The sequence below is a fragment of the Gossypium arboreum genome, chromosome 8 (assembly GCF_025698485.1).
Source record: "Gossypium arboreum isolate Shixiya-1 chromosome 8, ASM2569848v2, whole genome shotgun sequence".
Taxonomy (NCBI): Eukaryota; Viridiplantae; Streptophyta; class Magnoliopsida; order Malvales; family Malvaceae; genus Gossypium; species Gossypium arboreum.
In genome coordinates this window covers 2,380,527-2,484,799 of record NC_069077.1, presented here as the reverse complement: position 1 = coordinate 2,484,799, position 104,273 = coordinate 2,380,527, and the positions used below count along the sequence as shown (strand labels likewise).

General features: G+C 32.2%; 6 protein-coding genes and 1 long non-coding RNA gene across 13 annotated transcripts; 4 read left to right on the top strand and 3 right to left on the bottom strand.

The window, feature by feature from the left end:
• Positions 1-3,198: 3,198 nt before the first annotated feature.
• Positions 3,199-12,414, bottom strand: LOC108469894 (phospholipase A(1) LCAT3). Of its 4 annotated transcripts, none has more exons than XR_008287139.1 (12): positions 12,082-12,414; positions 10,711-10,802; positions 10,419-10,546; positions 10,051-10,186; positions 9,854-9,905; positions 8,574-8,674; positions 7,915-8,094; positions 6,899-6,998; positions 5,454-5,508; positions 5,161-5,214; positions 4,343-4,486; positions 3,199-3,467 (listed from the first exon to the last, which is right to left on the bottom strand). XR_008287139.1 is itself a non-coding variant. In XM_017770997.2 (12 exons), the coding sequence occupies exons 1-12, from the start codon at positions 12,302-12,304 to the stop codon at positions 3,459-3,461; spliced, it is 1,332 nt and encodes a 443-aa protein (XP_017626486.1). In that variant the 5' UTR covers positions 12,305-12,414; the 3' UTR covers positions 3,199-3,458. The 4 variants fall into 4 exon arrangements, 3 of the variants coding, with proteins under 3 accessions (XP_017626486.1, XP_017626484.1, XP_052887786.1); XM_017770997.2 differs by having other exon boundaries at positions 6,841-6,998; XM_017770995.2 differs by lacking the exon at positions 3,199-3,467 and having other exon boundaries at positions 4,195-4,486; positions 6,841-6,998.
• A 6,162-nt stretch (positions 12,415-18,576) lies between these two features.
• LOC108469492 (uncharacterized) lies at positions 18,577-19,397 on the top strand. Its single transcript, XR_001869113.2, has 2 exons — positions 18,577-18,693; positions 18,984-19,397. It is a non-coding gene; the product is annotated as an uncharacterized LOC108469492 (long non-coding RNA).
• Positions 19,398-21,480: 2,083 nt separating this feature from the next.
• On the top strand, positions 21,481-28,084 carry LOC108467679 (peptide chain release factor PrfB1, chloroplastic). Its single transcript, XM_017768412.2, has 7 exons — positions 21,481-21,816; positions 22,356-22,427; positions 24,052-24,272; positions 24,884-25,087; positions 26,420-26,635; positions 27,204-27,390; positions 27,525-28,084. Exons 1-7 carry the CDS (start codon positions 21,639-21,641, stop codon positions 27,848-27,850), a joined length of 1,404 nt encoding a protein of 467 aa, XP_017623901.1. The 5' UTR covers positions 21,481-21,638; the 3' UTR covers positions 27,851-28,084.
• Positions 28,085-28,887: 803 nt separating this feature from the next.
• LOC108469557 (protein PHOTOPERIOD-INDEPENDENT EARLY FLOWERING 1) lies at positions 28,888-47,658 on the top strand. 2 transcript variants are annotated; one of them, XM_053031825.1, is made up of 21 exons: positions 28,888-29,103; positions 30,950-31,052; positions 34,974-35,054; positions 35,240-35,347; positions 35,511-35,591; positions 35,681-35,769; positions 35,841-35,974; positions 36,086-36,126; positions 36,892-37,027; positions 37,661-37,735; positions 37,832-37,893; positions 37,989-38,120; positions 38,281-38,328; positions 39,524-39,592; positions 39,742-39,804; positions 39,894-42,981; positions 43,285-43,346; positions 43,438-43,505; positions 44,078-44,831; positions 45,933-46,456; positions 46,756-47,658. In XM_053031825.1, exons 2-21 carry the CDS (start codon positions 30,993-30,995, stop codon positions 47,198-47,200), a joined length of 6,120 nt encoding a protein of 2,039 aa, XP_052887785.1. In that variant the 5' UTR covers positions 28,888-29,103; positions 30,950-30,992; the 3' UTR covers positions 47,201-47,658. The 2 variants fall into 2 exon arrangements, with proteins under 2 accessions (XP_052887785.1, XP_017625927.1); XM_017770438.2 differs by having other exon boundaries at positions 37,832-37,905.
• A 477-nt stretch (positions 47,659-48,135) lies between these two features.
• On the bottom strand, positions 48,136-54,814 carry LOC108468486 (uncharacterized ATP-dependent helicase C29A10.10c-like). The gene is made up of 6 exons (XM_053031824.1): positions 54,643-54,814; positions 53,034-53,573; positions 51,577-52,972; positions 50,311-50,581; positions 48,920-49,516; positions 48,136-48,590 (listed from the first exon to the last, which is right to left on the bottom strand). Exons 1-6 carry the CDS (start codon positions 54,739-54,741, stop codon positions 48,290-48,292), a joined length of 3,204 nt encoding a protein of 1,067 aa, XP_052887784.1. The 5' UTR covers positions 54,742-54,814; the 3' UTR covers positions 48,136-48,289.
• Positions 54,815-55,826: 1,012 nt separating this feature from the next.
• LOC108469582 (CMP-sialic acid transporter 4-like) lies at positions 55,827-70,153 on the bottom strand. Of its 3 annotated transcripts, none has more exons than XM_017770490.2 (16): positions 69,923-70,153; positions 69,633-69,794; positions 69,398-69,514; positions 68,258-68,314; positions 62,639-62,716; positions 62,246-62,290; positions 61,847-61,906; positions 61,627-61,749; positions 60,432-60,509; positions 60,096-60,165; positions 59,828-59,935; positions 58,714-58,847; positions 58,460-58,539; positions 57,213-57,258; positions 57,030-57,124; positions 55,827-56,151 (listed from the first exon to the last, which is right to left on the bottom strand). In XM_017770490.2, exons 2-15 carry the CDS (start codon positions 69,786-69,788, stop codon positions 57,077-57,079), a joined length of 1,200 nt encoding a protein of 399 aa, XP_017625979.1. In that variant the 5' UTR covers positions 69,789-69,794; positions 69,923-70,153; the 3' UTR covers positions 55,827-56,151; positions 57,030-57,076. The 3 variants fall into 3 exon arrangements, with proteins under 3 accessions (XP_017625979.1, XP_017625978.1, XP_017625980.1); XM_017770489.2 differs by having other exon boundaries at positions 69,633-69,800; positions 69,923-70,150; XM_017770491.2 differs by lacking the exon at positions 62,639-62,716 and having other exon boundaries at positions 69,633-69,800; positions 69,923-70,149.
• An 11,667-nt stretch (positions 70,154-81,820) lies between these two features.
• On the top strand, positions 81,821-84,462 carry LOC108467961 (acyltransferase GLAUCE). Its single transcript, XM_017768794.2, has 2 exons — positions 81,821-82,388; positions 83,325-84,462. The coding sequence occupies exons 1-2, from the start codon at positions 81,927-81,929 to the stop codon at positions 84,210-84,212; spliced, it is 1,350 nt and encodes a 449-aa protein (XP_017624283.1). The 5' UTR covers positions 81,821-81,926; the 3' UTR covers positions 84,213-84,462.
• The last annotated feature ends 19,811 nt before the right edge of the window (positions 84,463-104,273 follow it).

Here is a 104,273-nt window from a genome sequence, read left to right as displayed (position 1 = left end):
TAGAGAGAAGAAAAGAAAGAGTAGGGAAAAAAATGAAGCACGAAAATCAAAGAAAGGGTGAGAGTGAGTAATAATAATAAGGAAGAAAAAGACAGAGTGGGATTTATGCATCGGAGGAAATGGAAATGAGAGAAGCACCCGTGCCTTCTTGGAAATGTATCCCCTCTTCATTTTTATATTTTATATATTTGGCTATTTGCCAATGCCATGCACCCTCTTTCTCTTTCTCTGCAATCTTTATTTTATTGCACTCCCATCCATGCAGTGTTTTCATTTTTGACAAGAAAAACAACCCCTCTTGTACCTGAAAAGAAGGAAGATATTTCCAAGAAAAGTAAATGCTTTTATTAAAGATGTAAAGTAAAGAGAGAAGAGAAAAATTCTTTTGTCCCCATTGTTTTTCTCCACTCCATTATCATAATAAAACACCAGTCTTAATCTCTCTGAAAATATTGTAATGGGTCACTTTTCAATCAGTACTAGGCTACTTGGGGGACAATTTTTTTACCCGTAGTGGGTTAAAGCCCAAAAGAGCCCAATGATTAAAAGTCAACTATCATAATATAAACGAGCATACAGTTGACCATGTCAGTCAAGCAGATCAACTGGACAATGCTCACCATCCAGTCGAAATGTTAAGTACAGAACTCTTCAAGATAGACTTTAAACCTTAATTTCTTTATTCTCTCTACTCTTTTGACCTTTTCCTATGTATAAAGGCGTCTCTTGAAACCTAAGCTTTGATGTTATTGTAATCTTGTGTGGATATTAAGTTTGTTAGAGTTTGGAACCGCCAACCCAAGTGATCGATAGGATCTGGATCTTTGACCTGGACGAAAAATATTCGTCTACAAGTATATTTAGCTAAGAACCTCGTGGGAATGTTAGATGTTCGCAAAGATAGCTTACGCGAGAAGCCCGCAAGGGGCACTCACATAAGCCTCGCAGAAACAAGGTCGTGAGAGGAGAGCTCACATAAGCCTAGTAGATACAAGGTCGCGAGATACGTCTGCAAATGGGATTGCAAGCCCTGCAAGGGATCCCCGCTCATGACTGGCAGGTGCGAGGTTCATTAAGGGAGTCAGTCCCAAGATCAGAAAGGACCGCGTGATCCGCATGCAAGTGTCCAATAAGCCAAGAGATTCTTAGAGAATGTCAGCACCAGAGATAGAGAATTTTAATATCGCTGACCCAAAGGCCGAGACAAAATAGTGGACCCTATTGTGAACTGTAATAGTAGTAGTAGGAACATGTATAAATACCCCCTATATTTTCCGTAATACCATACGAAAAAACATTACTCAACAAAGCTCCTTGCTCCACATGATATAATCTCATAAAATATAATTATTTGTTGAAAAACTTTTAGGGTATATTTGGTAGAGGTGAGCAAAATACGATTCAATTCTCGATAAAAAAATCAAATTTTGAATTAAATAGTTCAAATTATTTGAGTTAATTAAGTTATTCGAAACAACTCGAATAAAAAATTAAGTTTTTCGGTTTAACTCGAATACGAATTACACAACTCGAGTTATCCAAAAATCCGAATAAGAAAAGATAAAACTACGTCGTTTTGATAAATGTTTACATTTTTAAAAGTTAAAATTCAAAATAATTAAGTTAAAAGGCAAAATTATGTTGTTTTGATAAATATTTTCCCATTAAGCTAAAAGACTAAATCATTATATTATTCATGTAGTTAAATACTCTTGTACTTCGTCTACTAGTTAAATAATTGGTCCATCTAAACACAACATTAAGTATATATAATATGATTCGTTAACTCGGCTCGATTTGACTCGAAATTTTTTAACTTGATTCGATTCGATTCGAAAAAAATTCAAATTGAGTTTGGTTGTTAAAATAGGATTTGTCAACTTGACTAACTCGAAAATTTTTTACTCGATTTGACTCGACCGAATACTCACCTCTACTATTTGGACAGTACAGAGCAATTGAATGAAAGTGTAATTACTAACGTGATAATTAGACTCTCTTATAATTACAAAGAATTTTAATCCCCTTGTATTTGACTTATAGAGTGTAATTCCATTGTAATTCCCTATGTCATATTTGGTTGTATATATTGTGATTACACAGTTACATAATTTATATTTTTAAAAATATTAATTATTATAAAATTATCAATATGATAAACATGATAAAAATAATTTATAAACTAGTAATAAAAATTAAAATCAAACCATTATATGAATTATGTTGGACTAAAAAAGTAATTGATAACAAGATATGCAGATTTATCTAATTATTTAGTTATATTTGTGGAATTATTCTCTTTTAATGATTAACATATGCTCATTACTATCATTTAATATTATTAATCGAGTTCATCATCATCTGGATTTGAATTAGTATTATCAAAATTATTAATATCTTCTTCTTCCATGTATTTAACCTTTTTGTTTTTTACACCAAGGTAATTTTAATATAAAAATATTTTTAGAAAAATAAATATTTTCTCAACCACATTTCAAAGCCTTAAATATCTTAAACTAAAGAATCTATGAATTATCTATAGTACTTGTGTTTGATATCATTCTCTTAAATGGTATCATACCACACAATACATTACAAGAAAACTTTTGTATTTGCAAAATTAATATCAACCTTATAATATTTGAATTCATAATTCAAATAGTATGTGGCTTTAATTATAAAAATTTATACAAACTTAATTTGAAAAAAACCTAAGTTAAATTATATATTTCTTATAATACACAGATTAAATAATTTTATAACATATAACTTTTATTAAAAATTATGATTTATCAATAACTTTCATAACATTTTTAGAAAGTTATCTTTTATAAGTTATGATAAAAAAAGTCATGAACATTTTTTTATAAAGTACATTTTTATAATATATAACATGAACACATAAATAAGTTATATTCATACTTCTTAATCATAATTTTTATGACATATAAATTATTTTTCATAATAAACTTTTTAAAAAATTTAAAATTTAAAAATATAATCTTTATGAAATACATAAATTATTTGAGTTTATAGTAATTTTTAATCATTCCTTACATTCATAATAATCATATTTACAATATAATTTTTATAACTCATATAAACATACTTTTTACAATTAGATTTAACTGTTATTACTCCAATTCTCACTTATCCCTAAAAATTAAAAAAATAATTAAATATTCTAATTACACCCAATTTGATAAAACCCACCAATTATAATTGTTACCCAAACATATCATCATTATTTATAATTACACACAATTAGTAGTGACTTTCCAAAGAAACAGATATCAGTTGATTCATTGCAATTATTTCTGTATTAATATACATCTCAATAATCCGAATATAGACCCTTATTGTTCTCACTTGCCATCTTCAATTCATTGCAAAAGAAAAAAAAAGGGAGCATTCTTGAGTTAATTTTGGTAGGCGGTATATACTGTGCCCACTGTAGCTCACATCACCTGTTAATGAAATACTGGACCTTATGACCATCCATTTATTTTCTCTAATACTTTTAAACAAGCATTAACTTTAATGTTCATATTAGCTAAATACATGAATAGCTTCCCTCAAAGTGGACATCTCTTACATGAAAGTTGAAACTTGAAGGCATTGAATCCGAATCTAGAGATTAGAGGGTCACTATCATGCTAAGCTTAATGTGTTATATGGTTAGTATGAATGATGCAGGGCTTTGAGATAGGGAGCCTAAAGAATTGTACCTTTTCACAAGCCTTTGAATTTGCAACTTTTGGCATGACAAAGATATTCTTTTACTTCATTTTACAGTTTATAAAGATGTCTCTTTGAGATTCATGACTATCTCTTTTAACAATATCGTTTTCAAGATTTGAACCTAAATTCTCTCTAAGAGTGCAATATGCCTTACTATTACACCCAACACTTGTTGATTATTCTATCACGGTTTCATCATTTACATCAATTACCTAACACGTGTGTGAAGCAAATGTGGTTATGTAAGTGCCTACACAAGCTTAGAAAGGTTATATTTTTCCTTTGATATAACCTTCTTCGACACCGAATTGGAAAGAAAGATATACCTTGATTGTATTCTCTTGAACAAGTAAAGTCATGAGCATAAAGACCATACTTTATAGGAGCAAGGGTTGTTTCTGACTGCTAGAAAAGAATCTATATCCATGTATAAACTTGAAATTGACACTCATATTGGTACATTTCAGTCAGTATTTTGATTTTATTTGCATGCTCATGAAAAATGTTGACAATAAAAATAGATACAATATAAACGAGTAACAAGTTCTATTGGTTCAAAATAGTAGATACATAAAAAATTCTAGTTTGAAGAAGCATTTACCACTTTCGAAGTCTTCGATTGCTTCTTGATCTTCTGTTCGATTCCCAACCATTTTTGAATAAATTTAAATACCGTTTGGTCACATAAAAGCCCACGATGAGTGGCAGCCACTCCTACTCTCTCAACTGCTTCAAATCTATCTGCCTGAAAGACCGAAATGTTTTAGTTCACTATAGCATACTACTGACTCATGAAGTGATGATGAAAACCACTTGAAATACCAGATGGAACGGTAACAATTATACAACAAGAATCATGACATTGCATGCTATCGCCTTAGTTCAAGCAAGAAATTGTTCCTACAATATTTATAAGGATTCTAAACTACTATACGTATAAGACTTTCTATTTACTTTTCTCGTGCATATTTTGAAAATCCGACATCTTAGCCAACCCGAGAATGTTGAGCACTTCCACATAGTTGTGCTGACATGGTTAACTATAGTTTAAATTTTGTTGGATACGTTATCCTGGTTCTCATGTCATGATGTAAGACAACAAGATAGATTTTTTAAAGCTTACCACAGGGCAAACTCGGAACGTATAACAAGCAACGGCAAAAAGGAACCTGAACTTGGATGCCGTGTTAAGCATCCAACTTAAAACCAATTGTTGTTGATAAATAGAGAGGTCTAATTGGTTAACTATAAGAAGTATAGCAGCTGTCTAACTGTAATAAACTCTACGGTCCATTTTTCGGCAGTAAATAAAAATCAAATCTTTTTTTTAAGAAGTGATTCCAAGGACCATCACAAATTTTATATAAATAAGTTCAGGTAAACATAAGAATGAAAAGAATAGTTGAAGAGAGTAAGTACCATTGCGGATTCTGCAGGAACAGTTCCATCTCCGTCCACATAAGTATATTGAGGCTGGAATGAACAAGCAAACGAGTATATCAACAGTTAGTATACAAGGGTGGAACTTCGAGTTTGATGAATAATAAGCAAAACTGAGAGGAAAGTTTTGAGTTCAAAAGACTAAACAGCAATCAAGTTTTAGCAACACTTCTTTTACGTTCAAACACTGGGCTAAAGGTCAAGATTATTTGTCCCAAGAGGATATTCTCTAACATAGAATTTATCACCGTAAACATGAACACAGGACTCACCATTGTATGACATATTTCTGACAGGTCTGCAATTGGTGACGTTTCTGTACCATAACTGCATATAAATGTCATATATGTTAAAAGCCGGCTTTGAGAAAAGATGAAAAGTAAATTTCATTTGCTACAGACACACTGGTCCTAGTTAAAATTCTACCGATATCAAATCAAATAATGCTTCAACCCCAACACTTTCGTCTGAACTTTTTGTACCATCCTAGGTGTGAAAAAATTATTTAACAAATTCAAGGATGATATCTACCGATTCATGGATCCATAAACTATTCATAATTGCATGTTTGAAGTTGAAACAATAGCCACTATTCATAATTGCATGTTTGAAGTTGAAAAAATAGCCTTTTGCCACATCAGGGGGGGACAATTGGTCAGGACGAAAGTGTTGGAACAAGTACTATTTTTGCAACAAACCATAAGAATCAATTGAAATTAAATGGTGTTGCATATTACATAAGCTATATTTGATCTTATACCGGCCTAGGATTAATGTGTGGTGGTCTCTCCACCTATTGGGGCTATTTCATCAGATTTTTTTCGGTAGCTTAGGGTTTGTTTCGGGTGAGGACAGGCTTTAAGGGTCTCGGGTCATTGCTATTCTAAGTTGAAGTCAGCCTTATATGCAGATAAAGTACCTGTCTCAGCAATCGGTCAACTGAAAGTAGCTAAGAAAGTCCAGCCTAGGTATAAGGCCACCACAACCCTCAAATGTAACTGATGTGAGCTATAACACCAATTATTTCTCTGCCTTGTATGTAGGTTTTTGAAAAACAACTGACAGTATCTAGCTCATCACTTGGACCATAAATACTAGGAAACAAACTACAAATGGAGGAACCATTATTAACCTAGTTTTTATAAACACGGCAAGGCATCCAACCCAAAACCAAATGGAAAATGATTTGGAAACTAAAGGACTGCTTGAGTGCTTGTTTCATGAAGACTTCTGGAAAATGGACTTTTTTCCTGGAAAAGTTTGTACATTTTGTAGTCTGGATGATTCTATGTAAAACATTAATGGTTGTTCGACTTTTTCCTAAAATTCTGCACTGATAAAAAGGGATCAATCCCTGCACTAAAGGAATCAACCCTTTTTTTCTTTCCTTCAACTTCTATTCATAGGAGGTGGATCTCCGTTTGCTTTGCTTCAGCTTCTATACAAGAAGGTATTGCCCCTTCAGAAAATAACTTGTGCTTTTCAAAAAACATGAGAGATTTTCTGGAGAAGGGGTATTTTTCCATTGACTTGAGTTCTTTTTCTATTGGCCAAGCTTTTTTTCGAAAAACAAGCACAGAAAATACAGAAATCAATTTTCAGAAGTCATTTAATGTGAAACAAATGGACCCGAACTGATAAAGTGATTCAATCACATACCAAACATCAAAAGGTGTGTCAAACGATGTGCCATAAATGTTATAGAAGCAAACCCCACTTGGTAGTTTCGCATTGTTGATAAGTTTGCGTGTCCCGGCAGCCCAATTGAGAATAGAAAAGTTGAAAGGTAGAGCTATTGTATTCCCACCATAATCTAACTGCAACAGCAGCGACAATAAAAGTGCCAGAAATAGGTAAAATAGTACAGTTTAGATTATAGAAAGCACAAAGAAAAAATGCAAAAGAAAAACCACAAACTCCACAAATCTTTTGCAGCAGCAAGACTAAATTTAGAGCAAAACACTTTGAACAGACATGAATGGCTTTAAAAGATCCAATCATGATTTAGTAAACATATCTGGAGTCCTAGTCAGGCTTATATTACAAAAGATAGAAGAAACACCCTTCTTAGAGAGGGTCTCAGCACTCAGCAGCGAGAAGACGTACAAGTAATATTCCATTAATCAACTTCTCTTTTCTAGTAAATAAGGTATCAGAAGGATAGTACATTGTGTTTCAATTGAGAGAAGCATAGAGAGGAACTGTTAATGATTTTGAACAGTAAAGGGTCAAAATGCTTACAGTTTAATTTGTTTTTCTCACTTATCTCTAGTTTAGTTCTACAGAAATTTGATGCTAGTAAATTTCCCTCACGTAACTTGTTCCCTTAACTATTAGTCTTCGTTGTGATGTTCTTAATCTTAACTCAATTCCCATAGGCGTCCTATATAAATAAGAATAAACCTAGGCTGAACTAACATTTATAGGATGTTGAGTTTATAGAGAAGTATTTGTCAAGGGATTCATAACCTAGTACACAAACATTGCAACATTTAAGTACAATTTTCCTTTCTTTCCAGTAGGTATATACTTAAAAGAAAAATACATAAATATTTATAAAAGACCAAGCAAATCCCAAACTAAAAATATCCATACTCATGATCCTAGCCAAGATAAGTTTCATAGCTTTAAGCACAACCAAGAAAGAGGAATAATACAGTGAAAAAAGGTTCATCACCTTCATTTCAAGAATTTACAGTGTTCTCAAGCTATATTGAAATAAAAGTTAATCACCTCATTATGTCTTAACGCTTCTTTGAAGAGACTGATGCTTTCAATAGGACTATAGGACTCCAGTTTCACAGAAGTTTCCCCATCTTCAGTATGCCCTCGCCAGACATTAATTTGAGGTTGCATTTTCCAGCTAAAATATGGATTTGGCAACATCTCATACACAGATGGGCACTCAACCAGCTACATACAAAATAATGAACATAAATATATAAAGCCAGATCAAACATTGGGGTCGAATTTCATCCTGTGTCTATAAAGAATGTGAAGTTGTCAACTAAAAGTCTCAACAATGTTGACAAAGCAGCTTAACCGTATATTTCAGTACTTAAGGTTGTCAATGATTGTACCCTCATCATTAGAACTAAAAGTTCAAAATTTTATCAATAGACCACACGGTTCTTTGATATTACTTCCACTAATACACACACCCTCAACTTAATTTATTAATGCAAACAAATCCCTAAGCATGCATATCAGCTAATTATCACACACGAACAGAATATTCAGCAGGTTAGTTGATTGAAGATCTGACCAACAACAATGAAGAGAAATAACTAATGATTGATATCCACCTCCAACACTTTTAGCTTCTTTCTTGAAAATCAAATACCCACTAGTCCACCAAATACAGAATCAACTACTCTGAATATAGAAATTACCAGCTGATGCATCGTCCATCTTGATACAAAGAAGTAGGCTTCGAAACCTTCAATAAACTGCAATCCGGTTAAGAGAGCATCATTGATGCACCCCGGGGCACCTGTTAAGCTCAGAATTCATTAAAAATAACCATTGGATGTTACAGGATTCATTAAAAATAACCATTGGATGTTACAGGAGAGATGCAAAACGATGGGAAATTTTACAAACTCTAGAAATTGACGTAAAGTCATTCAAGTTGTCAGATTATATTCCAGGTTCAATAGCCTTGTCACTAAAGATGTTGAGATACAATTTCCTTGACATACCATCACAAGAGACCAAGAAAATGAGGAAAAGGATTATCCAGCTCAACTAAACTAGCTTTGGATCAGTAGTTAGTCGAGTCAAGAAAATACACCAATTCAACCTTAGAGTCTTGATATAAGGGAACCCTAAATCATATTAGGCCAAACAGAAAACCACATAAAGGGGGAATGGCAGAAGCTGTCGCTGACAAAAATGTAACAAGAATGGATGAAGCGGAAATAATATCATTAGAAACTCCGCTAACAACACTGGCTAACATTAGTATGATTCTCAGCCAATCTACTTTATAGATGTAAACAAAGCTTATGAGAAAAAGAAGTTGAAAAATGAATAGGAAAATTAAGTACAATGTGAAAATGTATGGATATTTTGAGTTGAATCGTTTGTATTACATGCTGAAGATGAATTATCCAAAGGAAGCTGGCACATGTGCACCAGCATGATTTCATCAAAAACAGGAAGAAAGCAGCTGACAAATAGTATATCAAATTCTCTGTCACTAATCCGTTTAATGAAATGATGATAAGCTAATTACCATCATTTAGAAAGCTTTATATTTCAAGCCATTCATGGGGTATTTTCTAACAGTTTTTCTCTGCAATAGTAGTGAAGTACGTATGCAACTAAGAAGTGCAAGTGCAGAAATTTAACATACAAAACTTGAAACAGCATGAGCATTCAATATTACGGCAGCACAACATCCTACACCTCTTTTTACGACCTTGGAACCTTAGAAATTTTAATATTTTAGATTTATTACAATACAAAACTCTTGATACTGACAAACCTCTATTAAATAAATTTGGTTGTTGTGGTTTTTGTATCTCTACGGAAGCAAGCCAACATTTTCTGAAGAATCTAAAGTAGTCAATTTGCCAAGTCATGCCAATCATATATGCCAAAATTTGCATTACGGAAGGCTGCAAATTGCATGTTCCCAACTCAAACATTTGACGTGAAACAAAATTACCTTGGAAAGGGCATGCGATAGTAATCCATTTATTTACATATTTGGAAAATACCTGCCATTAAACAATAGTTTATCACTTCTATCAAAGAAATGGAATGCAAGCAATCCTCCATTGAAGAATATAAACTTCAACAGGTAACATGTAATTTATAAATGATTGTCAAATTTTCAACAGCGGCATGACAAAAACTGCATACTTCATTATGAAGTGACATGAAACACATCACCAACAGTCCTCCCATTGAATGTGAGATAATAGTAACTTTTCTTCCTCCAGAAGCCTTGTAGGCAGTTTCCAACTTAACTTTAAGACCATCCACTAACTGGTTAATCCTGACAACAATTTAACATGCATCCATGAAACTGACATCTGTGCAGAGTAGGATCAAGGAATTTTAATTTTAAGACATGATCATATTTATAATAATAATAATAACAATAATAATAATATAATAATAATAATAATAATAAAAGAAGAAGAAGAAGAAGAAGATACAGAATCATTTATATAACTAAAAGTATCAACCTCAACCACCAAAAAGTATAGCAGTTGAAAATGAGTTACCTATTGCTTTGCCGGAAATCATAACCATATCCAAACAATGAGGTTCCCTTCTTATACCCACATCCAACTAGCATATCAATCATATCGTGAAAATGATAGACCTCACTGAAATGTAAAAGTTTTATAACCTGGAGGATCAAGAGGTATAAAAGTTTTATCACCTCAGTCAGGTACTTTTTTTTTTATTTTGGAAATAAAATGCAAACAAAAGAATTGTGTTTAAAATAAATTATTTCATCAATTTTTTTTATCAAGGAAATATACAACAAAATAGTAGAAAAACTGGTTTTACCAAAGAAGGATCCAATATATCAATTGCATATAGTCCATAATCATCATCAGGGACCAAAATCTCAACGTCCTCATCCAATGATTCAGTATAACCTAAAAATAAAAATACATCAACTTCACACAAGTGCTATTATGCCACAGAAAAGCTTCATGTAAACAAATCCTAAATAATAATAATAATAATAACAGCAATAATAATGGTTAAACTGATCCAATATTGAAATGAAAATTTACTTCAAACGGAATAAAGAAATTATCCATTAATATTGTACAAAATAGAACCACAAAGAACATTATAAGAGAAGAGTGAACAGGTAAAGATCACAAATAAAGACTTTTCATTATGAACAACCATGAAATAAGGACTAATAATTTATTACTAGAAACAAAAACAATATAAACAGGTTTATTTGTGGTCTTTAGTTACTGGTTTGCAGAAAGCAGTCATTTGAGAGGCTTCAGCTATTGGAGGTTCTAGGGCCTTGGTCTCGATGAAAGGTCCTATAGCAGTATAGCTTATATAAACTCCAGTAAAATACCTTGTCGAAACAAATCAAGTTTCATTATATACTAATTACTTAATAATTGCAAATCTTTCCATGCCTTCATTAAGATCCCAAGACTTAAAACTATACTGCATAGCATAAATTCAGGATTACTTTGCTAGTGAAATATCAAGTTTAGGTGATATACAAGATATAAAGAGTGGAAGTTTCATACTAAAACAAGCTCAGCATTTAGATCTTTAGACTTAGAATTTATAATAGTAATAAATAATAATATAATATTATAATATTATATTACTAATTGCCTGAAACAAGGAGCCAAAAAGTACTCTGATAAAGATATTCCTTATCTATCTGATGCTTATTTGTCTGATCTAAAACGAAAGCATTGCCAAAGGTCTTATGTTTAAACACTTAATCTCCTACATGATAAACTCATATTCTCCTACAACAACTACAAACCACCGAGGGATGGGGGAAAAAATAAAGTAAAAATGGAGGAAATTTTCCACACAGAATGAATTTAAAAAAAAAAAAACAATCTGATTCAACTAAGATTGATTTTTAATTTTTTTTTATGTGTTCAGTCAAACCAAGTCAACATATATAAAAATACCATACTTAACTTTACCTCCCAAGTACTTTCCGCCTAAAAAAAAATTTTTATTCATTAAAAACAAAAAACTTAGTATTTGTGCAAAACCCAATTTCTATCCTTCGGCCCTTTCTTATCTATATCTGCCGTTCATCCAATTTCCCAAGAACCAAACAGAAAACCAGAAACCAATATACATATATATAATATCCAAAACCCAAGTCTACGTAAAAGATGCATGCAAACACCAAAATAAAAACAAAAAAAGCACCTGTTTTAGGATTATAAAGAGACCAAAGCTTCTTCTTGAACTCCATATCAGAAAACAGGATCCGAACCCAAACCCGAGTCTCGAATTCAATTCCAAACAACTTCTTTTTAGAATGAAGAATGGAGCCTCCTATTCCGGATACAAGCAGAACCGGATCTAGGTCCGGTCTGGTATCGCCGGAGCTTTGGGAACCGAAACATGGGCACAAACAGTCTCTCAGCATCGTCGGTTATATTTTTTTATTGGATTCGGACTTTGACTTGAGAGAGAGTGTTTTGAGTAGGATTGGCATTTATAATTGTGAAGAGAGAACACTCACTTAAAGCTTTAAAAAGCCACATTAAATAAATGTAACGATAAGACAAAAGTAGATTAGATTTTTGCATTTATGTCCTCTTATTTTTACTTAATTCTTATTATTTCCCAATTCTTTTGTTCTTTTGAAATTGGTACCATTATAATTTTCTTTTAATTTTAAGTGGGATTATCAAATTATTATATTTACATTTTCAATTAAATTTTTATTCTTGTTAGTATATTTAGAAAGTTTTTTTGAACCGATTTAATGGTCGAACTAATTAGACCACTAATTTTCCGTTTAGTTGGTTCGATTAGTTCGATTTAATTAAAAATTTATTAAAAATTCATAAAAATTAAATAAAAATTATTAAAATAGAAATAAAAATTCAATTCAACCAATTCAATAAGCTTTTTAGCCTAGTTCAATTGGTTTTGAACAATATTGCTGTAAGGTCTCTTTATCATAAGCTGGATATGATCAAATTAGTCCTTTAATTATTAAATAGATCAATTTAATCCATGTACTATTAAAAAGAATCAAATAAGGCCAAAGTGCAACAAAGTTAACATTTACTATTAAATAAAAGAAAGTTGCTTAGATTTTAATTCGCAGTTTCGTTAAAAAAGCTGACATATACATGAGTACAGGAAAAAAAACTTTCGATTTGTGTAAACAATATTAATAAAAAAGTCATACAATAATAATTTTAACAATATAATAACTTAAATAAAAATTTTTAAATAATTTAATAGTAATTTTTTAAAGTTAATAACCAAAACCCAAAGTAACTAATAGTGATTTTTTCATTTTTAAATAGATAAGATAATTGTGTAGTCGGAAAAACTTATGAAATTAATTAATTTGACCGATAGGTGAGACACAAGCCAAGAAAGTGACGGATGTTAACAGGTGTCATGTCCTTTTACCTGCGTTTCCTTAGCCATTCAACTACTACAATGATGTATCTCTCATCTTCTACAACCTACCTTCTTTTTTACTGGCATAATAACTTTTTTTGCCCTCCCATTTATAAAAAAAAAATCTTTTTAACCCTGCATTTATTTTTCACCTTTTAGCATTTAAATTTGTATTTTTATCCAATCATCCTAAAATAATAGAAAAGTTAATATTTATTAACGTTGCTGATATGACATACACTTAAATTGGCCATGTGGATGATATGTGTATTTAATTAATTTTAAAAAAAACTAAAATATTTGTTTATACTTTTAATAAATTATTTTAATGATTTTTATTTTTAAAATAAATTATATATTTTTAATTTTTAAAATTTAAAAATTAATCAAATGATGATGTGCCATCTACGTGTATGCCATGACAACAAAGTTCAAAATATTAAATTTTGCATCCATTTTAGGTAATTTGACAAAAATAAATTTAAGGGCTAAAAAATGAAATTTTAAGTGGAGGGCTGAAATAAATTTTTATTTTTGTTAAAGTTTAAGGGTTAAATAAATTATTATACTTTTTTCTTTAAAAATAGTTTTGTTTAAGAATTTGATGAACTGTTGTAAATTGGTTATTATGTTTTAAGTATATGTACTATTCTTAAATTTGATTTTTTTTGTTATTTGGTAATGTTAAGTATAGTCTTTATCATTCACATATTTTGTCATTATTATTATTTAGTTAATTTTAGTTATTAATCTTTCAAAAAAGTTAAAATAAAATTTTTAATGGAAATTATGACTAAAGCATTAGTTTTTAATGATGTTGGCGTGATAACACATATGTCAGACCATGTGCACTTCATGTTAATATGACACTATGTGTTTTATTAATTACACTAACGATAAATTAAAAAATTATAAAAATATTAAAAAAATTAAAAAAAATTAAAAATATGAAGTATATGTGGATTGACATTGTCGAAACCATTTTTAAGTTTTGAAAAACGTGGATTGACTTTAAAAATATGGAGTCGCCACCAATTCTTTTTTAGGTGTGATTGGGCCACCCTAAAAATGATCGTTTTAACAAAACATTTAGGCCAATTAAAACAATGATTTTTTGGTCTGCTAAGTTTGAGAAAATAGGCTCGGGAGTTGGTTACGTACGAGGAAGGATTAGCACCCCGTAACGCCCAAAAATTGGTACCTATTTGATTAGTTAATGTCCTGGTGTCAAAATTTGAAAAGACTTTAGAGTACGATCCTTTTATTTAAAAGAAAACCGGAATAAATGGGATAAAATGTAAAGACCTACTCATCTCGAAGGAGGAAAATGCCATATCCAGTAAGTTAGGGTTTAACATTTCAGACCTTCGGGACTAAGTTGGTCTTCGATTTTTAAAATTCATATATGAAGGTTCAAGAGAAGGATATTCGGTCCTCCGGGACTCATGAAAAATTAGAACTCAGTAAGTTAGAGCTCAATCTCTCAGAACTCCCAAATACCGAAGGTTGCCTTGATTTTGGAAATCACTATCCTCAATATAACGCGATGCCACACCCAGTAAGTTAGGGTGCAACGTCCCGAATTTCAAGAATAGGTTTTTATTTGAACCTCATACAATTAGATTTAAGAAGGATACTCGATTATTTAGGTTCAACGAGGAAAATTGGAACCCAGTAAGTTGGGGCACAATCCTCCCGAAGATCCTAAATATCGAATATTGCCTTTATTTTGAAAACAATCGAGGATAAATCTTTGAATAAAAATGAATTTGGGGCGGTTGAAACTTAACAAAAAAATGATAACATGCAATATGAAAATAGCAGTATAATAATAAACTTGACAGTGTATATATTAATACCTAGAATATAGTGAATATAAGGAAAATCAACAATAATTATAACAATAGTAATAAATATAATTGTCGAAACCATCTTTTTGAAAACGGGAATCAACTTTTGAAAACGAAAGTTGGAAGTCGCCACCAATCCTTTTTTGAGGTGTAATTGGACCACCTTATAAAACATTTTGGTCCACGAATTTTAAGAAAACGAGTTCTTACGTACGAGGAAGGATTAGCACCCTCGACACGCCCAAAATTGGTACTTAATCGACTAATTAGTGTCTTAAATGTCGAAAACTAAAGATTTAGACAGGGTTCAAAATACGATCCTCATTTTATTGGCTTTTAAAACATTTAGGTAAATCAAAATGTGTATTAAAGACCATCTCACATTGAGGTAAAACATTACATCCAGTACGTTATGACACAACATTTTTGACCCTCAAATGTGATATTGCCTTTAAAACGTGTGTTTTAGTTTTAAGAGGATATTCGAATACTTAAAACGAATAAAGAAAACGAAACCTAGTACGTTAAGGCACGATTCTTTGAATTCTTTAAATACCAAACATTGCCTTCGTTTTGAAAATTTTTGAGAGTGAACCGATAAAGGGATATTCTGATATTCAAAACAAACAAAGAAAGCGAAACCCAGTATGTTAGGGCACGATTCTCTGAATTCTTTAAATACCGAACATTGTCATTATTTTAAAAATGATTGAAAATAAATCATTGAATGAACGGATTTGGGTAATTTAAAAATTTAAGGAACATGATAGTATGCAACATAAGAAATAACAATATAATAATAAACTTGATAGTGCATGTATTAACACCTAAAACATAATAATCGTAAGGAGAATTAATAATAATAATCAAGACCATAGTAAAAAAGATAACATAATAAACATAGCAATAATGATATTAATGATATAAAAATATATAATGGGAATAAAAATAACATGTTAATGATGATATTAAACACAATGATAAAAGTAAAATTAAAAAACCATACTACATTAAGACAAATAACAATAATAATATACTATAAAAAAATGGTAATAATAGCGGTGGTAATTTTAACAAATAATAGAAAAAATATTATAACATGATAAGACTATTAATAATTACACTTAAAGGGAGAACGAATATATATATATATATATAATAGTACAAGTAATAATAGAAAAAGGTAATAGTAAACAGTAGGAATAATAAAAAGGGTATAACGAACTATATTTAAAATAGTTAACTTTTAATAAAATATATAAAAGATTAATAATAATAATATAATCATTTAAAATAAATAGTAAAAAATAGTAAAACAAACGTAATGTAATAAAAATAATAAAATAGTGGTATAATAAAAATAGTATAACAAATAATAGGATAAAAGGAAAAAATAATACTACAATTAATCGTAGAATATAATAAAATAGTAATAATAAAATAAAAACTAAAAATAATTAATTTTATGATAGAAGTGGCTAAAATAATTGAAATAGGGCGTAATTGAAAATAAAAAGGGATTTTTGGGGCCAAAACTGCAATAAAAGAGAAGTGGGGAATCAAACGCAGAATTTACCCATGAGGGCAAAAAAGGCATGGGTCAACCCACCTCAAACGGTGCCGTTTCCATGGGATCAAATATCCCAAAACCTTATTATTTTGTTTGTGGCTCGTTTGAGCCGAAATCAGAGGGAGAAAGAGGGTTTTCCCTTTTCCTTCATAGGGCATAGATCGCCCATCGTCATGAGCTCCACCTTCCCCAAATGCACACATGGGTGGCAAGAGAGCTGTAAGGCCCTCTTACAATCCTTTTTTATTGTTATTTTTTAAAACTTTGTTTTAATATAGGAAAAAAGGAAAAAAAAAAGCAAATTCGTAACAAGGGGTTGAGGATTAAAACTCGAAAAAGAATAAAAATTCATAATCACCTTTGTTTCTATTGGGTCGTACTAAAATATTACTCAAAAAATCTGCTATATCTCTCCGTAATTTCTCTTTATTTCCAAAAAAAAATCCCCCCTTTTACAGTGTTTTCAATGGCTTTTTATAGCCTAGAAATAAAATGAAAATCTTCTACTGTTGTTTGCCCTTGCAGATATCTCGAGGCGTGGGGCGTGGCATGGAGTAGCGACGATTCGAAGCTTGGCGCGTCGACGCTGCTTGGACTCGAAGCTTGCGGCGCCGATTTCCTTCTGCTGCTGGGGTTTTGGGTTGGTTTTATGTTTTGTGTATTGGGTTGAGAGATGTGGGTTAGGTTTTGGGTAATCTGTTGGGCTTTGGGTCTGTTTTGTATTGGGTTTTAATAGGTATTTTTATATTTGGGTTCAATTTTTTTATTTAATTTTGTATATGTGTGGGCCTGGGCATAAATTGGGCTCAACAATAATAACATAACAAACATAGCAATAAAGACATTAACGATACGAAAATGTATAATAGAATTGAAAATAATATGTCGAATGATGATGTATATATATAGTGATAATAGTAAAGTTAAAATAACAATGCTAAATTAGTGAAAGTGAAAATAATAAATAATAATAATTTAGTATAAAAAATATTCGATAAAAAACTATGGTATATAAAAATAATAAAAATAATATAGTAAGTCTATTAATAATTATATTGAAAAAAACCTTTCGCCAAAAATATATACATATAAAAATTATAAATAATAATAGTATAATAATAGTAGTAAACGGTAAAAAAAAAATATAATAAGTATAATAAACTATATTTAAAATTATTAAATTTTAATAAAATATATATATAAAAAAACATAAATAATACAGAAAAATGATTATTAGTAAAAACAAAAATAATATAACAAATAATGAAATAAATATAATGACAATTTATACATAAAATAATTAGTTTTACTTTAAAAATATATATATATGAAGCATATAACAAATATATAAATAAATAAATAATATAATAATGTGAAAAAAAATAATGAAAATGATATAATAAGTCTAATAAATAATAGTGTAAAAAATAATATAATAAATAATAGGAAAATAACTAAAAAATGATAGTAAAAAAATAAAATAGTAATAATAGATTAATAATAATACCAAAAAAAATTAATTTTGTGATAAAAGTGTCTAAAATACACAAAATAGGGCTTAATTGGAATCAAAACGGGAGTTTTGGGGTAAAACATAAATAAAAGGGGAAGGGAGGACCACATTGGAGCGCGCGTGAAACAAGGGGGCTTAAAAATGGAATTTACCCAAATTCCTGAACCTAACATTTAATATGGACCAAATTAAAAACTGCATAAAATTAATGGGCGAAATTCAAAAACAAAAGTGAAGCAAATTTGGGCAGCAAGAAAATGCACGGGGATTTAGTGCGCAAATTAACCCTTTAAGGGCAAAACGCGTGGGCCCAAACAAGAAACCCATTGCCCCCAAAGCAATTTGCTGCAATCAAAGGAAAACAAAAGGTCTCAGCCCCTCTCCTTCTGCTAAGGCGCAATAAGTGCCCATCATCGTGACCCTCTCTCCACGCACACACTGCAACGGCGGCCGGAGAACAGGTAAGGCCCCCCGATTTCCCCTTTGAGTCTTTGTTTTATTTTTTAAAGTAAAAGAGTAAAGAAAAAAGATTCGTAACACTAAACTAAAAAAATAGAGGGAAAAAACTATCATCATCTTGTTTCTATTTGTTTGAACGAAAATTACACTCAAAGATTTTCATATTTTTCTGATTTTCAAAAAAAAAATCCCCTTTTACAGCTTTTCGTATGGCTTTTATAGCCTAAGGAAATAAACCGAAAAAAAACAAGTCTCCTTTTGTTACTGTGCTTCTTGTTGTTTTCTGTTGTAGGTATAGTTGCGAAAACCTCGGAATCGTGAGGCATGGCGGAGTGGGACGCTGGTGAGAGGCGTGTGGCGCGAGGGCTCAAGCAACAGCCTTGGGTTTCTGTTTGTTTGGGCCTTGTTTGGGTTTATTTTGGGGCCTATGTTTCTTGTATTGGGTCATGGCATAAATTAATTGGGCTGTGTAGTGTTTTTGGGTTTGGGTTTGTGAGCTTTGGGCCCGGGCATAAATTTGGTCTTACAGACATATTTAAAAATTTAACGTTTTAGTCAATATTTTGGTTAAAAATAAAGCAATTCCACTTTTCTTGTCTTTAGAAGATTGAGAACCAAATTTAGTTCAAAAAAGAATAAGGGTCAATTTGACAAGAGATGTAAACATTGAGGTTAATTTTATCATTATGCCTTTTTATTTAAGGAATTTAGTCTCATTACTTTTTAGATTTCAAAATTAAGATTCAATTGTATACACCATTAATGTTTTTCGATAAATTTAAGTTCATTATGATGTTGATTTTTTATTACATAGCTACTAATACGTATTTCATTTATTTCAAAACATGACACGATGAATTTAATACGTATTTCATTTATTTCAAAACATGACACCGATGAATTTAACTGAAAGGCATATATAATTAAACTTGAATTTTAAAATCTAAAAATTATAGGACTAAATTCTTAAAATAATAATAGAAATACTAAATTTCAAATATAATTAATTTAAGAACTCGTACAATATTTTAGCCTCGTAAATTGCATGAAAAATTCAAATTCTATTCTTATTATTTTCTATTAAAATACGTAAAATTATACTACTATTAAAAAACCTTGAATGAATACTCAACTAATAGAATCAATTAGGGTTAAATTTTCTATTTATTTTATCAAGTGAAGTCAATTGGATTAACTTGGAAGGCACGTCATCCAAGCAAGCAAAGATCTGCTAACACAAACATGAAGCTGTAGAGGGTGTATTCTAAAATTTCATTGCATTATTCCTTTGATTCAATGGTTTTTGTTTGGTAAAATTTCTTGCTAACTCCCTCTATTGTAGAGTTCAGGTCAAATTAGTTCCTTTATTATTAAACATATCAATTTAATTCATGTACTATTATAAAGAATCTATTAATATCAAATTGTAATGGTTGTTTAAAAAATGTTACAATTTGGTTTTTTTTTCTTTTCTTTTGCAGTTAAACTTTGAACAAAAGATTTCATTTGTAGAAAAAAGTTTTCAAAATATTAATTCGTTAAATAATAAATAAGGTTATTCAAATAGTGAAGGTTAACTTTATTGAAATTTAGCTTTATTTTGAAAAATTTAATAGTTCAATGACTAAATTAATCCATTTAATAATGGAGGGATTAATTTGATAATGTCTCTATAATAGAGGGACCTGTCAAGTACTTTCACTATTTTTTATTTGGTCAAATTCTCCATTTTAGAATTTAATATTTTTAATTTTACTTTTAAAGATTTAATATTTATATTTCTCTAGTTTAAAATTAAAATTCAATTGATAACACCAATGTTGTAAGAATCGGATCAATGGTCAAACCACTAATTCTAGTTCAATCAATCGCATCATTTTAGTTCTCAAACATTAGGCATCACTATTAAGTGATAATTGTTTTATGTTGAATTTGAATATACGTTATCAATTTAACTTTAATTTTAAACCAAATATTTGAATATTAAATCTTAAATCAAACAAATTGATATATTAAATTTATATAAAATCCTTGAAATTTGTTTAATGATAAATATAGGTGAAGTGATGCTATTTTATTTAAAAATAGTATAAAAATATGAAAAGATAAAATATTAGATAAAAATTTATTTGATCGCTCTAATTTGAAAAATACTTATTTTTATCTTTTAAAGTTTGATTAAAATTTATTAACCCTTAAAATTAAAGTTGTTTATAGATCGGGCGGGATTCGGATTAATCTTTAATAAAAATTTAGGCCCAATTACTAGGATTGGGCCTAACTTAAAAATTAAAAATAGGCCTAAAATTCAGGTCCAATCCACCATTATTATTTTTTAATATTACATTTTATATAAAATTATTTAAAAATTTAATACACTAAATCTATTAAAATATTAAAATAAATATTTCTCAATAAATTACGAATAAATTAAAAAAGTCTTTATACTTAAATAATATTCAGATAAATACAATTTAACAAGTAAATATCTCTAAAATAATAATATAATTAACAATAAAATAATAAAATAGTAAAAAATGGGAAAACAAAAAAATCAGAGTTTTTTATTAAAATTTCAAGCTTGACCCGAGCAAATTACCTTAAGTGAGGCTTAGCCATTTTTTAAACAATTTTATTTTTTTATCAAAATTTATTTTTCGAAATTATATTTTTACTGAAAGCATTTTCCGCCCATCCACCCAAACAACTCAACCTACAGCTAGTCCATCATTCCAGTAAAACTTATTTTTGCTTAACTCTACACCAAAAAAAAAGAAGAAGCTAATTAGAAGCAACCGGAAACCGGCCTTTTACCGTTATGGAGCTTACAGGGTTGCTCTTGCTCCCTTTCTTTCTCTATCCATTTGCGATTCCAACATGCCACCATTGAAACAAAGCAAGTGATGACATTCCACCGCTAAATTCTATTTTCCTCCATAACCCGAAAATGGAAGCCATTTTAAACCCTCTTTTAAGCTCATCCACCATTCTAAAACCCGCAAATCCATTCTATTTGTCGAACGTCAACAAAGCTCCATTTTTGCTATCACTGACTCATTTCACGACCACTTCATTTCCTTTTTCTGCAATTCTCTCTTCCCCTCCTCCCCGTTTCACTTCTTCTGGTAAGTTAATCTCTTAATCCAACTCTTTTTGGCTACAAAGACGTTCAGGTTTCAATATGTTCTCTTCGACTTTCTGCTAAGAAAAAATTGCGGATTTCATTTCGTTGTTGTTGCGTGTTAATGATTCTTTTGCAATTCTTCTGGTAACTTAACTCCAACTTCTTATGGTGGCCACAGAAAACGAATTATCCTATATGTTTCTTGGATTTTTTGGTGAGAAAAAAATTTGTGGGTTTTATGTCCTTCATACTGTGTGTCTGAGCTCTTTTAATTTATTTTGAAAGCATATTAAAATTACTATGTTTTCTATTTTTTCCCTCTTTCATAACCAAGATATCCTTCGTATATGTTTTTACTGTACATAAAGACTAATCTTTCGGCTTCTTGTTGCCCCTCCTGACCCGATTTCTCTTCTTATGAGTGCAATGTGCTACTACCGCATCTGTTGGTTACTATGTTTTCTTTTAGCATATTAGAAAGTTTGATATTTTAGCTTACATGTTTGTTTTTTGTTTTTAACGTATGGATTATTAACTCAGTTACATATGCAACTTCGGATAGCCAATTGAGTGAAGGAGTAGAAACCAGTACAAGAGAATGGGTAATGCAAGGTATGCTGTATAGCTTACTAAATTCCAATTCATATATTTGGGGCTGAAAATTTTGATGTTTTATAAGATGTTGTACTAGGCCAGTAATGTTATTCAAATGGCTGTTTATTATATCCCAGGAAACAATGGTCATCTTCTTGCTTAAAATAGCGAGAACCAGTTTGAGTTTTGCTCATTTAATCTTATTTTATGCTTAATGTATTAAGTTTCTTATAAAGGATTTGTAAATCTAACATGTATGATTGAGAAGATGTTGAGGTTCTTCTTTGGTTTTATAGTGATTAGTCAGTGGCGGAGCCAGAATTTTTTTTTTTGGGGGGGGGCAGAATTAAATTGTATGCAATTTCATCATTTTAATAGTATATGTCTTTATAATTTTTAAAGGATTAAATCACATTTTTATCATTTTTGGGGCCAAAGTACAATTTTGCCTTTACTAATTTAAAATTTTATAAATTATAAAAGGTCCTAAATGGAAAATTTTCTATTTTAGGGGGGGCCGGGGCCTCTGCCAGCCCCCCCGGCTCCGCCACTGGTCATTGTAACCACTGCAAAAGCTGCAGTTTTCAATGTAGATGAAGTTTCAAAGATAGCCATTCTAATGGAAATTGTAGAATCTCTGGTTTGCAAATACTAATAAAGGAATTAAACCTTCCTCTTATATCTTGCTCCTGAATATGTGACTTAATAAGGAGCCATATGGTTGCTTGTCAGCTAAGGATTTAGAGTTTGCCATTTTTCAAATGGCTCTACAAGCGGTAAAAGTACCATTGAGGCCCTTGTACTAGCGTTGGAGTGCATTTTACCCTCTCTACTAAAAAAAATGAGTAAATTAGTCCCTGGCATGGCTAACAAAATAACCAAATGGTGCCACGTGGTGTGCCACGTGTACCTCATGCTGACGGTCATGGACCAGTTTTCAACAATAGCAATGGATGAAATTTTTAATAGGACTAGTTTGCTCTTTGATCTAATATACAAAGACTATTTTGTCCTTTTTTAGTAGAGGGGCAAAATACAATATCTACAGGGACCTCCATGGTGCTCTTACCCTCTACAAGCTGATTAGCATACGGCCCTCTGGAAAAGAAAATGTTAGTTTTGGTATAACTATTTAAGGTCACTATTTTATATGATCTTTGGCTCCTTCCTTGTTGAATTTTTATTTCCTATCACTTGCCCTTAATGAAGAGATAAAAACAGTTGGATTTTCTAATAAGCTCAAGCAATTTTTGCTGGATTAGGATTTAATGTGCAATATTTGTCCTTTCAGGACTAAAACTTCATGCTCTCTTTCTTCAACTTGGCTTTCAACTTGCTTTTTCTTATGCTACTTCCTTTTCAATTGCAGTCTCATCCGGTATCTTTAAGATGATCCGTGCCATTTTATTTTGATAAAGAGATTGTAGATGTTATCGTTAAAATGTATAAAAGTAATGATGAAAGTTTGAAGAAAATTTCAAGCTGATAAAAATTTTTTCCTGATACAATCGAGAGTGTTGATTAGCCTTTTATGACCCCCTACTGAAGGTCCTGCTTTTACCTTTGGATGTGATGCAAGTTGGATTTGCACATTATAAATATTGCTGATAGCATCACTGAATTATCACAATAATTTTGACAGATTTTTATGCTCTAAGGAAAGATGTTGAAATGGCCTCAGAACGCGTTAATGAAATTAGAACATCTGCTGGTATGCAGCAATTAGAAAAGGAACTCGTGGTTCTGGAATCAAAAACAGCTGATAGCTCATTTTGGGATGATCGTGCCAAAGCTCAAGAAACTCTTTTGGCACTGACTGATGTCAAAGACAAAATAAATTTACTCAATGAATTTAAAACGAAGGTATGAATTTCTTGTTAAGAGCATTTGACAGAATGAATTTTCCCTTTTACATTTTGACTTGTATAGACATGTAGTTGTTAAAATTTAGGCATAAGGACCTATTTGGCTCTCCAACTTTACAAAAAAGTCAATTTTTAGCCCTCCATTTAAATTTTCGCTTCTTTTAGCTTTTGAACTTGTATTGTTTGTGAAATTACCCAAAAATGGATGGAAAAATTAACTTCTGATAACTTTGCTGGCGGTTCACGTGTAATCCCCATTAGCAATTAATTAATTTTAAAAAAAATTGGAAAAATATTTTTATACCTTTTTAATAATTTTAATAATTTTAATAATTTTTAATTTCTATTTTTTTATTTTTTAAATCACGTGTATGCCACATTAGCAAAGTTAACAGACGTTAACTGGCAAAAAATTAAATGGAGGGCTAAAATGACTTTTTTTTTGGTAAAGTTGAAGAACCAAATAAGTCATCATGCCTAAAATTTATAGCTGATACTTATCCTAATTAAGATTTTGATGAAAATGTGCTATACTGGAACTTGGGAAAGTACTACTTCCTTAATATGTTTTGTTTATATAGTGTACTTCATATCATACATTGGATGCAGGTTGAAGATGCTGAAACTATAGTTAATCTAACAGAGGAGATGGACTCCATAGATGCTGCACTTCTAGAAGAGGCTGTCAATGTGATTAAAGATCTAAATAAGGCATTGGACAGATTCGAGTTGACTCAACTTCTTTCTGGTCCATATGACAAAGAAGGTGCAGTCATCTCTATAGCTGCTGGTGCTGGAGGCACTGATGCACAGGTAATATATTTGATACAGCATGAATGATTTATGTTACTATTTTCTTGTCCAATAAAACAATGATGTTCTCCATTCAAATTTTGTTAAATGTCGGGGGGCTGTATCGTTAGCCTCTTTTAGTTCTATCAAATTTGAAAATTATACCATATATAATCAGTAAAAAAGATGATAATTAATTTATGGTAACTTCCATATATAATCCCTGCTTAAGTGTAAGGACAAAATAAATCTGAAACAAAGAGATGGAGGATAACACTACTTAACACTTTTAGAGTTAAATTCTGCTATTAGTCCCTGTAGTTTGCAAAAGTTGTGGATTTAGTCTCTGTACTTTTCGGATTGGTAAATTTTAGTCCTTGTATGTTTCAAAATTTGAAATTTTACTCTTGGCCCAAATAGTAGCAGTTAAATCCATTTGGTTAAATTTAATTACTAGTCCTGTACTATGTGTACCGTTGTAGATTTAGTCCATTTTCCCCAATTGGATCATTCTAACTCCCTATACTTTTCAAAATTTGAAATTTCAGTCTTAATGCAAATGACAGTCAATAATCCATTAACTGGAATTTTAGAGAGTAATAAGTTGACATAACATTACACATATGATAATATGTTAGGCATATCAGATTTTGGAAACAGTAGAACTTTATTGAATGAATTTAACAATTTTTGTTTAGTGAGGACTGAAATTCTAAGATTTGGAAAGTACAGGGATTAAAATGACCAAATAAAAATATAGGGATTAAATCCACAACTTTTACTAAGTACAGGGATTAATAACAGAATTTAACTTAGAAAAAATGAAAAACAGTGAATAACAGACATGAACAAGGAACAAGGAACAAGGGAACAATTTACATTGCCTCTAGGACCATTTTAGTCTCCTGTTTAGAGACTGATTTGCACAGGGTGAACTGGCCCTATCTTGATAAGGTGCCAAGCCAAGAAACCTATCCTAAAATGGTGTGGGATTTATCAGCATTTCAGCTATAAGCATTTTACTATATAAAAAGACTTCTATTATGGGCCCTACAGCTGGTATAAACAGTACAAATGTTTCAGATATTGGGGTTTAATCTAGTTCTTCTAAATCAAAGCATCAACCATAGACACATCCCACAACATGAAACTGCTGCTAATATTCAACTTAAATTCTTTTAATTCAAATTCAGAGGGTTTATATTCATCCATATTCAGATTCACGACAATCAGCGAGTATGAGGACTTAATTGTGGATCCCTGAAGTTAATTTTTTATCATGGGGCCTGATGTACCACTAAGCTTTATCTCTGTTTACTTTTGTTGAGTAAAAATATTGATCCTTTCCAACAGGACTGGGCTGACATGCTTCTCAGGATGTACACGAGATGGGGAGAGAAACAGAAATATAAGACAAGGGTTGTTGAAAAGTCATTGGGAGAGGAAGCTGGGATTAAATCGGCCACAATTGAAGTTGAAGGCAGATTTGCTTATGGCTATCTATCTGGAGAGAAAGGAACTCATCGTATAGTACGACAGTCTCCTTTCAATGCTAAAGGTCTTCGTCAGGTAACTTCTGTTATGCTTTGTTGATTGTTTAGAAAAGACTCATCCTCTTCTTTTGTGGTAATTGTTTTTAACCATTCTTATCCAATAATTAGATGATCTCAATGACCAACATCCGTTATTGCTTCGAAATTTCTATAATAAGTGGTTAATTTTCCTGCATCTTTTACTTGTTTGCATTTTGCTTCTAAGCATCCATACTGTGAGTGGATTTGTTGCACTAGGAAGATCATGTACACAGTAATAGCTGCCATGAGATGGTTGTTTTGATACTTTGCCTGAAAGACTTGTTGCATGCGTGATGGAAGTTTTTTTTTTCCCTCGGTTGATGGAAGTTCAATACGCTTTCCGTGAATTCTTTCAAGAAAAGCTATGCTATTTCATACCAGTTTGACTGGTATCCTCTTGCCAAACAGAACCCTCTCTTTTCTTTTTCCTTTGAGAAAAAAATCTTTGTCTTCCGATAACCTCGTAGAGACCTTTGGTTCAGAAATCAGGTTGTTGTTGAATCTTTTATCATTCACATCGAACCCTTGCCTCCGTTTATTTTCTTACGTTGGATTATATACAGACAAGCTTTTCTGGTGTTGAAGTAATGCCTCTTCTCCCCGAAGAGTCGGTAGACGTTGAATTACCTGAGGAAGACCTTGAAATTTCATTTTCAAGGGCAGGAGGGAAAGGAGGTCAGAATGTGAACAAAGTTGAAACCGCCGTTCGGATTACTCACATCCCGACTGGTGTTACCGTTCGTTGCACAGGTTTTTCACCTCATTGCTCTTCTAGTTTCAGTTTGTTCAAAGATTTATCAGGATCGTTATGATTTTTTACCGTCAAAAGCAGTTTATTTGAAAAGCAGCATTTATCATTGAAACAAATGTTACGCATATTGCAGAAGAGAGGTCGCAGCTAGCAAACAAGATCAAGGCTCTTAGCAGATTAAAAGCCAAGTTATTAGTGATAGCCGAGGAGCAACGTGCATCTGAAATCAAGCAAATAAGGGGAGATGCAGTGAAGGCCGAGTGGGGGCAGCAGATACGAAACTATGTATTCCATCCTTACAAACTAGTGAAAGATGTTCGAACTGGGTTCGAGACTTCGGATATTGTATCGGTGATGGATGGTGAATTGGATGCCTTCATCAAAGCTTACCTTAAATATAAACACAGTATCAATGTATCTGCAACTGCAACTGCGACTGCAACTACAACAGGGGCCTAATTAAAGAGTTTAGTGATTCATGATTAACTTATATATAATACCCTTTTTGTGTATGTAGGCTCAAATTCTTTGAGTTATTTAAGAATAACAGCGGCTCGGATATTTGTAATTTTTTAAATATTCGGAACGACTTATTTTATTTGTTATCCGAGTCCATTTATCTGCTAACCATTCAAATAGTACCATATGAATCTTATTTAATTTGTTGGATATATGAATATGCTAAATATTTAATTTATTAGTCATTTTATACAATAAAATTATAAAAAACTTATCGAAGGCTTGCTTTTTTTTCTTTTTGACATAATGGTGATAAATAAAAAGATTTTGAAACTAGGATGTAGGATGTATTTTCAAGTTACTTGAGTTTGACTTGAAAAAATTGGAACTCAATGCGGTAATTATTGAGTTATCAATTGAGCTTAATTCGACCTTAGTAATACTCGGCTTGAATGGGTGGTAGATTTTATCGAATTTTTCAATTCTAATATATATTTTTTTAAAAGTATATTATTAAATTAATTATTGCCCTTAATATGTATATATTATTAACTTTAAACTTAATTATCAAGTTAAAGCTTGAGTTTGAATACTTACTAGATTAATCGAGTTCAAATACAAAAATTGATAAACGAGCTTAATCAAGCTAAAGTTTACATCACAAACTTAAAGATAGATGTTTGATTGAGCTTCAGCTGAGTATCGAGTTTTGAATTTCGAGTTGAGCTCGAGCTCAAACTTGCCGGTATTTGGATTTAGCTTGGCTTGATTACACCCTCTGAAAACAATATGGATAAGGAGTTGAATGGAAGTTTTGAAACTATACGGGGTTCTAAATTATTTATGTATAATTATAAGTATTTTCTAGAAATTTACCCCTGAAATATGTTGGTTTGGATTTGGAAACAAAAAACAAGGAAATTTGTTGCTTCGTTTTGGATTAGAATGGTTAAAAAATAAAAAGTCCAGGGGTCGTATTAGAAAATTGTAAAATCAAGTTAAAAAGAAATAACTATTGGGCTAGTAAAGTTCGGGACAGGTGGAAGGTCACTACTGGTTAGGGGCAAGAAATAACTATGGTAACAGTCACACATTGCAAAATACAAAACCAAAAAACTTTCAGATTTATACATTATAACCCTACTAAAGAAGTAAATAGATCTCTCCCGGATCTATTTCTCTCTCCATATCTCGGCCATCACCGCCACCACAACTCGCTGCCGTAGCCACTGTAACCTGCTCTCCAAGCTGGGGTCGGTGGTCTTTCTCTATCTTCTTATATTTTATCATATTCTATTCGCGTGTTCTTTTCTATCGTGTCTTCTTTGATTAAAAAACAATAGCGAATCTCACAGCACCTTTATGGCTTAAAAATGGCAATGGGTCCGTCTTGTTTTAGCTTATTTCTGTCTAGGAACTAAAACCCACCCTAGGTTTTTCGTGGTTTGCTTCTTCCTTTATTTTTCGAAACCGATTTAGAACGGCTCCTTGAATTCGTGGGTTGAGCTGGTTTCTCATTTATTTGTTTATTTAGTTTGGGTTTGCTTTAACCTACCTCTGAAAGAAAGAGAGTGGTGGGTATTTTTTTCTTCCTTGGTTTAAAGCTTAAGGGTAGGTAAATTTTGCGTTAATTGTGTTCCTCGGTTTATCTGGAATTTGTATGTAGTTATTGTTTGGGGTCCTTGTTGTTGATTAATTTCCTTAGGGAAGGGTAAGGAATGAAGTTAGTTTCGTTTGGCATATCAGGGTTCTTGTGAGAATTCATTATGATGTATTGTTTTGAATTTTGTTTTTAGTAATAACTGGTTGGATGTTTAGGTCAGTTGCTTCTATTTAGCTATTTTTGTTTTTACTTTGAATTTTTGGTGTAGAGTTAAGCAAAAATGAGTTTTACTGGAACGATGAACTAGTTTGTAGAGTAGGTTACTTTCAAGATGGATGAATTGCATGTAACTTCAGTTCTGTCTAAACGATGGTTTTTAATTCCTTTTAATTTTTTAGTATTTTCATGCAAAGGTCTTTTGATACATGTTAGTTGGAGTTAGTGTTGCTAGATTTGAATTTTGCTGCGTGGATAGTGCAAATTTGAATAAAATAGTCGTATCTGGTATTTATTTGGTCACCTAATGAATCCCTAAATGCTTTGTATTCTTTTTTGTTCCATTTTAATTATAGTTGAAGAATCTTTTCCACTGATATCAATTATGGTTTTTCTTTCCATTAATTATTTGATGAGTTTAAACCAGATTTCTTCTACTCGTCTTTGTTTTGTTGGTTTGTTGCTCCACTCCCCTTGTGTAAGTCCTGGGTGTTGGGGCATGTGCGCCTTTTCTTTCCTTCAGCTTGATTGAGAATTAATTACTTATTAGGTAGATGTAGCTTGGTTGGGACTCCTACCTTAGGAGTTCCAAGGACTATTGGCTGTCTTGCATGAGGCTGCTTTCTACTTTCCTATGTCATGAGAATTTGGCTATCAGTCCTTTCTCTTCAAACTAAGAATGGAAGGAAATATATTATTTGACCACAAATTAAGGTGATAGTTTTCATTATGCTATCTTATACTTTGATTTCAGATGAACTATAGCTAATCAGAAAGTTGATTCAAAATTTGAACATTAAATCATGCGGTTTTGGATGTAGTATGGTGCAGAGGAAGTAAAACTTGGTTGCTTATTGTCTTCCAATAAATAACATTTAAATTTTCTATGTTCTTGTTGGTTGAGAATCTTCTGTTTTGATTCTGATTGAGGTCAGGTCATTTTTATCAATATAGTAACACTAAATCATGTGGTTTTAGATGTAGTATGGTGCAGAGGAAGTAAAAATTGATTGCTTATTGTCTGCCTATAAATAACATTTTAATTTGCTATGATCTTGTTGGTTGAGAATCTTCTGTTTTGATTCTGATTGAGGTCATGATCATTTTTATCAATATAGTTAAATTCTTTGTTGTGAATAATAAATCATTTTGAATTATATGAACCTTTGCTAAATCTGGTTTGATTTATTTTATTGTCTATGCTTTTTATTGAAATTCTTTGTTTTTTTCTGGTACTTAACTAATTCATATATTTTTCTTTGGCTCCCCCCCCCCCACAGCTCTTCCCTGTGCAAAATATGATATAGGTAGTGCAGCAACATAATGGCTTCTAAAGGACTGAGGCCTAAGCTTGAGCATGAGACAAAAGCTAGGCGCCAGAAGGTACTAGTGCTTTGGTCTCTTGCAACTCTTTTCTTGTCTCATATATTGTTAGTCTTGTTGCTCTTATCATCATGCGTTGTTCACATCCATGCTTATGCTTAGCTCTAAAGAAGTTTAGAGGTGAAATCTTTGTGGGGGTTCAAAATTTATATTATGTGCTTGATTGCATGAACTTTTTGTTGTATTAGTTTCTAAATTGCACTTGGCTAGAAGCAATTATATTTTCGCTATTTTTTTACATTAGCTATATCAAAAGGATAAAATTGTATTTATAATTGAGGAAATATTGCATCAAAGCATTGATAATTGGTAACTAATTAGATGTGTATTTTTTAGCACCTTCTTGTAGTTATCTAATGGAATCTATGAAAAAAAATCTAATAACTGCAAGTCTTGATAAATTAAATAATATTTACATTTTCTTGTTATTTTACTTAATTAAAAGTGAAAAGATCCATTATGGAAATGCTTTTTCTTATTGTTAAAGGAAAGCTGAAGAGATAAAAAAGCAATATTTAACAATATTATTGTTAGGTGTTCAACTCTTTTGTTTATAATTTGGATTTCAATCATCAAACTATGGTAGGATGAATGATGGCATTTTTCTTTTCAAGATGTTTAAGATTAGAGCTAAGAGAAATAGTGAATCGGTCTACAAATACTTATATAGATGCATCTTGCACAAAGTTACAAGTATGTACTTTAGAGCAAATGTTTATACTAACTCTATTATACACTTCAAATTTAATTAACCCTAGGGTCCTAATGAGACTTTGTAAACATGTCTTCTAACTGAGCGTGAGAACCAACAAATTATGATGATTTCCTTAGAAAGTGCCTCCTAATGGAAAATTAGGTTAGATTCAATGTTAGAGCAATTTGATTGTCACATTTCATAGTTGCAGGTGTGAAATACACAGTTCTTCAAGTAAATATATTTTCCATAACAATTTACGTGTAGTTAAGGCCATGACTTTAATACTCAACGTTTGCACTTGGTCTTGCTACAACAATTTGCTTTGGATTCTTCCATGAATCCAAATTATGTCTGATAAGCTCACAATACCTTGTAGTAAAACGTTTATTAGAAGGAGAGCTTGCCCAGTCAACCTTTGTATAACAAATTACTGGATAGTGCTCGTGATCTTGACACAACAAACCTTTACCTATAGCTCCTTAATGGATCGGAGAATACATACTATAATTGAATTCGAATGACTTTGATATGGTGAATGAATCAAGAAACTGACTTGGGGGTAGGTTAAGGACAATATCCTTTTGAAGATGAGAGTAATGTAAAAAAAGCGCATTTAAGAGAATAAGGCGAGAAGTTGAGACTTGGGGGTAGGTTAAGGACAAAACCCTTCAAAGGTGATGAATAAATAGGGTCTTTAGGAAACAAAAAGGATTTGATGATTGAGAACCGAAGATGGCATACGATTGATTAGATAATATGAAGGACTAAACCATCCCAATAAAGAATAGGAACTTGCATGTGTAGGAATAATGTCAAACCAAACTCAATTAAATGCCTTTTTTTTTACCAATTATCCCATATGTGAGAACAAGAAATTAGTCTAGCATACTTTGTTGAAACATATAATATTGAAAATGATGTTATATTCAAGAGCATTGATGCATTCATAAAATGCTAATAGGTATATCTAATTGAGTTTGTACTTCAGCACAAAAGGAGGCAAAAATAGAGAACAACTTGAATCTACCTCATGTTAAATAAAGCCATGTCGTTTGAAAAAAACTTTCATGAATGTTACAAGATATTTGAAACCTAATTTTGGAGCAACAGACTAGGATCTTGTATGTTTGAATGAACTAACATAAAAGGACTCTAGTTAGTAAAGAAACATGACCTGCCCTGAATCAATCATCTTCCCACTCCTTAGATCTTGGAAAGTAACAAAAGTAGATGCAGAATTAAGAAGACATAATACAAAAGATATGGATAGTGAAAGGAAATGGTTAATAGATCCAATGCTTGTTGAGCCATCCATAAAAGTAATAATTGGTAAAATTTTCGAGTTAAGGCAGAAAACAAGTAAGGATCACTCATCATATGTTTTTTGGCATTAATGTCAATTACCTATGGACATAAGGAAGAGGAAGGCTGAGCAAGACACGCGACAACATTATCTGCTTGCGCAACCAATGCTATGGGGTTGAGTGGATTGTTGAGCTGCATGAACTGTATTTACTATATGAACAAGAGATCCAAAATGGGTATACGAACAGGTTCAAGCACCAAATTAATAGCGTCAGAAAAATTGTAGTGAATAGCTGTCGTTGCTCTTGCTGCTTTGTCAAAACCATATTTAAAGGCATAAGCACATTAAATTCAGCAATGGGAAAGTTGCAGTTTACCAAGCATTCTATCTTCATTATCATGTGAATGCTAAAGAAAATCACCAATATTGTCATAATACGAGCAGCATCACAAGTGTAAATTTGGCATGCATGACTTCAAACCTTCGCACATAAATGATAGTTCAAAAAGTAGATCTAAGAATGATATCAGAAGACTACTAAGGTATGCTTGATGATTTAGCATCAATATGTTCCTAGGTTGCACAGTTAGTTTAAATGATAGTTAATGCATCTCTAGTTCAATTATAACTATAACCTTGGTCAAGAAACCGGGTTTTTGTTGCACTAGACCCCTGTGAATAATTTTGACTGTTTTATTTTTCATTGGTGATAATTGGAGTACTATAGAAGTGGGGAACAACTTATGAATAAATATCAAGTAACCATGTCGGATGAAAAATTGGATGCAATAGAAGAATGAATGGAGCTGCTGCAGGCTCCTGCAATGGTGACTTCTACTTATTTATTTAACGGCTACTTGAGTTTTCTCATTGATGGCTTTATACCATGTTGAGATTAAAACTAAGAGATGAATTGGTTGTGTCCTTAGGGTTCCACCCGCATGCACACTTTATACACAAAATTCAGACATTTATATAATGTGTCATAATGGAAATGGGCCCACCTAAATCTTAAATTTCACCTTTACAATAATTAAACCTGTTGGAAAACAGTAGTGGTAGTTAATGTTTGGCTATCATGGTACTTGCATTGAAGGTCATAAGGCAATACTGATTTTTAGTCTTTTTACATAACTTTTCAGTGCCTTCTGTTGTTAGAGGTTCAAGATAGAAGAAGAAGCTTATGTTTAAGCAATGAAATTTAGTTAAACCTACAATAACCTGAACCAGTTCAGTACTTTGATCCGAAAACTAGTTTTTTTAACCACCTCATTTTGTGTCCTCAAAACTGTCCTTTGAAGGTTATGCTCTATTTTTTTTTTACTTAAGATGATTGTTTGGTTGGCTATTATGGCTTCGTTTGGATGGGCGATTGACTGCGGTGCGGTGCGTTTAACTTACTTTTTGTCTCACGCTACAGTATCGCTACACTATCTAATCTCATCGCCACCGCTATTTTTACACTAAACGCAGCTAAACGCACCGCCCATCCAAACTCACCCTATGCCTCTTCATCCTTTCCTTTTGGAGCAAATTGTTGTTTTGAACTGGTGATTGCTATGCCTGGAGTAGACATGATGATCCTTTTAACAAGTCATTCCTTTTACTTTAAACTGTATAATGCAATATCTTCTTACTTTTGAAGGAACCACTGTTGGTATTTTGGTGATATGCATATATTGAATGTTTGTTGCATGTAGGAGTCCTTGCTCTGCTAAAGATGACCTCTCTCATAAATTATGCATATTGGCATGCATGGAATTAGTTGATTAAGGATACTGAGTGACTGTCCTGATTTTGTATTGCCTGTCAAGAAACCTCCAGATTTAACTTCAGGCTGCTTAGATTTTACGGTAAGAGATTGTGTAGCTAGTGTGTGTTCTAGTATTGATTATTTTTTTGGTTGACACGATTTTAGGCTCTTGAAGCACATAAAGAGCCTCAACGTCCTAAAACTCACTGGGATCATGTTTTAGAGGAAATGGTTTGGTTGTCGAAGGTAATTTTCTAACTTATGCCTCTGAATGTTTTCATTTTTCAATCCATAAATCTAAAATGTTATTTTGACATTTGTACTCCATATCTGGATGTCTCTATGTTATTTGCCTGGATGCTTGTCCTTACAGCAGAATATGAAAAGTTACCATGCTGTCGTCTCTTGCTAACTAAATTGGATTTTAACAGGACTTTGAGTCAGAGAGGAAATGGAAATTGGCTCAGGCAAAGAAGGTTGCCTTAAGAGCCAGCAAGGGCATGTTGGATCAGGCCACCAGGGGAGAAAAGAAGTTGAAGGTTTCTTTTTCTCTTCCTAAACTGAAAAGTTGTTCTTTAACATATCATTTTTTGAGGATGGAGTTTTGTTTGTAGTAGAAAATGTATCAAAGGTGACGATATGATTGAGTTGGCATCAGTTTACCCTGTTAATTTGTTAAATCTAGTATGCCATTGTGATCAGGAGGAGGAACAGCGGTTGCGGAAAGTTGCACTTAATATTTCGAAGGACGTGAAGAAATTCTGGATGAAAATAGAGAAACTGGCAAGTTATAATCAGTTGGTCTAATCTGAATGCTTTCCAGTTTCTTAGCATCAAGAATCTTATTTTTCCATTTAAATTTGTGATTCTAGGTGCTTTACAAGCATCAGATGGAGCTTGATGAGAAAAAGAAAAAGACACTTGATAAACAACTTGAATTTCTTTTAGGGCAAACTGAGAGGTCGCTTTCTTACCCTAAATTTCATTACCTTCATTAAGGAAAAGTGAACTTATAATTGGTTTGGACTTTAGGTACTCAACAATGTTGGCAGAAAATTTAGTGGACCCATACAAACCTGTGCAACAACATCCTGCTCAAAATCAAATGAACTCGCCTGGTAAAGCAGATATGAATGAGATTGATGAACCCTTGGACTTGAATGCTGGTAATCAGAATCTCATAGTTTTACCTTTACTTGCTATTGCCTTATCAATGCCATATCAATCTAAGTAATTTAATTGCCTGCCTCATGGAACCTCTCCTGTTATGATTGCAGATGCTGATGAAGATTTTAGCATACACTCTGATCAAGAATCAGTAAGTATTTTTTAATTTAGAATCTCATCTTCTTTTTTATGATATGTATGCGTTTCTGTTCTTTATTTTTGTCGTTTTTTCTTTTTTAAAATTTTGTGCAAAGGGCATGTTTATGTTGATCCTGTTATACTATGTCATATTTAACCAATGAGAAATGTTTACTATTGCAATGGGATGCTGAAGTATTCTTTTACTAATTATATATTTTCTTTTAGAAAATAATGAAAAAGGAAAAAGAAAATTATAAGTCTGTTGGACTTGTGGAAGTTTCTTGGTAGTGGGCATGTAAACAGAAAACTTCTATGAAATTCTTATAGAAAAGAAAATTTTCTTTTAGTTAAAAAATTCCTTTTTCTTTTTATCTTTTTTTTCTCTATGTGGTTTAATTTAGTTTGGATGTATGCTTTTCTCCTTTTTTATTTTATTGGCTATAACAATGCACTTTATGATGTACCCTGTTAATATTGTGTCACTCGGAAAGTATTAAAAAAGGATTAAGAACTTTATGGAACACTGAGTGATGTAAGGGATATGATGGAGTTTATGTTTTTACTAATTTTCTATTTCCTTTAGAGAGATAGTGACAAGGGAAAGTTAAAAAAGAAAAGGTTATGGGTCTTTGGACTAAAATGGAATGACTTAATCTTTAGCTCTGTAAGCATAAAATTTCTATTGAAATTCTTGAAGGTAATTTTTTATTTTTGTAAATCATCAAGCTTTATGGTCTGAGTATCTGACTATTTTTTCATCATGATCTTGTTTTAGGAAGATGATGAGCAAACACTGGAGGATGATGAGGCTCTTATAACTGCTGAAGAAAGACAAGAAGAATTGGCAGCTTTGCACAGTGAAATAGATCTTCCACTTGAGGAGCTCCTTAAGCGATATGCTGGGGAAACAGGTTACATGTTAACTTTATACATTATTCTTTTCCTATGTTCGCTTTGTAGCAAACCGGGGGGGGGGGGTAATTTTTTGTGATATGCCATGTTATGGGGAAAATTCTAAAAAAGGCTCCTTAATATGAGCTTTCCATCAGCTTTAATGTTACACAAAACATTACAAAACTTGTAATAGTTTGCGTAATGTTCTGTGTAACAGGAGTTACACAAAATAGTACAATATTTGTCATAATTTGTGTAATTGGGTAATGTTTTGTGCAACTGAATAATATTTTCTGTAATTACACAAATACACATAACATTACCGAAGTTGTAATAGTTTTTGTAATTACATAAATATACAAAACATTACAGAAGTTGTAATAATTTTTGTAATTAGGTAATGTTTTGTGTAGTTGGAGCTTATGGAAGCTTATTTTAGAATGCTCACCCTAGAACTTCTCCACGTTATGATATAGATTAGTGGCTGCATTGTTAGTTGTTTATTCTTTTTTTGGTTATGATGATATACACATGAAGTGTATGATGTGTGTGCTGCCATTCATTGTGCCCTTCTTTTCACACTTGTATTGTTGGTTATTTTTTGTTTTTTGGTTACAATGTAGTATGTTGATCAATGTAAGTTTTCACAGCTGATGGAGAAGGTAGTCCAGATAATAGGGAGGACAGACATGAGTGTACATCAGGGCAAGATGATAGTAGTAAAGGCGAGACTTTGTTTATAAATGTTGTTACTTGTGCTGTATGTATCAATTGATCTGCTTGAATTTCTGAAATTATAATTATAATTTTAATCTTCACAGGCAATGGAAGCCTTATTTCTCCTTCCACTCCTTCCAGTAAAGTTGAGACAACCAACTTGCTTGTTCGTCGTTCTGTAAGTTGTATGTGTTTGTGGTTGTTGTTGTGAATTGCAAAGGAAGTTCATGACTCAAAATAATGTTTATTTTCTGATTTTAGAAAGAAAGCAATGGTGGCTTGTCCAAGTCAGAAAACTACTCATCAGATATTGAGGCATCCTCCCCCAGAAATCTGTCACAAAGCTCTGGGGAGCTACCGAAAGATGTTTCATATGATTTCAGTGACGAGCAGGTTGGACAGCATTAGAAAGTGGCTTTCTCATTAAGTTGGTTCTTTGTCCCCCCCTCTCTTCTCCCCCTTCCACTAACCTTTTGGTTTTATGCAACTGTTAAGTGTTAATATAATTTTTATGTCAAATGCTAATCTTTTGGTTTTGTTTCAACATCTGCAGGAGGATGGTGATTTTACCCTTACTGGAGAAGAGACAGTACATCATATGGTATCGTACTTGTTTTCTTTTTCCTGGTTATGGATTTTTTTTCATGTTCTGATGCCAAGGAAGATAGATTTTTCTACTGGATAATTGCAGTTTTTGAATGCCTACATGAGAATGCATATGAGAATAGATTATCAGTAGCCTCTTGCATGCTAACCTTGTAGTTAGATTGTTCATTTGGTTTAAAAAGAAACTACGGCTTGCTAGAGTGACCCTGAAAAGAAAGAGATTTTCACTTTCAAGTATGCATTCTAATTGCAGTTTTCTTCCTTCATGTTTTATGAAGCTTTCTTTTGCTTTTGCAATGATATGTTATTGTATTTATTCCATTGGTTGAACATATACAGCTTTTAGAAATGAATAACTTTCATTCAAGATATCTTAACAAAAAAAAAAAATTGCCTAGATTGTATCTGATATTTGTGAACTGTTTGCATTGTCTTTGTCTGTATGTCGGAGGGGTTAGGCAGGTTTGGTTGGGAGAAGAGAAAAGGATATATCTGTTTTTAACAAATGAGTGCTTTAACTGTTTTAATGGTACCCATGGGTCTCTTTTGCTTGGTTTAAGATTGCTATGCATTTTTTCTAGATACGCCACCATATTATACAATAGCGGCAAGGCACAGCAAGTCTTTAGTACTGTTCATCTTTCTTTCATATAATTTATTGTTGACCTTTCAAACCTTTTATTTCTGAAGAAATCAGAAATTATAGGCTGTTCTGCAAGGTAGCAAAGCATATCGGTATATTTTCCCCATATTTAGTGTTATGAAGCTTTCTTCTGTGTTGAAATTTATATTGCTACTGTCTTTCCCCACACTTCCGTACGGGTTACTCACATTTTATATTGTGAGGGGTTACATTTCTAAAATTATGGTATCTACTCTGATTTCATTAGTTAAAGTCGGAATGGATAGAATAAGTTACCTTGTTTTAATTCATTGATTTAGTATATGTTTTTTTTTTTGTTAAATATGATATATGTATGTGTCTATATGGCTTCCTTCCTTTTTTTTTCTCTCTCAAACAAAAGTGAAAAGTTCGGGCAGCTTTTTTGGGTCAGGAAAAGTATTGGTGTATGTCATTGTCCCTTTGGCCAGAATCGGTTAAGATAAAAATTTGACCATTTATTATTGTTTGATGAGACTTTGATTCACATGCCTTCTTTCCTTTTTATTTTTTAATTTCCAATGGCTAGGATGATGAGACAACACTGTTGGAGGAGGAGGAACTAGCAAAAGCAGATTCTAGCAATCCCATAGATGAGGTAATGGGATACTCAATATGGCATATATTTATATGTATCAATTTCCTGAGTTTATGGTTAAAATTTCTTCAGTTGTTTGCATCCTCACTTTGGCTGTAGAAGTTTCTTGTCCTATTTCTATGCTGTTAAACATTGCAGCTCTTATGCAGATTGCCTTACTGCAAAAGGAGAGTGAAATTCCTGTGGAAGAATTGCTTCGAAGGTATAAAAAGGTAGGTTAAAGAATTGTTTCTTTGTTTCGCTGGAGCATTGCATTTCCTGTATCTAATTTTTTTCTTTATTCTCCACTCTTATTAAATAGGACTTCAGTGCTGATGATGCGTCTGGAGATGAATCGGACTATGCCTCAGCTTTTTCAGAGGACATCTTGGATTCTTCCGCAATGCATCAAAATGTTGAAGCTAAGGAGGAGGGTGTTTCTAAGGATGAAAATCTTGAATCCAGTGCTCCCGAGGGAGTTGAACATCCTCCCGCAGAAAAGGAAGCAGCAAGCCCTGATAGAAAGTCAGAAGATGGAATGGAAAGTGAGAATAGAATTGCTGATGCTGCTGCTGCTGCGAGATCAGCACAACCAACTGGCAATACATTCTTAACTACTAATGTTCGTACAAAGTTCCCCTTTCTTCTCAAGCACCCCCTTCGCGAATATCAGCATATTGGCTTGGACTGGCTTGTAACTATGTATGAGAAAAGGTTAAATGGAATACTAGCTGATGAAATGGGGCTTGGAAAGACAATCATGACAATTGCTCTTCTTGCACATCTAGCTTGTGAAAAGGGAATATGGGGTCCTCATCTCATTGTGGTTCCTACAAGTGTCATGCTTAACTGGGAAACTGAGTTTCTTAGATGGTGTCCTGCCTTCAAAATCCTGACATACTTTGGAAGTGCCAAAGAGCGCAAATTGAAGAGGCAAGGCTGGTTGAAACCAAACTCATTTCATGTATGCATAACTACTTACAGACTGGTTATACAGGATTCCAAGGTCTTCAAACGAAAGAAATGGAAATACTTGATCTTGGATGAAGCTCATCTTATTAAAAATTGGAAATCCCAAAGATGGCAAACTCTTTTGAACTTCAATTCAAAACGGCGTATCTTGTTGACCGGTACACCTCTGCAGAATGATCTCATGGAACTGTGGTCACTAATGCATTTTCTAATGCCCCACATTTTTCAGTCTCATCAAGAATTCAAAGATTGGTTTTGTAATCCTATATCGGGCATGATAGAAGGACAAGAAAGAGTTAACAAAGAGGTTGTTGATCGTTTGCATAATGTCCTCCGCCCTTTTATACTGCGCCGATTAAAAAGGGATGTCGAAAAGCAGCTTCCAATGAAACATGAGCATGTCATATATTGTAGGCTCTCAAGACGGCAGCGTAACTTGTATGAAGACTTCATTGCCAGCTCTGAGACACAAGCCACTCTTGCTAGTGCCAATTTTTTTGGGATGATCAGTGTTATCATGCAACTGCGAAAAGTCTGTAATCATCCCGACTTATTTGAGGGACGACCAATTGTGAGTTCTTTTGATATGGGTGGTATTAATATCCAGTTGAGTAGTTCTGTATGTTCAATTGTTTCACCTGGTCCATTTTCAACTGTAGATCTTAAGGGTTTGGGAATTTTATTTACTGATATCGATTTTAGCATGACGTCTTGGGAGAGTGATGAAGTAGAAGCTCTGGTTACTCCGAAAAGTTTAATAGAAGAACGTGTTGACCAGGATAATCTTGAGGAAATTAGGCCCTTGTCTAGACATAAGGGGAACTTGCACGGGACAAATATATTTGAAGAGATTAGAAAGGCTTTAAGAGAAGAGAGGCTAAGAGAAGCAAAAGAACGAGCAGCAGCAATTGCTTGGTGGAATTCTTTGAGATGCCAGAAAAAACCAGTTTACTCGACAACATTACGTGAACTGGTATCTGTGAAGCACCCTGCATTTGATATTCACCGTAAAAAGGTTGACAACCGATCCTACTTGTACTCCTCTAAGCTTGCTGAGATTGTTCTTTCTCCAGTTGAACGCTTCCAGACAATGATTCATCTGGTTGAGTCCTTCATGTTTGCAATCCCAGCAGCACGGGCCCCAGCTCCTGTTTGTTGGTGCAGCAAAACAGGAGCTTCTGTGTTCCTGCATCCAACATTTGTAGAAAAATGTGCTGAAAACTTGTTTGCCCTTCTAACACCAATTAGGCCTGCAATTGTCCGTAGGCAGGTATATTTTCCAGATAAGCGATTGATACAGTTCGACTGTGGTAAGCTACAAGAGCTTGAGATTTTGCTACGAAGATTGAAGTCTGAAGGTCATCGGGCATTAATATTTACCCAAATGACCAAGATGCTTGACATATTGGAGGCTTTCATAAATATATATGGATATACTTACATGCGGCTGGATGGGTCCACTCAACCTGAGGAGAGGCAAACATTAATGCAACGATTCAACACTAATCCTAAAATTTTTCTTTTCATCTTATCAACCCGTAGTGGAGGAGTTGGTATTAACCTTGTTGGGGCTGATACAGTTATATTTTATGATAGTGATTGGAATCCTGCCATGGATCAGCAAGCTCAAGATCGCTGCCATCGAATAGGACAGACACGTGAAGTGCATATCTATCGTCTAATCAGTGAAAGCACCATTGAAGAAAATATTTTGAAGAAAGCAAATCAGAAGCGTGCCCTTGATGACCTAGTTATACAGAGTGGAGGGTACAATACTGAATTTTTTAAGAAGCTTGATCCCATGGAATTGTTTTCGGGTCATAGGACTCTTTCTGTTAAGAGTCAGAAAGAGAAAAATCTCAACAGTGGCATCAAGGACTCTGTATCTAATGCTGATGTAGAAGCTGCTTTGAAGTATGCTGAAGATGAAGCAGATTACATGGCATTGAAGAAAGTTGAACAGGAAGAGGCTGTTGACAATCAGGAGTTTACAGAGGAAGCCATGAGCAAGGTGGAAGATGATGAGTTTGCAAATGAGGATGACATGAAGGCTGATGAGTCAACTGATCAGGCTGGATGTATGATCACTTCAAATAAAGATGACGGGCTAATATTGAATGGCAGTGGTTCTATTGAAGACAAAGCTCTTATTCTTGCTAGCAAAGAAGATGATGTTGATATGCTGGCTGACGTGAAGAAGATGGCTGCTGCTGCTGCAGCAGAAGGACAAGCTATCCCATCGCTTGAGAATCAGTTGAGACCAATTGATCGATATGCAATCCGTTTTCTGGAAGTATGGGATCCCATTATAGACAAAGGAGAAACGGAACCTGAAATTGGGTTCGAAGAGGCAGAATGGGAACTTGATCAAATTGAGAAGTACAAGGAGGAAATGGAAGCTGAGATTGATGATGATGAGGAACCTCTAGTGTATGAGAGTAAGTGTCTTTTCGTTCTGTTTGTCAACTTCTTTTTTCTTTTGCATGGTATGTTGTCTTATTAAACTTTTGAAGTTTTCTAATTTTTAAGACCAGTTGGAAAATAGGGCGAATTACATTGTTTCCTTTACTATTCATCCTCAGCATGAAACAAATTATTTGGCTCATATGATCTGCATACCTTCATAGTCATACAGTTCCACTTTGTACATCAAAAGTATTCGAAATTGTGGAAAGTAACTAAATTTATGACCTTAGTTGGGTCTATCTTGAAGCTGATGCCTTACTGTCAACCCTTTTCAGAATGGGATGCTGATTTTGCCACAGAAGCTTATCGGCAGCAAGTTGCTTTGGCTCAACATCAGGTAATTAAATTTTTATATATAGCCGTTTAAACTATTTGTCATGATTTATTTGAGGTAGCTATTTTATGTTTCCTAAATTTATACCTTGTAGTTAATGGAAGAACTAGAACATGAAGCCAAGGAGAAGGAAGAGGCAGACGAAGCTAATTTTGACGCAATGTAAGATGTCTCTTGACTCTTAAACCCAAAACTTTTGAGCTAGCACTCCTATTTCCTTTTTATTCCTGCATGATTCATTAAGATGGTTATTTGATACATTTAGTACAAGATTCATCTGCAATTGCATTATTTCACTATACACATATAACTCTAATTGTAGTGGTAGTTGCTTAATTTTATCTGGTAAATTTGACAGTTCTACTTTGTAGTGGATGATATGTTTATCATATAGGAATCTTATCAGCACCTTTAGGACTTGATAGAATCTAGCGCATGATTTCTGTGCCTAAAGATGATACTCTATTTAAAATGTGAAAATTTTAGTTTACAACTTGTATTTGGATTTTTAATTAGCCAAAACAGCCTGCAACTTTCTAAATTTATACTCTAACTAGGACTTGCAGATGAATCATGACATTCTTTATAGATAACAAGGTAATATGAGAAAAGTACCCACAAATTAGTGATTCATGTTTCTGAAATTTGAGAAGTTGAACTTCTAATGGAAGGAATTAAAACCTTATATGTACTGCTTTTGGATCAAAATTTCAATTTTAACCTGCTGTCTACAGGAATGAAATGACTAGTGAACCTAAGGCAAAATCTAAGAAGAAGAAGAAGCCGAAGAAAGCAAAGTTTAAATCTCTGAAGAAGGGATCTTTAAATTCTGAAGTGAAACCTGCAAAACAGGGCACAAAAGCAGAACCTATGTTCATAGATGACGATGTCGACTCGCCAGAAGAGCTCTCTTATTCTGATATTACACCACCCTCTTCAAATATGCAGAAAAAGCGTAAGAAGATTGAGATAGTGCATGATAGTGAAGAAGCGAAGAGCTCAAAGAAGCCCAAAAAACTTAAGAAGCCTTCTGAGCTACATCCTGGTGAATGTGTGGAGGTAAAACCATGTGAGAGCCTTTCTGTTGAGCTTGAGCAGAAACCTGCTAGTAGGAGCAAAACTGGAGGCAAATTTTCCATTACATCCATGCCCATGAAACGAGTCTTAATGATAAAACCTGAGAAATTAAAGAAGGGTAATATCTGGTCTAAGGACTGTGTTCCATCTCCTGATTCTTGGTTGGCACAGGAGGATGCTATTTTATGTGCAGTTGTGCATGAATATGGCCCAAATTGGAGTTTGGTTAGTGACACACTCTACAGCATGACTGCTGGTGGCTTTTACAGGGGTAGATACCGCCATCCAGTTCATTGTTGTGAGAGGTTCAGGGAACTAATTCAAAGACATGTTTTTGCTGCACCGGACAGTTTGGGTAATGAAAAGATCAGCTATGCAGGCTCTGGGAAGGCTCTTCTTAAAGTAACAGAGGTATGTGTGTGTGTGTGTGTGTGTGTTTGGTTGGTGAAAAGAGGACAAAAGCAAGAAATAGGGAAACATTTGATGTGAGCATTGTTCTGACTTGTAAAATTTTAATGATCACCTGATTTAAGGTTTCGTTTGTGCCCACTCAGTGGCAACAATAGGCACTAGACTGCAGTAACTGACAAATAGCTTAGAACTTTTTTAGTCAGCTTGATGTTCATCTAGTAGATTACTTGGGATTGGCCAAAACAACAAAAGCTTTTACTTACTGTCTTTACTAGTTTTATTCAAATTTGAGGTAAAGCCTGGTGTGCTGAATAATGGCCAGCTCCAATAAACTATGAGAAAACTTTTGAAGTTGATTTGTTTCTCTCTCTTTTGAGCCTATTTAAGCTCTTTTGATGCATATTTTGGAAGGTTCTAGATTCTAAATAGATTGTTGAACTTTTACATTTGGTTTCTGCCAGCATTGTTCCCTTGATTGGGTTTTTTTTTTTTGGGATTGTATGGGCAAGCCTTTCCTGTTTTCTACCATTTGTTGTCACATTTTCATTGTTGATAGTCCTTTATTTAAGCAGTACTGGTTCTTTTGTACATTTTTTTCCCCAAAGAAGTCCCCTATCTAATTGCAGTTAAGTTTCTCGGCCCTATATGAGTATCTGAAACAATTTTGCATCATTAGTTTTCATGGTTCCCTGATGTGCGCTTGTAGTATTAGATTTTGTAGGGTAAAATATAAATTAATTTAGCCTATAGTTATCTATGAACTTTTAGGCTTTGTTATTTATTCATTTTGGGAAAAAGGAGGGAAGGAGGGGCAGTACTTAGAGAGTATTTAATGTGGTTCTCACCACCCAGGTTCTTTTGTAAAGCAAATTCTTTTCCCCACACTTCCCCCAACCCATTTTCCCCCAGTTCATTCCCCCCTTTGTCCCCTATTTACTGGTGTCTCAGGGCTGATGTTTTATAAACGAGTTTTCTGTTATGTTTTATGTGCTTATTGTGATGGTGACTTAATATGTCATTAAATGTTAAGTACGTTTTCCGAATTAATTGGTGTATGATAGTCATGAAGCAAGAAGCCTTACCCATCATATATCATGGCAGGATAACATTCGAATGCTGTTAAGCTTTGCCGCTACACAGCCAGATCATGAGTTGCTTCTTCAGAAGCACTTCACTTTCTTACTTTCATCTGTGTGGAGGGTGACGCATCATCCTGAACATCGACAAAATGTCTCATCTGCTCGGAATGGTGTTCGTTTAGGGGGAAGGTTTCTCAGTCCTTTTCTTGGGCACACATCTCAGCGTTCTGCACAGGAAGCAGCACAGAGGATGAAATTCACAAACTTGCGGGAGTGTAGCGAGTTGTTATCAGCTGCATTGCATGATGCAAGCAATAGACAATGGAGTGAAGCAGGTTTCCTCTCTGACAAAGAAGATTCTCAGGTGATTGAAGAAAGTTTAGAGATAACACTAGAAATCCAGAGGGAGAATGATGACTCTATGATTCCATTCCCACGGGTAATGAATTTATCAGTATATGGCCCCAATCCTGCTACATCTATAAACAAGATTGCTGGAGAAGACCATCTCAAAGCTTCTAGTGTTTTGGCCGAGAACCGTTTCAGGTATAGCTGTTTGCCTTATTTACAAATTAAGTACCATGGTAGTGAATCATTGGCTAGGAGTTATTTAGTCTGAAAGAAGCATTTGTCCTTGTGAATCTCTTGCGTACTATTTCAGATTGTCAGTTCATATCAAAATGAGATGACAATGACATTAGTTTCAAGTCATTGTTTTGTAGGGCATGCTAGGTTCCATTAATTGATAGGTTGCTGATCTGTAGAATTATATATTGTTTTGCATTTTTGTGTACAGTTTTTTGTTCGTTGATTGCTAACCAAGCAGAGTCGTATTCTTTTCTCAGGGCTGCAACTATGGCTGGTGTCGAAGGTGGTCAGCATTGGGCTTCAGCTGCCTTCCCAGCTAATGATTCCAAAACACGGTCAGGGTCGAAATTGCAGTCCTTGGGGAAGCACAAACTGCCTGCATCAGACACAGCCAGACCTAAATCAAAACTGAAGAAGGCCTCAACGGAGCATAGTGATGTACCTAACTTACATGCCGTGCAAGTATTTCAACCAGTATCAACAATTGCATCAAAAGACCCCAACTTAATATGTGACCCAACATTGGTCACTAATGACGGCAGTTGGACCAATGGTGTTGGCAGCAATTTCTGTTCAAGCATGGATGAAGCCTTTCCATCGGAAGTAGAGAGCCTTGATATAGTCCCGCACAATTATACCCCTGGCTTTATTTCGGGACTCGACGATTGTTCAATGCTCCCAGACTATACTGAAATTGGATAAAACTGCTTGAGATTCTTGGTTGAAGCTATTATTATGATGGATGGAGAAAAAAGATGATTGTTTGAGCAAAAAACCTAGATCCTCCCACCATTTTTGCTGTGATGTCTGCTCGGGGTTACACATTTTGAATTTGACTCACCAGTTTTGGGTGCAATTGGAGGAGCGAGAGGCTAGGCTAGGATAGGATAGGCATATTTAATATAATATATATAGCATTTAATTTAATCTTGTAATTAATCTTGAGAGGGAAATTTGTGCTAATTTATGTCTTTATCTAGGCTTTTGGTTGATGATGACATGTAATTTCAGATTTTGGAACATTTCCTCTCCTAGTCAAAACTGGTGGTAAAAAAAAAAGAAGCTAAAAATAGGTTCTTGCAAGTCTCTCATATGCAGTTGCCACTCTTTTCTAGCTTTTGATGCTTTTCAATTAAATAGCTTTTAAATTTTTTTTAGAACTAGAATGTTCATTGATGATTCCATATTTGGGAGAAGATTGCCTAAAATGTAAATTATCTCAAAATTGGTTATGCATGTATACCAAGATGTAAAAATTCTCAGTTGTTATAGAATTATATCTTAATACATTCATAATTTTTATGACGAGTTCTAAATTTAAGATTACTCTCTTTTATATTATATTTAATTTTATCAAGGGCAATAGTTGAACAAAATAAGAGTTCATTGTATGAACATTGTGGCTTATTGGTTGGGTTCAAATTATAATTGCATATAAAAATCATGTTACAGTTGCATTCAGAAATAATTCATTGCTTTACATAAAGTGCAAAATTCGAAGTCATTTTTTTATACATTCAAAACTACTCTTTATGTAATTTTTTCAATCCAGAAAAATGTGTTTTAATGGATTTGGACTCATGTTTTTTCTATTAACAGTGTGATAAAGCTTAATTGATAATAATAAAAAAAAAAACTTCACAAACTTTTAAATTTTCATTAGAATTCCCCCCACAAGAGAGGGCCATTAGAACCCTCTTTTTCTCTTTAAAAGAAAAGAAATACAGTGATAAGCCATAACAAGTTAATATAATTCTCAGAGAGAGAACCCTAAAAGTTGGATTAGGAAAGCTAAAATAAAAAAAAAAAAGTAATGTTAAAGAAGATAGGCCAAGGTAGATATTTGGATACAAACATGGCAATGATAGCAATTATAGCAATTGCTATGGCATAATGAAAACTCAGGGAGCTGGAATTGGAATTGGGATTCAAATTGGAACTGGAACTGGGATTCAAATTGGAAATGGAATTGGAATTGGGATTCAAATTGGAATGCGCATCCCCAGATGTCGATAGGCACTGCATTTTATCATCTTCATGCCCCTCAATAGGGTTGTCCTCCACTACCCATTTCATTGGAACTATCAAATTTCTGTACATCATATATATATATATCAATAATATGTGTTATGGATATTAAGATTAATTTTAAATATGAAAAGAATAATTATAAGATAAACATACCTTTTGTTACCTCAATTTGAGCTTGATAAAATATTTATTTTTAATTTTGAACATATTTATCAATTTTCATATTCAAATTTAATTAGATTTTTATATGTATTTAAACTCGAGTTTAGTTCAATATTTATTTAGAATTAATGATATATATTAAAGATAATAATATATATTAAAAATGAAATGTCACAAATCATTTCAGTAGAGTAGTAGAAGGGAAGAAAGATAAAAATGAAGACTTACCCTTCCGTGCATCGATATCTGCACCTACTGATCTTCTCCGCTGTATATTCTGCAAATAAAATATGGAGCTTTTGTGCAACCTTAGCTACATCCAACAATGGCAATACATCCCAAACCTTCAAAACTTGAATGACCCACTCGGAATTCTCCTTCACCGTTTCCAGTTCCACACTCCAAACCAGACTCAACTCACCATCCCCTATTAAACTCACCTGCAACAGCCCAAAACAACACCCATCATCATCCCCCACTATCATCTTCTTCTTCTCATCATCATGCCATCCACTAGCAAGCTTTTCCATCACCTTAATCGTCTGTTTATGTACCTCTTTATTCTTTATGTTAGACATTGATTTTTTCAAGTCTTTGCTGAACCAAATCTTCCATTTTGCATGCTTGAACAATGGAGAATCCATGGTTAATAGAATGTCGAATTGTTGAAGGTCGATCAAGCTTGTGGTAATGGCTTCATTTAAATGCTTGTCTTCGTGGGCATTGAAGAAACATCCCCTTGTTTTGGCGTCGAGGACTAGTTTGGTCCATACTGAATTGCTTTTAATGAAGGTTGTTTCGTTCCCTAATATCCAAAGGCAGTGCCTGCATGAAGTGGTGATGTTAGTCGAGCTTGGTTTAATTTAATTTTAGTTCCTCTAATATGCTATAATTCGGGGTTTAACCTTTCATATTTTAATTTGACATAATTTAGTCTCTACTTTTGTAACGGTATTAATAAATCCAAATTCATCATATATTTGATCACACAATCCAAGCAATTATGTCAATTGAAGGTTCAAAGCTATTTTTAAAAAGAAAATTCATGCAGTCTTTTTTATGGCAACAATTAATGTTATTATCCATTTGAACCTAGAGTTATAAAATAGATATGTCCAAAAATTAAATCTCAAATTTTAATATAGTAGAGGACTAAAACCATAATTATAAACTAAACTTTAATCTCAATATAGAGAGAAGGGGAATATATACTAAGGGTATTACACTATTAAGTATTTGAGTTTTCTTTCAACTGAGTTTGACTTTAATATTTAATTTGCTTTAATGTTTAATTTAATATTTAATTTTTTCAATTTGATACTTGAGTGTTTTTTATCTCATTTAATATTAATTTTAATACAGGAGTTTTTTTTATTAATTAAGTACCTTTTTTTTTACAATGACACACATGTCAAATATTTATTGGGCCACATGATGTTATTTAATCTAGATGCCAAATTAAACATTAAAGCCAAATTCTTTGATCTGGATACCAAATTAAACATTAAAGCCAAATTCAAGAACCAAACTAAGAGACCAGAAAAAGCCTCAAGTAACCAAATTGAACATTAAAGCTAAATTCATGTATCAAATTGTATATTAACACTATACAATATTACCTTCCACGTGTCAAAGAAACATTTGCCCTCTGTCGATTAGACAGAAAACCAACAGCTCCATTTAAGTTAGACCTAACAGTAGAGATGATTAAGACATCTTCTTCACCTCCTTGGAACCCATCAACTGATCGAACCCTAACACTGAACCCACTGTCTGAAGAAGAACAACATCCACTGTATGTTTGTTTAAGCTTCTCTTCTATTGCATGTACTTGAGCTGTGTAGGGTGATATAACCCCAATGCTCACCCTTTGTTTTGTGGCATTGAACTCTGTTAACCAAAGGAAAAAAGTTATATAACTATCATAAAAGCAGTAAATTGAAATGCTCTTCAATGATTTGACTTGTTTTAATGAATATTGTTAAGACATGAAACCAAGGGTGAAGTCAGGACGAGGGGTCAAAATAAAATTTTAAAAGCTTAAGGGATAAAGGCAAAAGAGATTGAATATTTTAGAATTAAAAGAGACCAGAATTGCTATTACACCATTTAGCTAAAAGGCTCAAGATCGTTTCCACCCTTCTTGCTTCACCCCTAATGAGAACTCTGTCGTTTAACAGCTCTCGCCATAACATCATAACTCCTTCGCTCCGCCTATTTAGCTTCGTTTATCACACTACCTTCGTCCCAAGCACTATTTCACTAGGGTTTGGGGAATGCGCAAGTCAACCACTCTTGACAACTGATTATTTCAACAAGATAATCATTACTCTTCACCAACGTATCTTATAGATTAAATAATGTCACATTACTCACCTAATAACGATTTTGAAAAAGATTAAATAACCAATTACAAAGAAACACATGTCCCATGAGATCACCTCTCCCTCCTCGAGGAGGATGTTGACCCATTTCTCACCCTATAATCTTGTCTTGCGCCTCTCTCAGACTTTCTCTTTCCTTCACCACTCACGCAATATAACTTTTCACCCTAACAAAATAAACCATCCTTAATCTTCACTACACTTTCTTCCACACTGTTTCTTAGCTATCAGTAATTCACACAAGCTATATATATGCACACTAGATTATAGTACACTCACAATTTATATGAAAAACAGAATTACATAATGAATATATTTAAAAAAAGTTGATATAAATAACTAACAAGATTTTAGTTAAATAGTAAAATAGAAATGTTGAAAGACATGATTTCAAATCTTATTATATGTATTTATATTCCTATTTTTCTATATAAAATGACAAACATACCCTTAAAATAATATAATTTTCTTAGTAAAATTAGGGTATTTTCATCCTTATACCTTTGAAGAGGATTCCAACAATGCTGCAAACCACTGCAACCTCCACCATATTCATTTTACTAAGAAGATGACCAAATTGTTCCTTTCCATATGCTATATTAATGAATGAATAAGCACCATACATATTCCCATGCAAAAAATCCTTCTCATGGCTTCTATGTTTCACTATTGGAGCATCCATAATTAACCCATCATAAAATTCTTTATTTGGAAATGAACTTATAGCTGGATGCATCCTATATTGAACATTGAACAAATGTTTCTTTTTTCCTAATAAAACAAGCCTTTCAAACATACTTCTTCCAAATTCAGCTTCACCCGAAATCTTGCTTCGTATCATCGCCGGAAGTTGCCGTTCGTCTCCTACGAGAACAACTTGGCGCAAACCGGGAAGTTGGAACGGAATGATGGATTCACATTCTTTGAGTTGAGAAGCTTCGTCAATAACCAAAAGGTCTAACTCTTGTGTTCTTTCGGTATGTAGTTTCGATGAGCTCGACGCAGTGCAGAACAAGAGGTACGCGTTGTCCAAACACAAGTTTTTGATCATGAACTTGTGTATATATTCCGGAACTCGGAAGGAATGAGCGAGTGATTCGAGTACGGGAAGGCAAGTTTTTGTTGCGGTACTCAATCTTTCATCTCCGTAATCGTAACGATTCAACAAAGTCTCGATGGATCGAAGTAAATTGAGAGCTACCATCATGTCGGTCACAACTTGTAACGAAATTCGAGCAGTTGGTAAGTGAGTGTATAAGTTTACAACACAAAATTTGAGTTGCTCATTGTATTGAAAAAATCTCTTCTTTATAAATCCTTCTAAAGTTAAAGGATCATCCATTTCATCTGGATTAATTCCAAGCTCTCGATGTGTTACGTATCGACCGTATTGTCCTCGTGGATCTTCGAGTAAATCTATCATCGATGATAAACTAGCGTTCCACCCGGTACTCGGTGAAAAACACTTTTTCAACATCTCAACACGATAGTCTAGAAATACATGGAGTAAGTTCTCATGATCATCCATTCCCATTCGTTCGCTACTCCCAAATAAAACTATATCTCCGAGTCCATATGTTTCGTATTCAAGTGTCCCAGAAATTAATCTCGTAACCCGAGATGCCAATTCCATTACCGCAATGAGCGTCGGAGCGCATGTAATCGCTCGGCATTTCATTCTTAGAAGAACTAACAACAATAAACCAACTGTTTTAGTCTTCCCTGTCCCTGGAGGACCCCATATGAGCTTAACATGACCATTTTGATGGTTACATCTCCATGTTTTAATGCAACTTGTGATCGCAGCTTCTTGGGAATCATTTAAATTGTAAGATTTGATCGAAGGGATCATAACCGAGTCTTTTTCCGATAAGCACACGGCACATTCTTTTTCGTCCTGCAAAGAAAGGTTTAGATTTCAAGCATAAATACAGCTAGAAACAATAAATTTTACTTACATTCATTTGAATAACTTTGTTGATTATCGGCAGGTCCGCTAGTATCGGATTCGGGTGCAACGCGTTCCATATACGAACATTCGTCGTCAAATTAGTTAAAAACACAAAGAAGAGATCAATGTGTTTGTTTCTTTGCATATCTTGTTCGATCATGATTGGTTTCGATGACCGAACAGAGAGTTTACTGTCATCTACGGATTGAACATATGCAAGAATATAAGGCATTTTCGGCCTGTTCAAGTCGCTGATGCATGTCGGTTTTACATCAGTTAACGCGGCAAGATCCCCGGCCTGCGGTGTATATGTTACTACATCGGTCTGATTAGAGTTCCCAGATTTTCGCAAAACAATCTTGTAAGAAAAATCTGTTTGGGCTCTGTAATTTGTTTCGCTTTCGATGGAATGAAGTTGATACGAAGATGCTCGAGACAGCCTTGACATGGCCGAGAGCAAGTCTGCATGTATTTCTTCAACAAGAGGAGCTACAAAGGAGCTATAGTAGTGTGCAGTGGATGTGAATGTGGTCGGGATCTTCTTTATCTGCTCAGTTCGATTAAGACATCAACAAATACTTAATTAGTAGCGTTTAGAGGAGACCAGGGGAAAGTCTGTGAAATGCCATCCGCTGAAGGCCGACAAATCTCTCAGAGAGTAGATATATATATGTTGTATGATCTATTGAACACAATGTTGCCTTTGATACTGTATCAAAGATTCAAAATTAAATGGCATAATGATTTATTTTACAAACTTTACAAAAAAAAATCATTTTAAAATTTTAAATTTTAAAACTACAAAAAATTATAAAATTATTTAAAAGTACTAAAATATAAAAAATATTTTTTAAATTAATTAATTATTAATGTGGCATGCATGTGGACTGTCATGTCAGCAAAGTTAACATACATTAATTTTTCTATTAATTTTGGGTGTGATTTGACAAACAATATAACTTTAAAGGTTAAAAAGATAAAAAAATTTAATGAATAAATAAAATAACTTTTTTTATAAAATTGAAGGACCAAATAATTCATTACGTTAAATTGCATCTTTCACTTGAAAAATGATCTACGGATATTTTTTTAACAATAAATCATTAATATTTAGTATGTTTGAGTTGTATTGAAGAGGAAAATAATTAGTTAAAAGTTGGATTGTAATTACATGTAATAAAGGTCATTTTCCCTTTACGAGGTGCCTTTTCTCAATGGATAAAACTGTAAAGATGTTTTCAACTTTGAAATAGACAATACCTCATCATGCGTATAGTATAATAATCCTTAATAAAGTTTGCCACTATTACCCTATAATGTTTGAAATTAGACGAGTATTGGATGTAGTTTATATGTTGAGGAGAGATCGACTCTTTCTGGAAAAGTCTGTAAGGTATTGTTTGTCTAAAACTGACAAATCTTTCAATGGGTCATTATTATCTAACTTTGTCGAGAATCCAAGTGTCAGAGATGAAGTTTACAAAGCGAAAATGTCTTGTCAAATCGAACTATGCATGGTGCACTACCAAGATATAAGAGCATCTGGTAAGATTGATATAGAGCATATATATATATATATATATAAATAATGACAGTTGGAAAAGGTAAATGAAAACCTGGCCTTTGTAAAGAATAGGATTGAGGGCATCCTGAATGGACCAAGAGAACACCAAATCCATCAAACTAGCCGCTGTGCCCAAACCAATTTTGTCCATATGAGATGCAAGTTGCTTTGACTGAAAACAATTTTCCTTCAAATATTTTTGTGTGTATTAATTTACATTTAACAATCTCAGAATTTGGGACTTGAATCTGCAAAAAGGAATAAGGCTATACGTCAAAGTAGAAGTAAAGTTAAGAACCCAATCCTTTGGCAACTAGCTTGCTTCCCACATTTGTTCTTTTGGTTTAACTTTCACAGATTTAGAATTGTTTTTAAAGTGATTCAAGTATCGATTCATTCATTTTTCAGGCTACTAGTAATATAATTAATTCATGTTTATACAATATATATGGGGAAAGAATTTTGGGACATTTTATGTTTTTCTTAAGTAAATAACCTAAAATAAATGGATATAAGATATTAGCTTATTCAAGATTTAACTATCTAATAATAAATTCTATAATGTTTCTAGAAAATTAAAGGACTATGAATATAAACATTCTTGCCAAGTTTTGTTCTCCATTCCTTTTATTTTTATTATAATCAAAATAAAATCAAGCCTTTCTTTTAAATATAACTACGGTAATTATATTCATAAAATAAAATTATTATATCTTTTCATAAATAAAACATGTAATGATCAATTTAATCCTTAACCTTAATTTCTTTTTAGATTATTTTCATTCTCAACTTTCAAATCTTTAATCAAATTATTTAATTTAGATGAAAAAGTTACTATCTTTTCAAATTATTTTGATTTTCATCCTTCAAATCTTAATCAAATTATTTATTTTAGATGAAAAAGTTAATTAAACCATAAAAATTTAACCACACTGGCATAATAGTCCACATGCACTTCATAAATTAAAGATTCTAACAAATAACAAATTTCAAAAAAGTTCATAGAGCTCTTAAAATATTATCTATCTTAGCAATAAAACACACCTAGACTACTATACAAGCAGCCACATTAATGCCATTAAAATTGTAGCAGTTAATTTTTCATCTAAAACAAGACAATTTAACTAAAATTTGAAAGTTACAACCAAAGTGACAAAGTAAGTAAACATTAAGAACTAAATTTATCATTATGCCTAAATAAAATAAGATATAGTTTTGAAGTTAATAGGAATCTAATTTGATAGGGAAAGAATTCAAGGCAAAACTGCATAAGATAAAAAATTAATGTTAATGTTTACAATGATCCCTTGAGTTTAAAGGAAAATGATTTAATAACAAAATAAAAAATAAAAAGAGTATTCCTTGATAGAGGAAAAGGAAAATAAGAATTCTGTAATCCACACTAAAAATATTTTTTATATTCTCTTCTATTAGTACTTAGTATGGCAGATCTTCAACTTTGATCCAAGCATGAGATGAAGTAATTATTCTGGATGATCTGTATTATATCTTCACTCCGAGTCTGAGTCAACCTAAAAGAATGTATACTCCATAAATTTTCCTGCAATTAAAATATTTAGAGCAGTTAATTATATATATTTATAGGCAGATATATAACACAGTCCACTTTTGATATAATGTCATTTCAATCTATAAAATCTCCCCCACACCTTTAAACTGAAGGAAAATAAGCACACCCTTCTTAGGATAACAATGCCAACAGGCTCAATCGCCTATAACACACCTCACTTAAATGACTCAAAGTTTTGCTTAGTAGAGTGGAAAGAAAATTGAAAGGATGGAAAGTTGAAAGAGTAGAAAACTAGAAGGATGGAAAACATAATTTTTCTTTCCATAGATGTGCTTGGTAGGAGAAATGGAAAAATGAAAAGAAAATTACATTTTCTTTCTATACATTGGTAGAGTTGAAAAATAGAAGGAAAGAAAATAAAACATTTGAAAAACATAATTTTGAACTAACATATACATCTCTCTCATTTTCTCTCCTTGCATAATTCCAATTTGGAAGGATTGATTTTTATGCATTAAGATGGAAAATGCTCATCTGCCTTATTTTCTTTCCTCTCACTTTTCTTCCAACCAATCACACTCAAAATTTATTTTCTTTTCACTTTTCCATTCCCTCCTCCCATCCCTTCACTTTTCCATCCAATCAAGCATACCCTAAAAGAGAACCAAACCTGATTAAACACTAGAGCCTGAATCAACTCAAACCTAAGGTGACCTGGACTGGAAACTGAAGTTGCATAAATTGAAATCCTACAAGTTCTGGATATCTCCAGGTTTTTCCATTGTATGTACAAGATGAATATAGTTTGAAGGCTTTTTTTTTTTTTTTTGAAACTTCACACATTTTCTCAAGGCAAAAAGAGGAAAAAGGGAATGATAAAGTTTTAGACAGTGAACAAAAGAACTTACTTATAAGAAAAGCCAATATTGCACATAGATACCGAATTTATGCGAACCTAAACTGGAAGAAGTGGTCCTTTTTCCTCATTAACATGGTGGCTAGCCTGGGGAAAAAAAAATAGAAAGTGCATTAGAGAAGACCATTGCAGAACAAAGTTCAAGAGAGAATAAAAACAGTGGATGAGAACTCACATTTTCACTAACATCAGTCATATTTGGGAAGGATGCATCCCTAGACCTGATAAGATACCAACAAGTTAGAATATTTAGTTAGCAGTTACTTGAATAACTGCAACTTCAGAAGTAACTGTCATACAAAATGTTATGGTGTGCAAAAAGCAAACCTTTCATTAGAAAATTTAACTGGTAGGCTCTCTTGTATGCTTTTTTTTTTTTTTAATTTTAATTCTCTTGCACTAAATGCTATAGAAGTGCCAACAGGTGAACTAAATGTGAATTTTCAAGAAATTAGGGCAGCACATAGTGTCTATAGATCATCATAATCACTCCCAAGCTTTGAAATAGTTAATGACAATCAAACAGTCTGAATAAGTTCTCTGATAAGTGTGCAGAACCATGGATATACTTTTTAACATATGAAAATGATAGCAAAAGCTTGATACAGGAATGAAACTTAGCAATAAGTTATATGCTTGATACCTTAGGCTGTACTAAACATACTAAATTAGTTTTGTCGTCTCATACAGTGGGAACACACTAAAATCAAACAAATTTTATAACTTTGTTTTTAGTCAGGATACATTCATTGACTCTAATAAGGTTACCACTAGTATGGTCAAAAGACGGAGATGATGCCTCATAAATTTCACCTCATCACGACTACATGGCTTGTCTAAGTTATTTTAATGGTTTATATCACAAAATGAAATGCCAAGGAGCAGATTATAGGATCTTAGTTTTTAAAAAAATGGAAGAAGAAGAAGGAAGCTCAAAAAAATCTAATGCTGTCAGCCTGGTTAATCTTACACAAGGAAATTGAAGAACCAAAAGCATAACTATTTGTGTGGAGAAAGAACATTCGATCCAATTTTGGAGATAAGCCTTTTGTTAACCCAGTGGCTGATTTGCTTATGGAAACTATGTTTAGACACGAGAGAAATCAACGTGATATATCATATGTTCACATCAGAAAAGCATCACGAATGCAACAGAGTCCAATGCTCGAGTTCTTTGGGAGTCTTTAACTCTTAATAGCTCTCATTATTCTAAGGCCTCTTAAGACCGAAAATAATCTGTTCACCTTAACCCTCCTTTCAGAGTGCTCAATATCAGGGTCAGAAATAGACCAGACATTTCTGACTAGTGAACAATAAGAGAAAAAATGGACCTTCTGAAATAAGAGATCAATTAATGCCAATATCTGAAAATAGAACAGTTTCCTACTGGCCACAAAAATATCCTGCAGGAGAAAGGCATACCTCTGGCTGTCTATGCTTTCCACCATTTTAAAATTACCACTGCGTTGTTCATCTTTAACCTTTGAATATGATGAAAAGAACTGAAGGCAACAAAATGTAATATGATTATAAAAAGCCCCTATCATCAAAGTGGCAGCAAAGAAAGCATAACAGGGAAGGCAATGTAAAAAAATATATAAACTGTGCCAAAATTGGCATAAATGGTAAACAAAAGGAAAATTGTGAGCATTAGAGCTTATAGAAGCTAAAAGTACCTGATGCATGGAGATTATCACAACTGAGATTCCTAAAACAAAATTTATGGTCAGGGTGTGACCAAACAGTACAGCAGAAGCTATGCCAGTAAAGATTGTGGCAATAGTTGAGGAGTACTTTTTCAAGATTGTATCTGCATGAACAGGAAACTGCTTTTAGAGAAAATAAATTATGAATAATATAGCAGCCCATTACAGTAAAAGAAAATAAATAAAATGTGGTGCCAGTGAGCAGTAACTCAGCAGGAAAAGAAAAAGGTGAAATCTAGGGAAAGGTATTAAAATATGGGAAACTAATTTGACAAAATTTCAAGATAATCAACAGTGAAGTGTTGTATGACAAAGTTCAGTACAGTCAGCATAGCATCGCTTCACATGAATTTCATGCTAAAGGGACTGAGAGAGAAGTCATAAAAAGTGGTCCAGATGTTGCTTGACCGAGGAAGAAAACACCTTTTACTCCTTTACCCACAAAATAAAGAAAATGATACACCCACATTCTCTAAATCTCCTTTCATATGCCAATTATTCTTAAAAATCATGATTATAATAAACTAGACCTTAACAAAGCCATCATATCATGTTAAAAAGCAGGGACAGAATGCCTAATTAGCAAAATATCTTACCAGTTTAAGGCTTTGCTAGGTATGAATGATAAAAAAGAGTGAGGGTGGATGATTTGTTAATCAAATGGACAGATTCATAACCAATTTTTAACTTTGTAGCTTAACCATTAGTCTAACATATTTTCCATCCTCATCCTTTTCCATCCCTCACACCAAGCAAAGCCTAAAGGCTTACCTGTTATTCAGTTATGCAAAAATTTACGGATTTTCCCCTCAAAATAAACTGCAAACCAGTGGGTTCCAGGTGTCTTCTTTAACCATGGCTAGTAGATGCTACAAGGTTTAGATGATCTCTCTTTCTTTGTTTCTTTATTATTATTATTTTCTTTAAGCCATTGGTCAGGTTACATGTAGGTAAGCACTAACTCAAATATTTTTCCAAGTACTTACTAAATTCAGTGTTTTCCAGCAATCCGTTCATCTTCTTTGCCTTATTTTTCTCTCAACTAGAAGTCACAAAATTAACAAACTTAAGCAGTGAAATTTACCAGCATATTTGAAGAAAAAAGATGATAAGATCCCTTGGGCTGCATTATTGCATATTAAAAGCATTGTAGCCTTCGAATGTCCCTGCAGGATATCCAAGCTACTTGGACCTAAAAGCAAGCAGGTCATCCAATTACATCAGCCAATCAACAAAAAGGATTACGAGTGTGCTGAGCATTTTAAACTGCCTCTAAATGGCAATACTCAGCTCATCGAAGCTTCATGCCACCAGATACAAACAGTAAATTCCAAGCTTAGTCTATGTCCTACCTTTAAAAATTGCAATTCCCAAAATGGCTAGGAAATTGAACATGGCACCATATCCATAAAGAAATAAGTTCTGTGAAACACAAAAAGCAACCACGAGTAAATGGATGAGTTAAGCTAAAGGTAAAAGACCAGAAGTGTATAACCATTTACTTGCTTTCATTAAATTACTTATAATTCTCCCAGAATCTATACCTAAGACTACTGTCAGAGCCTTTCTTTTCCTTTTCTCCTAGTTATTACTAAGATTCAATGGTAAAACCCATGAAAAATGTGCCATTAACTGCATCACCAGGCTCGCTCTCGTGATTAAAACAAATAATATCAGTACAAACTCACCTGGTGGTATATGCTTGACTCAAATTGGCTCTTCAAAGCATACTCATTGAAGACTGATGCCAGGGATGGAACAGTAACCTGTATTAATGTCATTGAGTTGAATTTCACAGTGGCATATTCTCTAGCATAATAGATACATTTAGATATTATGCACATAAATAAACATAAACAACACTGTGATACCGATGTCTTCGCAAGATGAGGCACAAGTACCAGAATACTGCAGAGTTATGATTTTCATTGTTTGTGCTTTACAAGTCTTTTGGTCATATCTGGGCTTTCCTTCACTAGGTTTTTTTAGCATGCTCCAGCAACCCGAATTTTATCTGATATCTTTAGCAGTTCATAGATGTTTACAGCATGAAACCTGAACTATCTTGACTCCAAAACCCAAATCCACAAAATACTTTTATTTGTCATTTATCAATGTAGTATTATTTTTTTATTATTTCCATTTATACATTAATCATTACTAGGGTAGGATAATCATGACACCATCATAATATTTGAGTAGGCTTAGTAACTTGTTTTGATCATATTTCCATCAAAAGACATATCTAGACAGATTATAAAATATGAGAATTTATTTGTGAATTCAGACAAGTTAACACCATATTAATTGGCTTAATTTTTAAAAGATAGTAATGGATTTATACATACGGAGAGTTTTTAATGATTTAGAAATTTGGTGAAACTAACACCTTAAAGTGCAATGGTTAACTAATACTATAAAATCTGTCACCTTAAAATTTGCATTAATTATTTTATTTGTCTGGTTTACTACAGCTAAAGATAATTTTGTTAAATCTGTTCTAACTTTACTTGCTTCAAAAGACAAAAGGTCCAAAACAACCATTTTATATACATTTTAACTTATCAAATCAGAAAATTATTCCTTATTTGCACTTAATTTCATTACTATCTTTTCTTAAATTTGGATGTAAACTCACAAAATCTCAGCCAAATATTCCATTACCTACTGCAATACACTGGCACCCCTTGTTAACTGCATAAGCTATGTTTAGCTAAACTATAATCCGTAAATAAGCAATTTATGGTTTTCAACACATATGAGCCATGCATCTCAGCAGTTCTACAGTATGTATCAGATCATTGCAAGATGTAATCCTCTGTAATAGAGGCAATTCAAAAGGTTTGCATATGATTAAGTAATGCAAATATTTTAACAACTTACAAAAATTAGTGTGTATAAGTATGCGCCTGTTGCAACTGGAAGACCAAATGAACTAGCACCCTCTGGTAAAGACCGCAACTGATTTATACTAATTCCAATAAGCAACAAAGCGAGAGCCTCCCACTGTTAAAAAATAAAATCAACACCAGAATATGCAGATAATTATAAGTCTCAGTTTTGGAGAACTGACTGTGATAGAGTGATGAGAAAAATCATTAACCTGAAGAATGGAAAACTTCCGTTTCATAATTATCTTTAACAAGATCGCTATTACCAAAACCTGCATATGTTGGACAGCAGTGAAACAGATTCACTAACAATCTAAATATTCTCAGAGAAAAATCAAAAGAAACAGAAGGAGCAAGTGCGTGGTACTTAATCTTTACATGGGGAAAAGAAGAATAAAGTTAGTTTTCACCAATGAGTTTTAGGTACACTGAAAAGAGTTATAAACTAACGGTATTTAGGATTCATCACATTCATTTACTGTGATGGATACCCGAAAAAAAAATGAAATTTTAAAGCATAAAACTAACCAAAATTGCATTTTGTTAGAGAAAAAAGGAGATTGACTAGAACCAATATTTAAATAATCATTAAGCATAATGTATTATGCTACCTTCAGGTTGCTAAGCATCTTCACTGTCGCAGGATTGAAATAAAGCTGCAATGAATAAACAGCATAATTATAAGAAAACAAGTATGACAAAGAAACACCAAGCTGTAGAATATTAATAATAGCTGTGGATAATTGTTTACAGAAAGAGAAAAATTCTATAGAACCAGGTCATGCATAAAAGTAATTATGATTATATTATTACTATTATTATTCAAGTGGCATAAAAGAAGCAAAAAGATCGATATTATTATTCAAGAGACCACTGACATGAAAAACTTCAGATTCAAGTCATAAATGGTGGTTCTCAAAATTCTATAGAATCAGGTCATGCGTAAAAGTAATTATTATAATTCAAGAGACATAAAAGAAGAAAGATCAATAAGAAAACGCCACCTGCATGATGAATTTTAGGTAATTATTAATAGCATAAAGTAGAGCTGGAACTGCAAGAAGAACATTATTTCGAGCAGCCTGTAAGGTTGAGAACAAAGAGAAAGGCATCTTGAGGTCAGAAAGAAGTTACAGATAAATTAATGTAGGAATATTCTGTAAATATTTTAGGAATATTTTGTAGATATTTTTTTTATTAAAATCCCTTATTTTAAGGGATCATATCTCCTATTTAGTATCTTTCCTAACTTAGAGTTTCCTAAAGTAGTGTCATAGGTTGTATATAAAAACTCTGATTTATGTTCTATTTAGTATAAAAAATACTCTGATTTCTACATGGTATCAGCTTAGGTTACGATTTCTTTTTCAACCTAGACCATGTCCGAAACTCCTTCTCCTACTTCGGAGATTACTTCAAATCCAGAAAATTTTTCTAGTTCCGATGCTCCATCAGATTCATCTGGTCTGACTATCACCTGCCATCGATTGAATGGCAACAATTTTCTTGAATGGTCCCAATCGGTTAAGATTTTTCTCTTGGGCAGAGAAAGATTGGACTACGTTACTGGTGAAATCAAGAAGCCTGCTGTGACTGATGCTGGTTTTGCTAAGTGGATGCGTGACAATGGTCAGGTTATGACTTGGCTCCTTCATTCCATGACCCCGAGTATAAGCAGAAACTTTCTTCTTTACACCACAGCCGCTGAAATTTGGAGTGCAGTCCGCGAAACCTACTCTAGCACGGATAACATTGCTGAATTATATCATGTTGAAGATCAAGCAGCCACTCTTAAACAAGGAACCATGCCTGTTACTCTCTACTACAATACCCTTACTGCTCTTTGGCAACAATTAGATTTGTATGCACATTATGATTGGGTAGATCCAAGAGATGCTGCTCTTTATCAGCAAATTGTTACTCAACGAAGACTTTTTCAATTTCTCCAAGGCTTAAATAAGAACCTGGACGAGGTTCGCGGCAGGGTCCTGGCTATTTCTCCTCTTCCCTCCCTTCGAGAGGCTTTCTCTATGGTCAAGAAGGAAGAAAGCCGAAGGTGTGTGATGCTGTCTGATGAACCATCTTCCACTTCTGAAAGATCTGCCTTACTGACCCATCAATCATCTCCCTCTTCCAAACGGGGGAGACCTTGGTGTGATCATTGCAAAAAGCCCGGCCACTCTAAGGAGAAGTGTTGGAAGCTTCATGGTAAGCCTCAGGACTGGAAGTCCAAGCACTCTCAAGATAATAAATCAAGCCTTGTTGCCACCTCTGTCACTAGTTTCACTAAAGAACAGATTGCTGAACTTCAAAAACTATTTGGAAAGTTTCAAGGGTCTTGTGAGGGTAATCTGGTCATAAAAGATCCAGAAGGTAACCTTTCTTCTCGCATTTTCTCCTCCCAGTTGACTCTAATTGGATCCTCGATTACGGTGCTACGGATCATATGATCGGTAACAAGGCATTGTTTCACAATTTTTCCATACCTTTGGTAAAGTCATCAAAAGCGGTGATGGTACCTTGTGCAAAATAGAGGACATGGCATTGTTATTCTCAATGAACAGTTGCACTTAAAATGTTCTCTTTGTACCAAATCGGCGTGCAATCTCATCTCTGTTAGTAAATTGTCCACAGACTTGCCTTTGCTCTGTAATTTTTAATGATCGTGATTGTACTTTGCGAGCCTTGAACTCAAGAAGATGATTGGTAAGGCCGACTTGCATAATGGTCTCTACATCCTCCCTACCTCTCCTAAAATCGAGATCTCCAAGTCATTTACCGCTTTAGGAAAAGTTGATCTTGTTATGTTATGGCACTTTCGTTTAGGCCATCCTAGTTTCCAATACCTTGCAAAATTGTTTCTGCTCTATTCATTAATAAAAGGCCTAATTCTTTTTCTTGCAAAGTTTGCTCTCTTGCCAAACATACTAAATCATCTTATTTTCCTTCTACATACAAGCCTTCTTACCCTTTTGCTTTGATCCATAGTGATATTTGGGGCCCTTCTCGGGTGAAGAATGCTGATAATTGTAAGTGGTTTATCACTTTTATTGATGATCACAATAGGATAACTTGGACTTATTTGCTGAAAGATAAATCTGAAACTGCTAGTGTTTTTGTGCAATTTTATAACATGGTTCTCACTCAATTTGGGTCTAAAATCCAGCTCTTTAAATCTGATAATGGCAGTGAATTTTTTGCTAGGTCTTTAGGTGATTTTTTTAAGGAAAAAGGCATAGTTCAGATTAGTTCTTGTGTTGGAACCCCACGAAAAAGCGGCATTGCCGAAAGAAAAAATAGGCACCTTCTTGAAGTTACTCGTTCTCTTCTATTTACCACTAATGTTCCTAAATATTTGTGGGGAAGCCTTATTAAGCGCCACATATTTAATCAACCGGATGCCTAGTAAGGTTTTAAAATTTCAAACGCCTCAATCTATATTTTTGCAGCACTTTCCTCATTTTAAGCCTATCTCCTCCATTCGCCACTTAAAATTTTTGGCTGCACTTGTTTTATCCAAAATATTGCTCCTAATAAGTCCAAGTTAGATCCTAAGTCTTTAAAATGTGTATTGGTTGGGTATTCTTCACTTAAGAAGGGTTATAAATGCTATCATCCTCCTTCTAAACGATTTTTCACCACTATGGATATAACATTTAATGAGCGAGATTCCTATTTCACTCAAATGAAATTGGGAAACATGGAGTGATTTTCAGCCACAACAGTATCTCCTCCTAATCTTCATTCTCAACCTTGAATTGCCATCTTGTTCGCCATTACCGCAGATCATCACTGTGAATGCTCCCATTGATTCTCTGTAGTACCTATGACTAATTCACCTACACCCACTTTAAACACTCTTCCGAAAATACACCTACTCCAATTGAGGTCTTCAAAAACACCACCACCCAAACACTTCGTGTCTACACAAGAAAAAGAAGACATATCCACAGACTGTTTTGCAATCGATTCTTGCCGAGAATTGGATTTGGGTCCGATTGCGAAATGGAAGAAGAAATCGAGAAGTCCACTACTCTAGATGACTTTCCTATTGCTATTAGAAAAGGGTTAGACAAAGGCACCAAGCATCCTATTGAAAAATTCTTGGTTATAATTCATTGATGCCGTCTTTTCAAGCATTTACAGCAACTTTGGATAAAGAACGAGTTCCCACAAGCATAGTGAAGCTCTAAAGGATCCAAAATGGAGAAGGGTGTTGAAGAGGAAATTTGTGCACTAGAGAAAATGCTACTTGGACCATTACGGACCTTCCTCAAGGAAAAAAGGCTGTCGGTGTAAATGGATCTTTGCTGTAAAGTATAACTCCAATGGCGGTATCCAACGATACAAAGCTAGACTAGTGGCGGAGGTTTCACGCAAACATATGGGATAGACTTCACGAAACTTTTGCACTGTGGCAAAGCTTAACACTATTCGAGTACTCCTAAGTTTGGCTGTAAATTGCGATTGGAAATTACACCAACTTGATGTAAAAAACGCATTTCTTAATGGCAAGCTTGAGGAAGAAGTCTATATGCAATTGCCACCTGGCTCAAAGTCTATTGAAGGTAGCAACAAGGTTTGCAAGCTCAACAAGTCTCTATACGGGTTAAAACAATCACCCAGAGCTTGGTTCGAGAGGTTCGCTAAAGTCATTCTTCAAAATGGCTACAAGCGGTCCCTTGCCGATCATCGCTTTTCATCAAGGTAACTTCTACAAATAAGAAAGCTATCCTAATTGTGTATGTGGATGACATCATTCTTACTGGAGATGATGAGGAAGAGATTAGCAATTTGAAGAAGTTGTTAAACAGGGAATTCGAAACCAAGGACTTGGGAAAGCTAAGGTATTTCCTAGGAATGGAGGTGGCAAGATCAAAAGGACTTGTGATCAACCAGAGAAAGTATGTACTTGATTTACTCAAAGAAACTGGTTTTCTTGGTCGTAAGCCGGTGATACACCAATGGAGGCAAACTTGAGATTCAATAAAGAAGATGAGTCCTTAGTAGACAGAGAGAAATTTCAAAGGTTAGTTGGGAAACTAATCTACTTATCCTTGACAAGGCCAGATATAGCTTTTCCGTAAATGTGATAAGTCAACACATGACTAATCCTCTTGAAGAGCATATGGCGTGACAAATAGAATTCTCAAGTACTTGAAGAAAACTCCGGACACGGCTTAATGTTTAAGAAGACACAAGATGAATCTGTTAAGATTTTTACAGACTCTAGTTGGTGGAGATCTCACCGAAAGAAGATCCACTAGTGGGTCTTGCACTTTTGTTTGGGGTAACCTTACAACTTGGAGAAGTAAGAAACAATCTGTTGTTTCAAGAAGTAGTCTTGAAGCTGAATTTAGAGCACTAGCTTTGGGGATATCTGAAGGAATTTGGCTACTCAAATTACTAAAAGAACTTGGCACAAATCGGAGGATCATTTTGAAGTTTTGTGTGATAATCAATCGCCATTCAGATTGCCAAGAACCCAGTTCAACATGACCGAACAAAGCATGTTGAAATTGATAGGCATTTTATTGCTGATCAAGTCAACAAAAAGACAACCACTCTTTCTTACATTCCTTCGAAGGACAGATTGCGAGACATTCTTACCAAGGCTTTGCCAAAACACGTGTTCAATATATTCCTATTCAAGCCGGGATTATACAATGTATATTCTCCACTTGAGGGGAGTGTAGGAATATTCGTAAATATTTTAGGAATATTTTGTAGATATTTTTTATTAAAATCCCTTATTTTAAGGGATCATATCTCCTATTTAGTATCTTTCCTAACTTAGAGTTTCCTAAAGTAGTGTCATAGGTTGTATATAAAAACTCTGATTTACGTTCTATTTAGTATAAAAAATACTCTGATTTCTACAATTAAACTGTAGAAACAAAGGAAAACAATGAGCTAAAAAGTTCAGAAGGACATAATGCTGCATAAAGATGGTTCCTTAGCCCAAAATGAGACCGCATTAACAGTAGTAGAATATTTTAGTTTACAGAAAGCAACCTAAACACACTTTTATTAACCAAATAAGATCACATAAATGGCAGCATATTTCAGAGACCCGTAATGTAAAGGAATTAAAACATCTCACGTATTTAGAACCCAAAAGAATAAACTTTTGAAGGTTCAACGGTACCCAAACACACCTACACATCAGAAGATGCAATTATAAAACATAAACAAAACTTCCAAAATATCTTAAGTGTCAACTAAGATCACAAAGAACAATCATGCTGGTATCTCAATTAATTTTGTTATCTAGCAGCAGAAAACATTCAGTTAAGCCAAATTCTTATCAGTTTCAGAGTTTTAGTGCCAGTAAGATATTATCCCATATCATTAGAACAAACTCCAAGAATTGACATTTCAACAGCCACTAAGTGCAACAATTGGTCCTCAGAATAGCCTACTAGTTTTAACCACAAGTTGCAGCCTATAATTCTAAACTCAAGTTTGGACTATTTTTCATTTCTTCATCAAAAGCTTATAAGAAGGATGAATCATAAAACTGTCAAGATCAACAATGCTGCTAAGAATCAGTGATGAAATTAATGATATGGAAACTAATTATACAATAGTGCTCAGAATAGTGGCTTATGGAACTTTCTTACCTGAACTAGTGCAGAAACTGAGAGAAGAGATTTTTCCCCAACTTTCTTATGCCGAGACTTCAAAGAGAGGGACAGAGAGTTAAATAAGACCAATAATTAACTTCTAACGAAGAAATTTAATAAAAAAAATTGGCAACATAATTTGATAAAGGCTAATTAAAGGCCTTGGACTTCCATTAATCATATGAAACGAAACTGCTCTATTCTTGCAGGATACTAACTGCAGCCAATTGAACTTACATAGGCAAGGTTAGTAACTTGCCAGCAGAATCATTTAACTCCTACTGTTAAATAAAGTAGGAGAATTTCCAAATCAGATACAAAACAGCTTATAAAAATAATTGATGAATAAAATGCATGATGAATTTGAAATAAACAATATATATAAGAGAAACAATGGTTGAAATAAATATGCATATAAGATATCCTAACCAAATTCTCCAACATGGCATTACATGCTTGAATAACACCTTGACATTACATCCTTTAGGAATACTCAAGTTTCTACTCAATCATTGTTGAGTTGAGCTTGAAGGCAAGCAAATCGACGTATCTAACAAGCCCAATTCGAGTATTCTAATGCTTGAGTCAAGTAACTTGAAAGGCTAATTGATTCCTTTGTTATTTTTAATATATATTTTGTTTTAGTTAGTATTAGAAAATCTTAATTTGAATTCGAGCTCAAGCATAAATAATGGAGTTCAAACTAAAGCATGGGAATCTAACTCATTTTTTAATATGTATATAGGATTTTAATTGAGCCTAATCAAGCAAGCTCGAGTAGTTCGCTTTTTATCCCAAATTGAGCAAGATCAAGCATTTCACTTTTTATCTCAAAACTTTACAAGTCAAACTCAATCAAATTTGAATCAAGCTTCTAGCCTCGAATTCAAGTCAAACACAAGCTTCTTACAGCTTGATTACACCTCTAATAATTAACTAAATCTGATAAAATCAATCACTCGATGTTATTATATATGTGTAGTTTACACATGGCAAGCATATAAACCGGTTTGTAGATGCATTGCTATAGGATTGAAGTCCATCATTATACACTAAAATTGCCATACACTAAAGTTGCCAAACATATTTGAGGTCAGCTTATTCTAAATTTGCCAATTAACATAAAGCTAAAAATACCTGGAACAAGAGCATAACAATGGCGAAAATAACTTTGGCCACCTCAATGAGAAAGTTAACGCTAATGGGACTATACTTGAAGCCCCCATCCACCTTTGACATATAAACCAATATGGGCTGCAATAATTTAATACATTTATGCATATAGTGTTTAAAAAAAAAAAAGACAGCACCAACCGATATTGCAGATTGGAGAAAAAAAAGGTGTTTGATGGTTAAAAGAAACGAATTTGACCTGAAAACCGACCAAAAGGCAGTCACCAGCAACCAAAATAACATTGAGGAAACGAGTTTTGGAAGAAACAAAGGTACGGTGCTTGTCGTAAGCCCTGGATATGGATTTGCTAGCCGGTGGTGCTATTTTAGAATGGCAAACACTGCATTCTATCATCCCCACCTGCTCCTGTTCCAAAACCATAGATACCAATAACAATAACAGGATTTTTTTAAAAATCTAGAAAATATAATCTGAAGCGGGAATTATCAGAAATTGGAGTGAAATTCGGGAAGAAGAAGAAGAATTACCTGAGTAGAATAACGCGAAGCTAAAAAGGTGTGATAATGGAAGGCAGATCTTGAGAGAAATTCGAAACCCTAAGATCAGAATTTTGTTAAGCCTAAAAGGAAATAGAATTGCCCGAAAAGAAAAAAAAATTTGGAAATAATTCAGAGTAGGAGGAAGGTGCGATGTAACGTCGGTCGCTGGTTGCTCTTTCCTTTTTCGCTTTATGTTGTTTTCCTTTTAATAAATTCCTTTTTTGGTAACATTAATATATTTATAATGTTTTTCAAAACATTATATTTACAGATATAAAAGGTATAAATCATATAAAACTCTAATTTTGTTAAATAAATATATATATATAAAACTCTATTCCTAATTCACGTTTGAGTCTAAAATATATTTAATTTATAACATAATTTATAACATAAATTATGTTTTGACTGTAATTGTAAAATTAAAGGTTCGGTATGGATGGTGTTTTTGGCAGAATTTTATTGTGCTCGGTTTTCTTATTTTATAAAATACTAGAAATTTTATCACACAAATATTAGTTTAAAAGTAATATACAATAAACAATAAAATTTATGGTTTAAAATCAATTAATAATAGCATATGAAATCATGCGATATTAAAATCAAAAATTAAATTAAATTGTGAGTAAAATTAAATTTAAACACGTAAATGCATCCCATTAAGAATACTAAATGCATTACAATTGTATATAATGGCGATGTCATCAATCTTGAGTTAATGTCAAGTTAACTTATGATATTAACTCAATCAACAATATTATTAATACAAAAATTACGGAGAGAATAAAATATGCATATTACAATTAAAAAGTAAAATTTATATTAAAATTAAGCTTTAATTTAATGATAAAATTAATATTTTATTGATGTAAATAGTACCGTTCAAATTTAATCACATGTAATTTTTTTTATTGGTTTTTTAGAAACGTTACAAAAAGACATTTTTGAAACTTCCCTATTCAGAATTGATGTTTGGTTGACTCATAACACTAACTCAATCAATGACTTAAATAATAGTATAGATAAAAAGACAAAAACATCCTCATAATAATATAAATCAGAGAATGATTTCTTTTTTATAATTTCTCAACTGAGTTGAGATTCAATTGATGGATGACATCAACTTGATTAGGAGTTTTATTATAGCGAGATACATTATCAATCGTTTTTAAGAATATATCTATGTTTCGTTTATCAAATTCATATAAAAATTAATCAAATTTTAAATTTTTATAAAACAATAAATTTTATTATATCTTTAAATTAAATAGTTGGTAAAATAAAATTGAAATGAATAAGTAGTAAAGTTTACATCTTTTAAGATTTTGTGGTTGTGTCACATATATGCTTCAATATTATTTTATGGAGTTTATTTTGGTAGGTCATTTTTAATTGGAAAGCTGGTAGTATTATTTAAAATAATTGGTAGTTAATTATTATTTTAAGGAAAAATGAATAAATATGTTTAATTTTATATTTATTAAAATAATTTATATAAGCTTTTAAATTGATTTTTAAAAGTATCAGCAGGGTGCAACACAAACCTACAGCCCCATTGACATCATAAAACAGAAAGGGAACAAAACATTCCAAAACATTAAGTCAATGAATATAAGTTTAATCATTTGTGTGATATTTTATAAATTTAATTTTAAAAATTATTATATAATGATCAACGTTATCAATTTATTACGTTATGATAATAGAATTATTAATTGTCGTTAATAATATAGTAATAAAATAATGTGTCTGTTAATAGTCTTTTTTCTTTTCGCGCATTTTCATGAGAACTTTTTCTTTCTATTTTTTTCCCTTTCTTTTTATCTCTTCTTCTCCTCGTCTTTTTTGTACACTTTATTTCTCTTCTTCTCAAACCATTCTCCAACCTCTTATCCTCTTTTGAAAAGCTTATTTACACTCTTCCTTCATCCCTTTCTTCTTTCTTAAAGGCACCATATTAGAATTTAACTGATTATCATCCACAATCATGACCATATTTCTTTGGTTAAAATATGCAATTTGTCCATGTACTTTGATAAAAAAAATTGAGATTTAGTCCTTCCACTTAAAAAGTTATAAATTAAGTTCTCCTACTTTCCTAATTTCAAATTCTCAGTCCAATTATTAACTTTGTTAATATTTTTTTTGTAAAAAATTGTCAACTTGGCATATTAATTAGGCTATCCTCATGTGATGTTATATATTATTGACAAAAAATAAACATATTAAGATGACAAATGCCGATAGAAACTACCAAGAAAATAATGGTTGGACTACGATTCTCAAATTAAAAAATTATGACGATTGGATTTTTAAGTTTTAAAGTAAAAAGACTAAATCTCAAATTCAGTAAAGTACAGGGACTAATGGCATATTTTTAACCTATTTCTTTCATTATTCAATTTAAAGTCTACCCTTTGGGCCTTATCAAGAAGTGAACCCAAAATCCCCTTTGCACCTCTTTTTGTCCCTTGTTTAATTAGCCCATCAGGGGCCTGTCAGCGTTTAAACCATTCAAAACGTTGCCTTGGCCCACTATAGGTCTATCAATTTAAAATGCCAACTGTTAAAATACGTAACAAGTCACTGTATTCCTTATAAATTTAGAATTTAGTCCCTATATTTTTATTTTTAAGAATTTAGTCCTTCTACTGTTCAGATTTCAAAATTTAAGTCCAACTGTTATCCCTACTAAAATTCAAGTCCAACAAGATTTAGGGTTAATAACTAAACTAAAATTTGAAAAATATAAAATAGAGAGATTAAATTCTAAATTTATAAAAATACAAAAACTTATGTAATATTTTAATCCCTGCCTCAATATGTAGCAAAATACAACTAATAAATTGGTTTTTAATGAGATCAACTTGAGGCAAAAGTTGACTAATAAATTGCTATTCTTTAATAATATGCCTTAATGGATTAATTACACCTAAAGTGATAGTACTAACTCTATGATAAAAATAATAAAATATATAAATAATAGTAATAAGCGTTTAGTGTAATGATAAAACACATTATATTTTTTAAGAGAAGGCTTAAATTCTAATTTTAGAAACGACATTATTAGGAGCAACAACTACAAACTCCGAATATAAACCATAACCAATAACTCCACGATATAAGCTTTGCTTCTAGCATGCTAAATTTGTATTTAACATGTTATAACGTTAAATTACGATCTTTAATATTAATATTTAACTGTATAAAACAATATCTTTTAGATAAATAATATTATTTAAACTAAATTATGTTACACCCATAATTTAAATAAAATTACGTAACAAATATATTTATTAAAAGTGTATATAAAGATCAATTGATGTGTTAATTAAACTATAGTAAAATAGAATGTTTAATATTCATTATGTCTTCGGTTCAAATATTATCTTATGTAAATTTTATTGATTTATAAAAATATATAAAAAAATCTTCATAATAATATAACTTATTCTATTAAAAATAATTTTGGTAATTTTCCAATTGAATTTAAAATCTAGTTGGTGTCACTAAAGTTAAGATATTTATTATAATAAAGATAAATTTATTTTTTAACAAAATATAACAATATTTTATTTAAAAATTGAAAATGTTATTTTATGAATTGATTTGTTATATTTGACAATTCAAGTGCTAGTAATCTATATCTAACATCATCAGTAAAATCATTAATTAAATCCAGAAATTCCTAAAAAAAATAAATGAAGGATTGGTTTTTTTCCTTGATATAAATATTAAAACTATAATTTAATAACGGAAATTTAGATTTTATGTAATTTTGTACATAAAATTTAATTTGATTTGATTTGATTTAATTTTTGAAATCACCGACATCGTTATTGATGTAACATAATTTTACGATTATTTATTGTATTCACAAATAATTATATTTATCCAACGTAAAAATAAATTGATGTATTTATTTTTAAAAATATGTATAATTAAACTAAAATTAAAATTTCAAATATATATTTGAACCACAATTAAATATTTGTGCGTATAATTATACCAAAACATTTTAAATATTATCCGATTGAATGGAAAAGGTTTAGGGACAAGCTTTGTCATAATAAAAGAATGAAAAATAAGTAGGATTATTTAATATTCTCCAACTAATTTATCAGTCAATCTCACATAATTTTCGTGGATTAATGCAACAAACAATTCGGTGCAAGTCACAATTATTTTTAATACATTTTTAAATCATATCAATTTTATTATTTTAATATTAAATCAGGGATAAAGTTTGGAAATATTTTTCTTAACCTTGTATTTGAATTATAAATTATTGGGAGAATTAAGATATAAATTTATAATGGAGTAAACATAATTTTTTTAATTTATTTTTGGAAGGGTCAAAATAAAATTTTTATCTTAAATTAACTTAAAATTATATTATTTTTAAATGGGTTAAAAAGATAATTTTCTATTTTTCGGATTAGATCGTTAATCGGATTTTATCAAATATAAGTATCGCATTAAAAAATAAATACAAATATCTTATTAGAAAAAAATTGTGAAACTCAAATATTTTTCTATTTTTCGTATATAATATTGTAGTTTAATAATTTTTGGGTTATGGCATTTAATTTCAATTTATTTCATATTATTCATTTACTATATTAATTTAATTTTAACTCAAAAAGATTTATTTATTTTATCACAAATACATTTACTTCAAATCATTAATTATAAACCCATGATTTTAAATCAATATTTCAAATCAGGACATTTAGTCGTAGCAATTGATTGTTAACTCAAAATTCAATGTGGTACAACTTTATATTAAACTCTATTAATTGTTCGTGCATAATAATAATAATAATGATGATGATGATGTTTTCATGCAACACATGCCAATCTATATGTGTTTTTGTAATCTGGAAACTTTTATTTGGTAATTCAATTTTCACATTATGGTCTTCAATGTTTTAATTTGATGGTTGGTTTAATTAAATAATTAATTTATAAATTTAATAAAAATTAAAATATATTGAAAGTTTATAAATCAGTTCTATTAATTTAATCCTAGATTTTTTATTTCAATTTTACTCATATTTTAAAGAATAACGTGATACCAACTCAATTAAATATTTAATTAGTGTCTGACTTTATTGTTTCTTTTTCGTTCCTATTCTGCTTTCGGATCTGATAAAACCACGAATGGGGCTTAAACTAAAAAATAGTAAAGGATTATTTCGTTCCTGATAGTCATTACTTTAATCGGCAGATAGGAGGATACTCTGGACCGAAATCATAGGGAGTACTACCTAGTCATTTCTATCGTGGCATCGACTCCATTTAATCTTTAATTATTAGTATAGATTTCAATTTTTTGAAGAGGTGTAATATATATTTTTAATTCATTTAAAAACAATATTTAATTAATGCAAGAGTAAGTGGAAGTAGATATTTCCCTTCCTTAGTTTTCTAACCAAAAAATAGATACCTCAATGTCTTCATTGCACTTAAATGTGAAGGGTAAAACACATAATGAGATCTTGTTCTAATAAAGCCTTGACATGGACCAAACACATAACGAGGGTGGATAGAGATGTTACCAACCAATAGGTTAAAATCAATACAGATGAGGCTGTTCTTGAGGTTGATGGCAGAGCGACTGCTGGTGGCCTAGTTCGAAATCATATAGGATGTTGGTTAAAGGGATTTTGTCAGAGTTTGGGCTATTGTTTGGTGCTTCAAGCGAAAGCCTAGGGTCTGCTCGATGGTCTTGAGCTTGCTAGGCAACTTAACTATCGCAAAGTGAAAGCTGAAAGCAATAACCTTAATCTTATCTGTTTATTGCAGGATAATACTAATGCTGATTATGGAGAAGCCTTAATTCGACTGTTGTGTTGGAGATATCAGAACATGACTCCATTAACTAATTTTTTTTTTATTCCATTGGTAGTAGACATACTATATATATTTATATATATATATATGATAACTATGTAATACACAAGAAGTAGAGTTTTGTAACACCACAAGTGAAGGTAAAAAGTTACTAGCCCACCACATGTCATTAATTGATATTTAAAAATAATAAATAAGACCCATGGCAACTTTTTAACGTGTCGAATAATAACGTATATAACTAATTATTTTATACATGGGAAAGGGAATAAAATAAACTTTACAAGTGGATTTAATAGCCATTAGTAGACATATGACAACATCCTAAAATAACAAAAATATATATATATATATATATGGCAACATTCTAAACTCGATTGTAGAATTTTTTTTTTTTAAATACCAATGATAAAATAATTATCTTATATATAACCATCAAAGGTGAGTCTAAGGGATAAGGTAGGGACTTGTGGTCCCCAGTGAAAAATTATATTTAATAAAATTACATTTTAACTTTTCAAAAAAATCTTTTAAAAGATAATAAAATCATAAATCATATTTTGATTTTCCTAAAATTTCTAAATTTATCCATAATAATCATAATTTTTTTATAATAAACAAACTTGATAGAGAAAATTTTATTATAATATTTAATGTTTTGCCATGTTTACTAAAAACAAAGCTGTGGACTCAACAACCTTTGATATTCTCTTTTATCTAAGCTGATTTTAGTGCTTCAACTACCTCCTCCAAATAACTACAAAATTCATCAACCATTGCCATGAAAGAGAGTCATTCTCATGACTCTCATAATATCAACCAACCTACCTCACCCCCCCGCCCCTAAAATTCACATTTACACCTACACAAAATTATAATTTTTCATTTAAATAGGTAATATTATACATAAATTTTAATTTTATGTAATTATATAAATAAAATTTTAATTATAATTAAGTTGTATAATTAAATTAATGATTTATCAAAATTAAATTAAAAAATAATATATATAATTATACAAAATTAAAGTTACATATTAATTAAATTAACTATTTATGTTTAGACTCTTTTTGTAACACCCCCTACCCGTATCCGTCGCCGGAATAGAGTACGAGGCATTACCAAGGAGTTCAAAAAACACTTACAGATAATTTAAATATATTTTCATAACAACGTGTCTCGATTTCATACTATTTCATATTTAAGCTTTACTCACCAAAGTATTTGAAATATCATCTTTATGCAAATAGCACACATGAGGTACATAATTCCATAGTTAAGAATGAACACATTTATCAAACATATTCCACATTCATATATCAATGTCTTACATTTCCATATATCAATAACCGTCATTTTTCTTGTTTTTCAGATAATTATGTGTAACCATTGATAAGCATGTAATTCACTGTTTCTTCCTATCAATCACAATTTCAAATGACAAATTCGTGTGAATCACTCAACCTCATTAGGTGTTTAAATTCATCACTTTGATTCACATACTCATAATTTACTAACATATCTTGTCAAACACAATCTCGAATGATAAAATCACATAATTGAGCTCAATAATAATAATGATAACATTACTTACATTTCTTTTTCACATGTTACATTTACGACTTACCAACTTGTCCATCCAAGGAACAGCTTACGGATTTAAGTACATCGTGATCTGAAGCCCGAAATCTAGCTGAAGCACATAAGTGCTAAACGGCAGCCCGAAGGTTAACTGAAGCACATAAGTGCTAAACGGGCTTGGAGGCTAATCAAGCTCATCGAGTGAATGAAACCCCAAAAGGGTTAATCAAACTCATATAAGTTAACGGAAGCTCGTAAGAGCTAAACGGAAAGCAAACACGAGAATTCGCAACAAATACTGAATCTCGGTTTACTTGGGTAATTTACCGTCAATTCATCTTTTTCACTGAAAGATCGTACTCATTTTCTGCGTTCCGTTCCTCCGAAATTCTCAGTTTAATTTCATAACTTTTGTACATAATTTACTTATTTTCAACAATTAACATACATAAATATTAATCATCATTCATAAAATAATATTGAAATTTAATAATATTAACAAATGGTCACTAAATTTTGTTATATAAACTGACAAGTTCGATTTTTGTATTATAACGATAATCATAATTTCATAATAAATATTCTAAATAAAACATTATATCATTTCTAATTCAACACTTATCGATTATAATCGGGCATGTAATCAATTTATACACGATTCATTCATATATTTTTGTATATTTTCCTCCTCCTCCTCTCCATCCACATCCTTAGTATAAACAACACACTTGTAGGTAACATTATCTATAATTTTCACTATCTATTTATGTGAATATTCAAGCTGTCCATCTGCATAATAGTCACTAAATTATTTTTATCTTGAGATAAAGAACTCCAAATTAAGATCCATGAATTTTCCCAGAAACTAGATTCACATATCTTCTTACCATAAAATTTTCATAATTTTTGGTTGGGCCAATTTATACAGTTTATTCATTGAAGTCTCCCCTGTTCTGCTGTCTGACAGTTCCGACCCTTCTTCACTAAAAATTAATTATCTTCTCGTACAAGATTCGAATGATGTCCTTGTTTGTTTCTATTGAAAATAGACTCATTCAGGATTCTAAACATATAAATTTAAGCCTCTAATTATTTTTATCCAATTTTTTATGATTTTCTAAATTCAAAACAGGGGAACCCGAAATCATTTTACCTTGTCTCACAAAAGTTATTGTATCTCGTAATTTAAAATTCCATTGCTTACATAATTTATTTTATAAGAAACTAGACTCAATAAGCTTTAATTTTATATTTTATTCATCCTCTAATTCCATTTATACAATTTTTGGTGATTTTTCAAAGTTAGACTACTGCTGCTGTCCAAAACAGTTTTAGTGCAAAATGTTGATTTCCATTTTGCCCCAAATTTCACAATTCATACAATTCAGTCCTTGCTCAATTAGCCCCTCAATTAAGATAATTTTCTAAATTAATACTTTTATTAAACATTATAAGTTATTTCATAACTATTTAAATTTAGAATTTCCACATAAAACTCTAACTTCAAACTCTTTTACAATTAGGTCCCAAACATTCACTTTCTATTCAATTCTTACAATAAAATCAACATATAAACAATTTAAAACTCTAATTCCATGCCAAATCATCATATAATTCCAACACATATGTATATAAACTTTCAATTTCTTTCATAGAATTAAAAACTAATGAATTCAACAAGTGGACCTAGTTGTAAAAGTCACAAAAACACAAAAATTTCAAGAAATAATCAAGAATTGAACTTACTTGGAGTAAAAATATGAAAAAAAACAGCTTAATGGAACTCCTCCATGGCGTTTTTCTGATGAGAATGCAGAAAAATAAAGAGAAATCTAGATAATTCCACTTTAGTCCTAGCTTTATTAAGTAAATTTTACAATTTTCCAATTTTACCCTTAATTCTCCTTATTTTCTTGCTGATTTAATGCCCTTGCCGTCCAGCCCAAATAGATCTTGGGTCTATTTTCCTTTTAAACCCTCATTTTATCAATTAAGCTATTTAATCATTTCCCACAATTTTGCATTTGATACGATTTAGTCCTTTTTGTTCAATTAACTATCAGAACTTTAAAATTTCTTGACGAAACTTTAATACTAACATATTAACACTCCATAAATATTTATAAAAATATTTATGGCTCGATTTAAAATTATCGAGGTCTCGATACCTCGTTTTCGATTCTAATTATTTTAATATTTATTTTTAGTACACTATTCACTATTTTCAATTTTTTTCCTAACTTCACATTTAATTTATACTCACTAAATTAATAATATTTCCTACTCATTTGTCGAATTTAGTGATCTCGAATCACTGTTCCGACACCATTGAAAATTAGGCTGTTACACTTTTAGATACATAGACACTTATAAATATAAAGTAGATGCCACATTAAAATATAATGTGAGGTGACTTTTATGGAATAAAACTAAAAAATTCCTAATCTTTTTGATACTTTCAAGTGATGTCCCTAATTTGGTAGCAATTTTTTTAAGCTTTATCGATTAATCTTTATAAAATTGAGGTTGTAGTTTATTTGGGGATAAATTAGAATTTTTATGTAAGATTTTTTTTGTTTATTAATTAATTTTGGGATTTTGATTTTGTATGATATTCTTAATATCGTGATTAAGTAATTATTTTAGAGGTTGATTAAAAAATTATTGAATAAATTAGGATTGATTATATTTATAATATTGAATTTCTTCAATATTTTATTAGAAATTTAGTATTTTTATTTAGCAATTGTTGTTGCTAGTGTGATAATTATGAACATTGTCTTTGAAAAAAAAAGATATATTACATTCTCAAGACATCAAAAACACTTAAGTAATTTTTATTTTGTGAAAGAAAATTACTAGTCGTATGTTTTTATGAACACCTTTCGTGTTTAATACTTAGATTTATTTATTCTAAATGTTTAACAATAATAAAAATATATATATGCACGAGTTTATATGACTTTTATAAACGTTTTAATTTTTAAAATATTGACCCCACAATTCTAATTTCTTAGCTCCTCTTGTGTATGCCTTGTACTAGGAGTTGATTGCATTTTGCTCCTTTATTAAAAAATGGATAATTTAATCCTTATACATTAGACTAAAAATAAACTGATCTTTTTGTTAAAAATTTTATCCACTTTTACTGTAGTTGTTAAGTCTTAATTTAATTAAAATAAATCATTTTAAAACAACAACAAATATGTATTTTTATTCTTTTACATAAAAACTATAAAAATAATTTATAGCTCATAATAAATCTCACAATAAATATTCTAAAATTTTAATTTTATTATTTCAATCAAAATCTTAAAATCATATAAAAGGTTTATATAATTTTTTCGCTTAAATGTGACATTAATTTTAAATATCATTATCAACCTACAATTTAGCCTTTAAATATCATTATCAACCTACAATTTAGCCTTTCTTATTTGATTATTAGATAAATAGGAGGCCGGTTCATCTAGATTAGACTTGTTCATGGATCGGGCCACTCAGCTCGGCCTGAAGGCTCGCCCAAAATGTGAGAAAGTTTGGGTAAAAATATAGACCCAAAAAATGAGCTTGGACAAAAAAAAGGTCCATTTAAAAAATAGGCCGGGCCTCGGGTAAGGCATTTTTTCCCAGGGCCGGGCCTGGCCTAGCCCGAATTCACTAAAGGACAAAAACAATTTTTTTTTAATATTATTCTCTTATTGTTTTCTCCCTATTTTGCTACCATTTTACTGTTATGTTGCTACTATTTTATTATTATTGTTTGGATATTGTATATAAAACTTATTTTATTGTTAATTTTGTTATTATTTTAAAGACATTTATTAATTTTGTTATTAGTTTAGAGGCATTTGCTTGTTAAGTTGCGTCTATCTTAGTGTTATTTAAATATACATATTTTTTAAAATTTATTTTCAATTTGTTGGGAAATATTTATTGTGACGTTTTTAGTATTTTTGATGTATTATATATATTTTAAAATTATATAAAAATAATTTAAATGTGCGGGCTGGGTCGGGCTCGAGTTCTAACATTTTTATCCTAATCGTGCTTCGGCAAATGCCCATTTTTTGGGCCGAGTTGGGCCCGAGCCTAGCAAATAGGCCTAAATTTTTAGTTGACCTGGGCCCAACCCATGCACACCTTTAAATTCTATATCTATATTTATTTATATTTAAGTCCTTTTCGATTGAGTATTATAAAGTAGTTTAGTGTAATAGTATTGCACTCCCAAGTGAGGAACTTAGTTTCGAATATTGAAAATGACATTGTTGAGAGAGACAATCACAAACTTTAAATATAAACTGTAAAACAGACATAAATAATAATAAAAAAAACACTAATTAATATGGTAGCTAACCTACGGTAAACACAATATTTACATTTCATTATTTGAAATAGTTGTTAGGTTTTGAACTATAAGTACGGCTAATTATGATTTACATTTATCCTTGAATTTTTTTCAATAAAATAAACGACCAATTGTATGGACCTTAAATAAGCACGGACTTCTTTTAACATAGCTTTGTTTCAGTACATATCAAATTCTAAAGCAATGGGCACCATTTCCGACGACCCTCCGGCGACACTTATCCAAGACCTCAAAATCACCACCCAAAACGTTTCTCTTATATTTCCCTCCCGGAAAACCGAGAGAAAAAAATCCATGTTCTTGTCGAACATAGACAGAGTGCTGAATTTCCCGGTGGAAACCGTCCATTTTTTCCGGTCCCACGAGGATTTTCCGCCCCATGTTGCGGCTGAGAAGCTGAAAACCGCATTATCGGAGCTGCTAGTGCCGTATGATTTCTTAGCCGGAAGGTTGAGGTCGAACCCGGAAACAGGTCGGCTGGAAATCGACTGTAACTCGGCCGGAATCGGTTTCGCGGTGGCTTCAAGTGATTATGCGTTGGATGATGTTGGAGACTTGGTTTATCCTAATCCAGCATTTGGCCAACTGATTTGTAAAAGCGTTGATAGCTTGGAACAAGATGATCAACCACTTTGTATTGTCCAGGTAATATTAAATTGATTAAAATCTGTTATAATTCTCTGTAATCTTTCAAAAATTTAAAATTTAATCTTTATAATTTAAAAAAAAAACCTCACTTTGATAATTATTAAAATAAAAATATGTAGTAATAACTTGAATTTTTTTTTAAATGTTAATATGTCTGTTGGGCAAGATATAACATGGAATTTAGCAGAGACCATTAAGATCTCTGTCTGATGGGTAAGATATGCGAGGGATTCATCTCAAGAATTAAATAAAGAAATCGAACAAGATTCAAGAATAGCTGTCGAATAAAATAACATCTTAGATTTTACATTCTTTTAAACTAGTTTATTTTCTCCATAAAAAATTTTTGATATGTGAACTTAAATCTTAAAAGTAGTATAATTAAATTATTAAAAATAAAATATATGGATAACATTTTAAATTTTAAAAATAAAAATTTATAATATATTTTAACCTATTAAATTATATTGCACACAATAAAAATTTTACCTAACAAATGTATTTATAAATAATTGATGTGAAAAATTTAGTTGAGATGATGAAGATAATATATTGAAAATTAATTTATCTTCAAATTTCATAAATGTATTTTGAAGAAGGCATAAATATAAAAAGACAAAAATACATTTATAGTAAAAATTATTATTTTTAAGTTTTTGATAATTTTTAATTGAATGGAGATTGGGTGACCCTAATTCAAGGTCATTTAAGTAATAGTAAATTGAGTGTTAAATAATAACTCAGATTTAATATTGAGTGTAAGATGGATGAAGCTAAAAATTATCTTAAGCAGTTAATATTGAATAATGGGATTAAATTATAAATTTATTATTTATTATATATTTTAATAATTAAATTATACAAATTTTTTCACCCGCATACTAGTATATTTTATGAATTACATACGGGAAAGGGTTCTTCGTTTCTTTATAGGTGACATCATTTAGATGCGGTGGCTTTGCAACGGGCATAGTGACCAACCATGTGACTTTTGATGGCTTAAGCTTCAAAATCTTCTTAGACAACTTGGCCGCCGTGACTGCCGAAAAACCCCTCGCCGTCACTCCTTGCAATGACCGCCTCCTCCTCGCTGCTCGATCGCCACCATGTGTCACCTTTCCCCACCACGAGTTGGACAAGTTCCACGACTCGAACCCCCCCGTCATCGATGCCACTTCCCAAGCATTAGACTTTAAGGTTTTCCGGCTCACCTCCGACAACATCGCCAATTTAAAGGAGAAAGCCAAGGCCTCCGCGATCGGATCACACGTCAGCGATGCACGAATCACTGGGTTCAATGTGGTAACTGCCCTCGTATGGCACTGCAAAGCCTTATCATGGGATAACAAAGAGAGCAACCTCGATAGGGTTTCCACGTTGTTATATGCTGTTAACATAAGGCCTAGGTTAATCCCACCCTTGCCAATGTCATACACCGGGAACGCGGTGCTAACTGCTTACGCAAGGGCTACATGCAAGGAGATTGATGAAGCTCCGTTCTCACGGTTAGTGGAGCTCGTGACGGAGGGGGCGAAGCGGATGACAGATGAGTACGCACGGTCGGCGATAGATTGGGGAGATATTTATCAAGGTTTTCCAAATGGGGAGTTCTTGGTGTCTTCATGGTGGAAACTAGGGTTTGATGAAGTGGAGTATCCATGGGGAAGGCCTAAATATAGTTGCCCTGTGGTGTTCCAAAGGAAGGACATTATCTTGTTTTTCCCTGACATTGATGATAACAATGGTGTCAATGTATTGGTGTCACTGCCAAGCAAGGAAATGAGCAAGTTTAAGACCCTGTTTCACAAGCATTTTGATTGATGATAAAAATGGAACCAATCGGTCGTCAACAAGAGGTGTGTTGTAATAATGAAGTTTGATTGGCATAATGTTTTGTATTGTGTAACTTTGTCATTGTAATGTTTAATGTGGCTATGATTATGTGGACTTTGACTTATGATATTATTTTACTACTTATAAAAAGTATAGACGGACAATGTCTGTGAAAACTATGTAATAAATATATTCATTAAAAATTATATAATAATTAATTGATATTTTAAGTATAAAATTAATTACTTAATTATGCATGATGTTTTGGGTTCAAATATTTATATGAGCAAACTTTTATAAACTTATTATATAAAAAAGACAAAAACATCTTCACAAAATATAACTTAATTAATATACGTGAGGGTAAATTAATAATTTCACAATTCAATTATGGCTAGTTAACTCGTGACATCAATTCAAGTAAAAATTTAATATAAGTTATAAATTTATATATACTTTATTTTATTTTATTTTAGACCTAAAATATTCAATAATTGCTATCAGGCCTTGACTTAATCTAGAATCAAATTAGGTTAGATACCTAAACATGAATACTTTTGAGTATTTTGTTCTCTTGGTGAAAAAATTGTAAGTTTAACCTAAATTATTAAAGTAATATTTGAACTCGATTTAATCCACTCAAAAGAAATAAATATTTTTAATATTAAAATCATGTTACTAATAAAAATAATATCACACCAAATTTAAACAAATTTATTTAATAAAAATGAAAATAGTAAAAATATTAACACCCATTACTAATCTACAAGTGTGGTCTTACTGCCATAAACGTGTATGGGCTTACTTTTTTGGGCTTTGTATTGTGAGAGACTTTGCATAGAAGAAATATGTATAAATAAATAAAAAAGAAGAAATATGTGTAAATGCTTAAATTTATAATAAGCAAACATATAATTGTTATATTAAAAAATATAAAAATTTAAACATCATTATCTCGAAAAGGTTGGACTGAATTTGAGTTTGAAAATATTTTTTCAAAGTTTAATTTTGTTGTCGTTTAATATTGATCTAATATTTTCAATGTGTGCTTACAGTTTAAAATCACTTTTGAAATCTAACATGTTTTTCAAGCTATAAGTAACATTAAATAGAACTAGTCACATCTACGCATATTGTGATCCTCTTGTGATAACCATAACTTTGTGGCTCTTGCCTTCTGGCTAAGGGTCAGTTCTGTATTGCTTTTCAAAAGTACTTCTGGCTCCAAAAGCACTTCTGGAAGAAAAGCTGTGTAGAACAAACTGTTTTTGGCTGAAATTTTTAGTTCTTCAGAAGTGCTTTTGAAAAGCACTTCTGAAAAGGAGAAGCTAAAATTTTATTTTTCCTCTCCCAAAAGCACTTTTAATGCTTAATTACTTTTCACCCTCCAATACCATAGTATTTTTCTTTTTTTCTTGGTACTTAATTACAAATGTGTTAAAATCATTAATTAAAAATAAAAAATAATTTTTAAAATACTAATTACAAATATTTAATAGTTATATTTAAATATTTAAAATATAGTTTATATATTCTAATTAAATTTTATAAATAATTAATATTTATTGCTTAAAAATATTTAAAATTTATATTTTATATATTAAAATATTAATAAGAAGTTATAATTATTTTTTATATTCTTACTAAAATATAATAATATTAACTAATTTAAATATTATTTAAATACATATTTGTTACTTTATAATAACATGTCTAAAATGTACATTTTATTTCTCAAAAGTACTTTTTAACAGCAATGCTAAACACTCAAATTTTAAACCAAACTTTTCAAAAGCGCTTCTCAAAAACACTTTTTCACAGCACTTTTCAAAAACACTTTTCAAAAGCATTGCCAAACTAGCCCTATGAACGACATATGTCTAATGAGAGCCCTACATATATAGTCTTAAAAAGGAATTATTATTACTTTGTATTATTCTATTTTTTTTTTAAATTGAATTGAATCTAAATCGGATATTAAGATAACCATCGAACGAAATTTTGTTGTTTAGATTAATTGATTCATTATTTTAAAAAAATCTTATATACTTTTCTTAAGTTGCTTTCACTAGATTACTTTTAAAAATGTTTATTTTTGTATTATACTAAAATATAAAAAAACATTTTAAGCACAAATTAAATAAAAAACGGAATTTAATTTAATTCAAATAATAGTATTTTTTATCATGTCAATAAAATTAATTATGTAATATATAAATACATATAAAATAACTTTTTATTTTTATTTTATTTTTATAGTAAAATTGTCCATCAAACTTAATTCAAGTTGGGCTTGAGTACATCTCTAATCTCAAGATCTCAATTTTTTTTCAATACTGCAAGGATGATTGGTTGTTATTATTTATTTATGGGTTAATATATTATTTGGGCCATGAATTAGGTAATTTTCCCCACATTAGTTTTGAATTTTTTGTCTAAATTAGTTCTTGAACTTGATAATTATTTTCATATTGGGGTTAGAACATTTTTTTATCCAATTTTTAAAAGGAAATATTAGAGATTAACTTGAACCAAAAAAATTCAGACTCCAATGTGAGAACAATTGCCAAGTTCAAAGACTAACTTGGATAAGAAAAAGTTCAAGGACTAATTTGGATAAAAAGGTTCAAACCCTAATGTAGGAACAATTGTCAAGTTCGAGGACTAACTTGAAAAAAAAAGTTTAGGCCCCAATGTAGGAACAATTGCCAAGTTCATGAATTAATTTAAAAATAAAGTTCAAGCCCGATGCGGGAACAATTGCTAAGTTCAGAGACTAACTTGGACAAAAAATGTCCAGGTCCCAATGTGGGAACAATTGTTAAGTTCAAAGATTAATTTGGACAAAAAAAAAGTTGAAGCCCCAATGTGGGAACAATTGCCAAGTTTAAGGACTAATTTGGACAAAATAAAATTCAACCTTCAATGTGAGAATTGTGGAAAAAATTGTCAAGTTTAAGCCCCAATTTCTTCATTAACCCCCTTTTTTTTTTTTGGTAGATATCTGTACGGTAATAATAACACATGTGACAGTTGGAGTCTAAAAAGAAGAATGTAAGTAGAGGTGTTAATGGACCAAATTGGATTGGGCTTAAGCTGGATCTAAATATGATATTAATACATTTTATCCTTATCCAAAATTAGTTCGGCTCGAAATATATTCCTAACATTTTGTCCAAGTCCATTTGTAAATAGTTATATCAAGTTCATTTTAAGTTCATCTATATTATTTTTTTAAAAAATATTTATATTATTTTTAATTTTTATTCAATATTTAAGTGAAAATAGAGGTGATACAGTTTAAGTCCGTGTCAAAAAGGTGTTTGACAAGGACATTAAATACCATTTATTGTTTTTGATCTAATATTTAATAATATAATATAATATATTATAAAATTTAAAAAAATCTTAGGTAGGAGTCTAGTTGATATATAAAAAGAAAATCCAAAATTAAAAAATGTGAGTGGAGTCAAAAGCCTATGATCCAAAAAATTTCCATGCTAACCAACAGTTATTGACTTCACACTTCTCATAGCATACCCAGCCCTCTAAACTGCCTCCTCATCTGTCTCCATCTTTTCATTAATTTTCTCAGCTTTTTGTTGTTTTCCTTTTTATTATTGAAAGCAAAAGGCCAAAAAAAAAAAAAAAACCTTTTGATTTATTGAAAACTGTGATCTTACTGTCATAGTTGTCAAGTAGTGTAGTGATCGCCTATAAATCTTAAGCATTATGATCGTATTTGGAGGAGACTAAAAATCAGAAAAGCAGGAAAAAAAAAAAAAAAAGGCAGCTCGTCGGTAAATAATTATAATTCCCTACGATATATTAACTATAAAATTATTACAAGGACTTGAAATTTAGATTTTAAGGTGCTGGCGTGGAGTTTCAACTTTCAATCACTTGTTTTTTTGAGTTATTGTCTTTAATTTACAGTATGGGTTTTAAGTCATGCTTTCGTACATAACAAAGATGTTAGAAAGTACAAGTAGTCGTAGTGAGTACGAGGAGTTTAACATACTAAAACCATTTGCCGCTCGACCGGCTAGTCGGACAAAATGAGATAATTCATGTTGACGTCGCTACAAACTAATCCGTATGCCTTGCTGTAGTGTTCTGAATAGTATACAACACGAGATTGGATGTGCATCTCATTGGGTTTCCTCAATATCTCTTGGATAAATATAAGTTTGCCATGAGTGGTGGATGTGGCCGGATAATGTGCAGCAGTAAACGACGGGGAGCAGGACCTATCCGGTTGATGGACTCGGTGGAAGTTGTGGAGGGGAATGTGTCATTATGATGGTAGAGGTTAGGGATTGGCTTCTTGAGGGTGGATTTTATGTAAGGTCAATTTGAGATTTGGATATGCTCCCGCAAGCATAACTTGGTTAGGATGTTTCCAAATGTTCCAACATCCACCCATGAATTGTTTTTTTGTGCATCGTATCACTTCAAGTAAAATTTTAAATTCTACTTATTAATTGATATTAATTTTCAATGGAACTACTTTTTTCATTATCCTTATACATTAAATTGTGCCAAGTATGAGTTCAAGCAACACAAAAAAAAATTAATGATGTAATTACTTTTAGTAGGGAAGTAATTTCTCTCAATAGAAACTGACATATTATTTATAGAGAGAGATACAAGAATCATGGTTGAATAAACCATTACCAAAAAATATTATTTAAATAGAAATCACACTCCTACCCTAATTAGAGTAGGGGTGGATGGCACATCCTAGTAAATATTACTAGGGTTGTTAGCCCTTTCTTCTTCTATGAGGGAAATTGTGTCTCTTATGTATTAAATCTAATTATATGTGCTTTTTAAATTTTTGACTAAGGACTGTAATCCATTTATATTTCTCAAAATAAATATTATTAATTAAATTAACTAAATTAGTTTTCCAATTAAATAATTTTCTCAACCCAATTTTAATTCCACTAAAATCATGAAAACTTTCTGTAAAAGAATCTATGAGGAATATATTTAATTTTCTTATTCAACATATTCATAATGTGTGGTTAATTTATTTCCATTTTCAAACTTCAATTATTTAATTATAATTAATTAAATAATAATTCAAAAACCTCAAATTAATTCTCAAGTCATTTCTATGCTTAGTGAGAAAACACATTCATTTGTGAATGCAATTCATTTATCTTATTTCATCATTTCCGTTCACTTCTATCCATTTGATTTTATATGTAATTCATTTATGCTTTCAACGAGCTAGTGGAGGGATCGATTGAATATATATAATCAGGGCTCAAATAATTTATAATTAAGTTTCAGCTTTTCACCTATTAATTATAAACTTATTTAGTCACGAAGTCATTATGAAAGCTATTTAATAAGTGCTCGTCCAATGACGTTATCATAAGTGTATTACCTTTATAGGATATCCTTAATCTCTTTGGAATGAATCCGTTCTCCCAATGTGATCCTATTTTATTTCATGACAACTATTACATCTTCCTTCATGAGAAATAGATTGTATATGAATTACTATCTGCAGTAAATGCATTTTCTCGAGAAGGTACAATATGACCTATGATTACTTTAATTTCTTTATATTATTATTTAATTAGATGAATAAATTAAATAATTGATTTCAAAGTAAAAATTAGCTTATATAGTCATTATCGTTTATTTTATTCAATACTTAAATAAGTATGTGATCTGCCATGAATCCATAATTCATGGTGGCAAATTGAGCTATTTTCATCATTTAATGAACTTGTATTCAAGTAATTTATTAGCTTTTTAATTAGGCTCTCGATTTAGTACAATTATATTCAAATTCAATAAAATGAGCATTTTAGGGTGTTTTCTTGTTAGGCCAATTCGGGCCTAAGGGAAGACTAATGTGTTGATTGAGTGTGCAGGACATCATTTTAGGCTGAGGAGTTAGTGGACTGCCCAGGATGTCGCAACACCTGATGTAACAGCCTAATTTTCAGTGGTGTCGGAAATGGTGATTTGAGATCACTAAATTCGACAAATAAGATTGAACAAGATAGTAATTTAATATTTATGAGTCAAGTAAGAATTTAGAAGAATTTGTGAAATGGTGAAATTAGTGAATTAAAAGAATTTATTAGGTCAAACGGGTCAAAAATGAAGTATCGAGACCTCAAAGTCGAAAATCGAGCTATAAATATTTTTATAAATATTTATGGAGTGTCATTGAGTTAGTATTAAAGTTTCAGTTAGAAAATTTTAACGTTTGGATGGCTAACTAATTAAAAAGGACTAAATTGAAAATAGCACAAAATTTGTTAAATTGTGAGTAAATAGCTTAAGTATTTAAAAAGATGGATTTAAAGAGCAATTAGACCCAAAGGTTAATGGCTGGACGGTTTGGGTATGAAATAAGCAAGAAAACAATGTGAACAAGGGCAAAATTGGAAATAGATAAAAGTTAATAGTTAAATAATGATGTAATTGAAAAATCTAGACATTTCTTCATATTTTCTCAGCCAAAACGCCATAGAAGGTCTGGAGAAAGCTGGTTTTCATATTTTTACATCATGTGAGTTTAATTCTTGCTTTTTCTTGATAATTTTATGTTTTTATGACTTTTACAATTAGGTCCACTTGTAGAATTCATTAGTTTTTGATTTTATGGGTGAAATTGGAAGTTAACCTGGATGGATAAGGAATTTTATGATGAATTATTATGAAATTTAAGTTCTAATTTCATATTAAGGTGGTTTTATTAAGTGATTTTGATAGGAAATGATATTTAGGACCTAATTGTGAAAAAGTTGTGAATTGAAGGTTTCTGTTGAAATTCAGAATATAAAAGGTTTTGAAATAGTTTATAATGATAAAATAAAGTGTTAATTGAGAAAAATTAGTTCAATTGATGGGTGAATTGAGCAGGACTAAATTGTGAAAATCAGAATTTTGGGGTAAAAGTGCAATTTCGAAATTTGAACAGCATAAATTGTGAATTGAAATAGAAATCAAATAAATACTAATGAGTAGAAATATTTTATATTATAGATCAAGAATCCAAAGAAGAACGAGGAAAAGAAAAAGTTGCGAATAGTCCCTAAATTTCAATATCTTCTACAAATTAGCGGGTAAGTTCATATGGTTGAAATTAGATGTTTATTTGTGAATGATTGAAGTATATAATGTGTTATTATATACGAATTTGTTGTGGGATTGTGTAGATTTTGTTAATGAAAGAATAAATGTGGAAATGCAAATTAGGAAAACGCAGGATTGAGTACGTTCAGTATCGTGACGTGTGATGAATTGATGATAAGACCATGGTTGTTCCATGGCAAAGTGTGAAATGTAGGTATGGTATCATCCATACTGAGTTGTGAAATGTAGGTATGGTATTATCCATCTTGAGCTATGAAATGTAGGTATGGTATTATCAAATCCATCTTGAGTTAAGAAATGTAGGTATGGCATTTCCCATACCGAGTTGAAAATGTAGGTATGGTATTTCAATGAGGAAAACCATACTGAGTTGTGAATCGTGGCATTGAGCAACGACGTACTCAATTTCGTAAGCCGTTTCCTAATTTGATTATAAGAAATAAAGAGAAGTGATCCAAATGAAAGAGATTGAGTAGTTATTCTTGTTGAGCTCAACTATGTGAATTATTATAACAATGGTTGTGAATCGCAGGAAACTTTAGTAAATGTTTTGGTATTGTTTGGAAATATTATGTTTGGTAAGCATTACTTTTAACCTATGAACTTACTAAGCTTCAATAAGCTTACTTGTGTGTGTTTAATATTTTTATGTAGATTGACTTGAAGTGAAGTGGGTAGATCGGATCAACACAACAAAGCACACTATCCAGGTCAATTCTGGTAGCTTTTGTTTTATGTTTGAAGATTTATATGGCATGTATAGAGTTTAAATGAAATGAAGTAAAGATGTTATAAACTAGTTAACAACATTTTGTACTAAAACAGTTTTTGGTTAGTAGCAGTAGTTTGAGTTTGAAAATTTACCATAAATCATGAAAATCTAATTAGAGGTTTAATAAAATATGAAATTAAATCTTATTGAATCTAGTTTCACATAGAAGAAACGGTGTAAGCAAAAGGCTTTCATATCGGAGATATTTGAATTTCGTGAGACAAGGTCGAGTGATTTTGAACTCCCTGTTCTGATTTGTAAAAATCATTAAAATTGTAAAAAATTAATTAGGAGTCATACGATATATGTATGGATTCCTTATTGAGTCTATTTTTAAGAGAAATAAACGTCTTGGTTATTTGAATTCTGTACATGGAGAAATTTGGTTCGTAGTGAACAGGGGTCAGAGCAGTTGAACCCTGAAATAGGGGAGACTTCAACTAATAAACTATACTAATTGGCCCAACCAAAAATTCTAGAAAAAAATTAGTAAGTAGATATATGAGCCTAGATTTGGGAAAAATTTACGGATTTGGATTTTGAGTTTTGTAACTTGAGATATGATTTTTTTTTATCTATAACGCAGTTGGACAGCTTGTCTGGAAAGTGTGATATAAATTGTTTGAATTTGTTTAAGTGCTCAAATAAGTTTAGTAATGCCTCGTGCTCGACTCCGGCGACGGTCTCGGGTAAAGGGGGCGTTACACCTGACTTCGAAGCTACCTAGGAGCATTAAGGCATTATTATCGAGGGAACCAAACCTTCGTGTCACGACATCTAACTACGAAGCGAGAGTTATTATATTTGAAGTTCAATGTTGCAACATCCAACTTTGCACCTACAGAGGTAAAATCCAGCCTTTAGTGTCGCGACAACAAACTTCAAACCAAACAGGGGAAGTATTCAATGTTCAATGTTACGGTACTGACTATAGGGTGTCACGACACCAATCCAACGAGGCCCAATCATCAATCAAGGGTGTTTTTCATCCGTACACTATAAATCAACATGATTAGCAACCTTTAATTGATCTACTTTGGTCTTTTAGCAGGAAGGCTCTAAATATTAGTGCTTAGGACTTGATTAAGGACTTTTTTTCCTTGGTTAATTTTCTTATTCTTAAATTAGGGTTTTATTTAGGCATTTTTTCTGTCCAACTTTCATTTCAATTAAATTTTAGTTTATTTTTCTATTGTTCAATCATTTTACTTGTTTACTTTTGTTCTTGCTTTTGCCGATTTGCAATCAGCATGTTCTCTTTTCCCTCCTTTTATTTTTACTTTCAGTTGAATGTTTGAAATATAATTGGGGAATTCTGCATCTAGAATGGCCATGAACTGAAAACCCTAGGAAGATTAACAAGTGAAAGTGGGAGTAGTTAACTGAAGTTTTAGGGTTGACCCAGAATTAGTTGGATTGGGTTAAGTGAAATTAAACCCTAGGATTGACGACCCTAATAAGTAATCTAGGTAGATGAGGTAAAAAAAAATAGTCTACTAAGCATCCCTTAATCTATCCTGATTTAAGCTATCAGGTCGAAAGACAAGTAGATTAAGCCAATCAATTAATTTAATTATTGGCTGAATGATATAAGTGAGGTTAGCTGTTAGCCAAATTATTAAAAACCGAATCCAAAGTTAATCATGAACAGTGAAGCTAGTTAATCTTTTGCTTGCATAATTTGATTGAATTTAGATTGTTATTTAGTTTTTATTTTATGTTCTTGAATATCATCTTTACTTGCCTGCCGTAATATAATGATTAAGGTAGTACTGTTTAGACTTAATAGCTTGTAATTATGATTTAATTTAATCAAACCTCTTTTGCATACGATCCTCGAAATACTTCTCGTGTTCCATTGTAAACACAAATCTATATTACAATGTAACACCCCCTAACCCTTATCCGTCGCCGGAATAGGGTTACGGAGCATTACCAGATTTTTCAGAATGAATACAATATTAAACAATTCAATAAGCATACACATTATAAATTAATCATATTGTCACTTTTATAGGCCTTCGAGACCTAATACATGTGTTAGAAACAAATCAGGACTAATTCGGGTTCTCTGAAAATTTTTCGCGAATTTTCAAAATTTTTCCCAAATGCAGGGAACACAACAAGCCCGTGTGGCCAAGGGACACGCCCATTGGACCCTGTGACATGCCCGTGCTTCAGGCTGTGTTCTATCCAGTGTAACTCATTGACTTACCTCACACGACCAAGTCATATGCTTGTGTACTAGGCCGTGTAGTCAATTTATTTTTCGAAAATTAAGTGTAGTTTTCACACGGCCAGGGTACATGCCCGTGTACTAGGCCGTGTTCCTCACTCGGCTAAGACACACGCCCGTGTCTCTGCCCGTGTGGTAATACTTGAGCATTCTGTTTTGAAAATTTTAAGTTGTAGAGGACACACGACCTAACCACATGCCAGTGTATAAGCCATGTGTCTCACACGGCCTGGTCACACGCCCGTGTGCCAGGCCGTGTGGACTCAAAATGAGCCTTCTACATCAAGTTTACCGACCCTGCAAATCTTGAATACCAAGCAATTCAAAAACCATTTATTCAACCACTTCAAAACACAATCAAACACACTGAATCATATTAAAATAGACAATCTAAGTGCCTAACCAATATGCCTATATAAATACTTCACCTATTTCTATCAAAACAATTCAATTATACTTCACTTAAGTAAATCTAATATCAAGCCATTTCAATCCAAATATTTGCCTATTTCAAATTCGTTTACACATTCACTTAAACATACCACATTGTAAACTCAACATAACATACATATTTATATATATAACCAACCAAATATCATTTTATAATATCATTTACAAACATTTTTCCAAAATGACCAACATAAAACATCCTAGGTACATGCCATTACCAAAAAGAAGCATACTTCACCACTTTGAGTCTGAGATCGGCTTTGAATGCTGATTCAACGATCTGACTTTGACCTAACCTGCGCACGGAAACAAACTGTACGCTGAGTATAAACTCAGTGATATTTCTATAATCCGAATACTTATTAAACAAGAATTTACAATATTTATATATCAAACACACATAACAAAAATCATTCAACAAATAATCAATTTCATAACACATCATTCATAACACTTTCAATTCCCATCTCTTACTATTTCAATCTCATAATTGATTGTAACGCCCCCTTTACCCGAGACCGTCGCTGGAGTCGAGCACGAGGCATTACTAAACTTATTTGAGCACTTAAACAAATTCAAACAATTTATATCACACTTTCCAGACAAGCTGTCCAACTGTGTCATAGTTGCTAAATAATTCATATCTCGAGTTATAAAACTCAAATCCAAATCCGTAAATTTTCTCTGAATTTATACTCATATATCTACTTGCCAATTTTTTCTAGAATTTTGGTCAAGCCAATTAGTACAGTTTATTATTTAAAATCTCCCTGTTTCAGGGTTTGACTACTATGACCTTTTTGTATTACGAATCAGATATCTCTCTGTACAGAGCTTCAATGACTATGCCGTTTGTCTATAATAAAACTAGACTCAATAAGGAATCTGTACATATAAAGTATGACTTCTAATTATCTTTGTAAAATTTATGGTGAATTTCCAAAGTCAGAACAGGGGATCCAGAAATTGCTCTGGCCCTGTTTCACAAAAATTTAAACATCTCATAAAATATAGCTCATATACCTGTTTTGCTTCTTCCATATGAAAATAGACTCATCGAGATTTGATTCCATAATTTATTAATTATTTAATTCCATTTCTACTATTTTTAGTGATTTTTCAAAGCCAAACTACTGCTACTTACCGAAAACTATTTTAGTACAAATATTGTTAACTAGTTTATAACATCTTTACTTCAATTCATTCAAACTCTATACATGCCATATAAATCTTCAAACATAAAACAAAAGCTACGGAATTGATCTGGATAGTGTGCTTTGTTGTGTTGATCCGATCTACCCACTTCACTTCAAGTCAATCTACATAAAAATATTAAACACACACAAGTAAGCTTATTGAAGCTTAGTAAGTTCATAGGTTAAAAGTAATGCTTACCAAACATAATATTTCCAAACAATACCAAAACATTTACTAAAGTTTCCTGCGATTCACAACCATTGTTATAATAATTCACATAGTTGAGCTCAACAAGAATAACTACTCAATCTCTTCCATTTGGATCACTTCTCTTTATTTCTTATAATCAAATTAGGAAACGGCTTACGAAATTGAGTACGTCGTTGCTCAATGCCACGATTCACAACTCAGTATGGTTTTCCTCATTGAAATACCATACCTACATTTTCAACTCGGTATGGGAAATGCCATACCTACATTTCTTAACTCAAGATGGATTTGATAATACCATACCTACATTTCACATTCGGTATGGATAATACCATACCTACATTTCACAACTCAGTATGGATGATACCATACCTACATTTCACACTTTGCCATGGAACAACCATGGTCTTATCCATCAATTCATCACACGTCACGATACTGACGTATTCAATCCTGCGTTTTCCTAATTTGCATTTCCACATTTATTCTTTCATTAACAAAATCTACACAATCCCACAACAAATTCGTATATAATAACACATTATATACTTCAATCATTCACAAATAAACATCTAATTTCAACCATATGAACTTACCCGCTAATTTGTAGAAGATATTGAAATTTTGGGACTATTCGCAACTTTTTCTTTTCCTCGTTCTTCTTTGGATTCTTGATCTATAATATAAAATATTTCTACTCATTAGCATTTATTTGATTTCTATTTCACTTCACAATTTATGCTGTTCAAATTTCGAAATTGCACTTTTACCCCAAAATTTACGATTTTCACAATTTAGTCCATACTCAATTCACCCATCAATTGAACTAATTTTCTCAATTAACACTTTATTTTATCATTATAAACTATTTCAAAACCTTTTATATTCTGAATTTCAACAGCAACCTTCAATTCACAACTTTTTCACAATTAGGTCCTAAATATCATTTCCTATCAAAATCACTTAATAAAACCACCTTAATATGAAATTAAAACTTAAATTTCATAATAATTCATCATAAAATTCCCTTATCCATCCAGGGTAACTTCCAATTTCACCCATAAAATCAAAAACTAATGAATTCTACAAGTGGACCTAATTGTAAAAGTCATAAAAACATAAAAATTATCAAGAAAAAGCAAGAATTAGACTCACATGATATAAAAATATGAAAACCAGCTTTCTCCAGACCTTCTATGGCGTTTTGGCTGAGAAATTATGAAGAAAATGTCTAGATTTTTCAATTACATCATTATTTAACTATTAACTTTTATCTATTTCCAATTTTGCCCTTGTTCACATTGTTTTCTTGCTTATTTCATACCCAAACCGTCCAGCCATTAACCTTTGGGTCTAATTGCTCTTTAAATCCATCTTTTTAAATACTTAAGCTATTTACTCACAATTTAACAAATTTTGTGCTATTTTCAATTTAATCCTTTTCAATTAATTAGCCATCCAAACGTTAAAATTTTCTAACGAAACTTTAATACTAACTCAATGACACTCCATAAATATTTTTTTTCAACTTTGAGGTCTCGATACCTCATTTTTGACCCGTTTGACCTAATAAATTCTTTTAATTCACTAATTTCACCATTTCACAAATTCTTCTAAATTCTTACTTGACTCATAAATATTAAATTACTATCTTGTTCAATCTTATTTGTCGAATTTAGTGATCTCAAATCACCATTTCCGACACCACTGAAAATTAGGTCATTATAACTCTCCCCTTTAAAATTTCGTCCTCAAATTTATTACTGAAAATAGATTTGATATCTTGTGATCTTATTGACTCCTCTTTTCCCAGGTTGCCTCCTCCATACCATGTCGATGCCATAATACTTTAACCAATGGTGCTCTTTTGTTCCGCAATTCCTTAACTTCACGAGCCAAAATCTTCACCGGTTCTTCCGAATAAGTCATATCGATTGAAGCTCAATTTCGATATGGGAATTACGTGTGAAGGATCGACCTATACTTGCCTTAGCATAGACACATGAAACACATTATGAATCTTCTCAAGTTAGGAGGTAAAGCCAAACGATAAGCCACAGGACCAACCCTTTCCACAATTTCATATGGCCCTATGAATCTCGGACTTAATTTTCCTTTTTACCAAATCGTAACACCCTTTTCCATGGTGAAACTTTTAAAAATACTCGATCACCCACGCATATTCTATGTCTCTTCGTTTTAAATCCGCATATGACTTCGACGATCCAAGCGACTTTTAGACTATCTCGAATAATCCGGACTTTCTCTTGGTTTCTCGAATCAAATCAACCCCAACTATTTTGATTCACTCAATTCGACCAACACAATGGAGTCTTGCACTTTCTACCATAAAGAGCCTCAAATGGTGTCATTTTATACTAGATCGATAGCTATTGTTGTAAGCAAACTCAGCCAACGGTAAATACCTTTCCCAACTGTCACCAAACTCGAGTATACAACATCTTAACATATCTTCTAAAATTTGAATCACTCGCTCTGACTGTCCATCTGTTTGAGGATGAAATGCTGTACTAAAATTCAATCTGGTGCCTAAGGCTTCTTGCAATTTATTCCAAAATCTTGAAGTAAACCTCGGATCCCGGTCTGAAATGATAGATATTGGAACTCCATGTAGTCTCACAATCTCTGACACATACAATTCTGCTAACTTATTAAGTGAAAAATCTATTCTGACTGGAATAAAGTGTGCTGACTTTGTCAATCTATCAACAATCACCTATATCGAATCTTTCTTTCTCGAGTCACAGCAATCCCGACACAAAATCCATTGAAATATGCTCCACTTCCATTCGGGAATCATAATGGGTTGTAATAAACCCGTTGGCACTTGATGCTCGCTTTAACTTGTCGGCAAATCAAACATTTTGCAATAAATTAAAAATTTCTCTTTTCATACCAGGCCACCAATATGTCTTTTTCAGATCACCATACATTTTTGTACTACCCGGATGAATAGAATACATACTATTATGTGCTTCAGAAAGAATATCATTCTTTAAATCAGAATTATTGGGAACACAAATCCTATTATGATAGCGCAATATACCTTCATCATCAATACTGAACTCTGAATCTAAATTATCCCGAACCATTTGTCGTTTCAGCACCAATTTTGGATCTTCATTCTGCAGCTTCTAAATTTGTTGAAGAAACATTGGTTTTACCTTCAATTCTACTAATACAACACCTTCTTCATTAAGAGCCAAATGAGCATTCATTGCCCGAAGTGCAAACAAGGATGACTTTCAACTCAGTGCATCAGCAACTACATTAGCTTTCCCTGGATGATAGTCAATAACCAAATCATAGTCTTTCAAAGAACTCTAACCACCGTCTCTGTCTTAAGTTCAGTTCTTTCGAGTCATTAAGTATTTCAAACTTTTGTGATCCGTATACATATAACACTTCTCACCATATAAATAGTGTCTCCAAATTTTAAAGGCAAAAACAATTGCATTAACTCAAGATCATGTGTAGGGTAATTCTTTTCATGTGGTTTTAATTACCGTGAAGCATAAGCCACTACCTTTCCCGATTGCATTAACACACAACCCAAACCACTTAAAGATGCATCACTGTACACAACATACGGTATACCTGATTCTGGTTGAGTTAAGACTGGAGCTTCAGTTAACATTTTCTTTAACTGATCAAAGCTCTGCTGACATTCATCGACCACATAAACTCAACATTCTTACGTAATAAACGAGTTATTGGTGAAGCAATCATGGAAAAATTCTTTACAAAACGGCGATAGTATCCTCGCTAATCCCGAAAACTTCGCACTTCGATTACATTCTTCGGTGTTTTCCAATTCACCACTGCCGAAACTTTACTTGGATCCACACGAATTCCTTCAACTGATATAATATGACCCAGAAATCCAACCTCATGAAGCCAAAACTCACATTTACTAAATTTCGCATATAACTGTTTTTCTCTCAAAGTCGTAGTACAATTCTCAAGTCTTTGTGCATGTTCAATTCGTCTTTGAATAGACCAATATGTCATCAATAAATACCACCACAAATCTATCCAAATAAGACTGAAAAATTCGATTCATTAAATCCATAAATGCAGCAGGGCATTCGTTAAACCAAAAGGCATTACCAAAAATTCGTAGTGACCATACCGAGTTCAAAAGCGTCTTTGGCACATCACACTCTTTAACCTTCAAATGATAATACCCGGATCTAAGGTCTATTTTTGAGAACAACTGCAGACCTTTCAGTTGATCAAACAAATCATCGATATGAGGTAATGGATATTTATTTTAATTGTTACCTTATTCAACCGCTCGTAATCAATACACAATCGCAACGAACCATCTTTCTTTTTCACAAATAAGACAAAGCGCCCCAAGGTGATGTACTCGGTCTGATGAACCCTTTATCCAATAACTCTTGCAACTGTGTCTTCAACTCTTTTAACTCATCTGGTGCCATTCTATACGGTGTTATTGATATTGGAGCTGTACCCGGAATTACATCAATTGTGAATTCAACCTCACGATCTGGGGGTAAACCAGGTAATTCCTCAGGAAACACATCAGTAAACTCATTAACAACTGACAATTGTTCCATCTTCAATTCAGAACCCCGAGTATCAAGAATATAAGCTAGAAATGCTTTATTACCTTTCGAATCAATTTTCGAAATAGAAAAGGTGAAATAATCCTGACATCATTCTTTTTATCCCCAAACTCAACTGAAACTATTTCCCCTGTCTGACATTTTAAATCAATCCGTTTTTCTCTACAATTCACTATGGCATCGTGTTCAATCAACCAATCCATTCCAAGAATAACATCAAATTCTCGGAAAGGTAACAACATTAAATCAGCAGAGAATTCACAGCCTTGTATTTTCAGTGGACAATTCCGACATATTAAATTAACCAACACACTTTGCCCTAGTGGATTAGTGACTTGCAATTCAAGGTCAGTGGACTCAACAGTCATTTTCTTTTCTGACACTAATGCAGTGCAAATATATGAATGTGTAGATCCAGGATCAATTAAAGCATACACAGAATCATCAAAAAGATAGAAATTACCAGCTATCACATCTGGAGCGAAGCTTCTTCCTTGCCGGATAGCATATGTACGCAGCAGTACTCTTGTCTCGATCGGTCAGCAGATCTCTCGTTCCCGAATGAACAGTCCCCAGAGCACTACTTTGACCTGAACGTTTACCTTTCCGAGGAGTATTTGCTTGCTTCTCCCTTGTTCTCTATCTTCTTTTAATAATTGAGGATGGTCCGAATAAAATGATCAGTTCCACCACATTTATAGCAAGCTCGGCTCTTCCCCAACACTCACCAATATGAAATCTACCACAATTTTACATCTAAGTCTCGGAATATTTTGCACACTACTAATACTAGCTGCTGGTTTCTTAGTTACTCCGACATCTTGTTGAGTCGTTTTACTATTATTCGATCGTTCCGGGATTATAACAGGTCGACCAGAATCATTTCTGAACTTTTTGGCCGAAAAAGTCGAAGTTGGTCTAGAGAAACTTCTTTTGTATAACTCTTTACCTCTTCTTTCTCTTTGCATCTTTCATTATACACTTCTTCCATCTTTTGAGCTCGATCGACAGAATCACAAATTCCGAATCTCTGTACCTCCAATCATCATTCGATTTCATCATTAAGCCCTTCTTCAAATCTAATGCACATTTCTTCCTCTGTCGATTACAACATCCCGAGCATATCTCTTGAGATACACAAATTCTCTTTCATATTCGCCACTGTTTTATTCCTTGTCGAAGATCAAGAAATTCTCTCTCTTCTTATCTAAATATCTCTTTCCCACATACTTCTTCTTAAATTCGTTTTGGAAGAATTCCTGTAAGTTTATCTGCAGTACCATTGCCTCAATGGTTTCCCACCAATTATACGCTTCTTCTTTCAATAGCTAAACGCACATCCCAAATAGTCCTCCTGAGAACACATCATCTGCTTAAAACTCTCTCCAAACTCTTTAACCAATACTCGCTTTAACCGGATCATCGTCCGATCTCCTCAAATTCTTCACTCCAAACTTTCGAGTTTTTCAATTGGTGTTCTTTGCTAGATTCATCTATTAAAGGAGGAGCAACCGGGTTGTAACGGTGGTACAAAGAGGGGAGGAGGAGGTTGTTGTGCCCGACTTCTTCCTTGTATTGTTTCATGATACCACCGATTCATTAATCCGTAAATCATATTTTTAAGTTCTTCCTCTCTCATCAAAGAAATCGGGACATTACCACTTGTTCCCTTTCGAAGTCTGTATTCTACTATTAACTTCCTCTTCCGACTAGCACCATCGGGTCTATCGACATCTTTACAATCTATAACAAAATTAGTAATTAGATCGGATCATTCACATCACACTATCACAGATTTATATGGCATGTATTTTTAAACACTTTACACATCAAATTCGTTCGAGAATCGACTAAAACAGGCTCTGATACCAATAAATGTAACGCCCCCTTTACCCGAGACCATCGCTGGAGTCGAGCACGAGGCATTACTAAACTTATTTGAGCACTTAAACAAATTCAAACAATTTATATCACACTTTCCAGACAAGCTGTCCAACTGTGTCATAGTTGCTAAATAATTCATATCTCGAGTTATAAAACTCGAAATCCAAATCCGTAAATTTTCTCTGAATTTATACTCATATATCTACTTGCCAATTTTTTCTAGAATTTTGGTCAAGCCAATTAGTACAGTTTATTATTTAAAATCTCCCTGTTTCAGGGTTTGACTACTCTGACCTTTTGTATTACGAATCAGATATCTCTCTGTACAGAGCTTCAATGACTATGCCGTTTGTCTATAATAAAACTAGACTCAATAAGGAATCTGTACATATAAAGTATGACTTCTAATTATCTTTGTAAAATTTATGGTGAATTTCCAAAGTCAGAACAGGGGATCCAGAAATTGCTCTGGCCCTGTTTCACAAAAATTTAAACATCTCATAAATTATAGCTCATATACCTGTTTTGCTTCTTCCATATGAAAATAGACTCATCGAGATTCGATTACATAATTTATTCATTATGTAATTCCATTTCTACTATTTTTAGTGATTTTTCAAAGCCAAACTACTGCTACTTACCGAAAACTATTTTAGTACAAATATTGTTAACTAGTTTATAACATCTTTACTTCAATTCATTCAAACTCTATACATGCCATATAAATCTTCAAACATAAAACAAAAGCTACCGAATTGATCTGGATAGTGTGCTTTGTTGTGTTGATCCGATCTACCCACTTCACTTCAAGTCAATCTACATAAAATATTAAACACACACAAGTAAGCTTATTGAAGCTTAGTAAGTTCATAGGTTAAAAGTAATGCTTACCAAACATAATATTTCCAAACAATACCAAAACATTTACTAAAGTTTCCTGCGATTCACAACCATTGTTATAATAATTCACATAGTTGAGCTCAACAAGAATAACTACTCAATCTCTTCCATTTGGATCACTTCTCTTTATTTCTTATAATCAAATTAGGAAACGGCTTACGAAATTGAGTACGTCGTTGCTCAATGCCACGATTCACAACTCAGTATGGTTTTCCTCATTGAAATACCATACCTACATTTTCAACTCGGTATGGGAAATGCCATACCTACATTTCTTAACTCAAGATGGATTTGATAATACCATACATACATTTCATGACTCAAGATGGATAATACCATACCTACATTTCACAACTCAGTATGGATGATACCATACCTACATTTCACACTTTGCCATGGAACAACCATGGTCTTATCCATCAATTCATCACACGTCACGATACTAACGCATTCAATCCTGCTTTTTCCTAATTTGCATTTCCACATTTATTCTTTCATTAACAAAATCTACACAATCCCACAACAAATTCGTATATAATAACACATTATATACTTCAATCATTCACAAATAAACATCTAATTTCAACCATATGAACTTACCGGCTAATTTGTAGAAGATATTGAAATTTTGGGACTATTCCGCAACTTTTTCTTTTCCT

Excerpts from the sequence above, each read along its gene's own strand:
- LOC108469894 (XM_017770995.2), bottom strand. The coding sequence starts at position 12,304 with ATGCTGAGAGACTGTTTGTGCCCATGTTTCGGTTCCCAAAGCTCCGGC. Across the intron at positions 9,906-10,050 it reads TCATGTCACTTCATAATGAA|GTATTTTCCAAATATGTAAA; the intron begins GTATGCAGTTTT and ends GTTTAATGGCAG. Across the intron at positions 6,999-7,914 it reads AAGCGTTAAGACATAATGAG|TTAGATTATGGTGGGAATAC; the intron begins GTGATTAACTTT and ends CTGCTGTTGCAG.
- LOC108469582 (XM_017770490.2), bottom strand. The coding sequence starts at position 69,788 with ATGATAGAATGCAGTGTTTGCCATTCTAAAATAGCACCACCGGCTAGC. Across the intron at positions 60,510-61,626 it reads ACTTATACACACTAATTTTT|GTTACTGTTCCATCCCTGGC; the intron begins GTAAGTTGTTAA and ends ACATTAATACAG. Across the intron at positions 57,259-58,459 it reads GAAAGCATAGACAGCCAGAG|GTCTAGGGATGCATCCTTCC; the intron begins GTATGCCTTTCT and ends GTATCTTATCAG.
- LOC108468486 (XM_053031824.1), bottom strand. The coding sequence starts at position 54,741 with ATGGACAAAATTGGTTTGGGCACAGCGGCTAGTTTGATGGATTTGGTG. Across the intron at positions 53,574-54,642 it reads CTATTCTTTACAAAGGCCAG|ATAAAGAAGATCCCGACCAC; the intron begins GTTTTCATTTAC and ends CGAACTGAGCAG. Across the intron at positions 49,517-50,310 it reads GTTTCTTTGACACGTGGAAG|GCACTGCCTTTGGATATTAG; the intron begins GTAATATTGTAT and ends CACTTCATGCAG.
- LOC108467961 (XM_017768794.2), top strand. The coding sequence starts at position 81,927 with ATGGGCACCATTTCCGACGACCCTCCGGCGACACTTATCCAAGACCTC. Across the intron at positions 82,389-83,324 it reads AACCACTTTGTATTGTCCAG|GTGACATCATTTAGATGCGG; the intron begins GTAATATTAAAT and ends GTTTCTTTATAG.
- LOC108467679 (XM_017768412.2), top strand. The coding sequence starts at position 21,639 with ATGGAAGCCATTTTAAACCCTCTTTTAAGCTCATCCACCATTCTAAAA. Across the intron at positions 24,273-24,883 it reads TCAATGAATTTAAAACGAAG|GTTGAAGATGCTGAAACTAT; the intron begins GTATGAATTTCT and ends CATTGGATGCAG. Across the intron at positions 26,636-27,203 it reads ATGCTAAAGGTCTTCGTCAG|ACAAGCTTTTCTGGTGTTGA; the intron begins GTAACTTCTGTT and ends GATTATATACAG.
- LOC108469557 (XM_017770438.2), top strand. The coding sequence starts at position 30,993 with ATGGCTTCTAAAGGACTGAGGCCTAAGCTTGAGCATGAGACAAAAGCT. Across the intron at positions 38,121-38,280 it reads ATGATTTCAGTGACGAGCAG|GAGGATGGTGATTTTACCCT; the intron begins GTTGGACAGCAT and ends CAACATCTGCAG. Across the intron at positions 42,982-43,284 it reads GGAACCTCTAGTGTATGAGA|AATGGGATGCTGATTTTGCC; the intron begins GTAAGTGTCTTT and ends AACCCTTTTCAG.